Source organism: Rhamphochromis longiceps, linkage group LG12 (assembly GCF_057381845.1).
Source record: "Rhamphochromis longiceps isolate RC_006_pf linkage group LG12, R_longiceps_female_GT1.1, whole genome shotgun sequence".
Taxonomy (NCBI): domain Eukaryota; kingdom Metazoa; phylum Chordata; class Actinopteri; order Cichliformes; family Cichlidae; genus Rhamphochromis; species Rhamphochromis longiceps.
In genome coordinates, this window is record NC_140568.1 from 9,454,004 (window position 1) to 9,575,899 (window position 121,896).

A 121,896-nucleotide genomic window follows, 5' to 3' on the forward strand; every position below is an offset into this window, starting at 1 on the left:
GACATGGAATATATGTGCTTTGTCACAGCAGCCATGGGAAAAGGGCCATTGAAAGGAGCATGGGCACAGACGCAGCTTTTGCATGATTGCTAAAATAAGTGGAATGCTTTCTGTTATATAATTGAACTTCGACTAATGATGATTCATGTGACCAAAAAGACAGATCACTGGAGTCTGCTGAGCCCGTGGTTTCAAATAACAGCACTATAGGCTATATCCCACATGAGACAGGTCAGCTAAGCTCCTACCCCCACCCATATCATCCCAGTTCTGACACATTCACACTTTGAGTCATACATCACTGGAACTTGGGGCACCGGTCATGTAACTAAAAACTCAACCTCTGGGTATAGGTGGGAAATTCCCCATACAGGTCAATGATCTGTTACCTTATTGAAACAGAGACATTTTACTTATTGCCTTCATCCCCTAAGCATCCCCTCCACCCCCTTTAATTGCACTTATCCCTATGTCAACTACAAAATCCCTATAGATTTGAAGGACACAGTAGCAAACAAATCATTGTGATTTGAGATTTCACAGGAAACTGTACAGCAAGGCGAGCTCTGTGAACTGAGGCCTTAAGCCAACAGTGTAGGCTTGGCTTTGTCTGAAAACCTCATGCTGATAAACAGCCTCTCCAAGAAGACAAACTCAGGCCCCTGCTGCACAAGACTCAAAACTTCAGCTACCTCTGCTGCTTGCTGAATCTGATTACAGGCAAGCCCCGAGGACAGGCAGGTCATTGAGAGCACAGAGATGAGCAAACAATAAGATATTATCTGAAGGAATCTTCAGTTTTCCAAAGGAAAATGGTCCCTCTCAGTGTCACATTGACGATAGGATCCTCAACCTGACACTGAATCAGCCATTTAAGAAGAATGAACACTGCGAGCCATTCATGCATACTCACTAAAATAATGAGAGCTCTTTTTTCACTCTTGTTTAAGACATATAAAGAGAAGCTCATGAGGCTTTGCAAGACAAGGCCATGCAGAAACTGGAGCATGCAGCTGACTCAAATGAATATGACTTTACAGTGATTGGGTATTGAATGAACAATTCTTTAGTCTTTTTCTCTATTCTTTATGTGCGTGTAAATAATAGACGTGTTTGACCTCATTGTACTTTACTCATCGATTGTTATGCACTTGAAATAAATAATTTGAAACAACATTGTAAAATACAATCCTTTGATTCTGGGAAGTGCAGTGTTTGGTTAGAAAAATTGTGCTTTAAACCCCGAAAAACTATTTAAAGTAAAAGTTGAACAGCATAATCTATTCTGACCATGTGGTTTCCTTGTGCATTAGCTGTTTCCAAACAGTGACATCTTGTGGACACCTCTGCTCAATTATTGTTGAAGCCTTTGTGTGTAATAATGCTTGAAGACATGTCGCTTGCCACTGTCTGTCTATTTAAACTTGAAGGATGCTCATTGAGGGATCACGCTTCATTTTGTCTGGGTGCTTTTAAAACAAACAAGCAAGCAAAAATCATGAAATCATTAAAATATGAATACATTTTTAAAACAAAAAAGTAAATACGTTAATTTAATAGTTTTTGTTTTTAAACAAATCGAAATCAGATTTCTTTCTCTAGTTTTCTTTTTTATTTATACAGATTTTTTACTTTTATCGTGACTCGAAACTGGTTAAATTACAGTTTGAACTACAACAATGGAAGTTGTAGGTCGGTCAATTCGTGAATTTTAAGTAAAGTCTCGCGATATTTAAACTGGCTGCCAGGCACCCAAAGAAGAGCAGTAATGAGAAGGAGACAGCAGCAAAATAGCTCAGTTGTTCCTAAGAAAGATCAACATATAACTCATTGTTGGTCACATTGCTTATACTAGAAACCAAACGTTCAGACTTAGACGGCATTTGTCGTTTATACGCACACTGAGATTTGAAAGTACGCGGCCTCAGAAGCCAAATTTTATGTGTGAAGTGCTAACTGTTAGCTGACAGGCTACCTAGCATAGCCATTGAAGCAATGGCGTTGAAAAGAATTCAGAAGGTGAGTGTATATTTGCTTACAAGTGCTAGCCATATCTTCAATATATACATTTTTTAAGCTTGAGTCCCCTCTGTAACGATGTTGCCTGTGTCTAAACTTTTCTTTGGGTCGAATTAGCAGTGCTAGCTTGATTTTTCTGCTCCTGTTTAAAATAATTTATAGACAAAGAATGGCTAACCCACCGGTGGCCCCATTGGTGCACTGCTACAGTAACGGTCGCAGTTAACAAACACGCTGTTTATTTTAAATGTTTCTTTGTGTGAAATTATGCCTTTTTCTCCTGAAAGGTTACTAAGCACTCTTGTTAGTGTTTCTAGTTGTGTTTCACAGTGCAACGTAAAGCTCGGCTTTGACATTATTGAGTGTGTGCTCTTTGTTTTTATTATTGTTGGGTATGTAGATGACCTGTTGATAAATCAGTGGGCGGACAGTTGTCTTTATCGTTGTATCAGTAACTGTCGCTGATGATGTTGCTGAATGACAGCTGCTTGTTGGTTGCCAAAATTGAACCCTAGTGTCAGTGTTGCCATATATGGAATGGCAAATGGGGCACTGGAGCAGGGCACTGTGTATATTTATATAACAGAATAGATAGGCTTTCATTCAAGAGATGTTTAATAACGGGCCTTATTTCTGTTTGAATATCTGCTGAATATCTTTCTGTGTTCAACCAAGCTTTGATTTGAGTTAATTACATATCACAGCATGCCTCTTGGGGGGGGGGGGAGGAGAATTAGATTTTAATTTAAAATAAATGTTTTTAATCCGTGGGTATGTAGTTCATCAAACTACTGATGAGGCTTCAGTTTTGGCCTATTTTCTCCTGCTACAGATGTGTTATTTCTATATAAAACAGCCTGTCAGATGGAACATATGGGTGGGACAAAATATTTATGACATTATATTGCAGTGCAGCATCTTGTGTTATAATATTGTTCCTTTTAGAGTGCAGGCACTCTAAAAGCGTTCCCACACCAGTTTCACTTACCAGCGTTAGTGGCTCATAAGACCTCCAGGTTATGCTTAACGATTGAATTCATCTCTTATTTATGTACACAGAGACTGCAGTGTTTTGTAGACTGTTGTGTAGTCTATCAAGAACTGTTGATGGTGCCAGTATGCTGGTACATGGATTGTGATAGCATCACATCAAGAGTTAATTTGTGTTTTCTTTGAACTTCAAACGTTCTGATTCACTTTGTAATTACCCTGACTTTTAGGAACTGTCGGACCTGCAGAGGGATCCTCCTGCCCAGTGCTCTGCTGGACCAGTTGGAGAGGATTGTAAGTAGTTTAACAGTTGTTGAGTAATCTTTGAAGATTTATGTGTGATTTACATAATTTTGTTTTTCCTCCTCTCAGTGTTTCATTGGCAGGCAACAATAATGGGTCCAGTAAGTGAAACACTTATCACACCCAATACAGTTAAAGTGCGCTTATAAATGAAAATCATGACCCCTTACTTTATTTCTCTTCCTATTTAAACAGAGTGACAGTCCATATCAGAGTGGAGTGTTCTTCCTCACCATTCACTTCCCAACGGATTACCCCTTTAAACCACCAAAAGTGAGTAAAACAGTGAGGCACAATGCTTCTTATTTTTTAAATTTATTCTGTCATATAATTGGCCTTACATCATTTTTTTTCTATGTTTTGGAACAGGTTGCATTCACAACAAAAATTTACCACCCAAATATCAACAGCAATGGAAGTATTTGTCTGGACATTCTGAGGTCACAGTGGTCACCTGCACTTACAGTTTCGAAAGGTAAAAAAATAAATTAAAATGTGTGGTGTGGGTGTACATATACCCAGTACATGAGCCAAAAAGTGTTTGGGGAAAAAAAGATTTAGCCAACAGATTTATGATAAACAGATTGTTGCCTGCTTGTTGAGAGAATTGAAATGATGCCAAAGCCATAACATAAAATTACACTCTACGTAAAATTATACCTTCCGTTTCTTTGGATTGTACTGTAGATGGGTCCAATTCATCTGCTAATTTTGGGCTAGTGCGTCGATGTAGTGATTGATTAACAAATTATTATTGAACTTATTTGTAATGGCACATATGAAATGATTGGAGTGCTTCTAGATGTGATTTTGATTATTTAAGAAGTTAAAATGACATCTTGCTGTGCTGATGGTAGGAGTAGAACACAGTTATGTCTATAATAAATCCCCTCTCAAAGATTTTTAACTTTGATTCTTTCTTCCACAGTATTATTGTCCATCTGCTCTCTTCTGTGCGATCCAAACCCAGATGATCCGCTGGTACCAGAGATCGCCCACACGTACAAGGCTGACAGGGAAAAGTAAGTGTAAAACATGACTGCTTTTGCCACAGTTGAGCTCACAGCCAGGTACACTCATGCTGCAAGATTAACTTCTGAGTTTGAGGTTAAGTTAAACTTTTCACATTGCATGTGTTTTACAGGTACAACAAACTAGCAAGAGAATGGACACAGAAGTATGCAATGTGAGAACACCAAGGAGATCAGAACGAGATCAGAACTACAAGAACAAAAGAAACACAGATGATTTGTAACTTGAAGTAAATGAGCATCAAAGTAGTTGGGGGACTTTGGGGGAGGGGGGTAAACTAAACAACAGCCCACTTTTTGGAGAAGGAAGCGGTACTATGAGGTACAGTGCCACTTGGCTTTGTGTGTGTTGAGCTGATACAGTGTGCTCTGCTTCATGACTTGTATGGATCTGCTGAGCAGGACCTAATGGACTCCTTAAAGCACTCCCACATGGAATACCAGAAAACTCTTTACAATCCCTACCACCGTACTCAGACTTTAAACTGTTACTCTTGCTATTGTGATGATCATTATAATTGTTGCTTTCTATAAGCATCATTTTTACCATCATTGAGTCATATCGTCGTGCTACTCAGAAACAAAATGTTTGATTTAGGAGATTATTTCTCCCTTCATTTCAGAGGTACTATCTGCACCCCACTGGATGTCTTGTTACTGTATTTCATGTTTTCTGGTGGCCTTTCTGTGTTATGTTGATGTGCAATTTAGACAGAATGTTTCCTGTTGAACACAAAAGTGTGCAGTGCCATTACCAGCAGCTGATCTGTTGGCACGTAACTGTCTCTGCCCTGAAACAATGTGAAAGGTGTTAAGAAGGATTTGTCTCCATCATCCGCTGCAATTGGAGTTGTAACAGTATTGAGTTGTTTTGAAAACACTGGGGAGCTGCTGTTTATAAGTTAGCGGGTAGGTTAACGTCCACCTCCATCTTTCTCACACATGCCATCGTTCTTCTGTCTTGAATAATAAATGACGGCTGGTGTCCATAGTGCTCAAAAACTACTGCTGTTTAACATGTTATGCTGTGTAGCTATGAATGTGGCTACTCTTTGTCGTGCAGTCATAGCTGTGCGCCACTTCCTCAGTACAGTTACTCAGGTATCTTTAAGAAGATCATCAGCCTTTTACATGCGGTGACCCATGGTGAGAAAAATGATCAGGGTTAACACAGTCCGACTTCTAAAAATAGCACTTGCCTAATTTTGCGGTTCTGTTCAAATAACGACCCATCACTGACTGCAACTTACTGCAGTGTGATCAAAGACATACCACAATGGGTCTGTGCTGCACAGAAATATATGCTGTCCGAAACATACTGTTACTCTCATTATTTCTCTCCACTTATTTCAGTGTTTTTAAAGCGACTGGTTGTGTGGTTGTGAACAGCTTGCAAATGATGCTGTTTTTGAACAGACTTGATGTTTTGCAGCTCTGTGTCACTTACAGTCATAACATTACAGTTTGGTATGCTTTAAATATCAGGATTTATGTTCATTTTCATCATTGTTCTGCTTTTTTTTTTTTTTTTTTTTTTTTTTTTTTTTTTCCTCCTCCATTAATAAGCAACACTGACAGTAAACTTTTTCCTTTTTCTTTTTTTTTTTTTTTTTAGGGTATAATGTTTGGCTTTTTTTTTTCCTTCTTCTTTTTAAATTGTATCTTTGAAAGTGTGGTTTTGTTTTTAGATTTTTTTTTTCTCATTTGTGTCATGAATATTGAGCACGATTTTGATGTGTCATAATGTAATAGTAAGATAATCCATTGTAACTGTTGGACAAAGTAGTTGGAAAAGTTGTCAAAAATCACAATTCAGTGCGTCGACGCTGCCAGTATAAAGGGAATTATTGGATATTAGGAGCAAGAAATTTCTGCTATTGAGCTATTATTTAATAGATTCATACAGAAAGGTAAATAGCTAAGCATGATTATTTAAGAAGCTTTGATTGTAGAATTAACACCATTGTTTAGATGCTGACTATAGATTTTTAATATTCTACTGTAAAAATAAAAACATGTCAAAACAAGTTGTCCTAAAAGTATACCGTATATACTAAAATGTTTTGAAAATGTACCCACCGAATGCTCCGACACCTCCGCTGTAATACTACAAGTCCAGTCTTTGTGTGCATTGGTGTTTATTCATCTAGCTATTTATTTATTAGAAAGCTGGGTATCTTCCAACTATTCAGCAAGAGCCTCAGTTCATAATATGAGTAATGCTACATTGACTTCCTTTAACCCACGTGTTCATTACGGTTTCATATAGGCAGCTTGGCATGCTTTGCACTCTGGTGATCCTTCTCAGCCATTTTGCAGAATATCAGGGATTTCGTTGAATTTCATCTGCCTAACACCTCTGACTAAAAGTTTAGCCTTAACCCTCCTTAACCCTCATTTTTGTGTATATATATATATATATATATATATATATATATAGAGAGAGAGAGAGAATGTGTCATATAAACTGTAAATTTGCTATCAGGGCTGTATTCCCAAAATGGGTGATTCATTATATCAGTAGAACTGGAAGCCTGCATAAAGAGTTCACAATGTTTTGTTTAAAGAAAAAAAAATCAGCTTAGCTTTTACTGAATGCAGGACCAGCCTTCACGCATCTTAAAATCTGGAATATATGTGTGCTTGAACTGCCATCATGAACAGTCACGTCTTCGCGTAACCTACACAAGATAATTATGACCTTGTTATAACATGAATAAAGTTCATCTTGATTTCTTGTTGTTTGCAGTCATTTCATGGAGAGCCTGACTGATTTCTCAGCGTATCACACAATGTTTCTGTACCCAACATAATCAGAAAAAATATGTTTGGGGTCATTTAGAAATGGTGTCACCTCACAGCTTGTCCAGCAGAGTGCTCTCTGACTCATTTACAATGCTTTTGGCAACCACTGCAGCACCTGTTTGCATTTGTTCCTCATCACGGGGGATTTTAAATTGGGTATTTATGATTTTTTTTTTTTGAGTTGGCATTGACTTGACATTAAAAGACATTCAATTAACATTTTGCAGACATTTTAAAAAAAAATACTTCTTAAAGACAAATGGTAAATGGTTCCTTTATTTTATAATAAAAGTTTAGGTTCATCTCTGGAGAGAGAGAGAGAAATATGTACTATAGTCACAGCAGTGATTCATGTCTCAGTCCTTTAAATGTTGCTATGAAGACATTTTCAGGGTAGAAATAGAGAAATGTGTGATCTGGTTTGTTTTAGGGCCTTAAAGCGGGTTTTATTATACCTAAATTACATACACTGGTGTTTATTTTTACTGTGAGTCCTATTACTGCTAAAATTTATTCACTGTTACGATTCCTTCCACTGTGGTTGGATATTGACTAAAATGTGTCTTACTTTTCTTTTGGAGCTGTCTACTCGGCTCTTTTGTGGATGCCAGAACATCAAGTAACCCTGCCATAGAGTATCACAACCTAGTTTAGGGTGTGGGCACATGCACAGTTCAGTGAATTAACTTTAAGCACATTATCACCATATTACAGCAGCTTTGCCAGGTATTGAGAAGCAGATGCCTGTGTGATATATTTATCAAAATTCCCAGTGTGAATCAAGACAAATGTTCATAATTTTCCTTTACATTTGATCCCTATAGTTGTTTCCTATACTTCCTATATAGACACTTTTGGGGGAAATGTATATCTTAAACGGGAGAGAAACCATATATTTTGCACCATTTTTTTTTTGTTGGTTTGTTTGTTTTAAAGTTACACAAGTTAAAAAAAAAATAATCATGTAATATGCTCTAATAACTGTAGGGTTAAAATTTTGAATTTCTAATTTATTTCAATGAGTTCCCAGTAAAAGGTGAGGCCTTTACTGGTCCTGTGGACGTTTGATACGTAACATTATGGGAGATTTTTGCGGTGCAGACAGCAGTGATTGCGTAAAGGTCAGTTTCGTCTGATCTCACTAAACCTTTGATATTTGCATCATGATTTTTCGGAAACATCGCTGCAACTAATTATAGTCGACCCGGTAAATTATTAGAAACAACGCACACAACACCCCCAAATCGGCAGCGTCACGCCACACTGTTATCATTACCATGGCTGACATCTAGCCTCTAGGCTAAACTAGCCCCCCCTCCTCCGGCTGAAAGTCAGCAGCATCATTGCCACTCCTCCCAATAGGAAGGGCGCATCCCGGTAGCTAGCTGGCTAGCTGTACTCAGAATAACGATGGCAGTTAACCTCAGCAAAAATGGCCCTGCATTAACAGCTGCATATAAAGAAGTGGTAGATGAAAAATCCAATACCAACTGGTAAGGAGAAACATTTTCATAGCAGTATTAGCTGTTTGTACGAGGGAGGTTGTTAGCTACATTGTTGGCTAGCTTTGAGCGAGTCGACAAGTAACTTAACCTATCGTAAAATAAACTTAGCCAGTTACCTAGAAATAATGGTAGTTTGGGAACCACATTAGAGTTTGTAGTTTTTATATAACCGATAACGTTTATTAAGAGTCATCTTTGTATAATGTAGGAGTTTAGTTTCTGACATTTATTGGTGATCTGTTGATTAATAACCTTAAAGATGTGCTAACGAGATAGCTAGTTACAGTGTTGTCAGTTGACGGCTATACTGAGCCAACTAAGATGCTCTGACTGTATTTTTAGCTCAAATTAAATGAAATCATGAAAGGGCGTGAGGTAAGTCGCTAGCGTCCTTGCCCACTTCCTGGTAACATATCAGAAGTAATTTATAACCAGTAAGTGATACTAGAACTTCCTCTTTGTTTTACCCAACGTTACAGAAAGTGTTTGTGGTTTGAAATTTAAACCTGTTGAAGTTCAGCCGCCGTGTTTAATGATGACCCGAATTAGATAATCCCCGAGAGGACGTGTTCAGAGAGAGGACTACTGGCTCTGTGTGGACTCTGAAAATGTCTCTCATCAAACCAATGTTTGCCTTTCTTCCCTCATTTTAAGCAGTCGACAGCCACCGCCTACCAGCTCAGCAATTTGCTTTTTTTTTTTTTTTTTTTTTAAATGGTGCTGCTAACAGGATTAAGTAAATGTAGAATAAAGAAGTGATCTTTCGGAGTGAGCAAGTTCCTCTGATATGAACTGCTACGTGCTGTGTCCTGATAACAAGCAAATGCCCTTTAAAATCCACAGCACACTGGATTTTTACTTTGTAAGCGTTATTGTTGGGCTTAAATTAGCAGCCTGTGTTGAGCTATAATTAGCATTATAACATGTGGCTGCTTTTTATGAATTCTGTGGAGGAACAGATCAGTTCATCTGTGTAGTAAATCATAAATGCATCCTGGGTTGTCTCTGGAAGGAGATCTCCAAGCCAAGTGAAATAAGAATGTCACAACACGTCCCTGAATTACACCATACACCTACCTACAACTTACTAAAAACTGACGCAGTTATGAGTTCATATCAGCCAAATCTCTGTTAACTTCATGTGGAACTCCCCTGCTATTCATCACCTAAATAAATATTTTGTTGCATACAAATAACCCACAAAAACTCGTTTAGACTGACCCCGACACGAAAAACCAGACTCTATGTAAGGCTTCTTCAAATGCCTCCATTATTAATGTATTTACACACAGAAAATGGAGCTATGTATTAACTAAAGCTTGTTTGTTTAGGTCTGCTAGTCTTTATTTTTACTAGGATTTTCACAGCAAAGAAATTTCAGTGGAACTTTTCTTCTTGGGCCTGCGGCCTGTAAAGATTACTCAAAAGGCTGCTAGAAATGAGGATTAGAAACTGCAGCAGTGTTTACACTACACCTGTTTCCCCTGTATCGTGTGTAAATGGGGCTTAAGTGATACTTTGAATAGGTTTGCAAAACAACTCTTGTTTACTGTGAAATGATGCGTATCCACTTTTCTGTCTGTGGGATCTGTTTTCAGCCAGTGGTGTAATTAGGTGTAATCTGGTGCTTTATACAGGGCCTTGTTCACCTATGAGGGAAACAGCGATGACATCCGACTGGCAGAAAAAGGGGGTGAGTAACCATGTGGATATTTTAATCAAGTTTTTATGATCTCGACACGATATTAGCAAATGTGTGCAGGAATGCCACCGTCAGCATAGCGGTACTGGAATATCAGCACAAAAGGACTGCTTGCCTCTGCTTTCTCACCCCATGATTTGCAATGGGGAAAAAATGCCAACAGTTACACAATGAACCACAATAACCATTTGACTTTTCCACGATGTTTATGCATCAGATGGAGGACTGGAAGAGCTGGTTGAAGAACTCAACAGTGGAAAAGTGATGTATGCTTTCTGCCGGGTCCAGGATCCAAATTCCGGCCTGCCCAAATATGTCCTCATCAACTGGGTCAGAGCGACACTCAGCTATTAAACATGTGTTTGCCGTCTCTGTTATGGTCACTAACCCTCTAAATGTTGTTGCATTTCAGACTGGAGAGGGAGTTAAGGATGCCAGGAAGGGAATATGTGCAAATCATGTCAGTGCCATGTCCAATTTTCTGAAGGTAGTGTGAAACCTTTGAGTCTAGTTCAAATACACATTGGAATTTGTACTGCTGTCTGCTTGTGTTTGCAGAGGAGGCCTAACTGCATGCACCTTAATGCTGACTTTACCGCATGACATTCAGTAAATGGATACACATTCCTGCTCCTAGAATTGTCATTAATGTAATAGCTTTGCTGGAATGATGTCAGTGTTATTAATGCCACACTTGCAAGGAGTTCATTGCTGTGGCTGGTTTGTGTGTCGGAACCAAGATGAAACTAGAAGGGTGTCCTCCTTTGTGTTTTAAAAGGAACTGTTCTTCTTTGCTGTTTCAGGGGGCCCATGTCACAATAAATGCTAGAGCAGAGGAGGATGTGGAGCCCGAGTCGATTATGCAAAAGGTGGCTAAAGCCTCAGGAGCCAACTACAGCTTCCACAAAGAAGCTTCCAGCCGCTTCCAGGACAGCGGTCCGCAGGGTCCCGTGGTATGCACTTCCACTTGCCTGTCAACAATAGAACAAGATAAGCAGTGAACTAGATCTTAACTAGACTCCTTTATCTCAGATCATGCACACATCTTAAATGTTTTTGTTTTGTTTTTTTGTTTAATGGTCATCTGCAATCTGATTTATAAGAGTTAATTGGATCCATATTAAAAATAGTCATTATTCCTTTTACAAATCACAGTCTACCTCTGCACACATGTTTCAGCATCATTTCCCTGCCCAAACATCTGCATTCAGTCATAAACAGTCACAGAAATGAAGCTGCTGATCCAGACATCCAAATATTGGCACTTGTACTGCTGTATGAGCATTTTCACGGTGAACTCAATCTGCATTATATTGAAAATGTGCCATGCAGTGATTGTGTGAGATCTCTCACTGTTTTTGCACAGTGCGTGTGTGCCAAGTGAGAATGCAGAAGGAAGAGTGTATTCAAGCCACCCTGGTGTGGAAATGCAGTCACGTTCACACAGAAAATAAACAAAGGCAACATTGTTCTTGGTCACTTGTGCACATATTATAAAATGAGTCATCCTCTGTTCTGATTTTCTTCAGCGCTCTTTGATGTATCAGATTTTTTTTTTTTTTTTGGTTTATCAGTTAGCCTTGTTAATGTGATGTGAAAGCTGCTTCATATTGAGGAAAGGCGAGCCAGGCCTTCATGCATCCTGTCACATCCTGGCCTCATTCTGCATTTCAGCTGCTGTGTGCTGCTGACCGCCGGTGTCAGCAGCGTACAGTCTCGCCCTTTCCACTGCGCTCTGTGTTGGGAATGATGACAAAGTGATGACACAGCACTGATTAAAAGCTGAGCAGATTTTTAGATTTTGTGTCATATATGATGTGTTTATGAAGTTTGTCCACAAGTAACCTGTGAAATAAAATACTTTTTTTGTATTTTAATTTAGTCTGGCAATTCTGCCAACACTGGACGGCATATCGATGTTTGTTTTCTTGTCATACAGGGCTCAGTCTACCAGAAAACCAACGCCATGTCAGAAATCAGAAAGACCAACAAAGACAACTTCTGGGCCCAGGCAGAGGTACACTCATTAAACAATATGTACTTGTCTCTTATCTCTGTGAAAATGCAAGAAATGCCTCAAATATTTTAACATATTACACATCCTGCCTTTTCTGTTAAGCTCCTTAGTGCCATGTATTTTTCACTCTATAAAAAATACATGGCACATAGCCTTTTCCATCACAAATGTAACTGTGATGAGTAACCGCTTAGTTACAACTTTTTGGTGGTGCTAATTTCCCAGCAGTTTTCTTTTGTTAATCATTGTAAAATCAAGCTTTTCAACGACTGTGACGTTTGACCTTGTTGCTGTGATTGGCTTTTAGAAAGAAGAGGAGAAGCGTCGACTGGAGGAGCGGCGCAAGGCAGAGGAGGAGCGCAAGCACCTGGAAAGGGAGAGGAAAGACAGAGAGGCCAAGGAGGCAGCGATGAGGGAAAAAAGGGACAAGGAGAGGTCCTCTCAAATTGACCAACAAAAGTAGGCTTGTCTAATAATGAGGCCAGTTTGCAATTGTTTCTTTTTATCTTTTCTTTTTTAAACAAAGGTTCAAATTACATTTTCTCTGTTTTCTCATTATTAATTAGGAAGTACCAGCAGCAGCAGGAAGCTGAGAGTAGAGAGCAGGAAAAACCCCGTTGGGTGAGTGCCTCACTGGGCCACTGACACGACTACATTTAATTAACCGTGTTCATTTTTGAGTACTTTTTGGTGGTGCTTACACCTTCTAAACGCAAGTCAGGAAGGTAGCAAAGTCAGCAGTGCCAATATTGATATTAACATTATCAGGAGGAGCAGGAGGAGAACCAGGCAGCCCAGACGAGAGCAGTCAAGAGAGGTGAATCTGTGGAGAAGGCCAATGTGAGTTCCCCTTCACCCAAGTGCTCTTCTTCTGGCTAATTTACTCTTTTCTTTTGCCTAAATCAAAATCTCTAATCCAGTGTAAGCCCTTTGATGCTCAGGGGAACGCACCTCTCTTCCAGCTTCTGTCTCGTATGACGTCAATCTTCAGATTGATTTGTTATTTTTGTGTCGTTTGACAAACGCTTTCCACCACATTACCGACGACCTCGGTCTAATGCTTTTTGTACATATTATTGGTTTTCTTCCTCTCAGGAGGCTGCTTCTCTCATCTCTCAGCGTGCTGTGAACCCCAGAGAAATGTTCAAGCAGAGAGAGAGAGGAATAACTCCCAGTGACTCAGATGTACCTCCTGCTGCTCCTGCAAGCCCTCAGCCAGGTATTTTCGCACTGTAAACAATGACTTGGTCATGTAAATCATTGAATGTCAGCATCTTTTTCAGGTAGTGGTAGGTATAAATTCTGTAAGTGATTATTTCCCCATCACTGTCCTTTTCCATAGTTGAAATGTTCCATCAGACTGTCTAGTTGTCTCGTAGTTCATACTTAACTCTGTCGCCATAATGCTGTCTCTTCCTCTGCTCAACCTGTCTGGTCTTTGTTTTCTGTCTCTTCAATTTTTGTTTTGTTTTTTGGGGGGTTCTGGGGGCTCAATGTGCATCTCTGCTCAGGGCGTCTTCAAAGCCCCTTTCTGTCTAAGCAAGTGTATGAATCTGAGCGAGCCAGCTCACCTCAGCGCCAAGCTTCTCCTGTACCTGCAGGCTCTGCCTCTCCTGTCCATGCCACAGGTGTGAGCTTTAAACACACACACGCGCACACACACACAAACAACAAGTTGGGTGTCAGACTGACACTTAACAACAGCGAATCGCTTCGTGTCTCGTTGTTCTGGTGTCTCATCTTTCACATTTCTTGTAATCTGCCATTTCATCATGAGTCATGCTTCCATTCTGTTTTCTTAAGACTTGTTTTGATACTCCTTAAGTTAAGCAGACCAAGAACGCCCTTATGTCTGAGCCTGGTGGTGGAATTTAAGCTTGTGTGCTCTTGTGAATGTCTTCCACATGCATGTCTGTGCTGGTGTTTTGGGTGATAAGAGCCTGATGGTGGTGATGATGATGATGATGATGATGGGCCGTCCCGGTGTGAGTATGATGAGCAGGACGCAGCCCCTCAGGAGCAGCAAGGTGGGGTTCATTTCACGGGCAGTGTTATCCTTTATATCATTTTCCCAACCCTTCCATCTGCTTCAGTATAAACACATTGTCGTGATTTGCTGTGATAAAATAACTAAACTTGCATCTTGATAAAAGGCTGTTCCTGAAACCTGCTGGTAAGGCTGACAGCCCAGGCCCCCCACACACTCATTCTTACAGTTCTCTCTCTATTCCAGAAGAAGCACCGACTGCTAACTCGTGCGTCACAGAGCCAGTTTATGAAGACCCTCCTCAAGTGAGTGTTTACTTACCTTTGGCTGGACGGTGATAGACATAAGCAGCCACTATTAAAACCAATTTCTCTGTTCTCTCCTAGGCAGAGGAGACTAACACCTATGAAGTGACTGCTGAGGAGACATCAGACAGAGGCATCTGTGCGAGAGCTTTATACGACTACCAAGCTGGTCAGTCTCGGGTTAAAGTTCTTAGATATTTGACCAAATTCCAACACATGGCCATTTATCTATGGGACACATTCTTGATAGAAGGAATATGGGTGTATATTAATTTTTTTTGTGGAAAACCTAATTATCCCTACTACACATGACAGTCATCAGCAGCTCTCACACAGTAGCTACTAAGTAATGCAGAGTTCAGAATTGCTTTATCTCGCTGTGCTTGTTGTTTCCAGTTAGCTTCAGTATCTCAGTTAAGTTGAAAATGACGCTGAAAAGTCACCCTAAAAGTAGCAGTATGTTTTGTAAAAAAAATAAACGGGTAAAAGACAGTAAAGAGTGACAGAAAAGGGGGACGTGAACAAAGATTAGGGAGAATGAAAATAGAAGTTGCAGCATCCACGCTGCCCTGGCTCAACATCCCAGATATCCAACCTATTCAGCCCTTCAGCTATTCATCTTTTATCTAAGTCAAGCGCACCTCACTGGCTCTGACTCATTTTAATTCAGCCTTTATGTTAAAATGTGTGTATTTCATACTGATGCCTATCAGGGTCACAATGACTCTTTTGGTGCTTCTAGGTAGAGGTGTGTTTTTTCTTTTTACCCACACACCCTAGAATTCACTGTATGATTAATAAACCCATTTTAGGAAAAGTCCTGAAATCTGAGATCATGGGGTTTTATTTTAGTGCCAGAGCACTTTCAGTGACACCTTTGATGGTTTTAGTGTTTAGGAAGTTTGACTGAAGTATGTGTTGAGAAATTTCTTAAAATAAACCCAAACTTCTTTTCTTTTAGCTGATGACACAGAGATCTCTTTCGACCCCGACGACATCATTACCGGGATTGAGATGATAGACGAGGGCTGGTGGCGAGGCTACGGCCCAGATGGCCATTTTGGAATGTTCCCGGCCAATTACGTGGAGGTCATGTAAGCCCGGCGCGCCGCTTTCCCCACCGATCATCGATCGGAGCGGCAGGCCCGTAGGACCTCTGCAGTAAACACGACACACAGCAACGTCAGTCCTCACACACTAGATATCAGGCCGAAGTGAAGCAAATGAGCCTCCACTTCCTGGATAAAAATAACATGAATGGTCATCGCGGGCCTGAAGCTTTTGATTTCAAGAAAGTATTTCCATTAAATCGTTGATGTTATAAGCAAGTGATGGCATAGTGTAGGGATTTGTGAAGACCTACAGGCCAACCAAACACCTCCCTTTGTCATTCCAAAATTAAGTCCTGTAAATGTGATGCAGTGTCAGCCTCTTTAATTTTGTTGTGAGCATTTCTATTTCACGTTTCTTCCAAAGTGGCTTCAGTTTGATTTCAGGTATAATTTCGTCGTTACTTTGTAGCAATTGCTCCTCTCCATTTCAGGAAAGGAAAAAAAAATCAAAGGTGGTGGTACCAGCTACAGAATAAACTTTTGCCTTGATTTTTGCCTTTCTGTACCGGCAGACTGAATAATTTTTTATTATTATTATTGTTATGTGACTGAATTTGCATCCTGTGTGAATTTGAAACCTTTACTGATACGACTGTGGTTAATTACATATTTAAAAAAAAACAAAACTTGTTTGCTGTGCTCTGAGTGGTAGGCTCTGTAGTAGGAAATGCATAAAGTGGTTCCTTTTTAACTGTGAGCAAACGTTTTTGCTTTCATTTCATTTCAATTCCTTCCTCATATGGGCCGCATCATTTCACCATTTGAACATATTGAACTTTTCAGGGAGAAGTTGAAAAGAAGAAGGCGTAATCAGCATTATTTCTGTTCTGTTATATTTGGATCTCGCTGGACTGAGGTTGACTGAGTGTATAATAGATGTCTGACGATAAGTGACGATATTATGGTGCCATTATGACGGGGCGTTAATGCAGTGATAACATTTTATTGACACGTTTAAGCAGCTTGTCGGCACATTTTATGCAAGACCACTATTTTTTATCATGGAACAAAATGTTTTGCTCTTTTGAACTTTGAGGTCAGTTAACAAAAGGAAAGAAATGAGTTGATCGCAAATAGCAAAGGGCATTGTTTATCCATTCCAATGTTTCATGTTTGAGGTTTCTTTTTCCAGAGTCTATTGTAATGCACAAACGTCCTTCATAATAAAAATAAATAGGCAATCTGTGTTGTCATGTTGTTATTTTTTTTTTTTTAAACAGGCGTACATTAGAAACACATTGAAATAACATAGAAAACCTTCAGGGATTTTCAGAGGTGTAACAGGAACTCAGATGTATACACAAGCTTTAACGTCAGTTTCCTGGAATGAGACAACAGCTGGGGAATTCACCTCTAATGCATAGGTTTCATTTTCACACGAAAATCAGATTTTGCTTCTCCCACATCCTTCAGTTAAATCTTGTGTTCAAGTGAAGAAATTACCTGCTTTATAATATTGCAAACTTGATTTCCAGAGAAGAGCAGTTCTGTTGTTGTTTTAGCAGTGTCACATTGTCAAGGCCTCTTCGTTGCATGTGTCACATAAGTGCCTTATATCTTCTCGCCATTTATGAGCCTTTATCATTCGTATCTTGAGTTTAAATGCAGTTAAAGAACTTCCCACAATGAGATGGCACTTTAATAACGGTCTGAAGAGCGCGCTTCTTCCTCCTGCTTCGCTTTAAATACATGAATATTTTGTCTGAGCTTGTTTAAATTCAAAATTTTAACTGAAACTCTTTTTTTCTAATGTAAATTAATATTGGCTTGTCAAGAAATTAATCAGCCAGTTTAGTTTCAGGACAAGTTCCACATACGCCTACACAATCTAGAAACTAAATTTTAAACCTCTGCTTTAAATTATTGCGAGTTCACTTCTGAAGATCCGTGCCGATCCCTAAAACAACCGGGGAGAGGTGCAGATCTTTTTTAAATCCCTAATCTACAAAAACAAAAAAGCAAACGCAGGATTTTTTTGCAGCCTCCTTAATAACCATTTGTCACCGTGACTGGAATCGTTATGTGCCAGTTACACACTCTGCAGATTGTTCCCAGGATAGTGAGTCACTTCAGACAGGAAATCAGTGTTTTGAAATCACAATATTCTCTCCATCTCATTTACATTGAGCTGCCCTCCTCTCAACCTCACAGTGTTTATGTCAGTGAAAGTCACAAATGAAAAGCTGGGGATTTTCTCATTCTTACGAATGATGTTTTTGCTCATCTGCACATCAGGTCTGTGCGTTTGTTTTCAGCGGCAGGAGATACAAAAGCTCACAAGATTTCTGCAAAATTCATTGTCACAGTTACTTGGAATTAAGATACATTTCCTATAAATCCTCAAGGGGAGGGCGCAAACATTTTCTCACACCTGATATTTCTAAGTTCATTTTTTCTCAGCTTGTCTTAACGGCTACGATCACGTCTTCCACTGTTTTTTGAGCAGCTTTGCTCGTGTTCTCAAAAAACCAAAACAAGAACATGACTATCAGTCGTGAAAAAAAAGCCCTTTGAAATTTGGGCAGTTTGTAGATATTTGGTTATTTTGACATTTGAAGTGTTAATCATTTTGAAATGTCACACTCTATCCGCAACAGATGGAGGAATAGGGCATCCCCCTTTCAAACAGATCAAAAACATGCGGAGGAAATGTGGATCACGTCAAGTGCAGCATCTCTTGACTCGGGTGCTTTATCACGAGATCTATATAGGTTTGCTGTGTGTGACATAGCAAAAGGAAAATTAAGGGGAAAATACACTTTTAAAATGAGATTCAGGTGAAAAAAATTAAGAGCAACAAAATATATATATTACTCAAATAAGAAAAACAACTTGTGTTGAAAAGTCACTCCAGTGCATCCCGAGTTGCAGGAAATCTCAAGACTCTGACTCATAACTGGTAATAAGGAGACAGATGACCGTTTTTCTTTCACGCACTTTTTTTTCCTTTTTTTGGGGGGGGGGGGGGGGGGCACTCATCTCTAGTGGAAAATTCTGTTTCTGCCATATCCTGGCATTTTATTTTTAAACGTGATATCTTTCTGCAATGGTCAGTAGAAACCGTTTTAAAGAAGTAGAACATTCACACTTCCTTAAAATACAACCTACGGGCTTAAATCCCTGCAGCTGCCAGGAAATTTCAAAGCTTTCATTTACCTACATGTTACTACTTAGAGTATGTCTTTAATTTCTATAAGTTGCTATGAGTCAAAGGCGCATACATGAGTGAATCCAGTCTAAAACACCTTCACCCAAATGGTGCAATTTTAAAATGCCATTTCAGGTTTGCATACATCCCACTCTAGTAACAGTGGAAAGTTTAACCTTTTAGACATGATGCACTGAAAAACGAACATTCTGAATATACTCGAATGATGTCAATAAAACAGACACTCCTACTTGCATAATAACACTCCTGTAGCCTGCATGGATTTTGGATGACTCCTATCTTTGCTGTGTTTTATGTTACCTATACTTTGTTTGGCCCTATGTTTCCTCCGTCACACATGTGAATAAGTGTGCTGTCACTTGATGCGTGACAGGGATTTTTTAACGCTGGACAGCCTTACGGGTGTAATGATGATTCACCTTACATCTGCTGTAAGGCTGGCAAATTTGAAAACCTGTATTCAGTACATGCAACAAGCAGATAAAGCTGACCTTTTAAAATAATAAGAAACTTGACTGCACAGTTAGCCTAGCCTCACCGTTATATATAGGGCAAGCATTGATTACACACAAAGATACACAGTCTGTGGTTCAGCAGCTTGATTGAAGTAAATGTGCCAGGTGTGACCTTTTTTAAGGGACAGTACGCAACGAGCAAAAGATGCAATAGCTTACATATAAAAGTCTTTATAGATATATGTATATATATGCATAAAGATCCTATTAGCTTTATTATAGAAACCTTCAAATCTTACGAGTCAGAACGCACATCATGTGGTCAGAGTATAAGACCTCTATGTGAAAAATAGTCCCCATATCTTCCATTGCTCATGAAGTAAACAAGCATTCCTCTGTGATTCAGTTTACATTGTTGGCCACGTACAGCCCACTTTAATCTTAAGCAGGCCAGACCATTGAAACTGGCTTTTCTAACAGTCTAATTTAGCTACACACTGAATGAAATAAGAAGTGCAATGAAATGCTGCTGCAGGGAATGCAGGAAACCTTTTAGCATGACTCTTTGGGCTTAAATAGTAAGAAATAAAAGTGTAAAATTACGGGAAAGGTTCTGGTAGCACATTGTCCAGAATGATCAGTAATTATAAAAGAAAGTTTGTAAGGTTTTTTATTTTTTATTCTTTGTTCTAAAAAAATAGATATTTCTATGGTATGGAATGAAAAAACAGGAACTTGTTAGTCATTTAAATGTTTATCTAGTTATTTTAGTGCACTATGAGTGGTCATGGGGGAGGCCCTTATCAGCAGGAACTTACAGCTACTTCAAAATCTATGCCCTCCCTCACATTTTCCATTGGGCCAGATTGGAGTGTTCGGCAGGCCGAATCTGGTCCCGGGGCCCTATGTTTGACACCGTCTGCTTTAAAGAAATATTTTTTACCTACTTAAGCACTGATGTTAATAAGTGATAGCTTCCTATGTTTACCTGAGAATAGTCATTAGTGTACATGTTCAGGAAATGTTACGCCCCCATTTAAACTATATTTGAACTTACATGTGACTGGAGGTATTTGTGAGTCGGTATGTTTGTTTAAAATGAAAGCTGTATAAGAAATCTTCAATAGAATCACTTGTAGTAATCTCTACAAAATCAGAAATATGTGTTTCATGTGCTGATGACACCACAAGTATAGACAATAGCATGTCCTCAGGAAAAAAACAGATGAGAAACAGCACACTGTGAGCTACAGCTGTCAGACTGTAAGATACCCAAATGCAGATTTTAATAAAGTTTTAAGCTGACTATTCAAACACAGCTGATGGAAGAAGAAAAAAAGGACTCAGTTTCCCAGACTCATTTGCGGTGTTACATCAGTCAACCAATGAAACTGTCCTGTGGAGACACCTTCCTATTTTGTGGTGTCAAGTTGACTTGAGTGCTGCATGAATTACTCTCACAGTTAAGCCGGAGACTAGAAGGCAACATCTGGAAATGGGTAAGAACGATCTTGATTTTGTACTCAAAAGTAGATGCTGTTTACATGTGTTGCTTTATGAACGTATAGAAACGAGTTAAACACATCATTTTAGGGATGATTTTAGTTCTTCTGAAGTTTTTTATAAAGACACTTTGAAGATTTTTGCAAAAGTAAATTCATGTTCATGACATTCATCTGTGACAGAAGCGACTGTTAGACCCAAAACGTCACAAAGTGTCACAGGAGTTCTCGCTGGCTTTTAAAGTGCCGCAGTTAATCTGTCACAATAATGTGACTCCGATCGATATCTGCTTCAAACAACAAGCGCGTGTTTTATGTGAAACTAAGTAACCTCTGAGAGGCAAAGGAACGTTTTTTAAAAACAATATGTCAAAAATATTTCTCCAACACTCAAAATGGAGAAGTTCAGGGCTACTGAAAGCAGAATTAAAGGTTCAAGCCGCAGCACAGGAAATAAATGATCTCAAAAGAGAAGCATATTGGTTTTGCACACAAATGATATCACTGTGGGTGGAGGGCTTCATGGTATTGAGCTGACAGTTTGTGAAGAATGACATGTCATTCTCAGAATTGCATTTCGTTCCCAACCTTGGTATTTTCTTCTTGTTTGTTTGGCTTTTTTAACATTCATATTATTTCCAGCTACATTCATAAATTCCTATATTTTGCAGTCCTGAACGTGGAAGCACTAAAGTAAAAGTTAAACTGTTGCCAGGCGAAATATCACAAACCACTAACGTTCACGTTAATGCAGGGCAGGCAAATGAATGAAAGTGCCTCAGTGGATTCTCATCTTGCTTGAGATTATCTTGCCAAAATACTGTAGTTCTTGTGTCACAATATCATACAGTGCAGCGTACAAGTGGTTGTGTTCATGAGCAGGAAGTGGTTTTGCAACCTGTGGTTTTATATCACACCCAGTTGACAATATGTTCTACAGATTACTGTTTTTCTTTTTTTCCCCCTGAACTTATCAAACATTATAACTGTTGACCAAATTACAAGAACAGTGATGAAAATCACCTTTAATATTATTTATGAGGGATGCTTTTAAATTTTGATCAGATTGCGCACTTCTACCCAAGATATGTCTTGAATTTAAAAAAAAAAAAATCCAAGGTGGCTCGGGTAAATTCACATACCCAAATGACTCGATTTTTGTTGAGTTTACCGTCTCTGTCTCTTTGAAGCTCAAGAGGACCAGAATGAAACGTCACAACAAATGGCAGCCAGTGACGAAGAGAAGGGGACCGCAAAGCAGGTACTAAACTCTGTCACTGCTGATAAAATGACAAAAAAAAAATGACAGTTGGTCTTCTGGCAGCCGTCTGGGCAATTTCCATCAGTTACAGTTAATCAGTGACTACAGACATGACTACTCAGAATGAGTTATGTGTTGTGTTTTCATTTCCCCTTTTCAGTGGATTTGAGTGGCGATTTTTTGAAGTGCTGATTATGTGCGTACAGTCGTTTCATCTCTATGGTCGATTATGAAATGAGTAAGGAGGAATAAGTGATTCTGCTTTGTTTTCTGAGAGGCCTCGAAAAGGCGCACACACACACGCACACACCTCACACGCCACAATATTTCGTTGCACATAAAGAAACTGCGGGAGCACTGCCACTCACAGCCGCTGTTCTGGTAAGTGAAATGAGAGGAACAATATGAGAAACACAAATTAGCTCATGAAATTTCCAAAGCTGATGTTAGTTGAAAGCATGGTGGTTAATGTGGTGACTTCTGGCCTGACGATAGCATCAATCCAGAACGCCGCTGACAATCATTGTGAGAATTGTGTATCAACACATTGACATCAACATCACCCACACAGTTTTCCAAAAAAAAAAAAAAAGACAGAAAAAAGAGAAAGAAAAGAAAATTCATCTGTGAAAATCAACCGAAAGTTTCACGATGATATTTGTTCTCTGGTCTTGAGTGCGATCTTCAGCGCAGGGGCTTCATTATGTGGCTTACAGTGAAGACATTTCCTGTAGGCGATCATTGATGCGTAAACCTGAAAGTTTTGTGAATCAGATCTAAAATACAATGACTGAAAACAGCCGAGCTGAATTCTGTGCAAGATTCCAATCACCACTTTCTCACATTTTTAGATGAATATCATTGCGCGCGCGCATTCTGCCGCATATTCAATCAAAATCCCCTGATTTGTACAAATGTGGCGAGAAAAGCAGGTCGCCCGGGGTGCTCTTTTAGGTGGTGCAGAAAATATTGCCTATGAGAAAACCTGTAGAAAACAGTGGAAAGTCAGAGCTGTTTGCTGCTGGCTGGGAACAGGAGTGTAAAGCCACTGAACTGTGACTCAGTTGGGCTATCTTGGTTAGAGGCCTGCACCTTCACTATTACTCACTCTAGGGGTTTACTTCTCGGAACCAGGAACCACATAGAGGAACTTGATTCAATATGAAACCGCCTCTAGCTGTTTTGTTGTACAATGAGTGCCACAGAAATAGCAGCTTCTATATGTGGTGATTCAAAGTAAAATATTGACAGCGTCCACTGCGGTATCCCTTGACATCCAATCTACCGAAATTGATCAAATGCAGCTGTGATGTGAGATCTCACATTTAAATAGATGCTGTAAATTCCAAACTCTTTGTTTTGACTACGAGAAGTGACTATATCAGCGTTTGTGATGTATGAACCAGTGTTTACACAGCGTGAGCGACACGGTGGCTGTGAACAACGGAAGACTATCACACCCAAGGGTTCGTTTTTAGCTGCCCTTTTTTTTGTTCTTCTTCTTTTTTTTTTTTACTTCAACAATAGAAATATCATCTGAGCTAAAATTAAGCAACAGTTTCTCTTCTTGAGTCTCAGCTTTTTGAAATCTTTTGAAGCGACGGTTTTAATTCTGCATGCCTTTTCTGTTTCATTTCTGTTTTCTTGCAAACCACAAATAGTGACATTGTGAATTTCCTCTGCTGGACTTCTGAGTAATGTGAACTTGACGCCAAATTTCTTGGTATCTTAAATTCCTCGTTAGTGTCACTGACACTACTTTTGCAGAAACGTATGCGATTTTTGGAGCTCTTGCAAAACAACATATTTATTCACCTACTGACTTGCAACGACTCTTCTCTTCTTGGCTCAAGCTCATTTTACTGAGTGACATTTGTACCAGTGACTGACAGCTCCAGACCAAAAACCCCACAAGTCTGCTGCGTTCTCTCCAGACAGGATGTATAGCGGTTATCTATTGAAAGTAGCGGTAAAACCCTACTCTCTGATTTTGACGTTTCATTTCAACATTTGTGTCTCATGAGACAACTCTGCATGTCGTTTTTCCCATTTCTCTCACAGTACCTTCAGCTGTAAAACAGTGGACTGTGACACATTTACAAAGCATACTAATGTAGTCCTTTCATGCATCTGTTTCCTCTTACTGTAGGCTTCTCCTGCTGTTATTGAGATTCACGACTCTACAACTGAATGTGAAGATGAAGGAAGGGCCAGTGTGGTGCAGATGGAGGAGAAGGCATTTGTCTCAAGTTTGCACTCTTTTATGAAGGAGAAAGGTACACCCATTGAAAGGATTCCTCACCTGGGCTTTAAACAAAGTGAGTTTACTCTATTATTGCTTTTATATAAACACATTAGTAAAATGAAATTAGAAAAAGAAGTAGATTATTCATGTGTGTGTGTCTCCCCCCCACTCTCAGTTAATCTCTGGAAGATCTACAAAGCTGTTGATAAACTTGGAGGCTATGATTCAGTAAGTACTTTATTTAGCTTATGTAACAGATGCAAAAAAAAGGCTTCACTGCTGGCGGGCTTTTAAGTGGAAATGAGCTGTAGGTTTAGGTGCTAGAGATGCAGACAGCGGTGCTGTCAACACATCGCTCCCCATGCTCTGTTTTCTTTGATGTTGACACTGTGGCATAAGTTGTGAGAGTGAAACTCATAATGAAATGGAACTAGATCGAGGCTCGTGTTGACCACCGTTGCTTTGTCCCAGGTTGTAAATACACCAATATGAGCCACCTACGTTAGCACAGGTTTAAAATTGAAAGTGTAATTTCAATACCGAAAACCAGCAGACATGGCATTTAAAGGGTAAGCAACCACTGCCCTTCCTCAAAAACATTTTTACAAATAGATCTATAAGTAAATATTTTAGGGTCCAAGCACCTGAGGTACAAAAATGAATAAATTAATTCACACAAGCGCAGTCTGCTAGGTGTTAGTCCAGGTCTAGTCTCTGACTTGGACCTTTTAATCACACTGTTGCTGCCTTGGTATGTTACACAGAACTAATACAGGGGTGGACAATTAACTTTTCCAAGGGGCTCCATGATAAACTGGGACTTCCGTGGAGGGCCACACCCTCACCGGAGTCCTATTTTTAGCCTGCCCTTTCAAAGAATTAATATCGAGCAGAACTGACTCCACCTTATTGGTGAATTTCCTTGTTTCTCAGTTTCTAATGTACCCCCTTGGGAAAATGAATTGCCTGTGCACTAACAAGTGGCAGTGCACCCATACCTGCAAGCATGTTGTTAACTGTCAATCCTCTTGCCCAATTCTGATTTTAATTTTGTCTCCAAAAATAAATAAATACAAAATTGAGGATTTGTGGTTTGAATGGACCAGTAGGTGGTTACATCCATCTTTTATATACAGTCTATGGTTTCATGATAGAAACAGCATAAGATTAGGATACCAGATACTGCCATCCTAGTGGGAACTGTTTAAATAGTGTAATGATTTTTAACTGTTGTACACGTTCATTTTTGTCAACAGGTGACAGCACGACGCCTTTGGAAGAAAGTCTACGATGAGCTGGGAGGAAGCCCCGGTAGCACCAGTGCAGCTACTTGCACTCGCAGACATTATGAGAGGTGAGGATGACTCTGTTTCTCAAGAACCTTTTTTGGTTCAAACACTATAAGATCAGCTGAGACTCAATTTAAACTGTGCTGCTTATGTGACAGGCTGGTGCTTCCCTTTGAGAGGCATATAAAAGGAGAGGAAGACAAACCCCTGCCTCCAAGCAAACCACGAAAGCCATACAAGAGAAATTTGGATGGCAAGATGACTAAGGCAGAAGGGAAGAGGAAAAGAACTCATTCAGATAGAGACATTGATTCAGAGGTAACAAATTATAACTCTGACAAAACACCTAAAAGAGAAGTGTTTGTTTATATTGTGTTCTAAAATCCCTCCTCCTCTATGTCTTTCAGTTACTCACCCAGAGAAGTCCAGAATCTTCCTGTCAAAGTGAAGCAGTAATTCATCCTCACTCTGCTCTCTGGGCTGACAGACACCACACTGAGCCAAACAGAGCCACCAATAATGTCTGCCCTTCTGTTTACCTTCTCCCTGCATCCAACTCGTGGATTGCTCAGTTATCGACTGCAGCCGGAGAGGTCATCTCTCCTCTGGAGAAAAAAAAGAGAATGGCTCAGGCTAGCCTCAATTTGCCGCCCAGTTCTCAGAGCGAGGATAAAGAAAGGCCCTCCGTCATCCACTGTTCCCAGTCTCCAGCCAGGGCTTCTTCCAGCAGAAACTGCAACTCCTCTGATGGCTCCCCACTCCCTTTATCCTCCTCCTCTTCCCGCAGCCCCTCCCCTTACTCTGTTTCATCAGAGGAAGGTCCAGCAGGAGGTGAAGATAAAACTGCATCAAGCTCAGAAATGTCCCAATACGCTTCTGTCAAAAATCCATCGGGCCGCAGTGACGATAGCAAGACTGTTAGTAAGACACACAAAGAACCTAAAGGACAGAATAAGGATGTTTCTCAAATCGTCTCTGACTCGATTAAAAACCAAGTTAAAGACTGGAAGTCCTACAAAGGAGCAAGCAAACATTACCTTTATCCTTTCCAGCTACCCACCACATACTCTGTGAAACCTGGCTTTTCTCCAACATCTACCTCTAGCTTCACCAGAGTTATTCCAAAATCTGGCAATGTTCTACGACCCACTCCAGTTCGGCCAAGTACCAAAGGCCAAACGGGTAGGTTGCTTCAGCAGGACGACTCTCTGACTTGTGCAAAGAGGATGTCTCTGTGGCCCTGTCAGACAGAGAAGAGAGAGAAATCCAGGACAATGCAACAGAAAGTTTCTCCCGCTCAGCAGAGCCTGTCCTATTCCGCCGCCAGCATGCCGTTGCCGTGTGTCCTGTCAGGCTACGAGAAAACAGCCAGAGACTCCAGGCTCCAACCTCCCCTGCCCCCTTCATTTATCCCCAGCAGAATGAGACTACCTCCCTCTCAGCTAATGTATCGCAATGTACCAATGGGTCCACCTCCCTCTGCTCTCATCGGGTCTGCTTTTTACTCCTACCCCTACCCCATTCCGCTGTTAAATCCCCAAACTGCATATGCCATTCCTGCCATCAGTCCCATTTACCCTCAAAAGTTGTGACAAAATCACAATGATAATCACAAAACAAGACAGTGGGTTGTTGCCCAGTTGAGTATTGTTGAGGCCTCCTGACATGTTTTAAACATTAAATATTTTCAAGTTATTCCAGTTGAGTGACTGTATGGATCCTGGGGATTAACACCGAGCAGTGACAGCTGCAAATATTTATAGGAGCCAGTGAATCATGTTGAAGACTTGCTGTCCAAGTGCACCTGAAAGGTGCACTACTTAAAAAAAAAATTACAATATGCAATATTTCTTTAGCTGCTACACTAGGATCAAATAATGTAATCTGTCTAATATAAATTTTGGAAAAACAGATTAAGGTCAGTTATTTTCAGTTTTAATTTCTTTAGATTTTATCTAGTAAATTTTAATGATATGTTGCTATGATTATTAAAATGAATTTTATATTCAATTCAGGTCAAAATGAATGTGATATTAAGGTTATCGTCAATTGCACAGTTTCAGTATTTTGTTTTTGGAAACAAAAAACTGTCTAATGTTCCCTGATGTACTGTAGTTATGTCTGAAGATTATTATTATTTTGAATGAATGTTGGTCAGTGTTTGATATAAAAAAATATCTATATTGTTCTCATGTTATTCAAGTGTATTTAAACGAAAGACTAAAACAGCCAACAAATAAAGAGAAAACATGAAAACATATTTGTTCTTTTTGTTCAGTTCAATCACAGCACTGTAAGATTGTGAAAGATGAAAGCTTTAGCACTAGGCTCTCTCCTCCGCCTTCTTGATATGATGTTCTTCTGCTTTCCTGCCCGCTGTATCTTCGGCGATGCTGTTAGCTCTTTTTTGTAGCGTCCTGATGACACACAGTTTGTGCTCCAGGGGGTGATGGCAGTCAAACCTTAATTAGAAAAAGTTGCATTTCCTGAGAAAATGCAGTGTGAATGCCTTGTAGTGGAATCTGCTGAAAACAGCTGAAAAAGCAGAAGTTTCAGCTGAAAAGAAGTAAAAAAGCAAAAATTGCCACAGGTCAGATTTGAACCTGTGCCAACTGCTCTCAAAGCAGCTGCTCATCTCACTGAGCAGAAGAGGCTGAGATTTGTGTTTATAAGAGGTGAAAAGCTGAAAATTCTGCTGAAAAGAGGTGAACTTTTTGAACTTTCTGCTGAAAATAGATGAAGAAACTGAAAATTCTGCTGAAAAGTTGTGCTCAAAACAGGTGAAAAAACTTTTTGCTGAAAAGACATGAAAATGCTGAAATGGATATTAGAAAATTTGCTGAAATCATAAAAACATTGCAGATATGTAATAAATTGGCAGAAAATTGTAGTGTGGTCCATTCATTTTAATGGGCCAAAAAATGGCACAAAAAGTTTAATATTTCAAAAAGTATAGCAGTTATGAGCACCAAAAGATATAGCACACATCTGCAGAAGGAGCAGAACAGTTTAAAGTTCGAATGGTGAAAATCAGTTGAAAACTGAGGGAGGAGTTAAGCGGCAAAGAAACGGAGCAAGTAGAATAATAAAGGATCAAAGAATAAAGAGAAACAGGATCACAATATTTTACGTTACCCATCAACTTTTAAATGTCCCCCATTACTAATGGAAATCTCAAAGTCTAAGAAGGCGGTCTTTCTTCATAACCTCCATGGTGATCTTGATGTGTTTCTCCACCGAGTTATTGTGATCAGTGAATTGTGGTACGTCCTGAGGTTTGATTTTCAACCAGGTGTCATCCACATACCTGTACCAACGACTTGGGGGTGTTCCAGGGTAGGATAACAGAGCCCCGTTTTCCACTTCTTCCATGTACAAGTTGGTCACAGTGGGTGAAACTGGGGAACCTATGGCACACCCATGTTTCTGCTTGTAGTACTGACACTTGTATTTGAAATAGGTGGAATGAAGACACAGTTCCACAAACAAACACACTTGGTCGGTGCTGAGAGTGGTCCTGCTGCTGAGGTTGGGGTCATCCTGTAATCTCTTATGAACTACCTTCACTGCTTCAGTGACTGGAACACAAGTGAAGAGAAACGTAACATCATATGAGACCATTGTTTCATCTGCCTCCATTATGACATCTCTAAGCTTCTCAACAAAATTCAAAGTGTTCTGGATATAGTGTTTAGAGCTGCCTATTAACGGGTTGAGGATCAAAGCCAGAAACTCTGAGTTGATCATGCAGACAATTGGTCTTAAAGGTACACCCTGTTTTTGTATCTTCGGTAAACCATACAGACTTGGTGTAGCTTCCCCTGGGTGTAGCCTGTGGTATGAGGTCTGGTCAGCAGCATTGTCTTAATCTAAGTGCTTGACACATTCTATGACCCTTTTCCTGTAACCACTACCTGTGTCTCGATTCAGAGCCTCATAAGTATTTTTGTCAGTGAGCAGTGACAAATTCTTCTCAATATAGTTTTTCTGTTATTTGTGTTTGCTGATGTGCATTAAGGAAACTGCAGCTGTCTGAGGCATGTGGTGAGAGCTGCAACCTTGCAGGTCTGATGTAGTCCAGATAAGTTCAGAGGATGCTGATAGCGTGCAACACTGAACATCACTATGGTGGCCGCAGTGCAGGCAAAAAATATGAAAGAACTATGAAGCAAGTGCAATGAGGAGTGATGAGAAGGAGCAAATAGGACAAATGAGATACTGCAGTAAGGTTGTCTGAAAGAGCTGCAACGAGGGAAGCAGATGATCTCTGAATTCACACGAATGAAACTGCAGGCTAAGAGCCCAGATAACGTGTAGATCTAGCTCCCAGTTTGGATTTGTGAGACAGAAACCATCTCTACTTTTAAGATTAGCTTTAAAACCTTTGATAAAGTATATAGTTAGGGCTGGATCAGGTGACACTGAACCCTCCCTTAGTTAAACTTCAATAGGCCCAAGCTGCTGGGGGACTTCCCATGATGCAATGAGCATTTCTTCTTAATTCAACTCTATTCACACTCTGTGTGTTTATATGCTGCTTTGTATTTAATCATTAGTTATTTTTAATCTCCGGCTCTTTTCCGCAGAGTGTCGTTTTTGCTTCCTCCCTCCCCACTCATCCACGACCACTCATGGCACAGCCTCCCTGAGCCTGGTTCTGCCAGGGGTTTCTTCCCATTAAAAGGGAGCCGCTTCCTCATAATGATTAATCTGATTGTTGAAGTTTATTTTTATTGGTTTTAGAGTCTTTACTTTACAACACAAAGCACCTTTACTGTTTACTGGCAATTAAATTTTATCAAATTCAATGACATGCTGATTTAGGAAATCAAATTGACTTCTACGGCATCAGTTATGTCTTTGTGTGTTTGTAATAATCACAATCTTTTGGTATTTCTTGAGTGAATATGCAGTACCCTGTCCTGTCACTGTCTTTTATACAGTGTCTATTATATTATGTCTATTAGTGGTATGGGAAGCATTTCTATGAGGGTTTTTCTAGATCATAAGTAATGCTTGTGTTATATATTTGATAGTATTAGCAGTAATTATCTGTAAATATATAAAATATATAATAAATATATATATAAAGATATCTCTCGCAATATAAGCACAATAACATAACTACTAATTATGATCCGTGAAAACACAATAGAAATGCTTCTCCCACCACTTTCTACCACTCTAGCATTACTTACAACAATCTTCAGCAACATGCAATATTTTGAGTGTATTGCTTGTATTCACAGCACGTGCTATGTAGAGAAGATTCCCTCAGTGATGCATTTCAGGAAAAACCGGGCTCATTGAACTTTTAAAGTTTGCGCTCCTGTAGCAGAAAATCCTCAACATCCCCGATCAATATTCTTCCTGAATGTCTAGAAACGAATTTACTGTCTTTTATTGAATGCTCCGTCCAATTATTAATAAAAACTATACTAAGCCTACGAGAAGGCTTGCCTGACAAGCTAAACTCGGGGAAACGAGCACAATGTAAATCTCGCGAGAAGAATCCCAGTGGCGCGAATAAACAACGAGTTTTTCCGCTAACTTGTGGCTGCTGTGACAGTAGTAGTCGCATTAGTACATTTTTTCTCATATTATTCAGTTTTAATTGCTCTATTTTTATTATTAATTTATTTTTAATTCAACAGATATTCTGCGTTTTGGTGAAATTTTGTATTTTTACTGAAAACCATGTCGGACGCTTTGTCTGACGACGGCAGCGACTTCAACCAGGATGACACCCAGGAGGATGTTATGACCCCGGCCGAGCTGATCGCTAAACTGGAAGAAGTAGGCCAGATTATTCCCCTGACGTGCAGACTCTTCACCTCTATTAGATATTCAGCACCGTCTTCACTGTTGTGTCCGTGTGTGTCGCCCACAGGCTTGGCTAAATGAGAAGTTCTCACCGGAGTTGCTGGAGAACAAATCAGAGGTGGTGGAGTGTGTGATGGAGCAGCTGACTCATATGGTAAACTACCCGGGGAATACCTCCTGCTGTGGGTTTCTAATGTTCAGTGGCATGCATGGTTATAGTTGAGTTTCTGAATTGCAAAACAGCAACTGAAACGCGAAGGACTGCAACCTATGACAATGTGCATGACTGATTCAAATGCAGCAGAGGGAAAACTATATTCAGTACTGTGCAAAAGTCTCGAGCCACCTCTCACTTTTTTATGTTTTTTATGTTATGTAGTGAAATTGATGCAGAATGTAAGGCAAAAGCAAAGTTAGTACAAGTCTAATGAGCTTGAAAGTCCATATTCCGTATGACCACCTTTATGTTATACACAGCCTGAACTCTCTTGGGCAAGCTTTCTTGTAATTTCTTTAAGTAATCTTTAGGAATTGTTCTCCAGACTTCTTAAAGGACATTAAAAGCTCTTTGATGTCGGCTGCCTTTTGTTCTGTTCTCTGTCAAGATGATCCCACACTGCTTCAATAATGTCGAGGCCAATCCATGACTGATAGTGTTCCGCTGTGTGGGTTTTTTTTGTTTTTGTTTTTTATGTTTGGGGTTTTTTTTTTTGTTGTTGTTGTTGTTTTTCCCATCCAGGTATGCTTTTACTGCATTGGCAGTGTGTTAGGGATCATTGCCATGCTTAAAAATGACTTGTTTGGAAAAAAAAACTTGTCTAGTTTGCACAATTTTATTTAATGGCACACATGCTGAGATATACCAAGCTGATTCTCAGTGAGAATCATCTTGTTGGTGTAGAAATATAATTTCATACCTGTAAAATGTTTTTTTTCTTTGGCATTTTTAATAGATTCAACTAAAGGAGTGAAAAGAAAGAATGTGTTTTTTGCTACAGGCTCCCAATAGCAAAGTGCCTAAAGTAGCACGTTAAAATAGCTTCTTTGTTAAGTTGTCTGTTGTTTTTGCAGACGCGTTACTGGCTTTTCCTTCGAATTCGGTGCCTTTTCGTGTTCGGATGATTCGTAGGTCAGTGTTAAGTGGCTTAACAAACAAAAATAGGTGCATTCCACCTCTTCTAAACTGTGAATTTTTTTTTAACCCATAAGAAGCAAAAGATTGTAGAAAAAGACCCATTACAATTCACTAGAGCTCAAAATGCCACTTTATACACACAAATTAATTTATTTTTCAGTGTGAGTTTAAAGAAAGTAATTTCCTCTTCAGTGGGTCAAAAAACATCAAATGTTCAAAATATAGAAGTTGAATTCAGGAATATCTGAGATTTCTTCTTTTTGTTCGTTTACTTGAATTATTACAAAAATGTTTTAATTTCTTCTGTCACCTGACAGATCAGCACTTCATTGCTGGTTTTCTTACTATTTAGTTTCATTAGTATGGATAAATTGATCTATAGGAAGCCCTGCAATTGATATCAAGACTTTGATGGTAATGTCAAATGTGTAATGTGGTGGTTTCAAAATAAAATCTCAAACAATTCAGGGCAATGTGGTTTGCTCTGTGACAAACTACTAACTAAAGCTGCTGCCTGTCAGTAGGACCTTGATTACATTACTATACATCCAGATGTGGAGAGTCATTCATTTCAGATGATTAGGATGGTATTAACACTGATATTCAAACATATCCCAGGGCTGTTGCTTTTCTGGTCATTCTGAGTAGCCCTGAATAAAAGGACCCTTTAATTTCTGACAGTTTTGTCACCAACAGGAGTCCAACTTGCAGCGGGTGAAGAAAGGCGATGCAAAGGCCAGCATCCATCGTATGGAAATAGACAGGATCCGCTACGTTCTCAGCAGCTACCTGCGCTCTCGTCTGCAGAAGGTCGGTTGGGTCGGCGCCACAAAACTGAGTTTTCGCTAAGTTGGTGACATCTGCCTGACCTTTTGTGCTGTTCATGTCTAGATTGAAAAGTATTTCCCACATGTCTTGGAGAGAGAGAAGTCTCGGGGTGAGGGCGAGCCATCTCTGCTGTCGCCTGAGGAGTTTGCTTTTGCCAAAGAGTGAGTGTACTGGAATAAAGTCGTTTAAATCGCTGCGGTTCTTGCAACACTTGGGAATTTTTTTTAAATCACATGCCAACACATCTGGCTTGCAGGTATTATGCCAACACAGAAAGCTACCTGAAGGCTGTAGCACTGAAGCGCATGCCAGCCAATGTACAGACTATGGATATGCTCAAAGCAGGTAAGGTGTCGTTCTGTGTCTAAAATGGTGATACTATTAGCCCATGCAGACAAATGGTGACATTTGCTGTGACATTTTTACTGACCATTGCACTGGATTCACCACTGTGTATCCTAATGTTAGTGCCTGAGCCCTGCCTGGACTCCTTTGTGTTTCTGCGAGTGAAAGAGAGACAGGAAAACATCCTGGTAGAGCCTGAAACGGAGGATCAGAGGTTTGTTTGCCAATATTTCTCTGGATGTGCTATTATTTAGGCATCCAGTAGGTGACAGTGTTGCCTTCTTGCATTCGCTAACCTTTTTCTGTATAGATACTAAACTGATAAAATCTCCACTGTGTCTCTTCTATCAGAGAGTATGTCGTGGATCTCGAAGAGGGCTCTCAACACCTAATGCGTTATCGAACTATAGCTCCACTTGTGTCAAGTGGAGCTGTGCAGTTGATATGAATGCAAAGGTCAGTACCAGTGAGCCTTGACTGAGGCATCTTTGTCATTAACTCAATACTGCCCTCACACCCTCTTCTACAGGCATCTAAAAATTCATTTCTGCAGCTCTTACATAAGCCATGGCTTTGCGGTGACATCTGGATTTATTTTTAGTGCTTACTTTTTTCTCTTTCCCTTTTTTCCCTTCTTGAGTGTTCATTGTCTCTTGGCAACAGATAATAAAAAACAGCATTGAAATTTTAAAGCACCATGATGTGTTTACAACAAATTTTAGTTGCCATCTCTAAACTAAACTACTGTTAACAGTCAAGGGCAATTAATAGTGGTCTTTTATATGTTGCAGGTTGCTTGTTACTTTGGATCCAGGAGACATTCCTGAAATAAAGACTGCACAGAGATCACATCAGGAAGCATGCCCTTCATCTTCATCTTTCATCCAGAATAAGGACTGACTTTTGGGATGTAAATATAGAGATGTTTGCAGCACCATGGGACCAGAATTTAATTCTGTGGGGGCGGGGGACACACAATCGAGGTCACTGCCAGCGGAAACTAAAAGCTGTGGATGAACCCTGTTTACTAAACTAGGTTTTTTGCAGCGCTGAGTTTGTATTTTTGGATCTTTTTAATCATGCCATGACATATGCTTTGTTGTGTAGTACGTTGGTGTGCGTGTGACTGATAAAGACAGCTCTGTCTAATCTGTTTATTCATTACTCTTCATGTTGCTTCATCCAAATGATTCATGTTATTGGATGATTTCTCAGCTGCTCCATAACCGGATGCATCAGATGACCCGACGGTGAAATTTCATCAGTTCACTTGGCATCATAATGCCTTCCATCCTGTGCTCATGCTACATGTGCATGCCTCTTTGCAAGATCAGGGTTTGTTTGCTGTGATTTAAGGACATTCACACTTGAATTAACATGCTTTAATGTCATTGATTATCCTGTTAATGCTCACGTAGCTGTTGTACATCGTGACATTACTCTTTTTCACATGTTGAAAGTTTCCTTTTTGACTTTGCTTTAAACTTTAACCTAAAAGATGTTATGAGAACATTGTTATGTAAGTGTTTCAGCGCGAGCAATCAGTGCTTATTGTTTGCCTTCACATAAATTCACCAGTAATTAGAACTAATAAGGGATTGAAAGAGTGGGCTTAGACAGTCGTCTTGATTACTCTCTGTTGCTAACTCTTAAACTGCATTCATAGAAGACCTGGAGAAGAAATGTTACTTGATGTTCTGATTATCACACTGCTGTCATATAGTGTGGGCCTTGACCTGGTAAAACCAGGAACAAATCAAGTTGATTTAGATGTCTGATAGCATACAGTGTGGGGAACGGGCCTGCTATTATTCCTATTAAAATGTTGGAAAATAAAGTAAATATTCCCTCAGGCATCGAAGATAGTTTGAAATGTGAGTTGGAGAAAAAAATAAAATGATTGTGAAAAAAAATTGCATTTATTAAACACTACACCATTTTTTTAGGCTTTGTAAAATCTTGACATTTGTAACAGTTTTTATCATTTCACACTAATTGTAAAGTCATAAAAATGTCTTGTAGTTTGGTGGCAACAGTCTCAGTAAAGATAGGTCTTCCATGTGTGGATATGTATGGAACTTGATATACTCGCATACGCACATGGACTGATTCCTGAATAGCTTCTTCGGCTAAGTGACCAGCCTGCTGAGAGTTGTTTGTAATCCGGCCCTCCTCAGGTTTGCACATGCTGATGGACTGTGGGGCAGTGATTCCTTTAGAGCAGGCGCTAGATAGCAAAGGTTTGGAGCCATGCCCAGGCCTCTGTGGGATCTGTGTCCACTAACAGGTGTGAGAATAAAGGGCAGGATAACCTGGATAGTTTCCATAATGCAGAGTGGAATTACACAAAGAAGACTTTGATGTACGTAACGCAGATCGTCAACACTGGACAATGAATGTGCAAGGTGACGATACAAATATTTAACTTCACATGGTTAACATTTAGGTGTGTTCATATGTTTCTTTCCCATAATTAAATTATTTATTTATGCAAAGTAATGGCAACCTATGAAAACATAAAACTTACTGAAATGCAGTACCACAGGGAGACATAAAGAGAAAAATAGTCACAAGCTGATTGGTCAGGACAGCGAAGAGGGTGGAGTTTACAATATGACATCTAAACTGAGGTGATACAAATGTGTTGTGCCAGATTCTCCTGTGGGGAACAACTGACAACACAACTGCAACACGCTACTCATGGGAGATTGTAAGTACATTTTTAAATGTCAGAATTACACACAAAGATTGTTGCATGTTGTCACACACCAATCTTTGTGTGCAACTTTTTTTTCTTTTTTAAATACAGATTTTCTTGTAATTGTGACAGATTTTTTTCTTTTTTCCAGAACTCCAAACATTGAGGACAATATTCCCATCACTCAGCATAGGAATACCAGCATGGAGATGTCCAGTACATCGTAAGCAGACACAACACACACACAAACTGTGCAGATTAGCTTGCACAACTTCTTTAGGGGTTAAATTAAAATTACCATAATATTTTTTATCAGATCCCTTTCACGTTGTGATGCCTTCCTTAAAAGCCCTGCATAAACATGTAATGACACAACTGCGATATATACAAAGATATATTCACATTTCCAGTCAGTACTGAGGTCCACGTGTGTTTCTTGTTAGTGTCCTGCCAGTGGTTGGCTTTGGGTCGATGGCTCGGACAGCCGGACTGCTGGAGATTGCTGTCAGGCTGTGCTTAAACCAGCGTAAACAACTGTGTCCTCATGTCTGGGTTCCCATCCTGAAACCCCAGCGATCCTGCATCCGTCCTCCAGCTTCAGAGCACTTATCCTCTGACATCTTGAGCCAAGTCTTTCCGCCCCATCCTTCCTCACCTTTCCTCGATGACTTGGACGACGGCGATGATGATGTGTTGTTCCCAATCAAGAGCAAACGTGTTGTTTTTGCCGACTCGCGGGGATTGTCTCTAACAGCCGTGCGAGTGTTTTCCGACAAAGAAGAGCAGTCTGACCTCGACCTGCTGCCATCACTGCAGTCTCTGGGCAGCATGACAGAGGATGGCTACAGCTGCACAGTCAGCACCTGCTGCCCAGGAACACAGCTCAAACTGGGCTTCCCGCAGCCATCTGCAAATTTCCAGGCCTTTCGTGCCAAGCTGGCAGAGAGCATGGTCATCTTGGAGAACTGCAGTATCAGCGAGAAGGCCCTCCGGGGTACCGTAAGGGTTAAGAATGTCAGCTACCAGAAGGATGTGCATGTGCGCATCACCTTTGACTCGTGGCAGAGCTACAGAGACGTGCCCTGCACGTACCTGCAGAAACGCTTCGGAGGACCTCAGACGGACATCTTTGAATTTGACATTACTATTCCTAAAGTGCTAGATGCCAAAAGGAAGATTGAGTTCTGTTTAAGTTATTTGCCAGGAGGGCACAGCGAGCCTTTTTGGGACAATAACGATGGACAGAATTACAGCATTACAGTGAGCGTGAACTCACATCTGTGCCATGGGAAGAATCTAAGTGAAAGGTCATGACTCACTAAACCTAGAAGTGATCCTGTTTTTTTCCCACCTTCGTGTATACTGTATCAGTCCTGGGTGAAGGTTTCGTGTACATTTTTGTGTTTTTCTGTGAAATGTTACTTCTTTTATTTTTGATCATGTTTATACTGCTTAGTAACAGTTCTATATTTTAAAAATGTCTTTAAAACAGATCAGTTTTGGTGTCAGTTCCTTTCACGTTAAGCATCACACACTGTGTCCTGCATTTTGGCCCGTCACCACAGGATGAATTATTGTTGTGCGACAGGGAGGGGATCCCTTTCACTTTAGGCATTTCTGGGATTCCCATATAGGTCAGAGATTACTGGGCAGGGACAAACAGGAGGCCAATAGCAGAAGCCGCTAATCTTAGCACAGCTGCCAAAGAGCGACTGCAGGGAGCTTTGAGAGCTTCCTCATTACCTTTCTCTTATGTTCAAACACTGAACCTCCTCCTAATGGCTTTTACTGTTACAAAGTATCCTACTGTTCTGCAGTATGACAATTTCTTAGTCATAACCTTACATTTAAAGTGAAGCAGGAAAGTATTCAGTGAGGATGCTGGAAACTAACGTTCATGTTTCAGTGTAGTATAAGTGATTAGACTTCATTTTGTAGGAGAAACATGGCAGTGTATGTTGTTTGAGAGGTGATCACAATAAACTGAAATAATCTCCACAGGAAAAAAAAGAAGAAGTTTACATGCCGTCACACCAGCTTTGACTTGTCACAGCAAAGAAAGAGCAGGAGGACTGATGATGGCTGAGTAAGCTATGAAAGTGAGCAAGTGTCCATATTAGAAAAACGTCATCTTGACTATTATTTCCCTACTGCAACAAGTCAAAATGTCAGTTGTGAAAAAAACACATCAAAGGGAAAATGGGCAAAAACAAAAAGAACATCACCATGATGATGCCAGAAAAAACAGTCTTCTTAAGCCTGCTGTGTTTTCAGTGCATTTTTTTTTGTCATGGATGCATCTTCATTGTATTTCCAGCTGTGATTAGGATGGAGTAATGCTATACACACTTTTATAAGTCTTCTAGTTTAAATACACTATCTGGTCCAGGCAGGAGGGAGGAGGGAAAGCAGCACGAGTGCACCCTGAGAGGTGACTCTTTCCACAGTGTTCTGACCTACACATGATGGGCTCAACCATCTTTTTGCATCACAGCGTCTGTCTTGGCTGCAGACTTGCACACTTCAAGTTCTGCGCCAGCGCTTCCCTCAGCGTCCCACGCTGATGTTGCACACTTTGCAGCTCGGGTCTTTCTTGGCATTGGCGGTGGTCAGACTCATAAGCTGGTGCCCGCTGATTTGCTCCACGCCGCCCTGATCCAAGTGAACCGGCTCGGTGAACAGCACCTCGAGGATGACGTCGCTGGCGTGGCAGTACAAGGGCTCCTCCCCGGGTCTCTGAGAGGCAGTGTAAGTCAAAAAGGGGTTGGAAGCCAAGTCCAGCATAGGGAGGCGGGTGCGGCAGAAGGCATCTCCCTCTGAGCCAACAGGGGCAAGCACCAGCACCACATAGTGGTAGGCCGTGTACATGCAGTAGAAGTCTGCAAAATACAGGCAGATGTTGGGGTTCAGCAGGTGTCCAGCCGGGATCTGAAACCGCAGGGGTCCGTACGGGGAGTCTTTGGGAGGGAGCCCTGTATCAAACTCTGTGTTGCAGCTGAAGAAGACTCCATGCAGTTTGCCGCTGATGGGTGAGCCGTGACTCCCACTGGTGTCTTTGAGGGCTGGACGCATCAGACCTCCACACTCCTTTCTAATTCCATACATTAAAAAAGGAAAATGAGTTATTGCACTCCGTTCATATGGGAATGTATAATAAAGAGAAAAAGTGAAGTGCCTACCTGACATAATCAAAGTAGTCTGGGTGCTGGTTGCGATAAAAGACAGAGAATTTCAGCAGCCTCCCCGCTGAGCCCTTGGCCTTGTCGAGAAGCTGCTGTAGGTGCTCCATTGCGTAGTCTGCAAAGTTTAAGTTTTGAAGCTGTGAAACTACTTGAAGTCTACACTACTTTCAAAGGTTAATGACTATCTGGTGCTGAGACAGAATTGTGGGTTGTTGTCTTGCCATTTTTGTGCGCTGCACTTTTTTGTTCCTCTCTTGTATCACTTTGGTCAGATCTCTGATATGTGACTGCATGCATAATCACTGTTATTTTAGTCACAACACACGAGTGCATGTCTTACCCCCAGTGCAAAACTCCACCACCTGGCTCCACTCTGAGACCAAGTAATCACCATCTGGCTGTCGGACAGCAGTTTGAACAGCAACACAATATTCTGTCCGCGGGCTGAGGAACCAGTGTCCCCTCACTGCCATGGGGAGAGGCACGGCTTTGGCCACCAGCTTGGTCGGCACGTCCTGCAGGATGAAGCAGGAAGCAGGTGACACCAGGGTACAGGATGCAAGCCTTTAACGGTCTGCCGCATGCATCATTTACATTTCAAAGCCGATGCAGATGCAATTGTTAGTCAAGCATTTCCTTCCATAAACTTTGCCTTTATTAGTGTGAGATTCCATTTTTAAGCCCCAGCTGCTGTAACTAGGATACATCTAATCAAAACAGCAGCTTCGTTTTGACCAAGGCCTCTAAGCAGCACAGCTAATTACTACAGGCTCAGAGGTCCATATATCCATAGCAACATCTCTGATGCAAGTTTGTTTGTGCCTCTTCGTGTATCAGAGAGAAATCATATCCTCCATCTAAGAAGAGCTCGCTCAGCCTGCCTTGATTTCACAAAAGCACTTTTTAGTTTGTGAATGCGTGCTGCAATAATATGCCATAATTACAGTCGGCATTTTGCATCTGCGGAGATAGCAACTGTTTCTTTTCATTATCATTATTTCAGGCTACAGGCATGCCATCAGTATAACTATTAAAAAGAACACGAGAAAAAAAGGGAAGAAAATTTAAAAAATGATTGGAAGGAAAAAATACGTTTTGAAATGTATAAATAGAGAATAAGGCTTGTGGTGGCTTTGGATGTGTGGAGCAGGCAAGAGGGAATGCATAGCTGTTGAAGTCTTTGGAGTTAGTAGGGTTTCATCATTAAGTTTAAGTTTAATTATGCCACAGTTTATTTTTAATGTCTGAGTAATAGCTCATAGTGCTGGCGGGGGCACAGAAGTGACCCTATGTGATAATGACTTCTCTAAAAGCCATCTGGGGTCAAACGTGCTGGAAGTGCTGGTAGAAGTTCATCATCATTTGGGGCTGCTTTGTTACCACAGTGCCTGTCAGCTTGCAGACACTGAGGGAAAAAATATTAATTTGAAAGCGGACCAAGAAAATTTCCATTTGAATTTCAGGACAGAAGTCAATATGAGAGCGGACTTAACAAGATGATGATCAACAGCAAGTTAATGAACCACAGAAAAGCTGCAGGTTTCAGAATGGCCAAATCATGACTTTAGCCCACTTGAGATGTGACTGTGACCTGAATAGAAGATGCACAATCATGAAATCTCAGAGTCCACAAAGGCCTCACAAGCAGCTACAGGAAATGAGCGATGAAGTTTTCGCTGGTAAAGGAGATAAAACAAGTTCATGAAGTGAAGAGTTCACAACTTTTTCCGCCTTGCACTGTAAGATGTGACTCAGCACTTCAGGTACAGATATGAACTGCTGTTGTGTTGAGTCATGTTATGTTTGTCTTTAATTGGGACGTCAGTGCTGAATGAAAATCAGACCGGGCTGTATGAGTAACATAGAGGTTCTGGTAACCACAAAGGAGTTCACCAGCTTCTGTGGAACTGCACACTGCATGAGTATTTCTAAAATTCATCCAAGTCAGCAATCTATCTTGCTCACACTGAAAAGTCTGCATAGCTGGAATAATGTTTAGATTAACTTAAAGTGGAACTAAGTTCAACAGGAGTTCCCGCCGTTCTGTGGGTCTGAGCCGCTATCATGGCTCAGAGCAAATGAGGATATGTCTTATATATCTAATATGACCCAGAGAGAGCAGATGGAAAGTAGCTGGTAGCTACACATCTCTTCCCTATGCTCAAGATTAATAGACTCTGACCAACATTAAAGATAAAACTAAAAAAAGATTTGTTGTCACATTATATCTGCGTTTCATGAAATCTTTTAAATTAATGAATTTAACCATGCACACGGGAAGGAATTAACATGAAAATACGTCTCCATGCTGCAGCTGAATTTGTCAGGTTTTGTCCACTTTCAAAAAAATATATAATAAAAGAAACAATGTGCAAGTGAGTCACTGGCCCGAAGCTGTTGACTGCACACATTTTCCTTTTCGCTTGTATTGGAAGTGACTGAAAGGGCACAACCACAGTTTTCTGTGTTCCGAGTAACAACGTGTAAGGCAGTCATCTGCTCAGCAAAGCAGACTTCGATGAAAATCAAATGATTTCCTGCCTCGTTCGTGCTGCCCGCTGTTAATTAGGAAATGACGCACAGTAAACGGATGATGAAAACGAGCACTGTGACCGGTGTGAATCTGGAGCATGAGTCTAGATGACACCAATACGGAGCAGGCTGCCTTCGGGGAGAAGGTGGGGGAAAGGTATGTGAGGTCATGCTGGAATTACAGAATGATCAGACCCTGTGTTTGAAGCGGTTGGGGTCCCTGTTGGCCTTGCGGCTTAAGTCGATGAAGAAGTGTGTGGCTCTGGCCGTGTCCTCGGGGGTCATATCCCACATGATCCGGAAGGAGTCGCAGGTCACCTCACAAATCTGGATATTACAGGGGGTCGAAAGGGGAGCATCCATGTCTGTAATCTGCCATTAGAATTAGAGATAAAAGCACTGAGTTAGATTGTAATAAGGGGATGTAATACTGGTGCCCCAGATAGGGGTGGGGGTGGGGGTGGGGGATATCTGCTAAGAGATTAAACCGTGCCACTGTACAACAGTTCAAAATAAAACACCTCAGCTGAATGAAATTAACCTTTCATTTAGAGATCTGTGTCCAAGCTCTTTCTTCACTGCCCCCCCCCACCCTTAACTGACATTTCCCATCATTGCACAACTCGATACGCTCCCAGCTGAGTGACTGGCCCCTGTTCCCCCCCTCCTGCATTTCATAATCCACTTACAGCAGTCTCTCAGCAACCACACGTCTCGCTGCCTCCCTCAATCTTCTCCTGTAATTCGCAAGGAAGGGGTCACAAACAAAAACCTTTCCGCACCCGTCAGCAGGCATCCAAACGTAAAAGGGAAAACTTTCTAAACATTTCTGTCTCCTTGCTGATATCTGCTCCTTTTCAAAACTGCAAGCGACGCGACTCCTTTCAGCTCAAGGAAAGCAGGGAGGTTTAAGCATCTGTAGCAGGTGATGTATGATCATATTTCCTGAGCTGCCCATCAGCAGTTCGATCTAGGCTGCTGCACATAGCCTTGAGTGTCAGGCTGGGAGCAATCTGTTGGCCAGCCTGTGTTTGTCCCATTAACTGTCACCTACCCTCCTCTTAAATGATGGTAACTCTCTTCAGTGTGTCCACAGTGCTCCTGTTTATCCCAGCTTGCTTGCAGTTTTCATCAGTCTAGTGTTACTGCAATAGTCTCCTCCACAGCTACAGTATATTTACTGATCTCTTGCAGTATTTTCAACACCAAAAGCAGCATTTTGCATATTTCTCTTATTAGCCCTGGCACAGTGAGCACGTGGCAAATATGTGTTCAAAAATAACTCCCCCCGTTGTGCTCCCTGTGATCCTACAAATTGCCTGGTTTAGAGTCATTGTCTGATTGCCGGGTCTGCTAAGGTGCGCCCCACCCGTCAGTGTGATGGACAGGCTGCGGTAGCTCATTAAAACCTGTGAACTGTGAAATTTGTGCGATGGCTCGTTCACACGGGCAACCGGGGCAGGGAGCCGCACCGTGCACGTGCAGTTCCACGCGTCTGTTTTCCAGCTGCTGTTCTCTTTTCTTGCCATAGTGTGCCTTTTTTTTTCAGAGATAGAAACTGGGGCAACAGAAGATTCTCTCAGGACAAGTCATCAAAGCTCCCCGTGCGTCTGCATATGCTCCACTTTTGGATGGCAGAGATGTGAACACAGTTCAAATTCAGGTTGTTATACCATTCACACAATTACATTTCTCTCACTTAGAAAAAAACACACCAGTGTGAGCCAATTATCTCCACCACATTACCAGCTTTAACAGACAGCTGCTCCACATAAGGCAATGTGGTCTAACTAATAATTATTATGAGTACACATCATAACTCATAATTCATCTAGAAGTGCATAATTAGGCTACAGTTCACATCTCTGGCTGAAGTACATAACACACACACAGATGTTGTGCTGTAATCATGCATATGGAGCAGGGCATAGAAAGCAGCTCTCTGGTTCAAAGCTACGTTTCTTCTTCTTCTTCTTTGAGGAGAATAGTTTAAAAGACATTTACATAGCTAGGCGAGAGGGGAGGAAAAGGCGCAACCTTCTCGCTTTAGTTCTTAAACTGGGATGCTGAAAAGGCAGTCGCCGGGTATGAAAATGGAAATATTATCTCTTCGTTAAAGTAGTTTGAAGCGATGCACAGTTGGCACTGACATTTACCAGAATGACGCCCAATCTCTTTACACGAATCAGTCAGGGCTGCCATGTGAAATGTCCTCGCAGTCGCACGCAAAATGTCATTGGTGGGATTTAATAAATACCCAAAGTTGGCAGGGGGGAAAAATGCATGTTGACACCAAGAGAATAACAATCTGTAAATAAAACTCCAGCATCTGCTGCATTCATCTGACTTCATGTCAAATATATTTGGAGAAAACACACACACACACACACACACACACACACACACACACACACACACACACACACACACACACACACACACACACACCCAGGATAAGATAATTTGATGTCAACAACTTGTAAATAGACTCGTTTAATAAATTGATTCATTTTCTGGGACTCAGAATAATGTAATGTGAAGAATAATGTAAAAAAATTCCTTACTTGTATGAGGCTCAAATTTGAGATGGTAGAAGGTCGTCTTATTTCGCTTTCTAATTGCCTGCTATCGTTCAGCCGATGATAGATCCTCCAGGAAAACTGATTAGGAGGTGAAACGAACACACAGCCTCCTCTCTTCCTCTTTCTCCGTCTGTTTCTCTCTCTCTGTGTCACACAAACACTCTAACCCCCCACCTCCCACTTCCTGCCTCCCTCTCTCCCCCCCCCCTCCCAATCTCATTTTTCGCTCTGGGCGCTGCACGATGATAACTTGACTCCTCTGCACCCATAAAGGATGAATTAAAAGCTGAAAGAAGGAAAGGGGGGATAAAAAAAAGAGAAGATTTTTCCAGTTGCAGTGTGACCGCAGCGAGACACTCAGTGTACCTCGGCAGCATCGGAGCTCTCGCCAGCCAACCGTGCACAGCACATCACATCACTCGCTTGTAAATCTGCCCCGAAGCACAAAATCCAAATATACTCTAATCTGAACACTGAACTGCCAACATAAATGTCACCTCTCAGATATGGAGAAAGTCTGGGCTCTGGGAGTCTGAAGGTAGAAAGAATAACTGCTTTTTGCGCACTCAACTTGCCACACATTATTCTAAACAAATTACACTGTGAGTGGTGGCCCATAAAATTACACAGAGTCCTGTCAAGACCTCAAAAAACATACATGTGCCAACTGTCATGCCATATGGACCAACTCCACAGGGCATCTCCTTCTAGCCTATTCGGAGGTGGGGGATGCCACTATCTAAGTCCTGAGTAATCAGATTTCCACTTGCATTCATTTTCTGTGGGATGTTTTTGTTGTTTTTTTTGTGCTTGTTCGACCTCACTGGACAATTTAATTTAGGATTGCATCAGAGATTAAAGAGACCCTCCCCAGATTAATGCATATAATCTGCTACTAAAACAATAGACATGAGTGTAGGCTAAAGAGAGATAACAAAGGGATGAATTCATAGTGCTAGTGAAGTCCTTTCACTGTGTTTTATTTCGAAAAAAATGACAAAGATATAGTGCCTTAATTCCACACACTGTGTGGCATATTGAAAAGCTTCATTTATTTCCAGACAGCCACAGATAAGTGATACCCCTAGAGTATAATTAAACTGCAATCATCCATCATTAGTCATGCCATGACAGCCTCTGTCCAAATAACCTTCCCTGCTTCAGAAATGAGAATAACCAGTTTTTTAGGAGAGCAGTAGGTGTGCGTGTAGAGAAAGCAGAATCTGGCCCCATGTTATGGTTACAAATTGGCATATTTGAGTTGTGTTTTTAAAACAAATATTGTAAATTTATTCTAGACTCATTCAAGTATTTGCCGAGAGGTCCTTCCCTTATCAAAGGGACCAGGCACTGTTTGACCCAGGTTACCAAAAGTCTGTGGCACCCCTAGGAGGAATATACTATTACTACATTTACATAAGCGGATGCTCCCAGAATAATGTGTTACACAGATGTTCAGTCCGCATACTGGGAGAATCTGTGTCCACCAAATTATGAACAAACTCCATAAAAAGTTTTATTAGCAACTTGGCATTTTCTCTGAATAGATGAAATATTCTCAGCACATTTGCAAAACTCGAATTACACATTACGTGTTATATGTAAAGACTGTTAATCCTCATGTGGCCACATGGGAGCTATACTGATATAAATAGTGTGATGTTCAAAATCTTAAACTAAATTTGGGAACCCAAATTCAGTATAATGCAAAAACAGAAGCTGTATAATTTGTATCAACCTTGAAAGTCAATATCTGGAATGAACATTTTTATTCTTCAGCACAGTCTGTTAGGTAGTTTCATTGTAATTTATTTAGTCTTCAGGAATAGCTCTCCAGGATTCTGGAAGGACATCCAAAGCTGTTCTTTGGATGGTGGCTGCTTTTTGTTCCATTCTCTGGCAAGATGATTCCACACTTCTTCAGTAACGTCTTGTTTCTTCAAGACACGACTCTTTGAACTCGTCTGCAGTAGATAGTATTTTAAGTATGCCACTGAACAGGCTGAATCGGAGGGCCAGCTCTGTTCTAGGATGCCCTCTAGACCCAGGGGAGGTGGTGAGTGACAGGAGAATGGTGGCTAAGCTGTCATTCCTGTTGGACAACATCTCCCACCCCATGCAGGAGACTCTAACAGCACTGAACAGCTCCTTCAGTGGCAAGCTGCGGCACCCCTCTTTCCTTCCCACTGCTGTCAGACTCCACAACAAAGACTTCGCAGTATTTTATTCTGTTGTATATAGTATCTTGTTCTTATTATCTTATCCTATTCCAGGGTTTTTCTTATTTTTTGGTACTGTAACTGTGCACTGTCCACTTTCTGCTGTGACACAACAAATTTCTGACATGTGGGACTAATAAAGGTTATCTTATCTTATCTTATCTTATCTTATCTTATCTTATCTTATCTTATCTTACTTCTTCAGCCTTTCACTTGTCCAGTTTCCTCAAATTTCTTAAGGACACACTCCACACCATGTTAAGATATGCCAGGTTGTCACCTTATACTTCTTTGGGAACCACATTGCTGACTCCCAATAATAGTATTTTATGTTTATCAAACTGTGTTATGTTTGGCATATTTTGTAGATTCAACAAAAGAAACAGGAACTAGTAACAAAGTACCTAAAGACACAATTTAAAATTTAATGCCAAATGAAACACGATTCTTTGCTAACTGGTCTGTTATGTGTAAACACAATAGTGGTTCAAGTGTTTTGGCTACAAATAACAGACAGACCGAACTGAAAATGAACCAGAAAGCAGCAGATCTCCAAAAAAAAGAGAGCTTTGAATCACCTTCAGAAAGCCCAGGAAACTCTTGCTCTAGACTACTTAAAAATTAGCAGAAAGTCTGGCTTCTTGGAAACAAAATATAAAGAAATGAGGGGTGAGTCAAGACTTTTGCATGGACCAAATACCAAATTTACAATTTGGTATTATTAGTCTGTCCTTTCCTGCTCTGTCTTTCTCTCATCCTTCTCTGCATCTTCTATATTATACATTCTATATTATGTATTTACACAATTACAGGTCAGGAGAACCTTTTCACACCCTGCTGCCTAAAATGAAGTTCAATTATATAATCTAGAACAGTATTATATTATGAGATTATTAAGGGATCTTAATAAATTTCAAAGTGATTCAGCTGTGTTCGACCTACTCACAGCTGCGCATAGGAGCGAACAACGGCCTCTTCCGTTTACTTATGATTATGAGCATCAGTGAATAGCTACTGCAGATCATCGCATTTGGTGTGTTTTATAACAAAGCATATTTATATGTCAGTAAAATAACATTTTTCATATATATACATAAGTCGATCTAAATGTATTAATGTACGCCGGTCTATCGAGTTCCGTGGTGAACATGCGTATGTTTCTGCGCAGGTTTGATCCACCTGAACTGAGTGGACGGTGACAAATGCGGAAGTGTCATGGCGTCGTGCTGCAGAATCATCAACACTGTCATGCAGTGTCCCACACAGCACTGGTAGAAACAGTCTGTAATGACTCTGGGGTTTTGGATTAATATTTCATAAGGACGTCAGAGGGACAATAACGTAAGTAGGCGAGAAAGCACAGCATATGAAAAGTTCGTCCTGAAAGTTAAAACAAAGTCTCCCGTGTCATTGTATTTCACTGGAATGTGGCCACGTGTTGCTGAGGTAGTCTAAAATCATTTCAAAGAATTAAAATGTGTCTGCAGGATCTCTGTTTATAGTGATACAATAACGTGTCAGTAATTTATGTCACAGTGTTATAAGCGCTACTTTAGTAAAAACACAAAAAGTAGAAGCTCAGATTTACATTGTTGTCTGTGTTCAGAACAAAAAGATAATGTATATTACAACGAAATTAATAAGTACATACTACATGAATCAATTATGTCAACAGTATGTTCTGCGGTCTTATAGAGCAGGGTATATATCTATATTCACCCTTTAAAATCTGAAGTCACATTTAAACATATAATACTATATAATATAAACATTTAATCCTTTTTAACATTAAGATTTTAATTTAAAAAAAATAAGAAAATTCTATTTCAGCTTTCATGCTGCATTGGACCAATGGGACAAGCTGTACCATTTAAAAACAAAAATAAATAAATAAACCAGTAGCTAGTTTAATTGAGTTCTTTTTCTAACTTCGCTCGGTGTTTCACTATGGGAATCGCCTCGGCGTGACCAACTACGGAAGCTCCAATGACACCACGTCTGTCTATGACAGACCTGTCGAGCCGTGCTCAGGGCTCCGCCCCCTCGTACTAACACGGCCGACCAGCTCCTCCTAACTCATTCTTGCTTTCTTCCCGTGAGAAACTACTTTGAGCTCCCTCAGCGCATCCAGGCTAACTTGATTAGCTGCTTAACAGTTCTCAGGCGTCCCGTGTAGGAGTACGTCGCCGAACGCAGTTTTTCCGGTTCCAGTTTGGATCGTGCTGAGTAAGTCCTTCGAAAGAAGTGTACTTAGAGTTGCACTGTGGAACAGCAACCGCGTCAGGCGAGCTGTCCCAGCGGTTCCTGGTTTTAGTTAGCGAGGTAGCCGACGTTGTGTGACTCGGGCTAACGCGTTACGGCGAGCTGTTCGTTCAGTGTCCGGCTAGCATTAACTTGTTAGCAGGCCACGAACCACATTAGCGTCTCACTAGCATTAGCTTGTTGGTCGACGTAGGGTTCGGTTAGCATTAAGTTGCTAACGATATTGGCTAGCGGAGTGCAGCCAACGTGTCACGACGAGCTGACTCCCGCCGCGACTAGATCGGATTTAACACCCGCTGCTAGTCCTAGTTACTTACGGGCTAACGTGTCGAGACGAGCCTGGTGTAGCCTAGTCTCACCCCTTTCCGCTAACCATGTCTACGGCTCCTACTCCCGCCAAAAGGTCGGAGCCGAAGGCTAAAGAGGCTGCATCCCGCCCGTGCCCCGCATCATGCGGTGCCACCATCTCGGGCAGGGACCCTCATCCAATGTGCATCGTCTGTATGGGTGCCAAGCATGCTCAGGCTTCACTGGCGGACCCTCAGGGATGCCCACACTGTGCTTTGATGCCAGAGAAAGTCCTGGAAAGGAGGCTGAGAGTAGCAGTAACGAACAGTCAGGACCCCTGCCTGTCGGCTGCTACTGCTACGAGCGATATCCGTCATCCGCGAGCCTCCACAAGCTGGGCGGACATGATGGAAGAAGAGTCCCCGCTCATGCCCCCATCGTTCGAGGACCTCCTCGATCAAAACGTGGGCGAGCCGGGTGGCGAGGACGCGGAGGGCGATGCCGACTCCGACCTCCTCGACCTGGAGGACATGGATGAGGAACAGGAGGATGACTCTACCTTTCCTCCCAAGCAGTCCAGGCCACCGAGTGGGGCTGAAGTTGCACCCCTGGTGGACAGCAATTTGTACGAGGTCTGTAAACGGGCTGCTGCCAAGCTAGGCATCCCATGGCCAGCCGCCCAGGATGCCGAAGGGGCAGAACGTGACTTGTATGACGGCAAGAGGCTCCCACCAGCCTTGCCGCCATCAAAGCAGCTTCTGCCAGCAGTCCCAGCCTGCATGAAAGAAATGAGTCGCTATTGGTCAAGCCCTTTTAAAAGCAAGCTTCCGACCAAGGGCTGCTCTAAGCTTGAGATCCAGGGGATGGGTGAACTGGGGCTGACTGAACCCCCAGCAGTGGAGCCTTCAGTGGCGTATCACCTTCACCCTAACCGCAGGGCAATCTCAGCTTCTTCTAGCATTTCTTTGCCCAACAAGATAGATCGCCTCACGGCATCTATTTATCAAAGGACATACAAATATGCTGCACAGTCAGTGTGCTCGCTTAATGCAGTCACACTGCTATCAGCATATCAGGCAGAAATTCTGGAAGACATGGGCCGTCAGCTTGACTCGGGTTCCCCGAACCCAGCCCTCTGGGATGAAATCTGCGTGGTTAATGATCTCATTCTTCGCTCCTCCAGGGGAGCAGTCCAAGGGTGTGGTCGCGTTATGGGCCTTGCAGTCTCGGGTGAGAGAGCCTTGTGGCTAAACCTGTCAGGCCTGGGTGATGCTCAGAAGGCTGAGGTCATGGATGCAGCCTATGACCCAACCAAGGGTCTCTTTGGCCCAGCCCTGGAGAGAATGAGAGAAACAAGCACCCGCAGAAAGCAGGAGGGTGAAGCATTCAATCTCTGCTTACCCAGAAAACCTAACTCTCAGCCCCAGCAGGTGCCAAGAGCTGGCTTTGCAGCAACAGCAGCAGCTGCGAGAGGGAGACAGAGTGGGGTCAGAATGCAGAGAGGAGCAGGAGGCCAGCAGGGTGCCCACCAGGCCAAGGTAGAGAACCGAAGACCTTGGGGCAAGCATTCCTTTGCAGCAGTTGCTGCAAAGAACAAGCCGTCACACCCCGGAGAGGGAAAAAAGAAGCGGTCAGCCTAGCACACCTGCAGCATTCTGTGTCACCCCTCTTTTCTTCCCCAAAGAGAAGGAAGGTGTTAGAAGGGGTAACCAAATCACTCCAAAGTTCAGGGTCTCCGGAAGTTTCCAGTTCACCAGGAGCACCCTCTCAGTCTCCTCCTCCAGTTCAGGGAGGACAGACTTGTGGACAAATGGCGCAGTGTCACCAAACACTTCTAAACACTCTGTCTGTGTCACCAAGCGCTGCCCAGAGTCACCAGACACTTCACTGTGGTTTGGGGGTAACAAAAGAAATAAAACGTGCATTTCTGCAGCCAGGCAGTTTGCCAAGGGCAGAATGTCCCCCCAGTTTCAAAATAAAAACAAAAGAAAATCACTGCAATTATGTGTTCCCAGCTCACGCTCTTCCCGAGGGGGAGAGCCCCAACTCCTTCCGGGAGACAGGGGTGACGTCACGCTACCGCTTCTTCAGAGGCCCACTCGCAGAGCGGCTGGAGCGGTGGCGCGCATGCGCAGTTCATCCCTGGGTCTTGTCAACCATTTCCCATGGTTACAGACTACAGTTTGCGGCAAAACCACCGAGATTCGGCGGAGTGTCAGCTTCTGTGGCCAGTCGCGATTCAGCGAATGTGCTGGAGGAGGAAATATCCTCCCTGTTACACAAACAGGCGATCGGAGCGGTTCCAAGCGAAGAAGCTCAGCAGGGCTTTTACTCCCGCTATTTCCTCATCCCGAAAAAGGACGGAACGTCGCTCCGTCCTATTCTGGATCTGCGTGTGTTAAACAAGCATTTGAGAAAGTACACGTTCAGAATGCTCACACACAAGACGCTTTGTCGCTCAATTCACACAGGCGATTGGTTTGTTACAATCGACCTATCAGACGCATATTTTCACATCGCCATTTATCCTCCACACAGGAAATATCTCAGGTTCGCTTATCAGAGCGTAGCGTACGAGTTTCAAACTATCCCATTCGGGCTATCCTTAGCTCCGAGGGTGTTCAGCAAATGTGTGGAGGCAGCGCTGTCTCCGTTAAGGAACAGCGGCATCAGAATATTTTCTTACATAGACGATTATCTAATATGCTCACGATCGCGCGAGCAGGCGATCAAAGACTCCGAGGTGGTGGTGAATCACCTCACGGAGCTTGGGTTCACTATCAACCTGGAAAAGAGCCACTTGGAACCCGCACAGTTTACAGAGTATCTGGGGCTCAGAATAGACTCCATCTCTTATCATATCGCACTTTCAGAGCGGAGGATCGCATCCTTCACTCACTGTCTTTCCCGTTTTCAGCTGGGGAAAGTCGTGCGGTTCCGACTCTGTCTCCGCCTCCTCGGCCTCATGGCCTCGGTGATATCGGTGGTACACTTGGGGCTGCTTATGATGAGAGATTTTCAGCGGTGGGTCGCTTCTCTGCAGCTGTGCCCTCGCCGACATCTCAGTCGTGGTGTAAAAATAACGCAGCCGTGTATTGCGGCTCTCCGGCCCTGGAGGAGCCCGACAGCTCTCGCGGCAGGGGTACCGCTCGGGGCAGTATCATCCAGGGTGACGCTGACCACAGATGCATCCCTGTCAGGTTGGGGTGCAACTATGATGGGCAGAGCAGTGAATGGCGTTTGGTCACAGAGACTCACTCTGAATCACATAAATGTGCTGGAGCTCCGCGCGGTGCTCCTAGCCTTACGGCATTTTCTGCCGTATCTCCGGGGTCAACATGTTTTAGTGAAAACAGACAACTCCACTGTAGTTGCTTATATCAACCGCCAGGGCGGCACCCGTTCCCGGCAGCTACACAGGTTAGCCAGGGAAATAATTATGTGGAGCAGCACTCGGCTCCTCTCCCTTCGGGCAACTCACGTGCCAGGAATTCTGAACAGGGGGGCGGACCTCCTGTCCAGAGGAAATCCACTGTTCGGAGAATGGAGGCTTCACCCACAGGTGGTGGAGCAGATTTGGCAGAGATACGGCCGGGCTGCCGTAGATCTCTTCGCCTCGCGAGAAAACACACAGTGCCCCCTGTTTTTCTCCCTGTCAGACGCACACGCGCCACTGGGCGTGGATGCGCTGGCCCATCCTTGGCCAAAAACTCTGCTGTATGCTTTCCCTCCCCTCAGCCTGATCTCCCCAACACTGATCAGAGTGAGGGATCAGGGGCTGTCTCTGATTTTAATAGCTCCACGGTGGCCATCCAAACACTGGATAGCAGAAATCATCCAGCTTCTGGTGGACGAGCCATGGCCACTCCCCATCCGCAGGGACCTTCTGTCTCAGGCGCGGGGGGAGATATACCATCCCCATCCAGACCAGGTTGCTCTCTGGGCCTGGCCCGTGAAAGGTGGAATTTGAAGGCAGCAGGCATGCCTCCGAAGGTTATTGAAACCATTCAGAATGCCAGAGCCTCCTCCACCCGTTCCATTTACAGCAGTAAATGGCGTGTTTTTGAAGAGTGGTGCCATGAAAAGCAGATTATCCCTTTTCAGTGTTCAGTGGTGGAGCTGTTGTGTTTTCTTCAAGACTTGCTGGACAAAAGGAAAGCTTTTTCCACTATAAAGGTCTATTTAGCAGCTATTTCAGCCTGCCACGTGGGGTTTGGTGATAAACCTGCTGGGCAGCACCCCCTTGTAGGTCGCTTCATGAGAGGAGCGCGTCGAACGCTCCCAGTTTCTAGACCACTGGTCCCTTTATGGGATCTGTCAGTCGTTTTAGACGCCCTCTCCCACCACCCCTTTGAGCCTATTGGGGCAGTGGGGTTGAAGTTTCTCTCTCTTAAAACCACTCTGCTGTTGGCTCTAACCACAGCCAAGCGAGTTAGTGAATTACAGGCTCTGTCTATTCACCCCTCTTGTTTCACTATGGGAATCGCCTCGGCGTGACCAACTACGGAAGCTCCAATGACACCACGTCTGTCTATGACAGACCTGTCGAGCCGTGCTCAGGGCTCCGCCCCCTCGTACTAACACGGCTGACCAGCTCCTCCTAACTCATTCCAAGCAGATTTCTTTCCGTGCCTAAGCAAGGAGGGAAGTGTTGGTGAAACACCTCACTCTGTTATCAAAGAACCAGGGATTACGTTAAGTAACCCAACGTTCTACAACATACTTCTAAATTGGAAAAATAAAGCTCCCCCAACTCACTCTGCCTTGTTAAGAGACACAATGTATCATTTACAGTTGGAGAAAATTACATTTTCATTGAGAGATAATGTTAAACAGTTTTTAATGTTAAACATTTCATTTGTTCTACAGACAGGCAACCCAACATTTAGCTTCATCATTATTAGGATTTTTATGCGTGATATCTGTTTGTAGACTTATATAATTGTATGTAATTATACATGTATATTGTATATTGAGGTAGGATCAAATGAGTTTACCTTTAAGTCTGTTTGTACCAACCCTTTCTTTATCTCATTATTGTTTAAAGTGTATTTTGTTGTTATTTTAGTCATGTTCAAAATAAATCAATCATTCAGTGGAGAAAGAAAAAAAATATATATATGTCTCATTTTCAAGACCTATTCTACTTACCAGTTCCAGTCTTTGTGGAAGTAGAGTTTAAAATGTGCTAAGAGGCATAAGTACCAATGTAAAAATGTTCATACATAAAGTAAATATAGCTAAACAGTTAAGAGTAATCAATAGGCAGTAGCAGTAAGTAGCCTTGCAAGGCCAATTTGGCCATGTCCACATAGTGTGATTGGTAATCTGATCCAGGACTGTAACCATTGGCAATCGGCATGCTGACTGTTGAAATGTATGTTATATATAAATATGAGAATGTTATAAGAAACAATGTTAATATTTGTAATATCCATCCCATGGTCGATCCCCTGCCTTTGCCCCAATTCAGGATGTCGGACGCAGGTTCAGGCGACCCTGCTGGTCGGGTGCCGACTCCTGGAGGGAGCGGTAACAAAGGACTCCTGATGAGCCGTCGCCCGTCAGCTGGCATCTCTCCTGGCCGCCTCCCCACGATGCGATCCAGAGACCTCACATTAGGAGGAGTGAAGAAGGTCTGACATGCCTCTGTTTCACTAACTCACTCGCTTCATTTAACAACAACAACAGAAAAAAAAGCGCAAATGGATACTTTAAATGAATACATTTGTTGTCTCATCTCTTGCATTTATCGTTCTTCTTTTTACTCTTTAGAAAACGTTTACACCCAACATTATTGGCCGAAAAGTTAAAGAAGAGTAAGTTCCCGAAGCGCTAAATAAATAAAGTGCAGACATCCAAAGCCAGCTGTTTCTTTGACTGTTATTTTCTCACACTAGAACAAAAGTTGAAGATGGGCAGAGGAGAGAGAGGAAGGAAACGGATCGAGGTCGGGGTCCCAGAATGAGAGGCAGGGGCCGAGGCCATCAAGAGCTCATCCAGTCGCACTCCATTTTTGAACAGGGGCCCGGAGACATGATGATGAAAAAGAGAGGTGGGAGACCCGGTGCTCCTCACGCATCGTTTACGTGTGTGTCTTACAGAGTCTCTATCGCACCAGCATAATTCTGTGTCACCCACACACACAGGCGGCTATGAAAGCGAGAGAGACGCTCCAAGCATGGGACCCTCGCCCATCATTAATATCAAAAAGGAAAAGCGAGAGACCGAGGAGGAGACCAAAGAGATCCTGCGCAAGCTGGAACGAGACAACGTGAGTCTCTTGGTTTTCACTCGTCTTTGTTTGCGTAACTAAATAGTACAATTTCATTTATATAGCACCTTTAGAATAAGACCTAAGGGACTTGCTTGGGTCATATAGCTGTAAAACATTCACTGATGTAACCTGGTTCTAGTCCATGATGAGCTCTAGTCAGAACGACAATCTTGAAATGGGCTCCGAGTTCAGCGGGGAGCCGGTGCAGCTGGATCAACAACGGTTTAAATGTATTTAGAAGATTTAGTCAGAATCCTCGCTGCAGGTTTTTGAACAACCTGCAGATGTTCCATGGGGTTTTTGTTTAGACAAGTAAAGGATTATATCTTTTTCCCAATGCTTATTGTGTTCTTTTAGTTTGTGGATGATCCCTTCCTGCGGAGTGAGAAGAGGAGCTGCCCTGTCCAGCTCCCCCTCGCTGTGTCAGGATGGGGATTCAAGGATGAATTTAGTGACGCTTCTATTAAAAATGAGAAGAAAGAGGAGGATTGTGAACCAATGGAGCCTGCAGCTGAAGGTAAATGTTTGTACCTGCGTTGGACTCAGAACTTGTTTAATTTCCTTTGCAGCATCATGAAATTAATCGTAACTTTGTCTTCAGTGAAACAAGAGCCAGAGGAAATTGAAATAAAGAAGCCCGAGGCAACTTGCAGGCCTCCTCCTCTCCCCGAGCCCGAAGTACTCCCTGACCTGCTGCACAGATGGAGTCTGAGCAAAGTGGAGGAGCTTTTCTTCATTCAGCTACCAGACTCGCTGCCCGGCCAGCCTCCCACAAAAGAGCACAAGCCGGTGAAAACAGAGGTGCAGTCAGAGGATGGGCAGTCTGTGCTCCTGAAAACAGAATCAGAGGTAAGCATACAGCTGGGGTCCAAGTTTAAGTCCACGATGTCGTCGTGTTCTTCTGAGTAGGTGGTGTTTTTATACCAAACAGGAGGAGAAAGCTGAGGACAACAGCTGCAATCTGAAGGATCTGCGGGAGGGTGTTGTGGGAAAGATGCTGGTACGCAAGTCTGGCCGAGTGCAGCTCATACTGGGGCAGGTGACGCTCGATGTGTCTCTAGGAACATCCTGCTCTTTCCTGCAGGTACAACACAAATTTATTTCTTTGAGGATTTTTTATGTCTTTTTCTGAGTAATGTATTTATTTCCATCTTCCAACATTCTCCTCCGATCTGTTGTATTTGCACGATAAAAACATTTCTGACGCGCTTTTCCTTCCATCCCTTCTATTCCCAGGAACTTGTCTCTATCAATACAGAGGGGAAAACGGGTAACTTGACTGTATTAGGGAACGTCAAACACAAAATGGTTTGCTCACCGGACTTTGAAGCTCTGCTGGAGAGCAGTTCTTGATGCTCATCAGAGGAGCAGGCGACTGATCCTCCTCAAGTCCGATGGACACTTGCGGAGAAGTTGACAAAAGGCTAGATACTACAAGGCTGCTGCACCCGTAAGGCTTACAAGTAGAGAGGTAGCTGGCTGAGATTTTGTGTTTACAGAGTGGTTATAAAACACTATCTATAATTAGGAAACAAAAGTTTTATTTTCTCTCATTCATAGTTTATTAATTCATGGTTGTAAGCTTGAATGACGTGCCAAGTATCAGTACCATTTTTCCTTCTCTGTATCTGAAATTACTTGAAAAGACTTTACATGGATGTAAATGTGTGAATAAAAAGGGTCTGTTTTTGTTATCAAAGTATTTTCAATTGTTTAAAAGTTGGTTTGTGGAAATTACAAAAATAATTACTTTATTTTTGTAGATAAATATATATATATATATATTTAAAAAAAACATAAACAACAAAGGCTTTATTTTTTGTTTTTGGGGGAATTTGCTATTACGTGAAGAGTAATATTAGAAAAGGTGTATTAATTCTATCATTCTGATGCAGTACAAATGGCAGGTTTGTACTAATATTTCCTATTTTGTTTAGTTGTGGTCAAAAAAATTTAAATACAGTATGACAGTTTTAAATATAGTGCAGAAATTCTCAACAGGACTGAGCTTGGGGCTTTGGGAAGGCCATTCAAGAAACTTAATGTTAGCCTGCTTTATCTAATCCAAAACCAGGTTTGATGTGTTTTGGGTCATTGTCTTGTTCTTGGTTGGCATCCAGCAGTTTCCCGTTCATGGCAGGCTTGAGCTTTGGTGATTCCTGGGTTGTTCTAACAATTTACTCTCATCTAAGGGTGATAGTTTGACCTCTTTTTAGACCTTAAAAAGTAGTGAGACATCTGAATAACTTTTATTTAAGGACAGCTGGTTAAACTGATGATCTTAGAATTTGCAGTGTTTAGAAATGGCTCAGGGAGGTCTTGACAACTTGTGTAAATCTACAATTCTCCTTTTTTGGTCTTCACTGAGTTCCTTTGTTTTCTCATTGTTCTGAGTGGTGGTCCAATGAGTGTTGTCAAACATCCATATGCTAGCAAAAGAAACTAGCAGTTAAAGTTAATAGGTCGTGAACTTGTCAAGTTAAAAGACATTGTAGAACCTTGAACACCATGTATTAAAGGATTTAAGAAAGTGGATGCATACTTTTGAGCCTGCTTGGACTGGAAAAAAAATCCAAAATAACTCCTTCCATCCTGAGAAAAAGAACAGTTTAAAGAAATCTTTAAAGCCCCAAATTATCATGATATTCCTGCCCATGGTTAGTGGATGTAAACCTCTGACCACAAGCGCGTGTGGCAAAGTTGCTCTATAGCGCCACTAGTGGTTAGAAAAAATAAAATCCCAATAAAGTATTCAACTGTAATAGCGTACATGTACCACCAGAGGTCAGCACCGCTCGGTGGGGTGGGGGGGTTTCGGCAGGAGTTGGTCGTTTCAGTGATCCTCGAGCCGCCAGCTGTACGCTTGTGCTGTCCGACGGGTGGAGTTTGGCTGCAGTCCAAAAGACAAAGACAAAGTGATGGGGGACGGAGCGCTGCTGTACCGGAGCCGGACTTAACGTGGCTGAAGGTTGGTTAACTGTGAAGCCTTTTAAGCCTCGTGTAGTTTTGTTGTTAGGATAATTACTGGAAACACACCAAGTCCTCGTACCGAATTCAAGCTGGTAACTGAAAGGCTGTCTTAGCGGAGCGTGAACTACCGGACAGCATCGTGGAGGACTGAGCTGAGCGCAAGCAGGCTAACGTTAGCAAAACGAGGCAATTCGCACAAGGAGGCAAATTTGAGCCTCACTGTTAGCTCAGAGGCGACAAGCTAACTTTATCCTTGGCTTCTTGTCATCAGTGTGCGTTCAGGAGTCTTTGAGTTTCGCAACCGAGTTCTTGCTTATATCGCTTTAATAGCCTCCTCGGGGTTGAGAGGCGGCCAAATTGTCCTGGAAAGCGTCAATAGCCGTTAAATAATGCATAAACCGCGCTAATCCAAAGTGTTTTGTTTTTTTTAATTGAGGACGGAGCCTGTCGTTAGCCGCCCGACTGCAGCATCAGCAGCTGGTACGAGAAGGGCCTCTAAGCTAACGTTATCGTTGCACCCCAGCCCATAACCGTAACATTTAAAGTTATCTGCTCCTTAGCAGAAAATAGGTGGGCGCTAACCTTATAAAGACCAGTGGTGTTTATTTATGTTCACGTTAGCATTAAGTTTGTACACCGGTATATGTAATATGTACTGAGCAGGCGCTGACACAAGGACACGTTGTCTGTCTTGCGTTATTAAATTACACAGACAGCAATCCGACCAAAGAGGTTTTAGTACTGAGACACAGCTGGTCCTGACCATGTGTTTACATCTTTCCAGGCCTTTGTGACTCCTGCCGAGCTCCCGGATCTTCACCACACAAGAAAAACCACCTGCTGTACCCAGCTGTTTTTGTCCCAGTGTTTACATTGTTTCCGCCAGCGGGAGGCATTTCTCAAACCGCAGAAAACATCTGCAACAAGGGACAGGCAGTTTGTTAGCACACCTGCCTTAATCGTAACCCCCCTCCCCTCCTTTTCCCGGAACTCTTCTCGGAACTCTTCTCAGCTCAGTTTCAGAATCCAGTTCGAGGTGAATCTACTGAAATACTTAACACTGCCCAAGAGGGCAACAACAAGGTGGTCTCCTGTTTTTGTAATGATTCGCATTTCAGTGCAAGGAGAAGCTCCATCCCCTAGTTATCTTGATGAAGACCTTTTTCTGACAAAAAGGTAAAGGCCACTTGGGGCCGGGAGGTGAAGACCTGCACCTCTTCTCACATCTGCTCAATCCTGGGATTTTACACTGTTTTTGAACTGAACTCATCCAACTTTAAAGATGGAACTCTTCTTCAATCCTTTTGATAACTTGGTGTGTATCCTGCTGGGCATCTCCTTCACCGTGTGGTTCACCCTGCTGCTGGTCTTCATTATTGTGCCTGCCATCTTTGGGGTGTCCTTTGGTATCCGGCGTCTTTACATGAAAACACTCTTAAAGGTCTTTGAGGTAAGAGCGTGCTTCCTCGTGACTCAAAGTTTATTGCAGTCTGATGTGCTGTGGCAATCATAAATGTTGCGGATAAAGGTGTGTTTGTGCTTTTGTACAGTTGACCGTTAAAACGATTGCTTCTGCTGCCAAGCACAATGGCAAGGACATAAAAGTTGCTAGCATTGTTCCTCAAATGTGTCATTAAAATTTTATCTTAGTTGTAAAAAGGAAATAAGTTGTAGAAAACAGCGATTGTTCACTGGCACGTCTCCAGCTTTATCTGTGCCTTTAACGACTGACCAGTAGGCATTGTCTGACTGATAGAGATCAACACCACAGCCACTTCCCTTGTTATTCAAGTTTAGAAAACAGTGCTTGTCAGTAAGTGTTGTCTCTGCTTACTGAATTGCTGTCGTTACTTTAAAGAAATGCATTTGAACTCCTAATAATGGCACAGTGCATCAGCTGCTCTGCCCAGTTGTGTCACTAGTAAAGCAGTCATTACTTTCCATCATGTACCTCTGAGAGCAGAACTTGTGCCAGAAATAAATGAACCACTGGAAGATAATCAGATGTTCTTAGCTCATGATTCAAGGAGCAGCAGTGAGATTTCCAGAACAGAACAGATACGACCGAGAGCGTGCAAGGCAGAGAATGAAGATGTAGCACATGGATTTGATTCATTAGGTTTGATGGAAATAAAAACATGAAACCTGCCATGTTTGTGTATAGACAGTTTTAACAGAAAACCTAAAATGATACTTTGTTTTTGCAGTTACTTGTCTGAAGAATTTGCTTTACTGTTAACCAATGAGTGTATAAATGGCAATACTTCATAAGATATGTGCATGTAGCAGTTAGGACCTTTTCGCTCGCATGCAGCTTGGGGGCTACATGCTGCAAAGCAGCTGCTTTATTTTGGTCCTCATCTTTTTACTAGAAGGAGCCGCTCTCTGTTTACTCCTGCAGTCACCACTGACAACTGCAGCTGCATTTTCATATGATGACTCGGTAAGACAACTTGTCACGACACAGTTTAAAGGTAGCTGTAAAAGAACAAAATAAAAAAGTGAAAAACCTTGGTTGACTAGTGTTGCTTGTATCAGATTTGACTAATGATGGCTTGTGTAGAGCCTTCATTACTAGAGTTAATGTTAATTGTTGCTGTAAAATAAAGTTATTTTTAGGAAATGTAATAAAACATCTTGGTTATCCAGCCTAAATAAAGGTGTTTAGGCTTTCTGTGATTTAGAGCCAAACGTTTGAAAGTTTGTGAGATGTCCAGCCACCAAGCGTTCTTGTTTGTACCAGTCCTTTTGACTAATTTGAGTTTTAGCAGACTTTCATGCCTTAATGTGTTTGAGTACTTACAAACATTCGGTTTTGTTCCAGTGTCAGTTGATTTTCTTATGATTGATGCAGAAAACCCTCAAAGTTGCCAAAATTCTGCAGGCTGTAGGCACAGGTGAAACTGATCGAGCACAACCAGGTTACTCATTTCCTGATATCCCCCCCAAACACACGCACACAAACAAACATGTTGTTTTCCAGCTTGGGAGAACACTGCGTTCTTTGATGCACTTCATTTAGTTTTTTATCTCACCTAGCACAGCATACGTAAATAGGGATGGGTATCGAAAACCGGTTCTTGTTGAGAACCGGTTCCCACTGTTTCAATTCCTTGGAATCGTTTGCCACTTTTAAAAACGATTCCCTTATCGATTCCAGTCGCCCCGAATGAGGTCATCACGTTGAGTAGCGTCTTTTACCCAGTAGGAAACACGGCGCCTGAGCGGCACAAACGCTCAAAAGTTTGGTTACACTTTATGAGAAAGGATGACAACAGGGCAACGTGCAATACTTGCAAAGTAGAGATTTCATCAAAGGGAGGAAACACTACGAATATGCAAAAGCATTTGCTCAAAAAACACGCGATTGCTTTCAACGAATGTCGTGTTTTTGATCCGCTCCGGACTAGCGAAGCTCAACCCAGCAGCAGCGGTAGCGTTTCCACGTCCTCTCCCGTTAATACTGCAGGTAACTAATCAATTAGCATTGCATATTATGTTAGCGCGATTTACCTTATTACAAAACCTGCTATTACTGTGCGTTGCATTTAGATAACCATGATGAGAGAGACAGAGTCTGGCTGGCTCAGATGCTGGCAGTTCTCGCTGCAGTCTACCGGTAGCGTCTCCTTTCAGGCCAGGATAGACGAATGTCACCCAGCAGTGTCTAAGTTTGTGGTCAAAGGCTTGCACCCATTTGCCACAGCAGATGCCCCCGATTTCACTTTGGTAAGTGAATGTGTTTAATTGTAGGCAGGGACATTACTGGATATTCTTGTGTAATTGCTACAGAATAATTTATGTTAAACTTTGTTATTGCTACAGGAGAATATTTATTTTATTATTTTACATATACATTTTTTTCCTGGGGACCCTGTGACACCCCATTGAAGAGCCGTAGGCTGGATCTCTTAAGATCTCACTGTTGGGTTTGTAAGGCCATGTTACTCCTAAATTTCTATCTTGTTCAAAGAGAAGATATAAAACACAGTTCTAAGCTAATCGACTTTAGTGTTCTCCTTTTTAAAAAAAAAGAATCGATAAGAGAATCGATAAGGAATCGAATCGTTAAACAGAATCGAAAATGGAATCGGAATCGTTAAAATCTTATCAATACCCATCCCTATACGTAAATGACTAGATGTTTGCGTCATAGGAAATATTTTTGACATTTATTGCAGTATAATACATGTTAAACAGGGAGTAGTCTGCATTTTAGTGTTTCTGCAAGCACAGATAAGTCAGAAAAATTGGAGAAGTACTACACACTTTTTTTTTTTTTTTTTGAATAAGCAAACATTGGGTGTCTGAAGATAAGCACGATATACTTGAACAACACTGGGGAATTTTGCCATTTTTAATCATTTGTGCAAAAAGGAAAAACAATAGATGTAATATTTCTTTTTGTGGGGAAAGTTCATTCATATTGCCTCTTGAGCAGAAACGAGTATCGGATATTGGCTTGCTTAAAAATGTGACCATTTGTCCATATAAGATTCCTTCTGCTGCCAGATGTTTGACCTTTCTTTCATGTAATGTAATGTTGCAATGATGATTGAATGCAAGGCTGAAACCTGTCTTTAAAATAACAACTCTGCTGATAACCAGTGCGCACATGTTTTCATTTTAGATGCCTTTAGGCCAGGGTGTGGAGAATATTTGTGCACCTCTCTAGAATGAACTGTTTTTTTTTTTTTTAATTTCTCAAACATTTTTGCGTCTCTTTCTAATTGTAGATCCATTTCTTTCTTTGTTTCTTTCTAGTGGGCCACACTTAGGATAGAGAGAGGAGCAAAAGAAAAGAATCACCTCCTGTACAAACCCTATTCAAATGGTAAGATCATTCTTGGAAATATTTGTTCAAAAGATGTATTTGTTTTAGAGGTGAATATTTTTGACTTTCTGTCTGTCTGAACTATTCCAGCTATCATTGCCAAGGAGCCAACCTCCTTGGAGGAGGAGATCAAGGAGATCCGGCGGAGCGGCAGCAATAAAGACCTGGACTCAGCCACTGAGTTTGAGTTATCTGACATTTTCTATTTTGCCCGGCGAGGAGTGGAAAGCATCATGGATGATGAAGTGACCAAGCGGTTTACTGCTGAGGAGCTGAAGTCCTGGAATCTGCTGACCCGGAGCAACTACAACTTCCACTATATCAGCCTGAGGCTGACTGTCCTATGGGGGCTGGGCCTGCTGATCCGCTATGGTTTCCTGCTGCCTCTCAGGTATTAGCTGTACTTTGAAGAGTCACAGGCAAAAGCACAGTTGCTGCTTTTGAAATACCAAAAACATGGATACACACAATACATTAGCCCCTCCTGTACAACTAGGCACTGGTATAACCTTGTCACAAATGCTAATGCTAGCATAAAAATTTAGTTTGAATACTTTTCCATATTTTAGCTCGTCACAAACGCTCAACGACATGAGAAATATGTTACGTATGTAACATACTAATAATCTCCTTCCCTAGCATGTATGTTTGTATCTTTTGTCATGTAACTCTATCTAAATAGTCCAATAAAAAGTTGCAAATGTACCACCTGTAGGCCAAACCAGCCTCACAATCGATGCTTCCAGTAGGGATATTTCAGAAAGGTCGGGTACACCCTCGATAGGTCTTTAGGCCGTCACAGCATTAACGCACATGTTCGCATCTATGGGACGTCTAGATTCCAGCCCTTGGGTGTGTGGTTTGACTGTGTGATGCAGCAGTCCTGCCCAACTGAGCAATGATAGAACGCTTTTTTCTTGTATTAAGTTCTTCAGTTTTAACAAACTGTCCCAGAGAATGTTACTAAAGTTTCACATTTATGTTTTAACCACATGCAAGTCTAACTGGTTACTCAGTTTTGTGTGGTTACTTGACATGCGAACTTGCTGTTACATAACTAAAGACGCCACATACAGAGATCCTCTACCAGCCTCATCTTAGAAAGACACAGAGATGGTGACTCAGTGCTAAGTGTGGCTGGCTCATTTCCAGTCGCCAGTGGGGAGACAAATCAGGCCACCGCTGCACAGACACCCTCCTTTCTAGTCTCCTGTCAAGCCTAATAGATTCTCTCTTTCAGCCTTTGTCCAATTGAATATTGGCTTTGCTCATGACACTGTGAAACCTTCAGCTCTCTTATATTTTTCTTAATCCCCACACAATATAATCAGCACCTTTTCCAGCCCTGGATGATTGGTTCATCCAGATTAAGTCGACGTGTCGGCCAGCTTAACTGTCACCTAATATGTCCTTCTGCAGGTTCTGCAGTCTTGTCTGAGACAGTGGAGTGTAGAGGAGGGCATGATACTTTGAGTTTATGTCAAGAATCTTACACTACTGCTTTTTACATGAGCTCTTCTAAGTGAAAGCTTGTGGTTCAGAAGAAAGCTTTTTAAGTAATATATCTGCATGTTAATGTCCATACAAAGACTAATTAATTAAACCAAAACAACTACAGTGTTCTGTTGTAATGCTTCCTTATATATGCTTCTCTGAATTGTCCTGTCTCCCTCTATCAGGGTCACTCTTGCCTTCACTGGTGTAGGTCTGCTTGTGTTCCTCACCTCTGTTGTTGGGCTGCTGCCAAATGGAAGGTATAACTGATGGTTACGACTTTAACTCTATCAAAAGTATCAGATCAGCCCTGCAGATGTGTTAATCCTGCTGTGTACTCTTTCCAGGATGAAGAATTTTCTGAGTGAGAAAGTCCATTTGATGTGCTACAGAATATGCGTCAGAGCTTTGACTGCCATTATAACCTACCATGACAGGTAAGGACCTACACTGTTTTCCCATATAACCACCAAGTCATGTGACTGTTTTATTCCATTTGTCAACCACTGGAAGTGTTTACTTGACATTGCTCATTTAATTGCATAATTTTCCATTTTTTTTTTTTGGATCAGTGTCCGTCATAGAGGACAGGATGATGGGTGGTGCATCTGCTGGTTGATTGCTTCACACAACTGCCCCAGTGTTTCTCTGTGCTTTCTCAACATTGTGGTTAATTTCCCAATTTTTTTTCACTCTTGCTCTTTAATGGCATACACCCTGATAAGTTTTCATTAAAAATATTGATTGATGTGTCTGTTCGCACTCAATAAGAAATTGCATGAAGCCAAAGTTATAACAGTGCAAAAGTCTGTCCGAAAAGTGTAACAGTGCTGCTGGTGATTATTGACTTCGCTAAAAAAAAATCAAATTACAATTAGATAGCGCTCAGAGCGATTTACTTTTTCATTGTCAAGGGGAAAACTATGTTTAACAAAAAGAGACCCCCAAAAATTGCATAATGTCAGCAGTCACTTTCAAAAATGCCACTGTAGATTTAATGCTGACGTCGACTGAGAAAATTGTCAGGCGGTGGAAGGAATACTTCGAGGACCTCCTTAATCCCACTGACACGTCTTCCGAGGAGGAAGCAGAGTCTGGGGAGGAGGGGAATGACCCGCCAATTTCCGGGGGCGAGGTCACTGAGGCAGTTAAACAACTCCTTGGTGGCAGAGCCCCTGGTGTTGATGAGGTCCGCCCCGAGTTCCTGAAGGCTCTGGACGTTGTAGGGCTGTCCTGGTTGACACGCCTCTGCAATGTTGCGTGGAGATCAGGGGCAGTACCTGTGGACTGGCAGACCGGGGTGGTGGTCCCCATCTTTAAGAAAGGGGACCGGAGGGTGTGTTCCAACTACAGGGGGATCACACTCCTCAGCCTCCCTGGGAAAGTCTATGCCAGGGTGCTGGAAAGGAGAGTTCGTCCGTTAGTCGAACCTCTGATACAGGAGGAACAATGCGGTTTTCGTCCTGGTCGCGGAACACTGGACCAGCTCTTTATCCTCTCCAGGATACTTGAGGGTGCATGGGAGTTTGCCCAACCAGTCTACATGTGTTTTGTGGACTTGGAGAAGGCATTCGACCGTGTCCCTCGGGGTGTCCTGTGGGAGGTGTTGCGGGAATATGGGGTGTCTGGCCCATTGCTACGGGCCATTCGATCCCTATACAACCGTTGCAAGAGCTTGGTTCGCATTGCCGGCAATAAGTCGGACTCGTTCCTGGTGGGTGATGGGCTCCGCCAGGGCTGCCCTTTGTCTCCGGTTCTGTTCATAATTTTTATGGACAGGATTTCTAGGCGCAGCCAAGTGGCGGAGGGCTTTCGCTTTGGTGGCCTCAGAATCTCATCTCTGATTTTTGCAGATGATGTGGTTCTGTTGGCTTCATCGGGTGAGGGCCTCCAGCTCGCACTGGAACGGTTCGCACCGAGTGTGAAGCAGCGGGAATGAGGATCAGCACCTCCAAATCTGAGGCCATGGTTCTCAGCCGGAAAAGGGTGGAGTGCCCACTCCGGGTCGGGGATGAGTTCTTGCCCCAAGTGGAAGAGTTCAAGTATCTCGGGGTCTTGTTCGCGAGTGATGGGAGAAGGGAGCCGGAGATCGACAGACGGATTGGGGCTGCAGCTGCAGTAATGCGGACGCTGCACCGGTCCGTCGTGGTGAAGAGGGAGCTGAGTGTAAAAGCGAAGCTGTCAATTTACCGGTCGATCTACGTCCCTACCTTCACCTATGGCCACGAGCTGTGGGTAGTGACCGAAAGAACGAGATCGCGGATACAAGCGGCAGAAATGAGCTTCCTCCGAAGGGTGGCTGGCCTCTCCCTTAGAGATAGGGTGAGAAGTTCGGCCATCCGGGAGGGGCTCAGAGTAGAGCAGCTGCTGCTCCACATCGAAAGGAGCTAGCTGAGGTGGTTCGGGCATCTGACAAGGATGCCCCCTGGGCGCCTCCTGGGTGAGGTGTTCCAGGCATGTCCCACCGGGAGGAGGCCCCGGGGCAGACCCAGGACACGCTGGAGAGATTATATCTCTCGGCTGGCCTGGGAACGCCTTGGTATTCCCCCGGATAAGCTGGAGGAGGTGGCTGGGGAGAGGGAGGTCTGGGCCTCTTTGCTTAGGCTGCTGCCCCCGCGACCCGGCCGGATGAAGATGGATGGATAGATTTAATGCGTTTTGGGGTTACTTTAGGCTACGTAACACTGCAGGCGAAAGCGCATCAAATACGACTTTTTTGACCCTATGCGACCCATATCCGATCATGGTATGACAGTGTGAACGGCACAAATCCGATATTTTCAAATCCGATCTGGGTCACTTTCGTATGTGGTACTGAATCCAATAGATATCTAATGTTTTAGAAAGTGACTGCTGTTTGAATGGTCATGTTGCATTAAATCAGTCTTTTATGTCACTGACACAAGACAGAAGCCAATTATCAGTGCCAGAGAAGACAAATGAGAAAGCATGGCGGCGGAAACTGGAGACGGAGCGAGTCAATGGACAAAAACTGAGGTTTTGGAGTTGATTAGCATATGGGGAGACAATTCTATTCAAGCTAAACGACTCCGTGTCCATATATACCTCTGCACGGAGGTAGCAGCCACTGCTCCAAACAAGGCCATTGTTAAAGCACAGGCTATCTTTTTTCTCAGTGTCCTTCTTCCTCTAATTTGTCAAAATTCTGTCAGTTACGACTGTGCAGAAATTAATAGACTGCTGCAACAACACCTGCTAGCTCTGTAGCTGCCATTTTTACTACCGTAAACGGAGTGCGTTGTGTGTGATGTCTTCTTTTGCGCGTGCGGGCCACTCTGAGGGCCGTGAACCGTTCACACTAGAGCGGTTTTGCGGTCACATTTTATTTGTAGTGTGAACAACCAGACAGAAAAATCGGATTTGATCAAAAAATCGGAATTGAGCATTAAGACCTGCAGTGTGAACGTAGCCTATGACACTTTGGGCTAGAGCAGGACGATATGACCAAAAGTATTTATCACGATATACATTTGAAAATTTGCGATAATTATATATAAGATGATATAATTGACACTAGACAAAACACTTTACAACTTTATTAGTGCAAAACAAAAAAAACATCAATGTATTTTCACTTAAACAAGCAGCTGTTTTTTTTGTTGTTTTTTTTTTTTAGTGTGCATTAAAAGTTATATAAAAATGTAACTGTGCAAATGCAAATTCCTTGCTGACAGTTTAACCAAAATGCATTTCCAGTGGAAATTGGCCGACATATCCTCAGCATAACCTTGTATAATATCTACAAAACTTAAAAAGAGGTTATACACACACAATACGGTAATATTATGTTGAAGCACAGTACATATCACTCCACGAGGCTCCTGCGTACGACAGCCGTAATGCTCCGACAATCCATCAAGCGGTGCGGGTTCGTAGCTTAGCAAAGTCGTACTAAAACATTTGACTAATTTTCGAACGCCGTGTATAATACATAAAATCGTTTCGAGGTCAGTAAACACAACCAGAATTCATATATAAGGCACACGGGATTATAAGGGGCACTGTCGATTTTCAGAAAAATCAAAAGATTGATTTTAAGTGTGCTGTATTTTCCAAAATATAACTTGGTAATAACGACGGCCCACTAGCATGCGCTACCAAAAATAGTTTTTTGATGTGTATCTGACGGACGAAAGCTAAACCAGTTCCACACCACTGAAGTTGCAGCATTTTGACAAACTAATTCTGGTTCATCCGTTTCATTCATTCCACTTTCGCCCTTCTCATTCTCTGTCACCGCCATGCTTTTTCCGCCATTTTCGTATGAAAACAAAGGCACTGCGCATGCGTTTTACCCATATTCTATTGCGATATTTCATTTTGTTATCGTTGCCCAACATTATACCGGTATTACCGTGAACGGTATGATATGGCCCAGCCCTACTTTGGGCAATGAGGATGTCAAGATTTAAGCTTTGGTTTGAAGTTATCATAAATCTAGAAGGATGCAATAATCCCAACCATGCAGCGGCTGCACCGCTTGTTCACATGGTCCCATCATTTTGCCTTTCAGAAACATAAGGCTCAGTTGACATCTTGTCCTGAGGGGAAAGGTGTCAGATTACATGATGACAGATGACTTATGTTCAGAGAGCAGAAGCCATGGTGTTAACAATGGAAATCTGTGCATATAGTGTGTGAGCATGAAAGGAAGGGTGTCTGTAGCTAGACTCAAGACTTTCTGAATTAATTTTCACCACAGCAGTTATTCTGATGCAAGATGAAGTACAGAAGTCAGCAACAGATGCTCACACAACCATTGTGAGCTCAACCAAACTTTCCAAGTTTTTACATATGACATGCTTGGAGCCAAGGAATGTGTTTCATGAACCATTACTGATTCAATTAGATTTGGGTTTGAGAGATTTATTAAGTGATGCAAGAAATAATTTAAATATATATATTTTTTTCGCAAGAACGTTGGAGGAACATAAAACGTGACAGAGGACTTTGAAGGGTTGCACATGCAACCGATGTGGAAGAGGAAGTTATTACTCAAATTGTGCACTCTCTAGCAGCTGGTGTTTTCTTGGCAGTGCCAAGTGTATTGGAGGCTTGAAGGAATTTGAAATAATCAGCTGACATTTTTAGTGATATTTGTTACGTTTCTGAAAGGAAATGTGACCTGATATGCTTTCACCTGCAGAACAATGGTGGTTTGTTGTTGAAATGAGAATATAAATTCAGATTCTGAGAGATACGAGTAGAAGTCGAGTCAGTACTTGTTTGACATTTGTTGATTGGACTGATGCACATTAGGTGCACTTGTAGGTAAGCCAGAGCTGTAACTTTGAGTCTGTTGGGCCTAGCCTGTTGTAACATGTATTCCTCCCCAGTCTGGTTCTAAAAATACTCAAGTGATACAGTAAGCAATGTTCTCTCCCTATTTAAGATGGAAACTCTATCTGTGGAATGTAGTCTTAGCTGTCAGATCCTCCATACTCAGGGGGTCGCACATTTCAACATGGACAGCATGGGTTGCTTTGTTTTCACCAGAGAAGAGGGTGGGAGGCACTGCACCAAATCATACCAAAATTTCTATTAAGCATGGTTTTGCATTTGATTTTAACAGTTGCTTACCCCCCACACTTCATAATCTTTATTAAGTCCCATCATAATTTAATTGTTGTTTCCCCCTTTTCTAGTGAGAATAAACCCAAAAATGGAGGCATCTGTGTCGCTAACCACACTTCACCAATTGATGTCATCATCCTGGCAAGCGATGGCTGTTATGCTATGGTAACTATACTGGCACAAAATGTAGAAAAGAACAAAACATTTACGTTGGTCACTTCTTCTACTGCAGGTATTTGTTGGAGTGGAAACTCTCCCAGAAATAGATCTGTTGCTATCTTTGTGTTTGTGTTGTTAGGTTGGACAAATCCATGGCGGCTTGATGGGGGTCATTCAGAGATCCATGGTCAAAGCTTGTCCACACATTTGGTTTGAACGCTCAGAAGTAAAAGACAGACATCTTGTGGCCAAAAGGTAGAATTACAGTCTGTGTTTAAAGATATTTTTTTTGTACGTTTTTATGACGTTTTACCTTTTTTAGAAATTATTCCATGGGTTGTTTTTGGATCATTCAAAGTAAAACTTCAAATTGGAATAAGTCTACTCAAATTTTTGGTTTAATAGTCTTTAAAAAGTGATCTCTTTAGAAATCTTTTGCATTAACCTGCATACTTCTTTCACTACAGATTGAGCGACCATGTAGAAGATAAATCTAAACTGCCTATCCTCATTTTCCCAGAAGGTGAGCTCATATAGAAAATCATATAGTTATCTAACTGCAAGTTTCATTTTATCTTACATAAACCTTGTGTTTTATGAATTCTTATTTCAAGGTACCTGCATTAACAACACATCGGTTATGATGTTTAAGAAGGGCAGTTTTGAAATTGGTGCCACAGTCTACCCTGTGGCTATTAAGGTAACAGTTTTTGTTCTAGTTTTTAACTACAGTCTTGTCCACAGTAACACATGTACTGATTAATCATTTTGGTGTGTGCCTGAACCTCGTAGTATGATCCCCGCTTTGGAGATGCTTTCTGGAATAGCAGCAAGTTCGGGATGGTCAACTACCTTTTGCGTATGATGAGCAGCTGGGCCATCGTCTGCAGCGTGTGGTACCTTCCTCCCATGTCTAGAGAGGTGAGACTCAACTCGAGGCATCTCAACAAAGAGAAGCTTTGTGTTTCTTTTTTTTGTTGTTTTGTTTTTATATATTGAGAGCACGTTGTTTAAAATCCATATACTTGTAATGGATTTTTTTTATCTTGATTTATTACATTTTATTTTGACCAGCCATCCTCAAAATTTGACCAGCAGGACCTGCAGTCACAATAACAGAATATACGTTTCAGCTGTAGACCCTCTGTATTGTTTTGTCGCCCTGTTTACAAATTCCTACAATGAGAATAATACCAAACTTTTGATGGTATACATTTTCAAGGCTTTATACTTTTTTAGACAAGGGCAACAAAACACATGAGGGGAATAAAGCACTTAGTGAAACATCTCAGCATTAATTATCTTAACTGGCAACAGGTCATTAACATTATTGATTATGCAAAGATCATCTCAGAGAAGCAAAGTCTTTGAGAATTAAAACAAGATTCAGAAATGTTGCTAACTCTCTTATTTAAGATCGACTGAAATGTAACATAAATCTGTCCGGTGACCTGACCAATCAAAATCTATTCATTCATTCATCATATACATAGTCTTAAAGAGCTAAAAAGAGCAACCATCAGCACACAACTCAAAAACCAGCATCCTCCATGGTATGTGGTGCATTAGTGCATATTGCATGAGCATGTGCTGCATGGCATTGCTACAGATGCTGCCACCCAGATCTCCTTCAGTATGACAAAATGATAAGATTTTAGGAGAAAAGCTGTTCATTGTTTATGACCGCTTGCTTACCAGAACTGTATTCATGTTTGTCCTCCCAACAGGAGGGAGAGGATGCAGTACAGTTCGCAAATCGTGTTAAAGCAGCCATAGCCAGGCAAGGAGGACTTGTCGATCTCTTATGGTAAGATAACACTCTTTCATTTTCACATACACATTCAATGAAGGACAAGGCAGAAAAACGTGTGACTATTCATACCAGACACTGGATCATAGAAAAGCACAAGTGTAACCAAAAGCAATAGCAAAACCTTACAAAATAAAAGGTTTTTTTCTGTCAGTCACATACACAATCATTGCTCCAGCTTGTTGGAGCTGTTAACCAAATCCATCCATAATTATGTTACATGTACTATAGTCCCACACAGATCATTTTAGATGTCTAAAAATATACTGGATTTTCTTTACTGTTTCAACTGCATCCATTAGTTTCCATGAAATGCATTGAGCAAATTGATGCAACCTAATAACACTGCTTTCCTTTCTTTTTATGAGCTATGAACTACTGAAATTTCCTTTAGTTACTACAGCGTTGTAGGGTGCCATCTGAATTACAGTTTATCTGCTTGTTACATGATGATGTCCCTCCTGCTTCCTTGTCCTCCTGTGGCGTTTGTTTAGACTCTTGTCTTTTTAATGTACTGGGATACTTTTTTTTTAGTTAACATAAACAAGCCCCTAAGAATAATCCATGGTCGTTGTCAATTTGTCTGGCTTTTTATTAGCACTGGTTATGTGCAGCACGCCTTTAAGCTCAGTTTGTATCTACTGTATCTACAGCCCATGGGCTCACGGCTTGCCAGACACCAAATATTTTAACGCATCAGAAAAGAATCACTCTCAGGCTGACTAAGATTTCAGTGGGGACCTGAAGCCTAGAATCAGAAATTTTTCCGTTAGATGGATTATCTGAAATGTTCTCTTAACTAAAGTTTAGTTAAGAGACCCTCACATTAACATTTATTAAGTTTATATTACTCTAACCATAGCTCTGTAGGTAGCCACCAGGTAGCACGCCATTGCCAGCTAGCCAAACTTCAGTAACACTACAAACATCGCTACTCCCAAAAAGTTGATTCTGTTCATCTGGACATGGTGTTTTCATTGGGAGAAACATTTCGTCACTCAGAACTAGAGCTGGGCGATAGAACGATAACGATATGTATCGCGATATAACTTTTACTCGATAGAGAAATTAAGCTATCGCGATAGACCTCGCCGCTCTTGTCCTCAAAAAAAAAAAAAAAAAAAAAGGTCAGCCAATCCAAATTAAGTAGCGCAGAGCCGAACCAATCACAGCCGCAGCGTCACGTCGCGTGACTTGTTACGTACAGCACAAGTGCCAAGCCGCACGTGTGTTTGTTTGGGAAGCAGCCAGCGCGTAATGGAGGAAATGAGTGTGCCGACTAGAAAAATCAACCGAGCGTGACCGAAGAGAAAACAGATGATGGTTCCAATGCCGGAGAGATTGTCAAACGGAAGAGCCATAGAAGTTCCGTAGGGTGAAGGTATTTCGGCTATTTCAAGTCTGACAAAAATAGAGTAGCGTGCACTGTAAATTGTGCCGAAAGCAAGTCTGGAAATACAATAAACTGGTGCATGCGTCACACTGCGCCACGTTATTGTTTCGGTGAAATGGATTTCTACAATACTGTTACTGTTAATTCTACTCTCTGCAGTGTTTAAATGCTTACATATACACACAGTTACTGTCCCTCCACACTTACGACTCGGTTCTGCTTCTATGCCCCAGCTTTGTTTACTTAAACTTTATCGTAAATGGCAATACTGTAATAAATTCTTATTCCCACCGAGGCTTCTAGACTTCTGATTGGCCAACATTTAGGCACGGTTAGGAATCTAGCGCCACCTGCTGCTTTGGCATGTTCATAGCAGCGTTTTCCTTCATTTCTGCCTTTATGTGTGGACGGGATTATTTTTTAAAACGAAAACGGAAAATCTCCGTTTTCAAAAATACCCGTGTACGTGTGGACGTAGCCTCAGTCTCTGACTGGAAGCGCTAATTCGTCATTCGGCTTTTGTCAGACTAAAGTAACTGTTAAAACTGTTTGAAAAGCTCAGCTATACAACAAGGAGAGATTGAGAATTTCCTTTTAGTTCTCAGTTTATTTGATATTGACAAAAGTTAGTCAGTTTTGTCTGTTCTTCTGTAAAACAAACTAAGATTTATTTTTAGAATTAATATTTTGTTTCTAAGTAGTCTGTTTCGTTTGTCCTATTTTGAAACTTAAACGCTTTAGCGGCTGCCTTTTGTGTAGTTTGCAATATTTGCCTTTATTTATCTGAAAAAGTCTCATGTTCCTTAAGTACATCTACCCTGTTGAACTTATTATGGGAAATAAATATTTAAATAAAAACAAGCTGCTGATTATTTCACATTTTACTTGTGAGCAACGGCACATTTAAATCTTACAAATATAGTTATTTGGCTTATATCGTGATAGATATCGTTATCGCCTGAAATGAAAAAAACATATCGTGATATGAAAAAATCTCATATCGCCCAGCTCTACTCAGAACAAAATCAACTTTGGGGGATTTCCTTACTTGGATGATTGAGCATGCAGACAAACATTGCTACTGTTTTGTTTTGTCCAGAGTGACAACAGATCTGTCTCTTTCTTTCTTTCTTTCTTTCTTAACTTTCAGAACATGATTTATAATTTTTTGATGGAGAGTATAGTTAGCTAACGTCTTACTCTGTTAAACAACTTTTTCATGGATGTTGAACTTTTTTGTAACACCAGGGTGAACTCCCACACTCATCATTTTATTGGCGCTGCAAGAATTTGGACTGTTGTTACTCTCAGTGATGCCAAAAATGTTTGATTTCTGGGAAATGAAGAACAGTTTGACATCATTAGCTATTTCTGCGTCTAGACTTATGAAGCTGATTGGATCTACAAGGCCAATCAACCTATAATTTAATTATTCAATTATTCTTACCAATTACATGGAGACATTATTATATTTAATTCAGTTTTCATAGTTGAATATTTGCTTCCTTATACCATTTGGTTGCCATTTTTTTTTAAAGAATAAGAATTTATTACAGTATTGCCATTTACGATAAAGTTTAAGTTTTTTACATTTTAATTGCTTGGATAGAAACTAATCAGTAGAACATGTGTGGCTACATTGTTACTAATTCAGGCTCTTTTATAGGGATGGAGGACTGAAAAGGGCAAAGGTTAAAGATACCTTTAAAGAAGAGCAGCAGAAGTTGTACAGTAAAATGCTGGTTGGCACCCAGGAGGACCGCAGCCGCTCCTGAAGGACCTTTATGGAGATGGACTGGCTCAAAGCTGGGCACCTCTTACTGATTAGGCGATCAGCAGCGGTCCTTTTCTGTCGGAGCCCCTGGACTGGAAAATTCTGTCCCTGATGTCAAAAGTACTCCATTTGGCTTCCTCGGTCACTGCCTCAGCCTGGCATGTTAAGTTGGCTTCGCTGTTACAGGTCATTCTGAGTCTGCTGCCCTGTGTTGGAATAGCTTGACCGAAGCCTCGCTTGCATTAGAAACGGAGCAAAGGAGAGTCTTCCTTGGTGGCAGTCTTTTAAGGAAAAGTGTTTATTTTTGTTTGTTTTTTTCTTTTTCACTTAATCGTTTTATATTTTGTTTTTAAGATTTTACAGTCATGTTTTTATGTTATGTTTCCGTTTCAGACTTGATTATACCTGGGTGTATAAAGGAGTTATTGTAGATAAAAACTAAATTGTTCTAAAGCTGAAACCTGTGACTGACTTGGGGTTTTTCATGACCGGCTTGTACCCTTGATTCAGGGCACAGTGCCAGATTTTGTTACATTTCAGATATTTTTATGGGCTTTTTTCCAAGATGAAAAAAAAAACTTGTATTTTAAACATTGAGTTTTACATTAAGACTTGTATCAACACATGGCCACTGTAGGAGCTGCGCTTGAGACGTGTTCCTGATATGCTGTCTGTGACTTCTTTTCTTTTTTTTCTCCTCTCTCCACTGAATGTGCAAGTGCTCACATTATGAAGTGGAAAATGTGCACCCACAGTTACTCTGATGGAAGTCTGTAGATTTAGACACCTATTCTTCTTCCAGCTAATAATGTATAACTGGAAAAAGGGATTATTAGGAATTTCGTCAGCATTGTTCCTGTAAGGCTTGTGTCACGCAGGTAGCGATGTAAAATCATAACAGTGGGTCTCTTCACTAAACACATAGATATAATGGCAAATAACCAAAACATACTCATACACCTTTTAAAAATACATCTTTTCATTGACTTCCTGCCATTGCAGTGAACAGTGGCTAGTTTATTTTAAGTAAACTCTAAAAGCTATTGTGTTTATCTGCCCCGCCTCACCAATGACCTTTTCCCTAACTTAGCAGCCTCAAGGAGGTTTCATGAACAGACTGCAGCTTTACTTTGAACTCAAGAAATTGGTGGACGGCCTCATTGGTTTCTCCCTGGGACCTTTGTCTCACTGGTCTGCTGTTATCAGGGATAGTTGTTTTAGATTATGTCAAATCATTTCATAAAAATAAATGTTCAAGAATGTTCACTACTTTTGACTTTGTTTTTTTTTCACTATATCTAATGTTTATAAGTATTGCCTTGACTTGCTGTTGTTTTCTGTCTTTCTGGATAGTTTTTCGTTGTGATGCCTCCAGTCTGGCATCAAGATTGGAATCTTTATTTTTCTAGCACTGTATTCTTGCATTTATTCCCTATCAGGGTTTAGTGCTAAGGATCAGTGCGTGAATGTACAGCACATTTGAAGAGATTTAAACATGTGATTACCTGAGATGCTTATGTGTGACCTTAAACAAGCCTTTCATTCTTGAAAACCCTGCAGTGTGGTTGATTTAAAAAAAAAAACCTCTGCAAAGGCGAGTCGGCCAAAGTTCCTTCACAGTGATTTGAAAGACATTGCCAGTAATCACACACTTGATTTCAGTTCGTGCTGCCAAAAGTGGAAAAACAAGTTATTAGGTTTACACTATCACTCTGTCACACAGAGCCAGATAGGTTTGGGTAGATTTTATCCCTTAATTTATTAAGTCACGATTTTAAAACTGCATTGTGTGTTTTGTCATTATAATTGTCCCACATTAAATATTTTTTTGACAGTCTGACACATGGAACTGTGACAATTATGCAAAGAATAAACCAGGAAGGGGGCAAATATTTGCTGAGTTTCAGCACACAGTAGAGTCAGATGTCATAAGCTCACTTTTAGTCTGATACCTGCTCATGATATGCGTCCAAATGACTAAAGCATTTATTCTTAGAAGTGCTGATATAGGGGATAAAACAAAAGACAGACCTGTTTTAAAGTAGATTGAATAAGAATTTTGAATGCATAAAAAAATCAAAACATCTTGATCTCATGGGTGTCGATTGATGGAAAGACGATAAACATCAGCTATTTCTGGGTCTAGACTTATGAAGATGATTGGCTCTACAAGGCCAATCAACCTATAATTTAATTATTCAGTTATTCTTACCAACTACATGGAGACCTTATATTCAATTCATTTTTCATAGTTGACTATTTGCTTCCTCGTACCATTTGGTTGCCCTTTTTTAAAGAATAAGAATTTATTGCAGTATTGCTATTTATGATAAAGTTTATATTGTTTACATTTTAATCGCTTGGGTAGAAACTAATCATTAGAACATGTGTGGCTACATTGTTTACGAATTCAAGCTCTTTCATACGGATGGAGAACTGAAAAGGGCAAAGGTTAAAGATACCTGTGAAGAAGAGCAGCAGAAGCTGTGCAGTAAAATGCTGGTTGGCACCAGGAGGACAGAATCGAATTTGAGATTATTGGAACTTGACAAAATGTGGAAAACTTGACAGTTCAGTTTTATTTATAAATCACCACAACAGTCGCCTCAAAGCACTTTACATTGTGCCCCCTTAAAAAGAAGAACTTGGTGTCAGTGGGAATGAAAATCCCCCTTTTAACAGGAAGAAACCTCTAGCAGGACAAGGCTTAGGGGAGGACAGCCATCTGCCATGAGGGGAGGAAGACAGGACAAAGACGCACTGTGGAAGTGAGACAGAGATGAACAACAACCACAAGGTCTGAAAACTTTCATACTGCACTGCCTCATCCAAGAATCCATGGCTGCAATAAACCACTTCTTCCTCCTTTCAATGAGGCGTCCTTCCAAACCATTTGATTGCGATAGCTTCAAGTGGATTCGTTGATGCGGGTAAATAAAGCACACAGTGCTTGGAGGAGGAGGAGAAAGAGGAAGCAGACAGCGGCTTTCGATTGTGTAACCCATGCCTTGGTTGAGTAGCTCACTAACAACATTACGGAGTGCCAGAGTCCAACCCTGCCACATGGCACACATCCATCGACTCCAAATAAGTCTTTTATAGCTTCTGGCTCCACTGGAAACTAAGGATGGGGAAATGTTGTTATGCTGCTGTGGTGATGAAAAGATACTGGAGAAGGCGGGTTTTCTAAAGAAAAATGACTAAAGTGGAAGTCATGCATCTGTTGGCACAGGACTGCACATTACAGTGTAGTTAATGGTGATAGCAGCAGGGTATAATCACTGATCATACAGCTAAGGGGAAGTGAGATTAAGGCAAGATATACCTGTTATATAATTTGATTGTGCGCTGAAGAAAAGCAACCTGCCCCAAGTGAAAAGAAGTGCTACACAGGGAGAAGATCACTAACTTCCTGTTTTGTGTCTTTAGACAACGAGACTGTGGTACGCTGATTTGCGAGTTTAAAATCCTTTCAGGTCTTTTTTTTTTCAACAACAAAAACTTTATGTGGTCTATAAATTACATGTTAGGTTATAACACCTCACAAAGCATTGTTGTAATAATGTAATGCTTAGTGTGGTTCAGGAGTGGTTGCGGTAAAAGCTAGCTGTTTTGTACAGCAAGTCATGTATGTATGTATGTAAAGGTTTCTGTGACATTCAAATGCTGTGAGATTACCTCCAGGTGATTTTATTATTGAGTGCTGGTTGGCTTATCACTGATAAACTTGTATTGTATTTTATTGAATACAGCAAACCAGCAGCGATCGGAGCAAATGGGCGGAGCGCCAGGAGTTCATAACGCAACACCGCCCGCTTTCAGAAGGCTCTCCGAGGGTTTGTCAGCAACAGATGCCCAGTCCAGGCAGCTTAAGAAGCCCTTAAGAACCTACTAGTCCAATTAATCCCGAGGAGGCGGAAATCCACACGTCTGAACGGGCAGTTACACAAACTTGTTACCTGCTCCCTGACTCCACGACGATGATGAAGACGAGCGCCTCTCTGCAGGCGTACGTTAACCGTGCGACACCGAAGCCCGCTATCAGCAAACGATTTGGACCAGAAGCGGGAAGGCGTCCGTGAGGGATAGCTGCTAGTCGCGACTCAGATTCTCTCTCAGACACTCACACACATTATAAGCCTCGGTAAGCTCCTGCAGAGTTGATCGCAGGCCTGCATGAGCATCACTGGCGACGCTGCTGCTGCTACTACGGAGTTTCCTCGGGACTGCTCGCGTCGTTAACATGGAAACGTTCACCGGTGTGCTGCTTGTCACCGCAAACGTCGGCTCACTCTTTGACAATGTAAGTAGAACGGCATCACAATTAAAGTCACACCATACTTAAGGTACAGTCAGAGGATTATATAAACGCTAATAGGCTTAAGTAAGCCGGTAGGAGGGTGTAGGGTAGGAGGCAAGTTTTTTTTTTTTTTTTAATATTGAATCGGCTACATTGCTAGCTTACATCATAGGTATAAGGATGTAAGCAGTGAGCTGAGCTCTTCTGGTGCTTTATGTTTTTTTTGTTTGTTGTTGGGGCTTTTCGGTAATTGACGTACATTTGCCTCGTAATGAGACGCTTTCAAGTTACCAAGCAATGTTTCCTTGTCAGCTGTCAGCAGCAGATACTGTTAATTAAAAGGAAACAGTCAAAGTTGACTCATAATTAGACAAGCTACCTGTTGGACGCGTCACGTGCCAGACTGGAACGGGTGGCTGCACCTCAGGTGGTAGAGCAGGTCACCTACAAATCGTGAAAGGTGGTGGTTCAATTCCAGTCTGCATGCCAAGCATCCTTGGCAAGACGCTAACCTCAATTTGCTCTCCGATACATCCATCGGGGTGTGAATTTTAGATAGAAAGAGCGTGCTTTTCTTAATGAGGGAAGCTACTTTGAGTGCTCAGATAAAGTAGTTATATCTACCAGTCCTATAAGAACCAGTCCTTTTACCGTTTACCAAATCCTTCTGAACCTGTCTGCAACACCCAGACATGAACAATAACAACACACAGGTCAAATAAATGTTGTCATTCAGAAGTGTTTTTTTTTTTTCGTTTACAGTTATGCTTGCAATTCAATTATACATTCATACTGATAATAAATAGTGAATAGACCTCTTTAACCCTCGTCATGTTGACATGAAGTAACAAATTGCCCTTTTCCTATAAAAAATAAAATAAACAACAAGAGTGCAGTGTAAACAGGTGAACGAGAAAAAACAAAAACACCACCACCAACACAATACTGTGCAATTTACATGCTGGAAAACTTTGTAAACTTTTGATGCTGTTTGATAATGATCAGCTCAGCATCTGTGCACACACATGTACAAACCTAATGATCTCCATACACACAGATGCATACACAATGCAGTGCATAATTCACAGAACAAAACATCAAGTTGCATTGAGTGTTGGGCATAACTCATTCCAAAGTAAACTAAGGTCAGCAAAGGTTTAATAGAGGATTGCAGGTTACATAAAGTTTATAACAGATTTAGTGCAGAAGTTGATTTATTGCCAAGGATGTTAACTCATTTGAGTTAACATCCTTGGCATCCTCTCAGTCTGCAAAGGTAGCTGTGCCTTTGCAGGAGTCCTCCAGATCCTCTATGAGGGTAATGAAGTTGCTGCCTCTCAGATTGCAACCATACTATTTCTCATCAATCCCAGGTTTAAAATCAGTGCTTATGATGTCACTACTGGGAAAGTGTGTTTGTTTTGTATTCAGTAGTCAGTTTATAGCAGCCTTGTAAAACTGCGGAGATTTAGAGCGCCATGGTAGCTCTATGAGTCTGTAACAGCCCAGTCTCACTTTTTTGCATGTGTCCAAAAACATACAGTAAAACTACCATTTTAAACACAAGATTAAATAATTTAAACTGTAATTTAACTGTCCCAACGGGCTCCAGCTCTTTCTCTGTTTTACCTCGGCTTTGCTTAACTTTCAGGGAGGAGAGCTCTTAGACTCATGGAAATTTGGCTCAGGACCCGTTTCCGGTTGCCAGACCTTGCTCCAATGAAAACATGTCAGGTCCCATTGTGGGAGATATGTAAACAGATGAATATCTTCCGCGGTGGACTTGAACTTTTCCACTTACTTAAGTTAAGCCCTCTCATTTCTATAAACAAACATTCCTAAATTATTCACCCAACTTTTGGGTGAGAGCAGGACCTGCAGCACAAGACAGAGTAAATCCTTTTCCTTTGCAGTTCTGGGCTGGCTGAGTGTCCTGTTAGAGCAGCTCAGCATATGAGACATTAAACTCTCACCGATATTTACTGCCATCTTGGCTACCATGTTTATTACTGAGCTTGTGTAATGACTAAATATATACTTATTTATATATTTTCCCTTGTATAAAAACAAATGCCTTCATTTTCAGTCATTCCCAGCTGACATAGGACGGGATGTGGTCACCACTCTGTGACAAGACCAATCAACTTAATCAGCCTGTTTAATTCAATCAATCAATCAATCAATCAATCAATCAATCAATCAATCAATCAATCAATCAATCAAAATGTATTTCTATAGCACATTTAAAAAGACCACAGCTTCACACAAGTGCTGCAGTGCAGATTACAACAATAGACAAAGAAAAGAGTTTAATTTCTACTATGCCTGCTGTCTGACAGTTTGCTTATTGCTCTGGTCAGAAAGAAAAAATAAAGTGTCCAACTGGTTGTTGTAAGTTTGCCTCATCCAGTTTTTAACGTTGTCACGTCTATAGAAAGTATAAATTAAAAGTATGTCAACTAAATGCAAATGTATTACAGCTGGTGGACAGAGTGTTTGGAGCAAGGCTGACGTGAGAGGAGTCCTATCGGTCACAATGGCTGAGTCGCTGTTATCCCTGGCATGCAAATGCACTATGCAAAGTCATTTCTCAGGTGCTAGGGAAAAAAATGGCCTTGCAGGAGACTGCATATTACTCTGCGCCTACTCTGGGCTGTAAATCCAGTAGTGTCACTGTAAGAAAGTACATGATCAAAGTTGGTATCAATTGATGAACTACAAGACTGAAGATTGTGGCAAAAGAAACAACTGTTTTACCTGGTAGTACCAGCTACTAGCTATACAAGTTAACAAAACATGACCTTAAACAGCAACAACAAAATCATGGGATGAAAACAGAATTTTATTTGATGAGATGGGTGGATCAGTATTGTCAGGGTACAGCACCTCACATGTAGCATCTAAAATATCTGCCTGCTTTTCTAAACCTGGAAGCACTGAACCTGTTTGGCTTCTTTAGCTGTGTATAAGGCTTATCTGCTGACTTTTTTGAGTAACATTTTACTATTAAACCTGAATATCAACTGTCTATGAAAAAAGACAGACCTTCATAGATGACAAGCTGATGTTGGCTGGACTGCAACAGGTGCAGCTGTACTTGTACATGGCACAGGATAATGTTTCCAGGAAATCCCTAATGTTTATGTTAACCTGCTCAGAGTTTGAGATGACTTCCTGACTTCCATTTGAGCTGATTATCCATTAGCTGATATGGCAGTGCAATTTTAAATACAGAAGCTTTTCTTTGTTTTGCATTAATCTGAGGTTTCTACTTCTGTCCTTATGTCCCTTCTGTTGGGCAGCATAAATGAGCAAAAATACATCATCATTTGATCATCATTTATGGACTCCATGTAAGAATTAGGTGGAATATTTGAAGCTGCAAGTTATGTAACTCTTAAGCATTAAAAAGAATTTGACCATTTCTGTCACATTTACTAGTCACTTATTTTTTTACTTCAATTTGCACTTGTAGCTCTGTGCATGTTTCCATACATTTCTCTGTAGGGGACTTCTGTTGTCCCCTAGAGAGATTGTCCATATATCTTTCTTTCTTTCACTCAGTATCATATTTGATCAATAATCGCAATCTTTCGGGCATAATTGTTTTTTCATAGGACGATGAAATGAGCATTTGCAACATTAAGTCAATGGGTTTAAAAAAAAAACATATAACACACACCTTATATGCTAGATAGATCAGGCCATGGACTGTACGACTAATCTGGCACATGAAATATAAACTATTGTGAACCAAGTGCCCTGTTAGAGTCATACATAGCAGTAAAATAAAGAAAAAATAATTGTATAAAATAAATAATTAGTTTATTCTAACAGAAGTCTGTGACATTTTCTTGACTGCAAAATGTAAAGCAGTATATTTAAAATTAAGTGTACCCTTACTGCTTCCATAGCAATTAAGTAGGGAAGTAGCTGCCAGGTGCTGCTAACTAAATGAACTTGATTAACTGATCATCAGCAAGTGTGAGCACCTTTATAAAAGAAGATGTTCTGGCATATGTTAACAAAGACAGAAAGACACCAGCCATGATCTTGAAATGAAATGCAATGAAATTGCAAATAAAAACCTAAGATTCTTAGGTTTCAGATTCTACAAGCCTCAGTTAGAATGTTAAATGTTAAAATTCATGACAGTACAATTAAAAAAAGACTGAACAAGTACGGTTTGTTTGTGTTGCCAGGAGAAAACCTCTCTGACAAAAACATGGCAGCACAACTTTGGTTTGCAAATTTGCATCTCATCAAACCACAAGATTTCTCAACCAATGTCCTTAAGAAAGACCAGACCAAAATGAAGATGTTTCGCCATCCACAGCTCCGCATTTGACAAAAACCAAACACAGCGTATCAGCAAAGACCTCATACAAGTTGTCATGCACGGCGGTGGAGGGATGATGATTTGGGATTCTTTTGCAGCCAGAGGTTGTTGGGGGACTTGCAGTGATTGAGCAATGAACTCTACTGTATGCAAAAGTATTCTACAGTCAAATGTGAGGCCATCTGTCTGACAGCCCAGATTGGGTCATGACGCAGGGGAATGATACGGTGGCCCTGAGAGGCCAAATGGAATGCAACTTCAGAAAACACTTGCAAAAAGAAAAATGCTGCAAAAAGAAAAACACCTGCAAAAAGAAAAATGCTGCAAAAAGAAAAACACCTGCAAAAAGAAAAACACCTGCAAAAAGAAAAATGCTGCAAAAGCACACAAAACACAACGGAAATGTTTCTGGGGAGACAATAACCCGACTGTGTCACTACCCGATCCGTACCGGAAACCTGATCGGTACCCCGCATGCGCGAACGGTGTCTACTTTCGGTCGAAGCGTTTTACGATAGTTACGGGTCAGAGTACCTGTTAAGATGTTAAGAATAACAAGTATCTCTTAAAATGTTTCCAATAATGAAACATTTCAGTATAATGTAGACAAAAACGAAAAAAAAACTGTGCGGACCGTACAAATCGGGTCTACCCGATCCGTACCGCGCATGTGCAGGGGTTTTCTTCTTCTGTTCGTTTAATGGCAGTTTACTCCCCAGTGTACGAGGATACTGCCACCTGCTCACCAAGCGAATGAACCCTATTGTAAACTGAATTAGCGTCATTACACACGTGTGTTAAATTTGATTTAGTGATAGTTGAGTGTGTTTATGCTTGTCTGTGTGGAGAGGATTGATTGGAATAATGATGATGATGTCCGCTATTAGGGCTGGGCCATATTATACCGTTCACGGTAATACCGGTATAATGTTAGGCAACGATAGGAAAATGAAATATCGCGATAGAATGGGAGTAAAACGCGCATGCGCAGTGCCTTTGTTTTCATACGCACATGGCCGATTGTTGAGTGAAACAGGTGAACCAGAATTGGTTTGTAAAAATGGTGCAACTTCCGTGATGTGGAACTGGTTTGGTGTTTGTCCGTCAGATACACAACAAAGCACATTTTTTGCAGAACATGCAAGCGGCCGTTGTTATTGTCATATTTGTCGGACTAAGATGCTCTTAAATCTGGGAGTAATCTGGGTCCTAAACTCTGTATGCTTCAGGTCAAACAACACTGCAGCATCACTGAGAGTTAAAAACTGTCTAAATTCTTTCATCTTTAATAAAACAATCAGCATTGCTGCTTTACCAGGTGTAACTATAAAGTTTAACTTCCAGGCATCCATGAAAACAAAACTTATTACATTTAACGGAGTTAGAAGTTAGCAGGAAGCTAGCGGAAGTTAGCTCGCTAGTTTCGCTAGTTACCTAAGCATGATATAGCATGTTCTGACTGAGAGATTTCTGAAAAAATTCAAACGTACAGCTCTGCTATCACTTCCAACATAAATGAAGACAGGAAACTAAACAGTAGTGACGTTTGTAGGGTTACTGAAGTTGGGCTAGCTGGTATATAATGATGTGCTACGTGATCGCTAGCGACACAGCTATGTTAGCATAACATAAACAGTGAAGCTGGAGGACGAACACTAACACTTTTCCACTTATAAAAGTTAACGTGAAGGTTCCTCATGGTTAGAGACAAATGCAATCGCATGGCAGGATGCTGTAAACGGACCAAACTTCAGTCAGGATAACAACTGAGATGATCCATCCACGATACGAGGTTAGTTATACTGCAACAACATGGGAATAGAGCAGCTGCCAAAGAATTCAACATTAATGAATCAATGGTACAGAAGTGGAGGAAGCAAGAAGAATGAGTTTAATAAAGTTTGATTTATCTGACTGCTTTGATTCGCTTAATGTTCCTTATAATCCCGTGCACCTTATGGTCTGAAAAATACGTACTGCACACTGCAGTTTAATGTTGCAAAGCACCTCTTTTTAACTTCAGTGGATATTATACATGGTTATGCTCAGGATATGTCAGCCCATTTCTACTGGAAATGCCTTTTGGTTATACTTTCAGCAAGGAATTTGCATTTGCACTGTTACATTTTTATAAAGCTTTAATGTACATAAAAACCAGCTTCTTGTTTAAGTGAAAATAAATGGAAGGTTGTCTTTTTGCGCTAGTAATGTTGTGGAGTTGTATTTTGTCTCCCATCAATTATATCGTCAGTTATATCGTTATCGCAAATTTTCATATATATATCGTGATAAATATTTTTGGCCATATCGCCCTGCTCTAACCGCTATCACTGTCAATTGTCAGTAAACACTTCATCTGGCTCATGAATCTTTACATGACACATTACAAAGTCTGTATTATTAACTCTGTAATTAGGCGCCATTCTTCTTATTTTACGGCGCTGTTGTTCAATCGGGGAATGCTCTCTGTTGAGGAGAAAAGCATGAATTTGTTTGTATACGGATTATCCATTGTTTAAATGTCCCGGTAGTCGAAAAGGAGGCAGAGCTGTTGAGAAATGCTAGGTGCTAACTGGGCGCTAAACGTATCATTCAAATATATTGAATGTCGCAATGTTGGCAAAGAGAGGAATTGACGTAAGATTTGCGCATGCGGGGTACCGATCGGGTTTCTGGTACGGATCGGGTAGCGACAGGCTGTATCCCAATTCAGGGTCTGCAGCCTTAACGGTCCTCAAGGGCCGCGTAAATAAATAAATAAATAAATAAATAAATTTTTATTTATACAGCACCTTTCAAGACAGATTCACAAAGTGCTGAACATAAGATTACAAGTCATAAAAATATTTAAAAAGAGAAAATAAAACAGGCATAAAATACGTACTCAAAGACCGCTGAGGCCGGAAGTGCGAGGCTTGTAGGCTTGTGAAATGGGACGGTCTAGCCTCTGTCGCGCTGCCCAGGTTGCCTAGCAACCACGATACTAACAGCTGGAAACGTTTCATACAGCTTTGTTTGACAGAAATGAAGGAGAACATAATTTGTACATTTGTTTCAGATGATCTCATACTTACATAATAATATCATAATATCATACATACATAATTGTCCACAATAATACTGTTATCATGGCACTGTGATAATTGAGACATTGCAATAGCAGTGTTATATGATTATATCTGTGCAAGTGAGGGAGAAAATAACATTTAAAAGGAAAAAACATGAATTAAATATCTATTGTGTTGTCAGTGTTATGAGTTTCTTCTTCTTCACTGCAAATTGGTTAACCTCTGCTGCCTTTAGCCTCACGATCTGTGAAATTTAAATAGGGACATCATGTTCTCATAGATGATGAAAACGGGAAAGTAAATATTGTCCATTTTTGACACCTACAAATAAAAAACCTATGAAAAAAATTCTGATTTCCAGATGTACTGAAAAAATGTGTTGATCTGAGCCCAAATTATATATATATATATGTTTGTTTGTATGTTTTTACATTTCATAGGTCGGTGAAATTCAAAGTGAATGGTTAAAACAACTGTACAAGGTAAGCTGAGCTTCTGCATGTTGCAATAATAATATTACAGATTTCAGAATGTGATATTTTATGTTTTTGGGGGGTTTTTTGTGGGGAGTATGGCCACTTCTAGGAAGCGAAACCTGTGTTGGTTCTGTCCACTGTTCTATTATACAGTTGTAAATACTGATAACATATCTGCAGAAGGACTAACACCGATAGTCAGTAATAGTAAACCTTCACCTGGCCTCCATTCATAAATGTAGTGTTGAAATTCAAAAATCACAATTAAAAGACCAATCGAGACAAACTGAATGGTCAAATATTTAAGATGTGCTGATTGATTTGCATTGCCCACACATTGGACATACTTTGTGTATCTTGTATTTCAAATTAAGAGTCTTCCCTAGAGAGAAATCTTTAATTTTTTAAACTGGATTATATTATGAAACATTTGCAGGAACATTCTGTGGAAAACGCTAATGTTTCGAAGAGGTTTTATGTTACGAAATTACATCCTTCAAGCAGCGACATGTGAGGATGATGATGTATAGCAGATGAAGAGGGATAGGCAGTAAGAGATGTGAGAGACATATGGTTTCATGAAGTCAGTCTGATGTGGTTACATAGATTTACGGAAGGAACTACAACTCAGCCGTGTGCATGCATGTGCGTCATCGGTGCAATCCAGTACTTAAACTGATAGCATTACCAGCCCTTCTCTAAAGGACAGTTGCCTTCATCCTGTAACAATCATTATTGACCTTCTACACCCCTCAGTGCTCTTTAGTGTAAGCATGTACGTTGCACTGAGACTGTTTGCTTTGCTTTATAACAGACTATCCAGAGCTACAAGCCACAGTTCATTGCCCTGCACTTCCAGGAGGTTGGAGGAAAGGACTACATGTTAAACATGGGCCATGCAGAAAACTTCTTCTGGTAGGATTAATATGCTGATTATAATGCATTTCGCCATTTCCATTGATTCATTGTTGTCAATTAAACAGTTCCTTATAATGTGTCAAAAAAATGAAAACCATCTACGGTTTGATGTCATTCAAGAAGCGAGAACCAGTCAAGTCATTACATCTTTATTTAAAAACATAACATTAATTGATGGTTGTATAGTTGTAGTCAGAAGACTCTTAGTTCGTTAGATCTGTATACAAAGAAACCTCCAGTGCAGTGATCATACTTTTTTGCTCTGCTGTTACCAGGACCCTCGAGTCCAGTGAAGAAATGAAAGACTTTGACAGGTCTTGCATTTATGTGGACAACCAGTTCAAAGTAGAAGATAGCTTCACGGTAAGAAACACAAAAACGTTTCATACAGAGTAGTTGCTGTGTGTTTCCACTAGATGGAGTTCTCTTACATGTTAATGCACAATGATAAGTGGATGCATTCAATGCACTCTGCTGGGGAAAATCAGAAGTTTCTGAGAGTGAAACAAAAAACGTGCTTACTGACTCCAGATTGCATTGCAATCTTTGATTTTATTTATTTTTTGCTGTGTTTTACTGGCATCTATTTAAAAGTGTGAGTGTAAACACAAAACATTATTTTAGTGTCTATGCTGCAATATGCAGAAAATAGGTTTAAATGTTAAAGACAGTTGCATATAATTGCATTTTTGCTTGATGCAATGTGCATGAAATTAAAGGATTAAAACAATCTTTAAAAGAGACTTTTTCATTTGATTCAATTTTACATGATGGATTATGCAGAAAAAATAGAATTAGGGTGAAAAGGTCTATTGTGTTATTACATATTCAGGTTGTGTGTCATGTTTTTTAAAAGTAACTAAGTAATAAAGTAACTAATTACTATTGAAAATAAGTAACCAGTAAAGTAACAGGATTGCTTTCTTGGACAAGTACTTAGTCATTATTAACTAATTACTATTTTCAAGTAACTTGACCAACACTGGTTGCCACAGACTGCCCAAACAGACTTTTCTGTGAGTCTAACTGTTATTCTGATCATCATGTTAAAGATCAGGACATTGCAAATAAAATCTGCTGAAATCTGAACATACTATAGTAGTACTTCCTAGCTGGAGTCAGTTTTCAGTTCACTGCAGAATGTTAGATGTGCAAAACAACAGCCTTGTGTAAGTGACATTGATCTCAAAGATGAAGCACAAAACAGCGCTAAAGCTGTTGCGCAATATGAGCACAGGGAGAGGAGGTGCTCTTAAAGACAGGTCTGTTAAATCTCATGCTGCTCCCGGCATTTCTTAATGTCATAAGCTGAATCCTTGGTCTTTCGCTGGAATGCTGTTCAGTCACAGATTAAGCCTCATCGTCCACACCTTTTATGAAAGACGTTTTCTGTATGCACCTTCGTTTTTATTGTCCTCATGTAATACAAACAAGTTTTTAATATCTTTCTTAGAAAGTAATGAAAATGATTTCTTAAAGTTCACAGTGGCTCTTAACTGGTTCAACAGTATTAGTTTCCTAGAAATTTTGCCCCTAGCTGGAAGTGCAAAAGTTGTGACTCACCCCTCATTTTTTTTATTTCACTTTCGAGGAACCAGACTTTCTTGTAATTTTTTAAAAGTTGTTTGAGCAATAGTTCCCCAGGTTTTCTGACGAGCTTTTAAAGTTTTTCTTTAACCACTGGCTGCTTTTTTGCTTATTTTCAGGCCAGTCAGGGCAATGTTTTTGTTTTGTTTTTTTGTTACGCTTCTTAACACTCGCCTATGAATCATTCAAGATTTTAAAAAGCCATGAAATTCAAGGGATAAGCCCGTGTTATGGACAGCTTAGCAAAGAACCAGTTTTAAATTGTAACTTTAGGCACTTTGTTACTAGCAGCCTGTTGCAATCCTACTATTTGTTTCTATTTTTGTATCAACAAGTTGAGTCCGAAAAAGCTATGAGCCAAAAACATGTCTCGGCATACTTTGTAGAGAGGAAACTGAAGAGTCAGGCAAAAAATCTATATACAGCAGATCAACAGCATCTGAAAGTCAAATCATTTAATGTTATTTATATAGCTCTAAATCACAACAAGAGTTGCCTCAAAGCCCATATATTGTAAGGTAAAGACCTTACCTTGCTTCAAATGGATATGTCAGTATGTACAGAGGTCAGGAGAGAAGAACGACAGTGAGTGTCTACTGCATCTGTAAACCAGGGGGAGGCTGGAACTGCATTTTGGCCAGTGGTATTGGACAGATTTTGGGCTTCTGCATTACTGAAGCAGTGTGAGATCATCTTGACAGAGAGCAAAACAAAAGGCAGCCAACATCCAAAGAAGAGCTTTGAATGTCCTTCAAGAAGCCTGAAAAACTATTCCTGAAAACTACCTAAAAAAAAAAAAAACACAAGAAAGCTTGTCTAAGAGAGTTCAGGCTGTACTGAAGAATAGAGGCGCTCACACCAAATATTCACTTTCAAGCTGTTTGAATTGTTCAACCTGTTTTTTCCATGCATGTTTGCACATTTTTCAATAAATCGCAGTGCCTTTTTCCCGCTTTCTTAGCAAAACGGAAAGAAAGGACAGTCAGCTCAAGACTTTTGCACAGTAGAGTGTTTTTTAAAGTATTAACCCACACTCCTCCCAGGTGATACCCTCACGCTGAACATTTGACAGTAGGGGTCAATGGCTGCATCTGTAGACTGAAGGTGCGTGAAGTAAAAAAGGGGAAACTCAATGGCCAGGTGAGAGTAGAGACAGGCCAAAGTCAATACATTTAACTCTAGATTAAAACTATTGATCCCAGCCTATTTGTACACAATAAATAAAGTGTGTTGGGGGCAGAAGACAGCCGGGACTAAGTTTCCTCTGCACTTGAGTGTTTGCACCCCCCGCTGTTTGCCCTGGGAGGGTTGCAGCCACCCCACCCCACCTAATGCCTCATTCTCATTTCGTCGGTGCCAACTGCATTGATTTTCAATTTGTTTCCCCTTGGCTGCGATCATCAGTTATACGGCCATGAGAGAATTTGGGGAGGGGTGGTGGGTTCTCTTTTCAGAGGGGTTGCAGAAGCAGAGGGGGAAGACTTGCATGAATTCCCAGTACAAATGGTGTTTTGATAAAAAATCACTTGTAAGTCAATATTTTTTTATTAAACTGTGCACAAACCTGATTGATGAAGATAGGTGTTTGGCAGAGTATGTGGAGGAAAACGAGGAGGGAAATGTGCCTCTGTGTGCGCCGACGTGTGTGCACATACTTTACAGTATATAACATTGTTACTAATCTAGCATAAACAAAGCGAAAAGGGTTGGCCATCTCGTGTTTTATGAATTGTTAGAGTACATTTCTAATGTCCCAATTTTGTGAAAAAAGTGCCAACATAACTTCAGTGGGATCTGACTTCCTTCCTGAGTCTACAAGCTGCTATACAAGTTAAGGACAATTTCAGACTCGGTTAAATAACTCATTGCTTAAATCTTCATTCAGACAAGTTGGTCACCAACTGCAGTTCGCAGACAAACACGGAGACATATCTAATTTTATTTATTGTGGACAACTTTGGCACTGAAGATAAATGAATTCTTCAGGGAGAAATTTCTCATGTAGCGGCTGGATTTGTGTGTGTGTGTGTTTGGGGGGTGTCTGTCACCGCGGTCTGTCACGCCCTGAGCCCTCTTGAGTGCCGGCTGATTTTTCTTCAGCTCCCAGTTTGCAGCAGCGGTGTTGGCAGACAGCGGGCTCACTGCTTAATACCTTTTAAATGGTTTTAATTTTCTGTCTTTATTGATTTCACGGGCCGCGATTAATCAGATCAGTGGAGCAGGCAGTTAGTACATTAAAAATTGTCAGCCCCACGTCAGGGATGATTGGGTACTGAAGTGTGCGTGTCTCAGAAGCAGCGCGTGGATGTGCTGTGCAGTTATACGTCCTCTTGGAAATACTTTATTACTTAAAGTTTGCCATCTCTTTGGAGAGTAACAATGCACTGTGTCATACATTCCCAATGCACAAAGCATACCATGTGTTCTTGCTTTCTTTGAAGAGGATCAATGAAACCAAAAGCCTCTGCAGAACGATTAAAAGTCCAGTTTCACTATGATTTTTTTGAAGTGGTTTACCTAAAACTGATTGTAACTGCTATATCTTTTCTATCCACAGGCTTTGGGGAGCATGTACTTCATCCACAAGACACTGAAAAATATACAACAGTATGACTTTCATGGTAAAAAAAAACACAACGCTTACATGGATTTCCTATTTCATCATTCATCATGTTGTGCTAAATTTAGTTTATTTTCCAAACAACGTGTTGGAACGCACCAATGGTTATTACTCAATGCATTGTTTTGATAGAATCCTCCCTCCTTTGGTGCAGTCGGTTGTGCTGTTGCAAAATCCTTGTCGGTGTTTAATTGTTGGACATTTCTCTGGCAAACTGTGCTGGCAGTTTGAAGGCTACGTCTCCTATTTGCAAAGAACTCGAATTTAAAGTGGAGCGGCTATTTTGCTGTTGCATAGTCCAGTCACGTTAGATGTGAAAAAGCTCCTCAGAAAAGCTTATGGAAGGACCATAAACATCCCGAAGCTGCCACTCGCTGCGTGGCCCGAAACGATTGTTGTTCGCCGAACACAGTCTAATGGCCCGCTTATAGATTTGCTCATCATGTATGCCCCTCTGATGAGGTTAACACCAGTTTATTGATTGCTGTTTGCATGTTTTCTCACTCTTTTACATGTCACCTCCTTGGCTCTGCCTCTCACAGTTAAGAATTTTAAAGCAGTGCTGGAAAAGAACAGGTATATGGGCTCTCTGGACAGGGTCACCACCGTGGAGAAAGAAAAATTCCCAAAGAATTTCTGGCCTGATGTGAGTATGTATGCATGACTGTGCATCTGAGTATGCCTGTCAGGAGGGGCAAACATGGGCCAAAGGAGATGTTGGGACAAATGAGTCTACTGGGGCTTTCGGGGGGCCGTCTGCCTGCTCTGACAGGGTGATGAGACAAATTATGTGCAAGAATCAATAATTATCAATTTAGCCCTTTAAAGACACAGCTCACTGCTGTTTAGTGACTCACTCCAGTTTTTCCTCTGTTGCAGTTCAAGTGGTCCAGAAAGGGCTTCATGAGGACCCGCTGGATTATACACAACCAGTACGTAACAAACACTCACCTTCACCGTGATGCACCAGCAGGGTTGAACACACTTTCATGTGTGGCTGTTTGGTGACGTTTTTGGAAAAATACATTGACAATAAAAACACCCTTGGGAACAAATATGTAGCCTGTTTTTAAAAGATTGGAAAAGCAGCGTAAAAGATTGTTATGAGCCCAAAGTCCTTGACTGACTGTCAAAGTTAAATAAATAAAAAAATGTCCCATGGGTCAATGTTCAGATAAGACATCACATCAGAGGGCTGGGTATACATTTCACTGATAGGACCTAACCTTTGATAATAATTTAAAAAAAATGTTATTAAATCATATTTGGTATGTCCACATTGGCTTTGTCCATCTTTTACAGTATTTGGTATCAGTATGTTTAAGCTCCTACAATATGGAACCATAACTGCTGGAGTTAAAGCAACTGTTAGCCACTATGTCATACTTGTTTTTAAAGCATGCTTCGGCATCCCTCAGTAAACTGAAGGTCAAATATTGTAGTTCCTTGAAGACAAGCAAATAAAATTTTACTCAGTAAACATCTAAGAGGACATTTAAAACCTACTTTGATCTATCAAAGCTGATATAAAACAAACAGTGAGGCTCACATTCAGCTGCTCCGATGACCTTGTGGTTTCTTATCATCCAGTTATTAATATCTTCTGGGTTTTGTTTTGACAAAAATGTCCTCTTTACTTCACTGGTTACACTCACAGAATATAAATAATTAATTTAATGTGGTGCTCTGTTGGGAGCTTAGACTCGGCATGTTATAGGATGGTGAGCAGGGTTTTAATTTCATAGTAGTAGTCAGTATTTGCTCTGCTGTGTTGTTACCTTGGGACTGGAACAACAGGAGCTCAAAATCTAATGTACCACAGCATCATACTGTGAGTCAACACAGCTCATTTGTGAGATGCTCATTAATTGCTTTCTGGTGACAGCCTAAGAAAAGGAGCCAGTGAACTGCACTTGTTTGTAGACTGAACATTAACCCAAGTGTGCTCATTGATAAGAAAGCTCCTGTAAAGACACCTGTTATTTCACACACAGACTCACATACACACCTATCTGATGTCAGGCTTTGGAGTTATCGGATTGTTTCCTGTTTTTTTCCCCTCCATCTGCCACAACTCACCTTCTTTTGCCTGTGTGTGTCGGGGGTGTTTTCACAGAGGTCTAGACCTGGTAAATGTCCACCTGTTCCATGATGCCTCTAACCTCATTGCCTGCAACTCCAGTCCTTCCATTTACTCAGCCAACCGCAATAACGCTCTCAGATATGTCATCAGCAGGTGAGACTAGCAGCTGCACGCTACTGTATGAAAACATAATATTCAAAATGTGCTATCATGTAGCTCCTCTTATCCAGTGAATTAGCATTTTAACAGAATCAAGAGAAACATGTATGAGAATTTCCACACATACAAAGTACATTGGGATTAAGAATTAAAACCCTGTGTTATGGCTTAAGGTAGTATTTTTATTTTTCCAGGATATCAGACAGTCGGCAAACTGTGCTGCCTTTCTTTGTGTTTGGAGATTTCAACTTCCGTCTGGATACACTTAGTCTGGTCCAGGTATGCAAGAGCATTCATTTTCCCCAAAGTTCAAGTGTTGCAATCATGTACCAGTCTGTAATTTTGACATAAACCCTCTCGTTTGTGTTTTTTGACCAGGATTTGTCCACTGCTGCCGATGTGCAGATGGTGAAGAAGGACAGCAGTAACGAAGTGCAGAGAATCATATATGAAGAAAAGGATAACGACCACCAGGTGATTGAAACGAGAGAATCTCGTTTAAAAAAAGAAAAGGCAGAATTATCTGCTTCAAAAGTTACTTTCTCTGCCTCCTTTTCACCTCTAGGTTCTGCTTCGAATTGAGGAGAAGCTTTTCGCCTACCTGCACCAGGCGGTTTTCAGAGAGGACAATGGCAGAGCAGTAAGAACACAAGCTCACCTTTCACCCATAAAGATATCATCAGTTGCACTACTGAGAAACTCAAGGGAAACTTAGTTTGACCTGTCTTCAGAGATTTTAGATTAGATTAGATTTTAGATTCCATCAGCAGGAATACTTCAAAGAAATGACAGCGCAGTAAACACAAAAAGGGAGAAACATTAGTAGCAGTAACCCAAATTATCCCCCATGTTAAATCTGCACTCGCTCACATCATGCTTGTTTTTCATGTGTTGACGTTTGTAGTCATTTGTAACCATAATGGCTTCTGTCGCTCAGCTTTTGAAGTATGACAAAGAAGTTGCAGCCTTCGATGATGTTATTAGGGAAGAGGACATCAAGTTTCCACCAAGGTCTGTAACTCTGCTACTTGCTGCAAATTTCTGCCATTTACTTTTCATGCTTTAAGAATTTGTTCCCCTCTTGTCTTGTGCTCAGCTACCCATACAGTGAAGAGCATGCTAAACCAACCCAGTACATGAACACTCGCTGTCCTGCCTGGTGTGATCGCATCCTTATGTCACATACAGCCCAAGATTTAATCCACAGGGTGAGTCTTTGCACAATCACATCATTTCATGATGACAAGAACACAATTTGATATAATACGTGAGTTAGCATGACGTGTTAAGGAAGCACTTTGGCAAGCTAGCCAGCCAACATTTCTAGTCAATGTGTTTTAGCAGTAGCATTAGTTAGCAACATTTTAAGGTTAACCAATTATGCTGCATGACTCTGACTCTGGTTAGTTCGTAAACCTTTGCTGATAGTGACGGGTTAATTTATCAGCCAGAGCAGTTCTAGGGGTTTAAAAAAATTAGCTAGCATTATCTATTTAAGATAGTGTTTCGCTACAATATGTAGCTTGCAGTTTGTCTGTTTTTGCAGGAAAGCTAATGTTAGCTAACAGATGGTGATACCTGTGTTTGCAAAAAGACTTCTTTTCCTGTAGAAGTCTGTGAGCCAAAGTCTGTAAAAGTCCTCCTGAGTTTTTGGGATTGTTCTGGATCATATTTTGAAATTGAGGATTAACTTTGGTGTAAAACTACATCTTCATTGCATAAGAAGTTGTAAATCACAAGTCATTAGACAACGGGCTTCGCATACTTCTCTTTCTTGTCTTGTTTGTGATGGAGTCTGTGTTGTGTGGGAGATGGTCGTTAGTTGAAGTTAGTGGGCTCTGGTTCTAAAATAATGTTGGCTGGTCTTACACACCGTTGGCACAGCATGCAAGCAGAGCATGGACGTCACTTTCTTCTGATTTTACTAGAAAATTAAGACTTTTACAAATAAATCAGCACACAGGATGTTAGAGGACACACAAATTTTTTAATACTACACGACACTTCACTCACACTGCCAATTTAAAAAAGTATTTACCTGGACACGGTTTTACATTCGTGCACACATACTGTATAACCCTTAATATGTAATGTGATGTAAATCTACTATGAACATAATCCAGCCCACACAAATGTGATACTCAACATTTAACTTAATATAATTTAAGAAGAATCTGTTCGTTATGTTTACATATAAATGATCTTCAAGTTCATTCTTCTTTTCAGAGAGACGATGGTGAGAAGAGTGTTGTTTACAACACAATGGGTCCTAATGTCTGTATGGGAGATCATAAGGTAACAGATTACATAAGCAGTGTGTTGTGCACATCAGCCATGTGGACTGACTCTGATGTGTTTTGTTTTCTTCTGTAGCCTGTGTTCTTGTCCTTCTCACTGAAGACAAATGACCACATCTGATACTTCTAAATGGTAAGAAGTTTCACTGAGTGTGTGTGTTCTGTACTGCATGTGCAAGTGCAGCTGAGTCGATGTGGTAATTCCAGTGAATGGATTCAGTGTGAGAGAGTGAGCACAGTAATCTTTCTCTGGTCCCTGGAGAGCCATAACCCTACTGGCCCAGTGGAGTCGGGATATGAACTAAGAGTAATGCGTGCGGGACATAAGAGATCCTTTGTGCACATCGTAGTTGGAGTGCAGGCGATCTGCACTCTCGCTGATCTATGTCTATTGAATCCTCTTTGCTGTCACTGTGGCTACACATTAGGTGTAATGCTGGCCTGCTTTTCATTAATTACCACATGGATGGCTGGCTGGAGACACATTCATTGTGCGGGGCAGTATATTGGCATTTTTATGGCCATGATTTTGTTTTGCTGCCATTTCAATTTATTTTTTTAAGGAAGTACTGCCTTTTCATGATTGTCCTTCTTCAGAAAGCTTCAAAATGATGAGATCCACACAATGGGAGTGCTTGAAGAGGCTACAACCATCACCTTTTTTGTTTTTGACATTTCAAAGCATATGAAAGGTTTAGCCTACCGCTAGTACTTTGAGGCTACATTTTAGCTCTTGCAAGGTGTGCTTTTTATGTAACCGTTTACATTTCAAATGATACTAAAAATCATAGTTAATTTTACCTCATTGACCTGAGAAATGGCTTTTGCAGGACAGTCAGTCTTATGTACGCTAATTTAGACTTGATTTTCTTACAATAGCATTTAGATGTCTGAACCCACTGTGTCCTGTATTTGCACTGTAATCCACACTGGTTAAACAGTAGCTGAAGATCTGGTGGTGGAGCAGGTCGTCTGCTGGTCGGTAGATTGATCCCCGACTCCTCCAGTCCACATGCTGAAGTATCCTTGGCCGAGATGCTAAACCCCGAGTTGCCCCTGATGTAGCCACCAGAGTGTGTTAGCTGTGTGAATGTGTGCGTGCACAACAATGTGTGTGTGAACAACAATTAGAAAGGGTTTTCAGTGCTCATTTACAAAGTGTGTTTCTGTCTGCTGCAGGTCTGTAACCACAGCATCCTCAGAGGCTGATCAGTGTGATTGTTCTCCACTACAACCGTCCCATCAGCCACCAAAAATAAGCCGGCGTTTCACTCAGCCTCAGCTAAGCTCCCTGCCACACACTGCTGACCACAGCTCTTGTATCATGTAACCCAGATTTATCAAGACGTGTCAAGAGTTTTTGAGAGTTGTTCCTATTCACCGCTTCCTCTGGGATTTTTTATAAGTCCCCTCTACCCGAAACCTCGGAGTCACCAGGGATAATCCTGCAAATCCTACCTGCAGCTGCACATTCATGAGACACATCAAGAATTTTAAAAATCATTTTTAGCTCAATTGATTGTATTTCATGTTTTTTCAATGCCGTCCATTTTACAGGCAGTGTCGAAAATAACCAAACTTTGTATGAATGTCAATTTACTCATTTCTTACTGGCCCTAACTAAAGGCATTTTTAAATATTCTAAAACACCCAACTTAAGCAACAATTAACAAAAGATTCAGGAGAGTACTGGGTATATGATGAACCACACTTTGTGTAGTAGTGGTGTCTTGAAAAGGGAAATATCAAACCCTCGTGGCCATGTGTGCACGCTTTTAGTTAGTTTTTTTATGCTCTATTTAGTACATGCATCTTTGCTTTGCCATCACCATAGCATTTTTTAAATGACGAGGGAAGCACAGCTGTCTTTGCTTCCAGGTGTCATGTGTGGATGATCTCCGCTGATAAAACAGGATTTGTGACAGATTTCCTTCCTTTTTTCATACAGGTTGCTACTTCATACACATCAGCTCCAGCCATGACAGATTGGATTTTTAATAGTGGTGTTATGATGAAATGAAAGTAGACAGGCAAAAGAAAAAAAGGCCGGTAACATTTTAGCAGCAGTGGTGAGAGCTGAATGGATTACCGCAGCATCCAAAATGAACTTGTGTATCTCTCTTATTTCCCGAGCTGTATTATACACATTATACCAAGTGCTTTATTACCTTGACTTTGCATTTCTTCTCCGATTAATTTGAGCTGTCCTCCTCCAGTTTACTATGCAGGATGTCTGGTCAGACATCACCCTGCTGCGGTCAGCGTCAGCTGTATTTCATTGCCAAAAAGAATCACGCTGTAGTTATGCTGTAGTGTTTACCTACAGCTGTAGTTAAGAAGAACGTCTGTTTTGATTACCTGGCATCAAATAAATTGAATTTAAAAAAAAAAAAAAATCCTGTGCATAATCACACCTGTGTACCCACACTCAACAGAGGGGGCGCTGTTTGCTTTTGAATTATTGCATTTATCTTTGATCCTTGTCTCTTACTGCAGTACCAGTGTAGTAATATCATGTGTGAGTTAACAAGGCTTTGACAATTTTGACTAATGGATTCTGTTTAAAGTGTGTTTGTTGCTTTTTGGGTGTTTTATGGGAGAGCATTTTCCTATATTCATGCTTTTTTGATGCCCAGATTCAGAACTTTGGCATGATGTTTGTAAAGTGTGACTGTAGCCTCATCGCAACGAGAAAGAGTAACGCAAATGTCTGTTTGTGATAAATGCTTTGTCACAGGAGTGGAGCTGGTTATAAACACTACATTTGTGATATTTCATTTTTGTAAATAAAGTATCACCCTTTGTTGCACTTTTGTTTTTTGTGTTTACAATCAAGTCACGCCTCTTATGGGAAAGCAAAGGCTGTAAACTATGTAAATGACCTCATTTCCTGAGAGCAGTTAATCCTGACAGGGTATCTATTGTCTTATCTGTATACCAAGTTACTTTTTTTTATGACTTTAATGACTTATAAAAATATTATAAGTAAACTATATTCTCACTTATATTTGTGTATATATATACTTTTGTGTTGATCACATTAAAAAAATGTCAGATCATGTCAAATTTAGCCTATCGAAGTAACACAAGCTTTACATTAGTGTCTGCGTGTGTTATTGCATTTAGTTCCTGTAAAAAAACTGTGGTTACTTTGGGTCAGAAGAGCAAAATGACAGCTAAAACTGAGGAAATATTAAACCTGCGCTTCAGACTGAGAATCACAGTCAGGATTCTTTCTTTTTTCACTTTGTGTTGATGCAGCAGTTGGACTCAGATACAGATTTAAGTCCAGAATAAACAACAACAACAACAAAACAAAAAAAACATAATATCAGTAACAGCAGAGACCAAAATATGTTTTTCAGAATAAAAGACTTGGAGCCACCTCTGTCACTTTGACACTCAGATAAGAACAATCACATTTTTGACTGTTCGTGTACGTGACTGATGTGAGGCTGAGCATGTAGGAGTTGGGTATTTTGTACTGGCACACTGAGGTGTGAGAGGAGCTGGTCGGACTGGTTAGCAACGCAGCGAACAAGCTCCAATTGAAAAATGAAATTTGGTGGTCAGAGAAGGAATTCTCTCACCCACACATGGAGTCTGAACTTGTGTGCCAGACCAAAACACATCTTTCTTAACACTTGCAAGAACAACTACCTTTTTTCAGACTTTTCTTTGAAGCAAAATGTGATTGTCTTAGCGGCGTTCCCATGCTTTTGTTCGGACACAGTCATCAGACCTTATATCCTGTCAGCTGGATAAACCACAGCCAGCTTCAAGTCACTGAGCCTAAATGGTGACCAAGCTGCTCTGCTGGTATTGATTTGAAGTTGAAATGGGTTGCAGAGGTCATTGTCTTCAATTAAGCCCCACCACACTAGTAAATCACACTAGAATTGACCTTTGACCTTCTTTAGCTTTTGTGCCTTTGCTTTGGCCCCTTTAACCAGCTACCACATCAGCATAACTCAAGACCCAAATTGTCTACATTTAAGTTTGATTTTTCACATTACAAAAGACAAAAAAAGACATGTCTGATAAATAATTAATTATAATTTAATGTGCACAGTAATGTTTTTTTATATCATACACCTTGATATTTTTACAGTGTGGTTAAAAAGTAAGTATGAGTACAAAGCAAAGTCAAAGACCTGGATTTGAGCCAACTTCAAGCTAAAATGTAATTAAAGCAAACAAACTGTAGACGATTAAAACACTTTACAGCACGTCAGCACTGTCTGCTTACCTTTTATTGTTCCGGCCACACCCCCACTTTTAAAAAGTCTACCTTTCTAGTTTGTTGGAAACCGTATACGTTAGAATGCGTGTCATATGATCACGCATTCTCTTCTCTGGCCTTTTTGTAACGATCACGGAAAATCTCCTTGTTCTTGGAAATTATACTCAAAAGTAAATTCAGAAAATTCACATTGCCTTTTAATTTTAGCGTCTACTTTAGGGGCGAAGGCTCTGTGATCTTAGTGTTTTATGGTATATAGAGTTTACTAAAGCATTTCGACAGCATTATGCAAGTCACACAAGGATTTAGAAGAGCTTTATTTTGAAATACGCATAACTGAAAACGACCCAGCTGTTCAAAATTGGAGTGCAGGAATAACTTAAGGTTACTTTCTGTGACATAAGTAACTGTGTAACAAGTCAGAGATATCAATTTTTTTTACAGTAACTTTTTAAAGACTCTGCGTCAGTTCGACCTTTTAATGTTTTTTGTCGGGCCTTTTCCGATCATGCGAAACAGCTCAGCAGTTAAACGTATTGCAAACTAGTTTGAAATTTATTACAGCATGCATATGTGCTGAGAGAGTTTTATGCCTGTACGTGTGTCTCTGTGTGTGCCTGTGTAGCCTATAGCCTGCAGGAAGTGCATCAGATGTGGTGCGGCCCGAGGCGAAGGACAGAGAAAGCCCTGCGGTGTTTGCGCAGCAGCAATCGGATCTTATCGTCGTCAGAGTCGGGGTCTAGAGGCTTGTTGTACTCCTCGTCCTCCACCTCATTCTCCGAGGCCTCTCCGGCCGGCCCCGAGTGGTTGGTCTGTATGGAGCTGGGCTCAGAGGCGCTCTTCTTCCTCCACTTGGTGCGCCGGTTCTGAAACCAAACCTGAAAACACACAACGCACGGGGGAGTTGTCATCTAACTCCTGTAGACCGGAGCCCTGCAGCTTATCGAGTATTCTTTTAAGCATTGTGTTACGTGAAAAGGTATGGAAAAATAATCTGTGTCCCCATTTCTGCTTGAGGGTGAGTATGTGCTGGTATATGATCTGCAGATTTCTATCGCTGCACTTGAATTTACACACGACATGTATGCTTTTTTTATGTGGCAGCTTTCAAAACAAGTCAACACTACTGGGTATAAAAAACAAATATACCACAAGGAATATATATCAGTGGAACTGTCGAACACACACAAAAATAAAAATCTTATTTACACTCATCTCAAATGTAAGCAGATTCTGGCGACGTTACCTTGACTTGTGATTCAGTCATTCCCAGAGAATAAGCCAGTCTCGCTCTCTCTGGCCCTGCCAAATACTTTGTCTGCTCAAAAGTTTTCTCCAGAGCAAATATCTGATGTCCACTAAATGTCGGCCTGGTGTGTTTTTTCCTGCTGGACATCTCCCCAAGAGGACCACTGCCTGAAAAAAAAAAAAAATAAATAAAAACACATTACAGGAAACGGATGTATGACACAGGACTGAATTTCTGCCTGAAATGCCACAGCATTTTGGCTCATTGCTCAGGGAAAAAAATGACCACATATATATTTCCCTCATAGACTGCATGTATTTGTTGTTTATACACTGAACCGAAGTAAAATGTCTCCATTTGTGAATTAAATGAAACATAATTTTTCAATCATCTACATAATTGAATGAAATCTTTTGAATGAATATTTGACATGTTTATTAAATAAATTGTTTTTAAAAGATCTGTTTGTATTTTCCTTTAGTCTGCACAACCTCTAATAAACAACAGATTGTTACATTTTAATAAATGGATTTTCAAGGTTTTAATACAAAAAGAGAGAAAAAGTTTTAGTCATATCAAAAATCTAACCTCGAGTCTGAACTCAATAGATAACAAGTTTATAACAGATCTGATTCTGAAATTTGTGTATTTACTGGATAATGTTTCCATTTTTAAAGTGGAAGATCAGAGTGTGATGACAGTGCTGAGGAGCTGCTGCTGCTGCTGAGCCCGCTCTGCAGTATTTAGACTCACTGTTGGTGCACTGCTGCCTCCCTCCTCTCCACTCACAGCTGCTTTCTGCCCAGCAGTTTACACTGCGACTCTTCATCGGGCACTCAGCGCCGGGTTTGGAGAAGCCGCCCAGTGAGGAATTGTAGTCTCGATTGTAGTACATGGAAGTGCTGGTGACAGAGGGGCTGAACCCCCCCATGCTGGAGTATCCGGGCAGCAGGGTGGCGGTGCCCGAGGAGCCCACCCCGACCATGGAGCGGCTCAGGATGTCACTGATGCCATGAGGCGTCCCTGGCTGCAGCTGGCTGTTCAGGCCCGGGCTGAGCTTGTAGAAGGAGTTGGGCATTGAGTACTGGCACACTGGTGCCTTGATGTCTGAGGGGAACTGGTTGAGGCTGTTGTTAAACAGGAAAGACCCCTGGATGTTTGGATCCATGGGAAGTCTGGTAACTCTTCCTCTAGGTCTTATCAACACATCCAATGAGATCCAAGTAGAAAAAGATATTTGGTGGCCAAAGAACGAGCTCTCTCACCAGCAGATGAGGTCGGAGTTTGGTACCACACCCTCCGTCTCCAGATAGTCAAACAATTAGGAACACGAGCAGCAAAGTCTCTGATCTTTGTCAAAGTTGCCACCACATCCGAAAAATAAACTTCACTCGCACATTTGATTTCTTCTTATCCACAGCTTGGCATGTGATAGCTCCATATCTGAAGTCTCCTGCGAGTCCTCTGGACACGGATTTTAGTGTTCTCCGAAAGACATATGCCTCCCGCTGGCTCCCTCCTCAGAAATCATAAATAAGCAGTATCTGGAAATGGAGTGGCACCTTGATAAAGATAGGCCACATTAGAATGCAGCTTGGGATTGGCCTGGGTCTCGCAGCATTAATGCCATTCTATTGGCTCCTCGGTGAAAGCCAAGCCTTTTATTGGAAGGCAGCAGATTAATAGCGTTTTGAACAGATGGAGTGGGAACAAGTTGATTTTTTGATGGCCTGCCATGTGTGAGTGCAGCTGGAGTGAAGAGGAGGAGTGGAGGAAGGGTTCCCCTGTTTCCTAGTTTGATAGCAGAACAGTCCAGTTTTGTATATAGAAAATGTTAAATGTTTGTTGTATATTATATAATTATAAAATGAAAAACTAAACATAAAGACTTGGTTTACAGATAGACATTCTTAAATCTGTGATGTGTGAGGATTTGGTCTATCATTATTTATTTTCCTCTTTCCTATTCCTATTTATAAATCTATTTACCTCCACCGAGGCATTATCAGAAAGGTGATCAATCTAAGCACCACCCTTAGTCAAATATATACTCACTGGCCACTTCATTAAGTACACCTCTACAACTGCTGGTTAATACAAATATCTAACAGCCAGTTACCAGGCAGCAACTCAGTGAACTGAAGCATGTAGATGCGAGTAAGACAATCTGTTCAAAGCAAGTATTGAAATGGAGAAGAAAGATGATTTACATGAGTTTTGAGGCTTTTGAGGCTGGTTCTGAGGGAGTCTCTTCCTGTTAAAATGCCATTTTCCTTCCCACAGTCACCAAGTGCTTGCTCATAAGTAGGTTGTTTTATTGTTGGGGTTTTCTCTGTATTATCGTGAGGTCTTTATAAAGCACCTAGAGGCAACTGTTTTTGTGATTTGGTGCCATAGAAATGAAACGGGATTGAACTGAATTGCCATTATAAGATTCTGCTGAGACATTTGGTCAGAATTTGGCATGAAAACAAAATGAAACCATGGATCCATCCTGGCTTCTTGTTGTTGGTAGGATATTTTCTTGGTTTTGAACCCCTTAGTGCCAAGTGACATGATTTAAACTCCACAGCCTACCTGAGTGTTGTTATTCACAACATTTGTTCCTTTATAACCACAGTACACACATGTTCTGGTGGGTGTCACAGAGCTCAAATAATCTCAAACTGGTTTCTTGAACATGAAAATGAGTTCACTGTACTCACTTGGCCCCCGTAGTCACCAGATTTCATTTTAATAGAACACCTTTGACATGTGGTGGAACAGGAGCTTTGCATCAAGGATGCACAGAAACGATGTTGCTGCAGATTTGACAGTGTGGGCCAAAATCTCTGAAGAACATTTTTAGCACCTTGTTGAATTAGGACACTGAGAATTAAGGGAGGAAAAAAAATGCAGTAAAGTTGCTCCTGTGGCCCAGCATCTTACAGAGTTTTACTTTAATTTGTCGCACATCTATATCTTTAATCTCTTTAAACAAAATGTGTCTTACACAGAGTTGTCAGGCAAAGGACATTGGTTAAATTAAATGCCATATTCACTGGCAAAATCTCATTTCTTATTTTATTTATCAGTGTAATAATGTGTCATGTAATCCACTCTGTTTTTGCACATTAACAAACTATTGAGGAGGACAGGCAACTGTGTCATTTAACTATGTGTCATAAAAAAAAACCCATCAGATTTTATAATCATGCAAATGAATTGTTGTGATTTATATTAGAGTTATTCTGTGGACTTGTTTCTGGGAAACAGCAGCAGCACAGTGGCTGCTTTGAAAAGAGTTAATGACTCAGGCAGACCTTGGTTTCTGTGTTGCAATAGCTTTAGCACAATTTCCTCACCCATTATCATGTAGGTTAAACATGTCCTGTGGGAGGACTATTTCCGGCCTCATATCTGGACTTTTCTTTTTCGTGTTTCTTGGAATTTCTTTAACTATTTGATTACAGTTTAATAATAAACCTTTATGTAAACTTACAGATATCAGGTTATGACTTTTATTATTTGTATTTTTTTGTTTTTTAAATAAAGTACTCAATGCTTTAAGTGCATGACATATAGAAAGTATTGCATTCTTAACCCAATAGGCGCAAAATACAAGTTGAATGACATAATTAGTGCACACAACACGCTCTTCTCATTTCACAATCAGTTTTACACGTTGGAACACATCGCTGCTTTTACGTACAGTCTATCAGTGACGAAATGTTGGGATTTTCTTGGGAAAAGGGGGAGAGCTGGTAAATTTCCGAACGTCATGATCTCACAGCTGTTACAAGCTATAATTTCGTCCTGTCACGGGACCTGAGCAGCCAATCATAGCGCCTGTAGAGGGCGACACATCCGCTTTAGAGATTAATCACAACCAGCCAGAGATGTGTAATGAAGCGTCACGTGCTTTCATTGCAGGCATGTCTAGATTCTCCTTTAAGTTCACACTCACAGTCATTCCGGAAATAATATGTTTGATATGGTGAAAAATTTCCATGATGCAAATCTTAAAACAAGATAATATAATTGGTATTTAATGTGTTTAATGGGAAGGAGGCTGCACTGCATTTCTGATAGAAACAGCAGTGAGTGCAGCATGTTAAGTGAAGAAAACGATACTGAAAAATCTTTTTGAGACAGTGATACAGGACCAAACACATTCTTATTCGTCATGAACATTGTCTTTTGTCCTAAGCCACAAAATAATTACAGATAATGAAAATGAAACTAGTTGCACGTGAGCAGAATTCACACAAATCATAATGTGTCTGTGTGCTTTTTTGTTTGAACTTTTACTCCAAAGGTCAGTACCTAAAAAGAAATCACGAGACAAACAGTAATCTATGGGGGAAAAAAACCAAAAAACTACCCTGGTCTTTTTTTTTTCGGGGGGGATTTTAGGTGAATTTCCAAAGTATGGCTCCTCCCTCACTCCCGTCCGTCCCACTTCTTTAACTTGTCATGCTGGAATTGTTTCTGTTTCCAAACCACATGTGCTCCAGACCAACACACAGACGCGATCACATCTTCTATTCAGACGCATATGAGAAATATTACTTATCTCTTCAGGATGGTGAAGGAGAGCAACAACACGAACTCCGGTAAGTCCTTATAGAGAATTTGATGCATAAAAAGCAACAAGAAAAAGTTGTAATTGATTTTACTAAATGAAAGAGCAATGCAAATTCAATTTCACATGTTAGTAGCATTTTTTTTTCTTTTTGTGTGTAAAAGATATTTTCTAAACTGTTGATTAAGAAATGTTTTATGGCTGTGGCACCACTGCAGATAAGAGAGGGAGAACAGAAAGTTTATATTTTACAGGAAATGGTCTGCTTGTTACTGATGAAGGTATACACAATAACTGTGTGAGTCACACCTGCAAGATAAATCTTTGAAACTGCAGACGAAGCTGACTGCAACTCACCGTTGACAGATAGATGAGGCAACTTGTAGAGTTCGCTTTAAGCTTAAGGTTACTAAGCGTGGATGAAACTTCATGTACTAGTCAAAAGTGAACACTCTTGAACTACTATATTAGTTACGTTAACATGATTTAAAGTATAATTACTAATACATAGATCAAATATTAACAAATAAAATTTCACAAGAATGTTTTGTTAAAGTAAATGATCACACTCACACAGCTTGAATCTGACTAATGATAGATCATAGAACCTGTTAATTAACCATTAAATGCAAGTATATTGTTACAGTAGTGATTTTCATTTACTAAACCATGTTCTGCCTGTAAAATAATTTGTTGTGTTTGTGTTTTTATTCTTTGTAGTTCTCCAGTCAGAGGTGTCACACAGATGCAGTCTGCTCTGTCTCGGTCCTCTGAACTTCCACCGTCAGGCTGTGGGAGAAAAGATCTGCCTGAGTCATGGAGGTCGACTCGCAGAGAAGACTGAGGCCACGTTCAAGAATGGGCTGGTGTTCAGCAGCCGTCCAGTGAGAGTCCAGGAGAGGATTCGTCTGAGAGTGCAGAGGGATTCATTCATCTGGGATGGAGCTCTGCGTGTGGGCTTTACCAACGTGCCACCCTCAGCCAGATCTCTACCTTTGCCCTGCATGGCCATTCCTAACCTCACTGACAAGCCTGGACACTGGGCTGTTCCACTGGATGAATCTGTTTGTGAAGCAGGTTCAGAGCTGGAGTTTTGGGTTTCTCGTGGTGGCAGCATATACGTAGCTGTCAACAACAGGCCGTGTAAGAAGCTAACAGGAGTGAACCTCAGCCAGCCGCTGTGGGCCATGATAGACATCTACGGGCAGACGTGCTCCATTTTGCTCCTAGGCAAGTTCACTAGAACCACAGTTATAGTTGCCTTACAGCAGCTTTTCTCGGTGTCCAAAGGCACAGCATGCTCTGACAGTGATAAATGTCTGAATGCCTATTAAAACATTTTTTTCTCTTTGCTGCAGGTTCAGAGAAACGTGAGCTGTTTTGCACTAGAAGATCGTGTCCTCCACCTGAATCTCTCACTTCACTTGCTGGTTCAGTTTCTGATGTTTCAGACTTCACTGATGATGACTGCATCTCCTGTCTTGACACAGAAGTCCCAACAGGTAAAAAGAGTTCCTTTAAACATTGCTGATTTCAGTTGCACATTTCACACAGAGTGTGGTCTCATTTCCTGATGTCACATTTTTCTAATTCAGGATCTCTCTCTTCTGCTCACAGATATAACCTGTGCGGTGTGCATGGTGAAAGAGGCCAGAATCACACTGCCGTGTGGCCACCGGTGTTTATGTAGACACTGCAACTCCAGAGTTTTTCAGGAGTTTGGCACCTGCCCGCTGTGTCGACACAAGATCAGAGCTCCATCGGCAGAGGAGCTGGTCTGAGCTCCGAGACAGAAGCCAGAAATCACCAAAGAGAAGTTACAGAGTGACTGTAACAGTGAAAATACTGCACTAAATGCAAAATCTGCTGCTATTTCTATATTATTTATAATGATAACTTTGTCTGTACAGCGTACTTTTCTACCTCGATGTAAATCTTAAAGCAGTGTTGCATTTTTGTCTAAAAATTGTAATGTGTTGATGGTAAAAAAGATAAACTCTGTTATGTTTTAAGGGTTAAAAATAACCTCAAAAACAATATTTTTCAATGAAGCGTGTTTTGGAAAAGAAGCATCTGTCTACAGCTCATGTCTCTACAGTCAGGAATGAGCGGACGTGAAAATAAATGTTGGTTTTCAGATAAGAGCAGACTGTGTGGCTGATAATAGAAAAACTACACTCCCAAATCACTGATCAGGTCATGTTGTTGCCACCAAACATAACCATAGCGATCTTAATTTAACACAAACACATTTTTTACCTTTTAATTCACAAACATGTGTTTATATAATTCTTTAAATGTGAAAGTAAATGAACCTAGTTCCATCATTACTTGATTTTTACATATTTCAATATTTATAAAATGTTTCATCAAACTAAAAATAAATAATCAGAGTGAATTATTACATAAAAGTGGTCAAAATAAACTGAAACAGCAAATATTTGTTTGCACTTTGTCCTTGAAGGCTAAAATTAACACAATCAGACATGTTTGTGCTGCCTTTGAGTTTGTGTTCAGTACTTAAAGTTGGTGTTTATGAGTAAAAACTAACAATATTAAATCAATCTGTGAACAGAAAACGTAACAACAGTAAGACCTTTGGTGTGAGCAGAAATGGGCAGTAACGCATTTAAGGTAACGTGCTTTCAAGTAATGAGTAAAGCAAGGGATTACTATTGCAAAAAAAGTAATTAGATTACTGTTACTTTCCTGTAAGCACGCTGCGTTACTAAACCGTGATTTTGTTCGCGGGAGTGTCTCGTGACAATGACGTACGAGCGTGCGACGCCCGTGGCAACAACAGATATGTGTTGATCAGCAATGGATAATATGAAGTGTGGGAGACAGTACGGCCATCCAGCGTTTAAAGCGTGGACGTACTGACCTTACTTTGAGTTTGATTCCGTAAAAAGTGACAAAAACATTAGCTTCCACTGTACACACTGAACAGGAATGTGAAATTCACAGAGAAACCCCGGCATCCCCCCACTGACATGACCGCTGCAGCACCAGGCAAACCTCCGCCTGCTCCACTCCTGCTAAACAGGTGAAAATAGACTCAAGAGTGACAGGACTTAGTGCCACTGAATCTTTGATTTTATTTATTTATTGCTGTGTTTTACTTGCATCTATTTGAAAGAGTGAATATAAACACAAAAAAATAATTTTATTTTATATGCTGGAATATGCAGAAAGTAGGTTAAAAAAATGTCTCCAAGTCAAAGACTTGCATGTATAATTTTTGCTTAATGCAATATGCATAAAGTTAAAAGATTAAAACTAATAAAACAATTTTTAAAAGAGACTTTTTCACTTGATTCAATTTTATATGATGGATTTTGCAGAATAAATAGAATTGGGATAAAATGTCTATTGCTTTATTAGATATTCAAGTTGTGTATCATGTTTTTAAAAAGTAACTAAGTAATAAAGTAAATAATTACTTTTGAAAAAAGTAACCAGTAAAGTAACAGGATTACTTTCAGTAGTCACTAATTAGTAACTAATTACTATTTTCAAGTAACTTGACCAACACTGGTCTTTAGGTTTCCTGATGTCTTCATTTAGCTGATATTGGCGCTCCAACACACCCAACTGTGAACACAAGTTAAAATTTAGATGACCATAAATGTTGGTATGTCCACTGTAACAAAGAGCTCAAAAAAGCCCCAAATTCAGGACTCCGAACTCTTGGAAAAATTCCAAATTCAAAAACTTTAAATCCAGACGATGGTCGTTTCAATCATTTTGTGGATTCAAACCATTCAGGAGGAGCAGAGGATGCCTGAAATCCAAAAAACTGGCAAAAGATCTACAACATGTATAAAATAGAAGAAAAGTTCAAACTTGAATTCAAAAGGGGAATAAAAGAAAATTAGAACGACAGCAGCAATACGTCACTACTGAAAGAACAACACAGGAAATAGGAGAAGCCACAGAGGTGGTACAGATGATTAAATAATTAAAATAATTTTCTCAAACCAAGATGGAGAATCTGACGAAACTAACAAGGGTGCAAAGAACATTGGAATAAAAAAATAAAAGAGGAAATGACTAATAATCAAATCACCAAATTATGTTATTGTTCACATCAGGTAATTTTCCAAACTTTGGTGCCTCCCTCTGTCCCTCCCCATTCCCTTTACTGGTGATGCTGGGCGTGTGTTCATACTTCACGTACTTCATCATTCAAAGGTAGTTAACACTCATGACTTGATGACTCTCAACCTCATCATCCATCAGGACTCGCATGACAAGATTTATTTGCACCTTCAAGATGGCAAGAGAAAGTAAGAACAAGAACGCTGGTAAGTCTTTACAGAGAATTTTATATCTCAGTTTGATAAAGGAATCATTATCAAGATGATGTTTGGTTGCAAAAATCAACTTACAGCAGCTCATTTCATTCTTTTACAGAAACATAATATAGAAACAAGACAATGCAAAAGTAAACATTGAAAAACAGCAAAGTGCCATAAAGCAAGTGATTAGCAAATGAGTTCAAAGACAGAGTGCTAATAATGAGCTGCACACTGAAGTTTCTTATAAAAAGAAACTAGAAGCTTTGTTTCTTTGGAAATTAAAATCTTTCCAATGATGATAAAACACAGAAAACAAATCAACACAGGCCATCTAGTGGACTGAGACGGCAACACAGACTTCACCAAACAAACACTGCAATCTCCAGCACTGAATTTCTCAGCTTGGATGAAGTCCAGACCAAACAAGCTTCTTTGTGAAACCACAGCAGTTTTCTGTTTACATGTTTATCTATTTCTAGACTATTAAGAGGAAACTTTGGCTTTAAATGTATTATTAAATATGAAGCAATAACTTTGATATGTAGCTTCTTTTAATTAAGTAAATGTGATATGTCACCTACCTGAAAAATGTGCAGTTAAAAAATCTTGAATAAATCTTAGGACACAGACATGGTTTCATATGTTTCCATTTTCTATCTTTGTAGTTCTTCAGTCAGAGGTGTCACACAGATGCAGCTCACGCTGTCTTGGTCCTCTGACCTTCCACAATCAAGCTGTGGGAGAAAAGGTCCGCTTGAGTCATGGAGGTCGACTCGCAGAGAAGACTGAGAACACCTTCAAGAATGGGCTGGTGTTCAGTGGGCTTTACCACTGTGCCACCCTCAAGCAGATCTCTGCCCCTGCCCTGCATGGCCATCCCCAACCTCACTGACAAGCCTGGACACTGGGCTGTGCCTGTAAATGAATCCTACTGCCAAGCAGGTTCAGAGCTGAAGTTTTGGGTTTCTCATGGTGGCAGCATATACGTAGCTGTCAGCAACAGGCGGTATAAGTGGCTGACAGGAGTGGACCTCAGCCAGCCTCTGTGGGCCATGATAGACGTCTACGGCCAGACGCGCTCCATTTTACTCCAAGGCAAGTTCAACTACAGTTATATTTGCCTTACAGCAGGTTTTTCCTGTTCTGTGAAGGCACAGCAATTCCCATGTTCTGACAGCGATAAATGTTGTCTGAATGACTTTTAAAATATTATTTTCTCTGTGCTGCAGGCTCAGAGAAAAAAGATCTATTTTGTACCAAAAGATCCTGTCCTGCACCTGAACCCCTCACCTCACCTGATGCTTACAGCCACTTTGGTTCAGTTTCGGACTTCAGTTGTGATGACTGCATCTCCTGTCTTGACATGAAAATGCCAGGAGGTGAAAACAGTCCCTTCAAAAGTCGCTATCTGATTTCAGTTGCACATTTCACACAGAGTGTGGTCTCATTTCCTGATGTCACATTTTTCTAATTCAGGATCTCTCTCTTCTGCTCACAGATATAACCTGTGTGGTGTGCATGGTGAAGGAGGCCAGAATCACACTGCCGTGTGGCCACCGGTGTTTATGTAAACACTGCAACTCCAGAGTTTTTCAGGAGTTTGGCACCTGCCCGCTGTGTCGACACAAGATCAGAGCTTCATCAGCTCTGATCTTGTGAGTAGTGGTGTGTTTCAAGTCTGGTCTGAGCTCCTAGACAGAAGCCAGAAATCACCAAAGAGAAGTTACAGAGTGACTGTTACAGTGAAAATACTGCACTAAATGCAAAATCTGCTGCTATTTCTATATTATTTATAATGATAACTTTGTCTGTACAGTGCACTTTTCTACCTCGATGCAAATCTTAAAGCAGTGTTGTATTTTTGTATGTCTGAAAATTGTAATGTGTTGATGGTAAAAAACATAAACTCTATTATGTTTTAAGGGTACATGCTGTAACAAAACCCTCAAAAACAATTTTTTTCAGTGAAGTGTGTTTAGGAAAAGAAGCATCTGTCTACAGCTCATATCTCTACAGTCAGGAATGAGCGGAAGTAAAAATAAATGTTGGTTTTCAGATAAGAGCAGACTGTGTGGCTGATTGTAAGAACAGAAATGTGCTACAATGTGTTCATTTCCAAACGTGCATTTGTGTTTGCACGTAGGAAGAATAATGATGCAAATATGCATAAAAAAATTACACTCTCAAATCACTGATCAGGTCATGTTGTTGTCACCAAACATTACCCTTTATCCTTTAACATTTTTACCCTTTAATCCACAAATATACGTTTATATGAAATCCACTTGTCCACTCCGGTGCTATGTGCGCTGGTGTGTTGACCTCCTAACTATAATAAGAACTTTATACAAGACTTTTCTGAATTCTTGGCTGGTGTTCTACCAAAATATCATACGAGATTTTAATATTCATATTTGCTGTTTAGATACCCCACTGACCAATGATTTTTTTAAACCTTATAGACTCCTTTAATCTTGTCCAGTCAGTCAAAGGCCCAACTCACGAACGCGGTCATACCCTGGTTCTCGTACTCTCTTACGGCCTATCAGTCACTGACACTGAAATCTGTAATATACATTTTTCGGACCACATGCCTGTCCTATTTGAGTTTCCCTTTTCAGGTCAGCCTGGTAGATCTGTTGTGCCCAAGCTCCGATCTTGCACGATTAATTCAAATACAGCAGATCGCTTTGCCCATTCCTACAAAAATCTAAATCCGGCATCACCTACTGACAGTACCACTCATTCGACCACTGATAGTCTGCTTTCCTTGTTCAGCTCAGCTTGTCTGGAAATACTGGATTCCATTGCTCCTTGTACCACTAGGTATCTAAAACCTAAAACCCAACCGTGGTTAAATAATGACACCAGGGAATGCAGACGGGCATGTAGAAAAGCGGAAAGAAAATGGAAAAAATACCATCTCCAAGTGTCATTTGAGGCACTTAGAGAATCCCTGTCAAGTTGCCAGAAAGTTGTAAGAGCAGCTAAAATAAAATACTTTTCCAAGATCGTGTCCAACAACTGTCATAAACCTCGGATTTAATTTGGTATTATAAACTCAGTTCTTAATCCTCCCACTGCTGATCCTCATATAGCAGTGAACATAAGTTGGAATCTAATGAAATTCTTCATTAATAAAATTGTAGATATTAGATCCCACATTATTCCTCCCATTTCTGACCCAGGTGTTTATACTCCAACCTTGGCTGTTTTTGATCACTTCGAGCCAGTATCCCTTTCATTACTTAATGAAGTTGTCAGAAACTTGAGACCTTCAAAATGTACCCTGGATATCATTCCACCTAGGTTACTGAAAGATGTTTTTTGACACTGCTGGTACATGTCTGCTTTCTATTGTCAATAGCAGTCTTCAGTCTGGGTCTGTTCCCTCTGATTCTAAACATGCTGTGGTGGAACCCATCCTTAAAAAGCAGAATCTGGACTCAACAGTTCTATCAAATTACCACCCAATCTCTAAATTGTCCTTTTTGTCAAAAGTGCTGGAGAAAATTGTCCCTCCAGACCTTCTTAGAATAACATGACATTGGCATAGCACTGAAACCGCTCTTTTAAAAGTTTCTAATGACCTTTTAACTTTTACCGACTCTGGAGATTCTGCTATTTTAATATTATTAGACCTCAGTGCTGCTTTCGACACAGTAGATCACAGGATTCTTATCTCTCGACTGGAACAATGTGCCGGAATTAAAGGGCTTACTTTGGAATGGTTTAAATCCTACTTATCTAATCGTACTTTCTCTGTTAGATTCAGAGACACATTGTCTCCAAAGAGGACCCTTTTTGTGGGGTCCCCCAGGGCTCTATCCTTGGTCCAATCCTTTTTTCTCCCGTTGGAATCTATTTTTAAAAAACATGGAATTTCTTTTCACTGTTATGCAGATGATTCTCAGATTAACCTTCCACTAAATGAAAATCTGTCAATCCTCTGAAGGGACTGTTTGATTGTCTAGAAGATGTCAAAGCATGGATGCCTCTAAATTTTCTAAATCTAAATGAATAGAAAACTGAGGTCATTGTCTTTGGTCCTTCTGACCATTATGACCTTGGCCCCTGAGAAAATTATAAAAAATCATTTGCAAGAAATTTAGGGGTGATTTTGACAGCAATTTAACATTTGATAAACAGATAAATAATGTAGTCAAAACCAGTTTCTTTCATCTTTGCCTAATTACAAAAGTTAAGCCCTTTCTCTGTTTCAGAGATTTTGAGAAAGCGATCCATGCCTTCATCTCATCTCGCCTCGACTTCTGTAATAGTATCTACTCTGGTTCACCTCTTCATCAATCGGTCGACTGCAGCTAGTTCAAAACGCTGCAGCACGGCTCCTAACTGGCACACGCAAGCGAGATCATATATCTCCTATACTTCCATCACTACACTGGCTGCCAGTCAGCTTTCGAACTGACTTTAAGATCTTAACACTTGTTTTTAAGTCGTTGCATGGACTAGCCCCTACACATCTTGCTGATCTCCTAACCTGGTATTCTCCCCCAAGATCCTTGAAGTCTGCAGACCAAATGCTTTTTGTTATCCCTAGGTCCAAATTAAAACATAGAGGAGACTGGGCATTTGCTGTGACTGCCCCCAAACTTTGGAATACATTGCCTTTGCATATCAGATCCTCCCCAACACTGGATACTTTTAAAAGTCGTCTAAAGACCCATTTTTAATCTCTGGCTTTTGGTTCTTCATGAGTTTGTTACTATTATTCTTTTTTTTATGATTTTATTCTCTTTTTAAGGATGTTATTCTCTTCTAAAACACTATTCAGTTTTTTTATGTTTATTGCCTTGTCCATTTTATTGTACAGTACTTTGGTCAACACCTGTTGTTTTAAAAGTGCTATATAAATAAACTTGAACTCGAACTTGAACTATATAATTATTTAAATGTGAATGTTTGGATTTGGATCGAAGTCATCAGAAATGTCGATATGCCCACTTGGAAAAAGGATCCATAAAAGCCCCACATTCAGGACTCCAAACTCTCGGAAAATTCAAAACCTTTAAATCCAGGCGATGGTCCGTTTAGTCATTTTGTGGAATCAAACCATTCAGGAGGAGCAGATGAAGCCTGAAAACCAAAAAACAGGCAAAAAATCTAAAACATGGAGAGAGTGAAAAAATAAGGTTGAGGAAAGAAATGAGACTAGAGGGATAAAACAAACATGCTCAAACTTGAAATCAAAAGAAAAAACATGGAAAGGACAACATGGCAAATGGGGGAAACCACTGAGGTGGCACAGGTGAGAGAACAGCAAAACATGAGAACTTAGTGCAACAAGCAACTCCTCTTGAAAGGCCAGGGCTGTAGTCATAGGGGCGTTGTTAAAACCCCCAAAAAGTGTGTTGTACAGCTCACTCCATACCCTCTCATGTAATATATTGTTCTTGGTATGGTTTGTAAAAGGAAAGAAATAGACGACTGTTAAAACTCTGATTAAGTGACACAAAAACAAGACAATCCAAACATAAGCATTAAAAAGCTGCAAAGTGCCGTAAAGCAATTAGAGTTCAAAGAAAGAGTGCTAATAATGAGCTGCACACTGAAGTGTTAAATGATGGCGATAAGAAAAAGAAACTACAAACTTTATGGTTCTGTGGAAATAAAAATCTTGTCACTGACGATAAAACACTGACAAGGTACCTGCGTGTGGGTGTGTCACATCAGCAAAACAAATCAAGACAAGCCATCTAGTGACTAAAACTGCAACTCAGACTTTACCAAAGAAACGCTGCAGTTTCCAGCATTGACTTTAATTTCTCATCTTGGATGAAGTCCAGATCTTCACATTCTTCTCTAAAGTGAAAGCACAAGAGTTTGCTAGTTTCATTATGACTTATTACATGTTTAACTACTGTATATCTACACTGCTAAGAGGTAACTTTGGATATATTTTCCACAATTTACATTTATTAAATAAATATGAAGAAAAGATTTTGAATACGTAGTTTGTTTTATTCAGCTAAAGCCATATGAAGTATATCACCAACTCAACAACAAACTTGTATTATTATTATAAAACATTAAATGTAACTATAAAAAATAGAAGAAATGTTTCAATTTTCGTGTTTTAGATTTTTTCTATTGCATTTGCTATTGTGATGAGTGATTGCAAGATTAGACTCATGTGACATTTCAAACTGGAAGAGCCATAGAGATGTTACATGTACACACTGAATGGCAATCAGCTGATTAAAACAACAACAAACTACTGGAGGGAAATGCACAAAGAGAAGATACTAAACTAACAAGGGTGGAAAGGAAACTGGGAATCCACAATAAAAGCCCAGATCACACTTCAGGTAAATTTCCAAACTTTGGTGCCTCCCTCTGTCCCTCCCCTTTGTCTGGGTGTGTTTCTGTTTTCAAACCTCACGTACTCCATGATTAAAAGGTAGTCAACACACCTGACTTGAGGACACTCGACCTCATCATGCATCAAGACTTGTATGACAAGTTTTTTCTACATCTCCAAGATGGCAAGAGAAAATAAAAACAAGAACTCTGGTAAGTCTTTAGAGAGAACTATATTTCTCAGTTTGATAAACAAATCATTATCAAGCTGATACTTAGTTGCATAAATTAACACATAACAGCTGTTTATGTACTTTTATTGTAATACACAGTAAGGGGGTGCAAAATGCTGCAGCTCAAAAGATTTTGCAAATTTCCCCAAATCTAGCATGTGCTCCAGTGCAGCACCAGTTTTGTCATTTAAGAAGTAGTATCCCTGTTAAGACAACACAATACAAAGCAAAGTGCCAAATAATGAACTAAGTTTACCACTCAGACAACTTGTACCAAACAAATGCAACTTTGTGCAACGACTTTAGCTCGTCAGCTTGAAAGACGTCCAGATTTCCGCATGCTTTGCAAAAACAAGAGTGCGGGAGTTTGCTAGTTTTATTCTGACTTATTTATATGTCTGCTTTTGTACTGTTAAAATGAAAATGAAATTTTGGCTACAGTTTGCACAATTTAACTTTAATATGAAGTATTAAAAACAGCTTGACATATGTAGCTTCTTTAATCCAATTAATATGGCAATTCACCTATTAACACAGCATTATTTTTATTTTTATTAGTATTATTATCATTATTATTATTTTATAAGAATGAAAATTATAAAAATTTGCGACATGACCAATTGACCTTTAAACTGAAAAAATCTTTGTTGAACTTTTTAAAATTTTAAACCTCATTTCAATTCAAGTCTGTCCTGTATCTAGCAAGTGAAAATAAAAATAAAATAAAATAAACAATAAAAGGTGAATCAAATAGACCATTGCGGCAAGGCTGTGATGGTCAATTTGGTAAAGTAAATCCGTTGGGCATCTTTCCTCGCCTTAAGACAATAATTCTGATGGCAAAAGAACCAAACGGGACAGGCAAAAAAAAAACCCCAACCTAATTTCAGTTAAAAAAAATAGTTTTGAGGTTCCTACACATCACAAATGTAAGGGACACTTATTGTTATTGTGATTGTTGCTATTAAGTAATTCTCTGGAAATAACATGATTTGACATCAACATTCATAACTGTGTGTTTTTATTCTTTGTAGTTCTTCAGTCAGAGGTGTCACACAGATGCAGTCTGCTTTGTCTTGGTCGTCTGAACTTCCACCGTCAGGCTGTGGGAGAAAAGGTCCGCTTGAGTCATGGAGGTCGACTCGCAGAGAAGACTGATAACACCTTCAAGAATGGGCTGGTGTTCAGCAACCGTCCAGTGAGAGTCCAGGAGAGGATTCGTCTGAGAGTGGAGAGGGATTCGATCAACTGGCAGGGAGCTCTGCGTGTGGGCTTTACCACTGTGCCACCCTCAAGCAGATCTCTGCCCCTGCCCTGCTTGGCCATCCCCAACCTCACTGACAAACCTGGACACTGGGCTGTGCCTGTAAATGAATCCTACTGCCAAGCAGGTTCAGAGCTGGAGTTTTGGGTTTCTCATGGTGGCAGCATATACGTAGCTGTCAGCAACAGGCAGCACAAGTGGCTGACAGGAGTGGACCTCAGCCAGCCTCTGTGGGCCATGATAGACATTTACGGGAAGACGCGCTCCATTTTACTCCAAGGCAAGTTCACTAGAACCACAGTTTTATCTGCCTTACAGCAGGTTTTTCCTGTTCTGTGAAGGCAGAGCATTTCATATGCACTGACAGCAATAAACAATGACTAACTGTTGAAATATGCTTTTGTCTTTGCTGCAGGCTCCAAAAAAACAAAGCTCCTTTGCACTAGAAGATCCTGTCCTGCACCCGAACCGCTCATCTCACCTGATTCTTACAGTCACTTTGGTTCAGTTCCTGATGTTTCAGACTTCAGACCTGATAACTGCATGTCCTGTCTTGACATGGAAATCCCAGCAGGTAAAAACAGTCCCTCCAAACATTAATGTCTGATTTCCGTTGCACATTTCTGACCACAGAGTGTGATCAGTGAAATCAGTTGTAATAGTGTGGTCTCACATATGCCTGATGTCGCATTTGTAATTAGAGTCTCTCTCTTCTGGTTATAGATAACGTCTGTGTGGTGTGCATGGTGAAGGAGGCCAGAATCACACTGCCTTGTGGCCACCGGTGTTTATGTAAAGACTGTGACTCCAGAGTCTGTCAAGAGTTTGGCACCTGCCCGCTGTGTCGACACAAGATCAGAGCTCCATCAGTAAAGGAGAGGCGGTTTATAGACGTCTAAGCTCTGACACACCAGCCAAGAATCACCAAATATAAACTACCGACACACAGTGAATGGCACTTATTATGACGCTTTGTCATGTTTGGCTTTTCTGTTTTGTTAAACATGTAAAAATTTCAGAGTGATGAAATGTCCTCAAATTCATGTAAAGATGTCAAACTGGACTATTTTTATGTAAATATTGCAATTAAGTCAGTATGTGACGAGACAAAATATTGCACTAAGTGCAAAATATGTATGTATGTGAATATGTAAAATAGCATTATAACAAAAAATTTCTGTACAGTATATTTTATAGGTTGGTGTAAATCTTAAAGAGATGTTTGATTTTCATAAACTCGTTTTGTCTTAAAATTGTTATAGTGTTTGTGCTTAGACAATGGAAAGAAAACATAAATAACCTTGTTTCAATCATCATATTTTCTTCTCTAATGTGTTTTTAAGGATGTTGCTATAAGAAATAAATCAATAGCAGTGCATATTAAATAGAACATGTTGGGGGATAAAGAAATACACACGTGTGAACAGCGGTTAAACATACCTTAAAGATTAACAAGAGAACCAAATTGCAGTCATGACTGAACTGAACTATAAATAAATGGAGGGCATCATATAAGAAGAGACAGAGTAGCTTGAAAACAAAAGCTTGCTTGGAACACAAGAGCATTTTCAAACACTTAGTTGTGTCAAGACATCGCAGGAATAATGATGCTAAAGCAAAAAACGAAACTTTCAATCCAGCGATCAGGTCATGTTGTGGTTAGCAAAGATTACAAACAATCTCGCATTTTGTTTTTCAATAATTAATTGTACAATAAAGCATGCAATAAGAAATTCATTAATTCAAAACAATTATTTTTTATTTTCATGAATAAATTACGTGTTGCGTGGAGATCAGGGGCAGTACCTGTGGACTGGCAGACCGGGGTGGTGGTCCCCATCTTTAAGAAAGGGGACCGGAGGGTGTGTTCCAACTACAGGGGGATCACACTCCTCAGCCTCCCTGGGAAAGTCTATGCCAGGGTGCTGGAAAGGAGAGTTCGTCCGTTAGTCGAACCTCGGATACAGGAGGAACAAT

The 121,896-nt window shown here is 40.8% G+C and overlaps 13 protein-coding genes and 1 pseudogene across 23 annotated transcripts; 12 read left to right on the forward strand and 2 right to left on the reverse strand.

The window, feature by feature from the left end:
* Nucleotides 1-1,748: 1,748 nt before the first annotated feature.
* LOC146656865 (ubiquitin-conjugating enzyme E2 D4) lies at nucleotides 1,749-6,370 on the forward strand. Its single transcript, XM_085424644.1, has 7 exons — nucleotides 1,749-2,019; nucleotides 3,240-3,303; nucleotides 3,382-3,413; nucleotides 3,508-3,585; nucleotides 3,682-3,787; nucleotides 4,241-4,334; nucleotides 4,457-6,370. The coding sequence occupies exons 1-7, from the start codon at nucleotides 1,996-1,998 to the stop codon at nucleotides 4,500-4,502; spliced, it is 444 nt and encodes a 147-aa protein (XP_085280770.1). The 5' UTR covers nucleotides 1,749-1,995; the 3' UTR covers nucleotides 4,503-6,370.
* Nucleotides 6,371-8,484: 2,114 nt separating this feature from the next.
* Nucleotides 8,485-16,965, forward strand: LOC146656866 (drebrin-like protein B). 7 transcript variants are annotated; one of them, XM_085424645.1, is made up of 15 exons: nucleotides 8,485-8,641; nucleotides 10,291-10,346; nucleotides 10,573-10,685; nucleotides 10,768-10,842; nucleotides 11,159-11,308; nucleotides 12,295-12,372; nucleotides 12,680-12,831; nucleotides 12,939-12,993; nucleotides 13,141-13,212; nucleotides 13,468-13,591; nucleotides 13,884-14,000; nucleotides 14,310-14,399; nucleotides 14,606-14,664; nucleotides 14,746-14,833; nucleotides 15,626-16,965. In XM_085424645.1, exons 1-15 carry the CDS (start codon nucleotides 8,559-8,561, stop codon nucleotides 15,760-15,762), a joined length of 1,449 nt encoding a protein of 482 aa, XP_085280771.1. In that variant the 5' UTR covers nucleotides 8,485-8,558; the 3' UTR covers nucleotides 15,763-16,965. The 7 variants fall into 7 exon arrangements, with proteins under 7 accessions (XP_085280771.1, XP_085280773.1, XP_085280774.1 ...); XM_085424647.1 differs by lacking the exon at nucleotides 14,310-14,399; XM_085424648.1 differs by lacking the exon at nucleotides 13,884-14,000.
* A 3,885-nt stretch (nucleotides 16,966-20,850) lies between these two features.
* LOC146656867 (uncharacterized) lies at nucleotides 20,851-27,921 on the forward strand. Its single transcript, XM_085426865.1, has 7 exons — nucleotides 20,851-20,899; nucleotides 22,093-22,163; nucleotides 24,313-24,481; nucleotides 24,584-24,636; nucleotides 25,665-25,762; nucleotides 25,856-26,015; nucleotides 26,105-27,921. Exons 1-7 carry the CDS (start codon nucleotides 20,896-20,898, stop codon nucleotides 27,287-27,289), a joined length of 1,740 nt encoding a protein of 579 aa, XP_085282991.1. The 5' UTR covers nucleotides 20,851-20,895; the 3' UTR covers nucleotides 27,290-27,921.
* Nucleotides 27,922-31,217: 3,296 nt separating this feature from the next.
* On the forward strand, nucleotides 31,218-35,637 carry LOC146656868 (DNA replication complex GINS protein SLD5-like). Its single transcript, XM_085424656.1, has 8 exons — nucleotides 31,218-31,493; nucleotides 31,588-31,674; nucleotides 33,352-33,465; nucleotides 33,547-33,644; nucleotides 33,740-33,828; nucleotides 33,952-34,042; nucleotides 34,180-34,284; nucleotides 34,620-35,637. Exons 1-7 carry the CDS (start codon nucleotides 31,395-31,397, stop codon nucleotides 34,274-34,276), a joined length of 675 nt encoding a protein of 224 aa, XP_085280782.1. The 5' UTR covers nucleotides 31,218-31,394; the 3' UTR covers nucleotides 34,277-34,284; nucleotides 34,620-35,637.
* Nucleotides 35,638-36,081: 444 nt separating this feature from the next.
* On the forward strand, nucleotides 36,082-38,804 carry LOC146656869 (protein phosphatase 1 regulatory subunit 3C-like). Of its 2 annotated transcripts, XM_085424654.1 has the most exons (3): nucleotides 36,082-36,538; nucleotides 36,678-36,749; nucleotides 36,970-38,804. In XM_085424654.1, exons 1-3 carry the CDS (start codon nucleotides 36,468-36,470, stop codon nucleotides 37,838-37,840), a joined length of 1,014 nt encoding a protein of 337 aa, XP_085280780.1. In that variant the 5' UTR covers nucleotides 36,082-36,467; the 3' UTR covers nucleotides 37,841-38,804. The 2 variants fall into 2 exon arrangements, with proteins under 2 accessions (XP_085280780.1, XP_085280779.1); XM_085424653.1 differs by having other exon boundaries at nucleotides 36,489-36,749.
* Nucleotides 38,805-38,814: 10 nt separating this feature from the next.
* LOC146656870 (phytanoyl-CoA hydroxylase-interacting protein-like) lies at nucleotides 38,815-44,934 on the reverse strand. Its single transcript, XM_085424655.1, has 5 exons — nucleotides 44,805-44,934; nucleotides 42,436-42,612; nucleotides 40,049-40,223; nucleotides 39,706-39,823; nucleotides 38,815-39,617 (listed from the first exon to the last, which is right to left on the reverse strand). The coding sequence occupies exons 2-5, from the start codon at nucleotides 42,601-42,603 to the stop codon at nucleotides 39,074-39,076; spliced, it is 1,005 nt and encodes a 334-aa protein (XP_085280781.1). The 5' UTR covers nucleotides 42,604-42,612; nucleotides 44,805-44,934; the 3' UTR covers nucleotides 38,815-39,073.
* Nucleotides 44,935-47,583: 2,649 nt separating this feature from the next.
* Nucleotides 47,584-57,422, forward strand: LOC146656871 (DNA-directed RNA polymerase III subunit RPC4-like). 2 transcript variants are annotated; one of them, XM_085424660.1, is made up of 10 exons: nucleotides 47,584-47,710; nucleotides 48,210-48,382; nucleotides 55,065-55,227; nucleotides 55,367-55,410; nucleotides 55,492-55,646; nucleotides 55,741-55,865; nucleotides 56,226-56,385; nucleotides 56,470-56,717; nucleotides 56,800-56,952; nucleotides 57,105-57,421. In XM_085424660.1, the coding sequence occupies exons 3-10, from the start codon at nucleotides 55,066-55,068 to the stop codon at nucleotides 57,219-57,221; spliced, it is 1,164 nt and encodes a 387-aa protein (XP_085280786.1). In that variant the 5' UTR covers nucleotides 47,584-47,710; nucleotides 48,210-48,382; nucleotide 55,065; the 3' UTR covers nucleotides 57,222-57,421. The 2 variants fall into 2 exon arrangements, with proteins under 2 accessions (XP_085280786.1, XP_085280787.1); XM_085424661.1 differs by lacking the exons at nucleotides 47,584-47,710; nucleotides 48,210-48,382 and adding an exon at nucleotides 49,130-49,267 and having other exon boundaries at nucleotides 57,105-57,422.
* On the forward strand, nucleotides 49,605-52,417 carry LOC146656872 (uncharacterized). The gene has a single exon (XM_085424657.1). It carries the CDS (start codon nucleotides 49,678-49,680, stop codon nucleotides 51,229-51,231), a length of 1,554 nt encoding a protein of 517 aa, XP_085280783.1. The 5' UTR covers nucleotides 49,605-49,677; the 3' UTR covers nucleotides 51,232-52,417.
* Nucleotides 57,423-58,685: 1,263 nt separating the features above from the next.
* On the forward strand, nucleotides 58,686-77,178 carry LOC146656873 (glycerol-3-phosphate acyltransferase 4). The gene is made up of 13 exons (XM_085424658.1): nucleotides 58,686-58,836; nucleotides 59,623-60,288; nucleotides 63,603-63,672; nucleotides 63,763-64,063; nucleotides 65,352-65,426; nucleotides 65,514-65,603; nucleotides 70,833-70,926; nucleotides 71,060-71,175; nucleotides 71,388-71,443; nucleotides 71,535-71,620; nucleotides 71,713-71,841; nucleotides 72,648-72,727; nucleotides 75,790-77,178. The coding sequence occupies exons 2-13, from the start codon at nucleotides 60,121-60,123 to the stop codon at nucleotides 75,896-75,898; spliced, it is 1,374 nt and encodes a 457-aa protein (XP_085280784.1). The 5' UTR covers nucleotides 58,686-58,836; nucleotides 59,623-60,120; the 3' UTR covers nucleotides 75,899-77,178.
* A 1,400-nt stretch (nucleotides 77,179-78,578) lies between these two features.
* On the forward strand, nucleotides 78,579-99,896 carry LOC146656874 (inositol polyphosphate-5-phosphatase A-like). Of its 3 annotated transcripts, none has more exons than XM_085424663.1 (17): nucleotides 78,579-78,694; nucleotides 79,650-80,200; nucleotides 88,045-88,086; nucleotides 88,895-88,995; nucleotides 89,274-89,361; nucleotides 93,143-93,206; nucleotides 93,748-93,851; nucleotides 94,085-94,137; nucleotides 95,322-95,441; nucleotides 95,642-95,726; nucleotides 95,826-95,921; nucleotides 96,013-96,087; nucleotides 96,385-96,458; nucleotides 96,544-96,655; nucleotides 97,674-97,742; nucleotides 97,821-97,877; nucleotides 98,924-99,896. In XM_085424663.1, the coding sequence occupies exons 2-16, from the start codon at nucleotides 80,141-80,143 to the stop codon at nucleotides 97,863-97,865; spliced, it is 1,188 nt and encodes a 395-aa protein (XP_085280789.1). In that variant the 5' UTR covers nucleotides 78,579-78,694; nucleotides 79,650-80,140; the 3' UTR covers nucleotides 97,866-97,877; nucleotides 98,924-99,896. The 3 variants fall into 3 exon arrangements, with proteins under 3 accessions (XP_085280789.1, XP_085280788.1, XP_085280790.1); XM_085424662.1 differs by having other exon boundaries at nucleotides 78,639-78,827; XM_085424664.1 differs by lacking the exon at nucleotides 78,579-78,694 and adding an exon at nucleotides 78,938-79,340.
* A 2,558-nt stretch (nucleotides 99,897-102,454) lies between these two features.
* On the reverse strand, nucleotides 102,455-104,752 carry LOC146656875 (homeobox protein Nkx-6.3-like). Its single transcript, XM_085426886.1, has 3 exons — nucleotides 103,990-104,752; nucleotides 103,234-103,403; nucleotides 102,455-102,865 (listed from the first exon to the last, which is right to left on the reverse strand). Exons 1-3 carry the CDS (start codon nucleotides 104,402-104,404, stop codon nucleotides 102,635-102,637), a joined length of 816 nt encoding a protein of 271 aa, XP_085283012.1. The 5' UTR covers nucleotides 104,405-104,752; the 3' UTR covers nucleotides 102,455-102,634.
* Nucleotides 104,753-107,732: 2,980 nt separating this feature from the next.
* On the forward strand, nucleotides 107,733-109,896 carry LOC146656876 (E3 ubiquitin-protein ligase NEURL3-like). The gene is made up of 4 exons (XM_085426866.1): nucleotides 107,733-107,831; nucleotides 108,521-109,030; nucleotides 109,159-109,302; nucleotides 109,418-109,896. Exons 1-4 carry the CDS (start codon nucleotides 107,774-107,776, stop codon nucleotides 109,579-109,581), a joined length of 876 nt encoding a protein of 291 aa, XP_085282992.1. The 5' UTR covers nucleotides 107,733-107,773; the 3' UTR covers nucleotides 109,582-109,896.
* Nucleotides 109,897-112,076: 2,180 nt separating this feature from the next.
* On the forward strand, nucleotides 112,077-113,760 carry LOC146656877 (E3 ubiquitin-protein ligase NEURL3-like; annotated as a pseudogene).
* Nucleotides 113,761-118,547: 4,787 nt separating this feature from the next.
* On the forward strand, nucleotides 118,548-121,077 carry LOC146656878 (E3 ubiquitin-protein ligase NEURL3-like). Its single transcript, XM_085426894.1, has 4 exons — nucleotides 118,548-118,635; nucleotides 119,690-120,199; nucleotides 120,335-120,493; nucleotides 120,643-121,077. Exons 1-4 carry the CDS (start codon nucleotides 118,578-118,580, stop codon nucleotides 120,816-120,818), a joined length of 903 nt encoding a protein of 300 aa, XP_085283020.1. The 5' UTR covers nucleotides 118,548-118,577; the 3' UTR covers nucleotides 120,819-121,077.
* Nucleotides 121,078-121,896: the final 819 nt, after the last annotated feature.

What these genes read in the sequence shown, in the direction of transcription:
- LOC146656865 (XM_085424644.1), top strand. Translation starts at nt 1,996, where the DNA reads ATGGCGTTGAAAAGAATTCAGAAG. An exon ending in TGGACCAGTTGGAGAGGATT is followed by an intron (nt 3,304 to 3,381) that starts GTAAGTAGTTTA and finishes TCCTCCTCTCAG; the next exon opens with TGTTTCATTGGCAGGCAACA. An exon ending in TGCACTTACAGTTTCGAAAG is followed by an intron (nt 3,788 to 4,240) that starts GTAAAAAAATAA and finishes TTTCTTCCACAG; the next exon opens with TATTATTGTCCATCTGCTCT.
- LOC146656868 (XM_085424656.1), top strand. Translation starts at nt 31,395, where the DNA reads ATGTCGGACGCTTTGTCTGACGACGGCAGCGACTTCAACCAGGATGAC. An exon ending in GAGTTTGCTTTTGCCAAAGA is followed by an intron (nt 33,645 to 33,739) that starts GTGAGTGTACTG and finishes TCTGGCTTGCAG; the next exon opens with GTATTATGCCAACACAGAAA. An exon ending in CCTGAAACGGAGGATCAGAG is followed by an intron (nt 34,043 to 34,179) that starts GTTTGTTTGCCA and finishes CTCTTCTATCAG; the next exon opens with AGAGTATGTCGTGGATCTCG.
- LOC146656875 (XM_085426886.1), bottom strand. Translation starts at nt 104,404, where the DNA reads ATGGATCCAAACATCCAGGGGTCTTTCCTGTTTAACAACAGCCTCAAC. An exon ending in GAGGCAGCAGTGCACCAACA is followed by an intron (nt 103,404 to 103,989) that starts GTGAGTCTAAAT and finishes TTTTTTTTTCAG; the next exon opens with GCAGTGGTCCTCTTGGGGAG. An exon ending in TGACTGAATCACAAGTCAAG is followed by an intron (nt 102,866 to 103,233) that starts GTAACGTCGCCA and finishes GTGTGTTTTCAG; the next exon opens with GTTTGGTTTCAGAACCGGCG.
- LOC146656876 (XM_085426866.1), top strand. Translation starts at nt 107,774, where the DNA reads ATGAGAAATATTACTTATCTCTTCAGGATGGTGAAGGAGAGCAACAAC. An exon ending in GTGCTCCATTTTGCTCCTAG is followed by an intron (nt 109,031 to 109,158) that starts GCAAGTTCACTA and finishes TCTTTGCTGCAG; the next exon opens with GTTCAGAGAAACGTGAGCTG. An exon ending in TGACACAGAAGTCCCAACAG is followed by an intron (nt 109,303 to 109,417) that starts GTAAAAAGAGTT and finishes TTCTGCTCACAG; the next exon opens with ATATAACCTGTGCGGTGTGC.
- LOC146656866 (XM_085424645.1), top strand. Translation starts at nt 8,559, where the DNA reads ATGGCAGTTAACCTCAGCAAAAATGGCCCTGCATTAACAGCTGCATAT. An exon ending in CCATGTCCAATTTTCTGAAG is followed by an intron (nt 10,843 to 11,158) that starts GTAGTGTGAAAC and finishes TTGCTGTTTCAG; the next exon opens with GGGGCCCATGTCACAATAAA. An exon ending in TCTCAAATTGACCAACAAAA is followed by an intron (nt 12,832 to 12,938) that starts GTAGGCTTGTCT and finishes ATTATTAATTAG; the next exon opens with GAAGTACCAGCAGCAGCAGG.
- LOC146656878 (XM_085426894.1), top strand. Translation starts at nt 118,578, where the DNA reads ATGACAAGTTTTTTCTACATCTCCAAGATGGCAAGAGAAAATAAAAAC. An exon ending in AAATAAAAACAAGAACTCTG is followed by an intron (nt 118,636 to 119,689) that starts GTAAGTCTTTAG and finishes TATTCTTTGTAG; the next exon opens with TTCTTCAGTCAGAGGTGTCA. An exon ending in TGACATGGAAATCCCAGCAG is followed by an intron (nt 120,494 to 120,642) that starts GTAAAAACAGTC and finishes TTCTGGTTATAG; the next exon opens with ATAACGTCTGTGTGGTGTGC.
- LOC146656873 (XM_085424658.1), top strand. Translation starts at nt 60,121, where the DNA reads ATGGAACTCTTCTTCAATCCTTTTGATAACTTGGTGTGTATCCTGCTG. An exon ending in CACTCTTAAAGGTCTTTGAG is followed by an intron (nt 60,289 to 63,602) that starts GTAAGAGCGTGC and finishes GTTTCTTTCTAG; the next exon opens with TGGGCCACACTTAGGATAGA. An exon ending in TATCCTCATTTTCCCAGAAG is followed by an intron (nt 71,444 to 71,534) that starts GTGAGCTCATAT and finishes TCTTATTTCAAG; the next exon opens with GTACCTGCATTAACAACACA.
- LOC146656870 (XM_085424655.1), bottom strand. Translation starts at nt 42,603, where the DNA reads ATGGATGCTCCCCTTTCGACCCCCTGTAATATCCAGATTTGTGAGGTG. An exon ending in CCAACCGCTTCAAACACAGG is followed by an intron (nt 40,224 to 42,435) that starts GTCTGATCATTC and finishes TTCATCCTGCAG; the next exon opens with GACGTGCCGACCAAGCTGGT. An exon ending in GGTGGAGTTTTGCACTGGGG is followed by an intron (nt 39,824 to 40,048) that starts GTAAGACATGCA and finishes TAAACTTTGCAG; the next exon opens with ACTACGCAATGGAGCACCTA.
- LOC146656872 (XM_085424657.1), top strand. Translation starts at nt 49,678, where the DNA reads ATGTCTACGGCTCCTACTCCCGCCAAAAGGTCGGAGCCGAAGGCTAAA.
- LOC146656867 (XM_085426865.1), top strand. An exon ending in TCACCTGGGCTTTAAACAAA is followed by an intron (nt 24,482 to 24,583) that starts GTGAGTTTACTC and finishes CCCCACTCTCAG; the next exon opens with TTAATCTCTGGAAGATCTAC. An exon ending in ATAGAGACATTGATTCAGAG is followed by an intron (nt 26,016 to 26,104) that starts GTAACAAATTAT and finishes TATGTCTTTCAG; the next exon opens with TTACTCACCCAGAGAAGTCC.
- LOC146656869 (XM_085424653.1), top strand. Translation starts at nt 36,529, where the DNA reads ATGGGAGATTGTAAGTACATTTTTAAATGTCAGAATTACACACAAAGA. An exon ending in ATGGAGATGTCCAGTACATC is followed by an intron (nt 36,750 to 36,969) that starts GTAAGCAGACAC and finishes GTTTCTTGTTAG; the next exon opens with TGTCCTGCCAGTGGTTGGCT.
- LOC146656871 (XM_085424660.1), top strand. Translation starts at nt 55,066, where the DNA reads ATGTCGGACGCAGGTTCAGGCGACCCTGCTGGTCGGGTGCCGACTCCT. An exon ending in GGCCGAAAAGTTAAAGAAGA is followed by an intron (nt 55,411 to 55,491) that starts GTAAGTTCCCGA and finishes TTCTCACACTAG; the next exon opens with AACAAAAGTTGAAGATGGGC. An exon ending in GCAAGCTGGAACGAGACAAC is followed by an intron (nt 55,866 to 56,225) that starts GTGAGTCTCTTG and finishes GTGTTCTTTTAG; the next exon opens with TTTGTGGATGATCCCTTCCT.
- LOC146656874 (XM_085424663.1), top strand. Translation starts at nt 80,141, where the DNA reads ATGGAAACGTTCACCGGTGTGCTGCTTGTCACCGCAAACGTCGGCTCA. An exon ending in TCGGCTCACTCTTTGACAAT is followed by an intron (nt 80,201 to 88,044) that starts GTAAGTAGAACG and finishes TACATTTCATAG; the next exon opens with GTCGGTGAAATTCAAAGTGA. An exon ending in ATACACTTAGTCTGGTCCAG is followed by an intron (nt 95,727 to 95,825) that starts GTATGCAAGAGC and finishes TTTTTTGACCAG; the next exon opens with GATTTGTCCACTGCTGCCGA.